The sequence below is a fragment of the Dromaius novaehollandiae genome, chromosome 1 (genome assembly GCF_036370855.1).
Source record: "Dromaius novaehollandiae isolate bDroNov1 chromosome 1, bDroNov1.hap1, whole genome shotgun sequence".
Classification (NCBI taxonomy): domain Eukaryota; kingdom Metazoa; phylum Chordata; class Aves; order Casuariiformes; family Dromaiidae; genus Dromaius; species Dromaius novaehollandiae.
In genome coordinates, this window is record NC_088098.1 from 109308301 (window position 1) to 109441097 (window position 132797).

General features: G+C 38.6%; 4 protein-coding genes and 1 pseudogene across 8 annotated transcripts; 2 read left to right on the forward strand and 3 right to left on the reverse strand.

Moving 5' to 3' along the window:
* Positions 1 to 10827: 10827 nt before the first annotated feature.
* LIPI (lipase I) lies at positions 10828 to 40790 on the reverse strand. Of its 2 annotated transcripts, none has more exons than XM_026108008.2 (10): positions 40582 to 40790; positions 36958 to 37334; positions 35172 to 35280; positions 32226 to 32327; positions 30691 to 30780; positions 29332 to 29499; positions 27718 to 27810; positions 24734 to 24845; positions 24187 to 24360; positions 10828 to 14082 (listed from the first exon to the last, which is right to left on the reverse strand). In XM_026108008.2, the coding sequence occupies exons 1-10, from the start codon at positions 40658 to 40660 to the stop codon at positions 13995 to 13997; spliced, it is 1392 nt and encodes a 463-aa protein (XP_025963793.1). In that variant the 5' UTR covers positions 40661 to 40790; the 3' UTR covers positions 10828 to 13994. The 2 variants fall into 2 exon arrangements, with proteins under 2 accessions (XP_025963793.1, XP_025963792.1); XM_026108007.2 differs by lacking the exon at positions 10828 to 14082 and adding an exon at positions 19655 to 20292 and having other exon boundaries at positions 40582 to 40789.
* Positions 40791 to 44491: 3701 nt separating this feature from the next.
* Positions 44492 to 54289, forward strand: RBM11 (RNA binding motif protein 11). The gene is made up of 5 exons (XM_026108009.2): positions 44492 to 44647; positions 48865 to 49027; positions 50007 to 50085; positions 51195 to 51288; positions 53279 to 54289. The coding sequence occupies exons 1-5, from the start codon at positions 44546 to 44548 to the stop codon at positions 53606 to 53608; spliced, it is 768 nt and encodes a 255-aa protein (XP_025963794.1). The 5' UTR covers positions 44492 to 44545; the 3' UTR covers positions 53609 to 54289.
* Positions 54290 to 57065: 2776 nt separating this feature from the next.
* LOC112987888 (multidrug resistance-associated protein 1-like) lies at positions 57066 to 94529 on the forward strand. 4 transcript variants are annotated; one of them, XM_026107981.2, is made up of 28 exons: positions 57066 to 57198; positions 59321 to 59382; positions 62007 to 62148; positions 63423 to 63580; positions 64641 to 64818; positions 66421 to 66675; positions 68026 to 68091; positions 68705 to 68842; positions 70430 to 70576; positions 71414 to 71498; positions 71612 to 71678; positions 73257 to 73383; positions 74830 to 75006; positions 75518 to 75685; positions 76678 to 76864; positions 78668 to 78737; positions 79698 to 79758; positions 80911 to 81130; positions 81637 to 81791; positions 82864 to 83019; positions 84013 to 84212; positions 85036 to 85162; positions 86604 to 86705; positions 87651 to 87794; positions 89523 to 89681; positions 92205 to 92371; positions 93426 to 93620; positions 94099 to 94529. In XM_026107981.2, the coding sequence occupies exons 1-28, from the start codon at positions 57136 to 57138 to the stop codon at positions 94208 to 94210; spliced, it is 3888 nt and encodes a 1295-aa protein (XP_025963766.1). In that variant the 5' UTR covers positions 57066 to 57135; the 3' UTR covers positions 94211 to 94529. The 4 variants fall into 4 exon arrangements, with proteins under 4 accessions (XP_025963766.1, XP_025963769.1, XP_064379482.1 ...); XM_026107982.2 differs by lacking the exon at positions 57066 to 57198 and adding an exon at positions 58067 to 58253; XM_026107984.2 differs by lacking the exon at positions 93426 to 93620.
* A 1080-nt stretch (positions 94530 to 95609) lies between these two features.
* Positions 95610 to 99298, reverse strand: LOC112987900 (tigger transposable element-derived protein 1-like; annotated as a pseudogene).
* A 1662-nt stretch (positions 99299 to 100960) lies between these two features.
* Positions 100961 to 109504, reverse strand: HSPA13 (heat shock protein family A (Hsp70) member 13). Its single transcript, XM_026108003.2, has 5 exons — positions 109385 to 109504; positions 107983 to 108323; positions 106790 to 107003; positions 106047 to 106214; positions 100961 to 104476 (listed from the first exon to the last, which is right to left on the reverse strand). The coding sequence occupies exons 1-5, from the start codon at positions 109407 to 109409 to the stop codon at positions 103809 to 103811; spliced, it is 1416 nt and encodes a 471-aa protein (XP_025963788.2). The 5' UTR covers positions 109410 to 109504; the 3' UTR covers positions 100961 to 103808.
* Between the last annotated feature and the right edge of the window lie 23293 nt (positions 109505 to 132797).

Consider the following 132797-nt stretch of genomic DNA (forward strand, 5'->3'; position numbering starts at 1 on the left):
AACAATTTCAGTAAGCTTTGGGCAAGGCTCCCATGTCAGAATCCATGAAAGGACTAGAGAAAAACCAAAATAGGGTAAATTAGATGTCTTCCCCATCAACTGACTACTGTCTCCACCTTTTTCCATAGTTGTACAATAGCTGCTCTGTAACAAAGTTCAGACAAAATTTACATACCCATCTGGGTAAAATATATAATTCATTAACACCTTATCTTGTAGATGAAAATTGCAAATTTAAAACCTTTCTTCTTGTGACAAACTGGAATCATTTTTTTGCCAGTAGTGTGAATTGATGTTTCCCATCTTTTGCTCTAAGTGTTTGGTGGGAAATGTACAATTTGCACTTCAAAGACTCACTCCAGATTAGTTGTGTGCTTAGTGGCTGTACAGAAGTCTTACAACTGTATCATTAAAGTCAAGAGATTTCCATATATTTAAAGGGACATGTTTACATGTAATTAATTCTGTAGAAAGTATTAGATTGTAAATTGTTGTGTGCAGCATTTCAGCATATTTGGATTGCAGATCTATTTATTTAGCCATATAGATAATAAACTCAGTGCCCATTACTGTGTGAAATCTCATATGCATGTGAAATAATTTAGCAAACAACCTTAAAACATGAGGCAAAAATAAACTCAATGGCTCCAAACAATCCTCTCAAGATAATTCCTTCTGCATTAAGCCATTATTTGATTATACAATTTAATTTTTAAATCTGTGTGTTACCAGACCAAACCCTGACGACCCTGCTGACTCCATATTCCTAACAGAGAGCTTCCCATCAAGAAGGTTTCAGGTGAGAAGCCCTCAGAGCTAAACATCAAAGCCTGCAAGCTTAAGAGAGAAGCTCTGTTGTACCTGCTTACAGAAGAAGCTCCATTACAGCCAGAAGGCTCAGAAATGCCATTCTTTTTGCAGATCCATATTCTACACAGAATATCCTCCTTCACAAAAGAATTGGAAAGCTAACGTGTAATAAAGTGTCAGTGCAAGCAGCTGAGATTGCTTCACTCTCAGCTGCTATGTCTCTGACAGAACCCAAAGCCAGATTGTCACCGTACCGCATTTGCACCTGGTGATATACTATTCTTGAAACTAGTGCATTGCCTCACCATGCTAGCAACTAAACATCTTGTATAAACTGCAGATGCACTGAGCAGAGAGAACAGTACATGGTAGCTACTTGGTAGCTATTATCTCCCCCCCCCCCCCCATGCTTGGAAACAACATTAAAAAAAAGCAATTTTTTTGAGGTGCTCCTGCCCAGCAAGAAGAGGCAGGCTGGATATACCTTTCTGAAGTTATCAAACCCTTGGGAACATTATTTGCAAGAAAGTCTGGGACACGCTGTGATTCAAGGGAAGAGTGTAATACACTGCGGACCAACCTCCGTGCTGGGGCAGCAGGGCCGTGTGGTGCCCTCTCCCCGGCTAGGCCCCTCCCGCAGCCCCCAGGCGGGCTGGACTCTGATGCTGGGGCACAGCGCGTCTTTTGTGCTGGAGACAATACATCCTTACCCTTCTTCCACTAGGGCTGACAAGCCTGGGGGTACGTGAACTCTTACCATGAGGTGTGTGAGGTGTTTCCAGGTGGGCACAGCTTGCTCAAAAGAGGTTGTGACCTGGCGTGCAGTCCCCTCAAAATGTCCAGAAAGCCTTTGCTACTGATCTGAAAAATCAAATATTTTGATTCCAGCAGTGCAGAAAACATTCCTGGGACAACAGATGGTCCACAAAAATATTTCCTCTGTATAATATGGACAATCAAGAAACAAGAAAACTGACAAGTGTGTGGGAAGACAAGTTCCCTTGACAAACCTTGTTTGGGGAAAAGTCATCTATGTTAACAGTATGTTCAGACACATTATGCCTGATCATGACAAAAGGCAGAGAATGTGATGGAATATTAAAAGATAAAGGTTTTAATCTGACTTTAAGTCTAGCACTGCTTGGTTTAACTTGGAAATGTTGATAGCACTTGTAATAAAAAAGCAGAAATCTCTGAAGGCAGAAGAAACTAGTGCTAAAGTATCATCAGTTAAAATTGATTGTTAAGAGTAAAATAAGTGTTACAAATAATTCTTTAATAGCAAAAAGCTTTTTTTTCTTCTTCCCCACAAGGAACTCTCTCTTATATACTTTTGTATTCCCCATTGCTAAATAGCAAGTGCTTTGCAAGTTTTAATGCATTTATAACTTTTCTGTGAGGTAGAGAAATATCATTCTTTTTCATTTTACAGGTGGAGAACTGAGGTAGAAGGAGGGGAATGCTTTGTCCATGATCACAAGTTTGCATCTTCTTTTCTGGATTCCTAGATCAGTGCCCTAAATACTTGGAAATACTTTCTCCCACTAGAAAACTTTTTCCTGCTTACAGATAGCCCCACAAAGAAGTATCGACAGCATGACACCAACTAAACGAAAAGGTAGGTCTCAGGGTGCCCTTCCCTCCTTGCTTGGGGGAACAATACAGAAACCTCCCGCTGGTCCCTAGAAAGACTAGGACATAATAGCTGTACTAGTCACAGGCATCTGCACTGCCTTATCATCCTAGGCTGGAGCAGCAAAACCCACTCTGGAGATCATGGCATCTGATGTGGCTCCCAAGCCAAAAAATACCAGCAGTGACACAGACCAACAGGGTACCTCTTGAACATGGTTTTGAGCTAGTCTCCTCACTCAGCTAACCAGAGGAGCTGTTAGACAGTACGCAGGGACCAGGACTCACGGGACTAGGAGGGTGAAAATCTTTTCCCAGTGCTCAGTCAATGGTCTGATACCCCAGCTATAGGCACCACCGAACAGATAAAAGACTACCAAAGCTCTGCCATACATAGACCTACGTAGGCAAACAGACATATTAGGCTTAACACGGGCTGACACCTAGAAACCTAGCACTCATTCATGTGCAGTAGAAATTTTTGTTTTGCTGGTAACTGCAGCTCTAGAGACTCTTGCTGATGTTGAGGATTTCTAGGTATTTTATTAGTCTGTTGAAACAAAGTTACCCTTGATATGAAAACTATTACACAAAACTAGGCCACGGACCTGAAACCAGGATGGTTTCACTATCTTACCAAATCCATTTATCCTGATACAGCCCACATCATGCATTAGTAATACACATGTAGAAGCTGACAGGAGATAGCATGTGGGTAGCATGGCACTAACACTATAAAAGGTGGAAGCTCCCCTGCAAGAGAGATGGAAAAACCATCCATCAGGGCCCCACTTCCCCTCTCAAAGAGCCAGCACTTGGCCTGGGATTTGACTCAGTCAGATCAATGAGTAGGTACATTGATCCACAAAAAGCATTATTGAACCGCTCACAGCTTATTACTTTTCACTGTACTTTTATACAATATACGCTCATTAGCAAGCATCTCTGGTGGCCTTGTCTCTGTTCCCACAGTCATCTTGATCCCATAAAACAGTAACTCGTGTAAAAACTGGCCCCTCAGCAGCTATAAGCCACCTTGCAGTTTGGCTGCCAGCTGGGCTCACCATGAGGAAGGAACAGAGGCAAGAGAGATTCCTCCTGTGGGACTTGCCACAGGTCCATCCCGGGGAACAGCTTGAAGAAAATGCTGTAAACCCTCAGTTACTTCTAGTTTCCATGGCCCTACTGCTAAGGCACCAGTAGCAAAGGAAACTTAGGCTCCACTGTGCTATCAGCAGCAGTAGGGAGAATCAGAACAGCTCTCCCCAAAGGCAGCATGTTTTCTCCTGGCTCTCTGTAAATAGGCCTGAATTCCCCTCCAAGCACATGCTCCTTCCTTCCAGAATACAGGAGAGCACAGATTTTTTCCTCTTTAGAAGAAACAATACAAGGCGACCACACAAATGAAACATTGCCGACTTTTCCACTCTTTTGCTGCAGCATTTTCTATTGAATGCTATTCTCCACAGATGCATATTTATAGTGTTTATAGTGTAGTTCATATTTTTCCTACACGCCCAAATAAGGAACCCTTCTCCAGCTCTACAGCATTCTTTATCATCTGTTTTCCTTTTCTTCTCGTCTGTTTATGTATTTGATTTTTTAGAAGTCTGTCTTTCTACCAGCTAAAGCAAAAGCATATGAATCTAAGGAATCAGCTACGTTAGCGCTAACTCGAACTTGTGCGGTTAAATTGCACTTGTTCATAAACCTGTACTGCTTATGAATTCTTAATACAAGTGGCTGTAATCAGAGCTAGTCATTGCTTGCACTGATAATTTTAGCACTTCAACTTCAAAAAAACCCCTGATTATAGCAATCAGTCTCTTGGAATTTGTTTTGTATTTTCTGATCCTTTTGTTTTTACACACTGTATGGCTCTGATAAGATAAAAGGAATGCCTGCTGCAAAAACTGTTTTCTTTTCTGCTTTCTTCCTCTTTCAGGAATTAAAACTCTTCCAATGCATTACAGATAATTGAAAAATTAGAACTACAGGCTTATTTTTAACTGGAAAAAGAAAGCTATAGCAGAGCAATTCAGTCTGGGAAGTCTAAAAGATAAGAAGAGCTGTTATGCAACAGTCAGATAAGGCCCTTTCCAGTGCTCTGCAATCAGACAAAACTCCTGTTCATTTTAATAGAAGTTTGGAGAGGGATAGAGTGCTTTGATACTGAAAGCTTTCACATATGGACAAGGAATGGAGGCTATTAAGCAAGTAAAGCATCTAGAACTGACTGGAAAGAGTGAAATACAGGGAGAAGTAGACCTACTGTTGTCTCCACCAGATGCAATGCCCTGGCTTTGAAAAAAAAGTCTGCGTTTTTGTGGAATGAGACATCATAACTTAAATAAATAACCAGATGACTTAAATAGATAGACCAATCAATCACAGACATCTACACAATAAGGTATATTGAGCTGCAAAATTCTGAGTTCCCTGCTGCATGCTCTTGTTTATTTATACAGACAGATATATTATGACAGTTTTGTTGTTGAAAAAACTGTTTACGCTGAACAAATATGTATGTACACTTATACTGGCTTCATAGAATTCCTATAGATATTTTTTGAAATTAGAATATGCGGTTGGCAATTTTTTTCAGAAAATGCTGAAATGTCATGGTAGACTGGATTCAAGTCTTATTTCATGCTTTCTTCCTGTTTTTATGTTCTTTTCCTATCATTACATGACATGTGAGTAGCAGTAGTTCCTACTGACATATTGTAACAACTGAAATATTCTGTTATTTGGATTGTGTTTCTAAGATCAGCATGAACAATTGAATGTTATCTTCAAATGGAAAAAAAAATTGGTTGCAAAGAATTTCAGCACAGGAACTTCAGAAGACAAGAAGATCTGTTATATTCTTCAAATACATTTTATATGCCTCCTGTGTCTGCTGTAATGAAAACACTGTGACAGGTATCTCTATATTGATTCACAGAACTCCTACTATTTACTGTCTAGGTGTAATGATTTCAAAGAAACTCTAAAATATGGATTAAAGGTGTGCTTCTACAGACGTTTCTTTCTTTCTTCTCATCCTCCTGCTGCACTTCATCTTCCCCAAATTATCTTATATAACTGCTTAGAGGTCTGTGCAATAAGACAGATCGCTATAATGTTCTGGGTTAAAAATGTTTCAAAGACCTCTTCTAGCTTATTTTTAACATGCAGCTTTTTTTCCGTTGATTTGCTTTTACCCCGTTAACAACATGCTGGCAGAAATTAGAGGGCAACAAATTAGAAGGGATAGAAGAAGATCCGGAAATGTGATGTTTCAGAGCAGCTTCTCAACTTAAAAAAAGCAGGCAGATTAGAAAGTTTAAGTGGGGAATTAAGCTGGTTCTTCAAAAATCCCTTTTCTGCTTTTGCTATTATTATTATTTTCAAGCCAATCTATTTCCTGATTCAGCGCAACCATATTGTGAAATTATAGCTTGAGCATCACCTGGACAGGATTTTTTCTTTCTTTCTTTCTTTTTTTCTAAATTACCCCACAAATAGGTGAGACAGGATCTGAATTGAGTAAACTGATGTAGACACAAGACAGCTTCTTGACAGTAATTTTTGTTACTATACCTACTTCTGAATGAGCAAGTCTTCAAAAACACTTGGGGTGGAATACTTCACAACATAAGCATACAAACTAGATAATTACTGGCTTGCTTACTCTTCTTGCCATTCTACAATTTTCATTTCATTTTTCCAAAGTGCCAGGCAAAAAAATATAGTTTGTTTTCTTTGCCATTTTTATTCTAAGCGTCACCCTTAACAAGTTAAAAGATTTTAAGCATAGTTTTAATGATATTCTCTGGAATGATTACACTGTCAAAGCATATTGAAAAAAATTATGAAGAGCTGCAGAATAGGCACATAATAGACATTAAAAACCCTAAACTTTGCAATTATGCAAGCATATAATTAGGAGAGTGCTATATAATAAACACCAATTAAGCTGGAACAATCACAAGGGGAATAACAAAATGAATACTAAAGCAGGAAAACCAAAGCCATCTGCCCACTGAAAAATACCATGAATTCAAAACAGGCTGTGCACAACTAAATACCTGAAAGGCTGCTTATTACCATATTAGATAGAGGAGGGAAAAGATGACACAACAACAACTTCTAACAAAGTTCTCCAAATGTGAAGAAATTGAAAGAGAGACACTATATAAGAAGTTGCTTCACAAAAGACAGTGCAGAAGAAAACACAAATGAGAGTAAGAGTATCTACAATCATTGTTTAAAATAAGACATTTAGATCTTCTCACTGAAAAGATTCAATCCAAGTATTTAAGTAGTCTGCTACATTACCAAGAAAAACATAGTTTCATTTGCCTATGTAGATTTTCTGAGAGTCTTCTTGTGCTTGCCCAAGTATAGACCTGCAAAACATGGAGAGCAACACATCAATAACAGTTAATGCACCCACTTTCTATCCATTTATCAAGCCATTTCCTTCGCATTCTTTCTTACTAACATATTAGTTTCTTAATTATCTTATCTAAAGCAATTACCTGCTACAGAACTTCTTTCATTCCCCCAAATGTGGAACTTTCTTGTCTCCTTTGCCTGTTAAATAGAGGGCTCGCTCTCATGAGGAATGAAGTCTAATTTCAAGAGAAATAAAATCAGTGAAAATTCACATCACCTAGTGTCTGTGCAGAATCAGTCCCCATAAAAGTTATATTTAGTCCTAGATCTGTCACAGGAAACAAAAACCTTAACCATTAACAAAAAACTTGTGAATTGACCCATGACTTCGAGCACGTGAGTTATTTATGGAACGGTACTTCTCCAGTTTCATCTACTGTCAGCGTTGCAACCCGACTTACCACCTTTGGGCTCTTGCAAAAAGAGCTAGCCAACAAACTAGCAAATTCTCCTCCTAGAGCCCTGCAAAGTGATGGCTTCAGCAGTAGCAATAACAAAAAAGTAAACAAGGTAAAAGGGAAGAGGGACAAGATGCAAGTGATGTGGTTTAATTAGGCTGCAACTCCATTAAATCTGGGAACGTCACTCAGCAGTAAGTCATTCCTCCCTTGATCACCCCCACCTACTTGGGAGGGTGCTCCTCAGCCCACCAACATGGTGGTGACCCTTCTGTCCCTCCTTGCCAGGGCAATGAGATGAGAGCTGATGACTGTTACTTGTTACCCCATGGCTTCAGAGAGGACAGAAGATGCCATTCTCCCTATTTCCTGCCAGTCTGTTTCCAGCTGGATTTATTGGATAACCAAGCCCCTCATCTGCTGAGGATATGGTTGGAGAAAAAGCAAAGCAGAGTGAAACAAAGCAATTTGCTTCACCAGCCCAATCTTATGAGAAGGGAAAATTTCCCCCTTGCTCTCTTTCATCCTCCAAAGAATACAGCAGTCCTCAGGGCAAATCACAAAACACTTTGGATCCCATAGGTGGAGAAAGTGAGGATGAAAGTAGTCTTTAGCAGTGACAAAGTGTCAGTGTCAGAAGGTACAGAGTGTAGCTGTGTTTTCATCCCCAACATGCACATGACACCACTTCTTCCAGCTCCTGGATAATATTCTTGGCCAATTATTCTCACCTTCCAGGCATATGTGCAACAAAAAGATTCAAAAGTGAGCTCTCTGCAGGAATCCCCAGACTTTTCAAAACTGGGGCCTCAATTTTCATGCTACATGATTTAAAAGGCATCTACACAACGTGCTGTTAGAAGATACTGGACATAGTCTTTAGGCAGTTGGAGATCTTATCTAGACAAACAAAGTATTCCTTCCTCTTTACATTCATATCTCCTGTGGATGCCCGCTAAACATTTGCTTGTGCATTGTTTGAAGCTACATGACAACTGAAATGTTTCTTTGACTTCCTCATTTTTGACAATACATTATTTCTATAAAATGAAAAACCATCAGAGAAAGTAACTTTAAAATATTATACTCTACAATATTGGTCAGCATAAATTATGCATGACTCATTTTGGATTACTTCTATAACCCAATATATACTTCTATACCTCACTTTTGCTAGGGGGAATAAATTAATTATAACATTAGCAGCCATTGTACAAAGGTTAAAAACAGGCAGGCATGCATTCAATCTACAGAAAACTAAAAAGTTTAGGTTAATGAAATGTCTGCAGAAAAGAGTCCTATTAATTAGCAGGTTCACAGCATCCTTCACAGCTATATTTTAGAGATGCCAAAGAGTAATATATTAGTGCTGTAGGCAAAAGCTGCATCGCTATCTAGGGAATCATTTCAAGCTTATTTTATTCTATCTTGCATCTTTTTTTCAAGTGATTTGTATGCTGTAAAGCACTATCTCTTCCTCAAAATCTTGCATGAGACAGAAATCAAGTGCAATGTTTATGGCCCTGGAGATAATGAGATAAAACTACTGAAAGAGCTCTGTGTTTTTATTTTTTTAACGGATTGCATTTTCAAAGTTTCATTAGCATTGTACCTGAGGTAGGTAAGTGTTTATAGATTTTTTTCCCCTTTATTGGCTTTGGATTTGATGTTGATATAATCTCTTCTTTTCTTTTTCTTTCTTTCTGTTTTTTTTGGGGGGTGGGAAGGACCAAGATAGGGCTGATCCAAACCCACTGCAGTCAGCACGAGTCTTTCCACTGATTCTGATGAACACTTGAGTAAGACCTAGTAAATAAAAAAAGTACGGTACCTTGCAACCTAACAAAATTGAAGCTTTCTGTTTAATATGCAGAGAAGACATGGAGTGAGGAGTATTGGTCCTGCCTCCCATTTTGACCTGAAAGAGATACATGAGTAGATACTGTCATGCTTCAGCTTGTTTCATTACAGCCCTTGCCCTTCGGAGAATATCAAAAACATTACCGTTTATTAGGGTTGTTTTCGTGAGATGGACACTTACATTTCTTTAAGCAGGAAACTTATTCTCTCACTGTATAACCACCTTTCAAACCAAGCAGTAAACTAGCATTTGTGGTCCTGTGGGTTGTTTTCATTAGGAGGAGAAATTGCTGATGGAAGGAGGCGCGCGAAAGGGTGAGCTGCCAGTTCCCGGCATGGGGACTTCTTGTTCTGCGTGCAAGTGGGCAGGAGAGGAGGAGCTGCCTGCAGAGCCAAGCGCAGGCGGCAGGGCTCCAGCAACGACTGTACCCGGGGTGGGGAGCAGACCATGTTGGAGGCAGCATTTTTTCAGCTGACAACGAATGCAGCTCTGATTTTAAAGCCCGTTCGCTTGAACTAGAATGAGCCCCCTCTGGCTCTTGGAGCACAGGTCCTTTCTTAACAATTTAAACTCTCTTTTCAGATAACATTACACCCAAAAATCTCTTTTTTTTTATTTACATATCCCAGGGCTTGTTTTAATCCTTATTTTGACTTTCTGCCTTTCTGAAAGACTTTCTGCATTTTTCTTTGTGTCCTTCACTTTGCTGATCAGGTTGCAGATCTGTGTTTTTTCTGGCTCTGCCCTCTGAGATCATCACCAGTGTCCCCCTGGAAGTTGCTATGTCCTCAAATCTACAAGCTACCTAACCTATTCCAATAAAGATGAAGCAGCTTAGCTGGAACAATTTAAACAGTAGGTCTTTGCTACCAGTCAGAATATGCTGAAGTATATTGGATAGCGATTTTATTTGGAGAAAAGGCAGAAGCCTAAAGGGTGACCAGAATAGATCTGCCAGCTTTCTCAGTGACTGATTGCATTTTCTCTGCATTGCTCTGTATCCAGTCTATCAATCCTCAGGGAAGTACTTGAGTCATGTGGATAGGTCAGCTTCTGTTCAAGTCTTGCCACCTACTCGCACATATTGCAAAAAGCCTGTTATTTCCTTTTTCAGTAAAGGAGCTTATCTGCATGTCCCTCCCCCAACATCTCCCCAGCCTTCCCACTCAAAAACCCCCAGCAACCCACAATCTTTTTGTGTGGGCTGCTGAACAGTTGGCGCAAACTCTTGGTCAGTGCTAAACTGGGCCTCCTTTCATCCAATGATACTCCTCCCCCACCCCAGTTTATTGCATTTAAGAACATGTAAATGTAGGTATGACAAAGAACAACCAAGAAGATAATGATAGCAAGAAAAAACAAATTAGATTCAGAAGACATCAAAAAAGACATTCCTTTTGATTGCAGTAGTTAAGGCAGATGGACCAGATACAATATAAATCAGAACAAGTCCTTCACTTGATTCATAGCTCATTTGAGCTATACACTACTATGCTGTCTGACAATCTGGCCCTCTGTGTTTTTTATATTTGTTCAAAAACTGGTTCTAGTTTACAAGTTTTTGCAAAAGTGGCACTTTTCCTCAATAAGGAACTAGTGATTTCAAAGTAAATTTGGCAATTTTGCTGACCAGAACAGTTTTTCTTCTTTTTTTCATTCAAAATGCAAAAATGAGAATGGGGAAAAAAACATGAGTTCTTTTATTAAATCCAGGTATTGAGAAATCAAGGTTGATCTAGGGATTCCGCTGACAGGTTCACAATAACCTGTAAGAGGACTAATGCTTTTACTTCATTTATATACATAGACAAGGATACAAGTCCACTCTCTCCAATTCAGGGAGAGACCGTTCTTAACAGACAGGCAGAGTCATACTGTTGTGGAAAATTTCCAATTTATATGTGTGTCTTCAGTAATGAGGACCTACCAGGATCCCATGTGTTTTGCTAGTCAAAACATTGGGAAATATCCAAAATTCAGCAATCTTAAAATACCATAATATGCATTAAATATACCACAACACCTTCAAACTGCATGTGCAGATCCTGACACGTTTTTGTACAGCCCTCTGTTCCTTTAAGGAAAGTCAGCTGGAAATCCAAGGCTTTACAGGGAAGTAATTGTTTTGGGTAAGAACTGAAACGCCAAAGCCTCATCTGCTCAGCATCTACAAGATGCCTTGCCATATTTTATAGGAATTGGGGTGTGTCTTGTCATCCTATATATGACAACACATGCACCTCATGCTGAACAGTATGCCATGCTATGATTAACTCTCAGCCTTCACCTTAGACTTGCTTGCAACATGGAAACTATAGACCAAAAGCATCCATGAGGAGGGAGTAAAGGATAGGAGGGACAGGACTGGTAGAGCCCACACTCCTTGCTCCTCCCTTATGCTGTGTTTTTCTTAATTGAAACAAAGGCATAGGTTTGCATAGGACATGCAAACCAAATTTTTTATGACAGTTTTGAGCACAAGGCAAACCTTGGATCTTTGAGCAAAAATTACTTAATTGCTTGAGACTGCAATTACACACCTATTTAAGTGCTTAAGATTAATTCTAATCTTAACCAATCACTTAAATCACCTGGAGTTTACATGCTTTATGGAATCATGCTCTGAAAACTTCATTAACTCAACTTGAGCCCACACTCAGCCAAGTGTCTAGATCTGAATTTCTGATCATGATAGATTTCCAAACCTTAAGAAGATTTGGGGACATTCTAATTTGACATTTGACACATACTAAAATAGACTTAGAGCCACAGAATTACCTCAGTTTATATACAGATATAAGACCAGATTCTTTCTTTGCTTCCATTGGCTCTTCAGCAACATAATTCTAGCACTAGAGTTTCCTTCAGTGGACATATTTCTGATTTATTTTTTAAAAAGTGAGAAGTTCAGGCTCCCAGGCACTGGCTTAGTCAACATCTGACTTTGTTTTGACACACTGAGACAGCCAAACCTAGGTTTTGCTTTGATTTCATATGTTTCTGTATTACAACAACTCAGCGCTTTTTTTTTTCCTTTGTTCTTGGAAATCACTTGCCAGTCTACCTCATCTATCGGAAAGCCACATGAAACTTTAATTCATGGAATTTTCCTCCTAATTGCCAAAGCAAATGTTCTGAGGCAGAATTAAACAGTTTTAACATCAAGCCAGTTCAATTAGACTACTCTGTGCAAAGCAAAAGTGTATTTTAAAAGATTATTTCTGTGCTAAGTGAAATAAATTCCGCTTTAACGGAGCAAAAACCTAATACAACTATGGACAGGAAATGCTGCTAGTCAGTTCTAAAAAGGAAAAAGAAAGCTGACTCCAGTCTCAATGTCCTGGCTTCAGACCACTCAATCACTTTAAAAATGACTCCTGTAACTCATGGACTACCATTTTGTCAAAATGATGTAGAAGCTAATTCACTAAAAATTTTTTAAAGAAGTGGCTGTGTTATCTTACATCTCACAGGGATTCATTGATGTATCAGCTAAAAGGATATATCAGCCAGAATTAGAAGCACTCAAAATGGGCAAAATTCCCATTTTAAAGATGTACAAACAAATCAAGACTCTGGTAAGTCAAGACTCCTAATTCTCTGATTGCCTTGCTTTTCCTTTCTATTTTTTAAGAAACAAAATCTGTGTAGAATGCATTGTCTTGCACAGCTAGCAGGCGGGGTTCTCAGCCTTAGAACAAAACAGATGTATTCTTCATACAACGTTCAGGGTTTTTTTCATATCCATCATGAAATGTCACTGTATTAATTTAGACAATATAAACTTCGCCCAACTTTTCCTCTATTTTAGCTCACTGTTTCTCAGTCTCCCTCTGCAGAACCCTTCTGGAAGCTATAGACTTCCCTGTTCCTGAGAAAGGCTGGAAAAGGTATATAAAAGAGTTAAATGAACCATGCTTCAAAAGTCAACAGTAATTACATTGCAGACCATTTTGGACTTCTTAAGAGAATAGAGGGTCTGAAAACTTTTGGGCTACCTTTCTGTCTGGTGTAAATCCACATGTGCTCAAAGAACTCTGCGGATTTAAGGTATATCTACAGAGTTGATTGCAATCTTTCTCTTTGGCCTGTATCAATCTTTTACTTCTTAATTTCTCCACAAAGAGCAGATGGAGTTTCCATGGGTAGATGAGATGTGAGCTCCCACCACTCCTGCTCTGAGCTCCTAGACAGGAGGACACTCTGGTCTTGAAGTCACAAGCAACTGTGCCCAAGTTAATAAGCTTTGCTGAGACTCTGGATATTTTAATTTGGCTTCTGGGGAAAGGTCTTAATATTGAAAAGTTTCAACAGATACCAATACATAATGCATGTAAGTGTCATGATCAGGAAGAGGAATACAGTAATAAATCACTGCTCCTTTAATTTACATATTTTTTTAGCTCTAGCTTAAACTAAATATTGACTTATCTCTATGCAGCAATATTTAGAGCAAGTGCACTTTGCCCTTAATAGCCAAAGTATTCAAAAGTTCATTTGCCTTTAAAGAAAAAAGAAAGAAGGATCAGATTTCCCTTTGTTGACTCATCTTAAAAATCTTTCTAACTCCATTGTCTGAACACAACAGGAAAAAAACACTACCACTACAAAGCCAGGCCTCTATTCCTTGAAGATCAGGTAGCAGAAAAAGTGAAGCATCCTTGCTCTGATCAAATTTTGTGTATGTTGCAGTTGCCTTAACATGGTTAACCCCACAGCGGTGTGCTTAATTCTAGTGAAAGGAATAATTCAAAATGTTTTCCATATTGTTGTTGGTTTATAGTTTATGTGAAAAGGCTGCCCTCTTCTGACAACATTTTCATTTCTTCTGAAATCTTAATTCATTTTTCTCATCTCCAGTTACACTTTATCCTTTGTTTCTCTGCATGTTGCATTGGTAGGACCAACACCCCATTCTTTATGTTCATATTCAGAAGTCTATAAGAAACAAAAAAATGAGAAAAGTAAATACACTATGTACTTAATGTGTAAATTGCATGCAATTGATAAACATAATAAAAATCACCATCCCTTCCTTACTCAAACACAAAAGCAGGAAACAATTGGATATCTGATATTCTATGCTTTGCAGAAATATTAATTGCTGCTAGTGCTTTTGTCACACTTCCAATATTACTTTTTAAATATGAATCATCTTCCCATTTTTAGATACACCTACTGTACAGATCCCCCTATCCTGCAGTATTTTCACAGTGTCTGCATAAGGCTTTTAGTTTGGACCACAGCATGCTTTTGAAAAGATCATCCCAAGTTACCATGTTTTAGTTCACATTGTAGAGCAGTCTCAGAGCATGCAGAGAAGACTCCTCAGGAGTACACCTAATGTACCTCAGTCACTAATGGGCAGTCAGTCAGTGGGACCAGGACAGAGCTAGTGTGAGACCTAGCTAGAGCTAAAGCATATGGTGAGTAATCAGGTCTCACATCAACAGTCACGCCTACCAATGCACTGCTCCTTGGCCATGCTTGGAGATGCAGACACAGCTGCTGTCTCCAGCCGCACGGAAGTCAAAGCAGGTCAGGGACCTAACAATTGAGCTTATCTAAAAGCTACTATGCTACTTTCTGTGGCATACAGCTGTTACTCAGTGTTTCTCTCCTACACTTCCACATTACACAGAAGGATGTAAAGTGACCACAGGCTGAAACTAAAAAGGGATTTTTGATGCCACAGTGCAGAGCCTCTATGGCAGCTGCGGTGGAATCTGGAGCTCTGTGGCAGAAGGCAGACAGGCTTCTTCTTCACCAGGTGAGAAAGGACAAATTCAGCTGGAGTTGAGAACAACTGAGCAGAGACTTGCAACAGCTAGCCCACTTTATCCATTGACCATTTAATGTAAAAAATGTATTAACAGTCCCTTAAGCAAGGACTGTAACCCAAGAGTTCCCTTCCCTTTGAGTACTCCCTTTGCTGGGCTTACCTTTGCTTTCTTTCTCTAGCACAGTCAATCTTGGTCTCATTCTGCACTGTGGCACAGCATCAACAGGAAGGGAAAGAGTGGTCCCAGCCCAGGATGGGCTTAGAGCATGGAGGTAAAAGCACTCCCCAGGAACCTGTAGAACTAGACCTAAATCTCCTTTATGCCATGGATGGCTCCAAGCCTCCAAACAGGGGCTCTTACTCTCTTATCTGTTAGGGAGCACCAGCATATCATTTTTCTTATGGTTTTTAACAGAAGGCAGTCTGTCTCAACCTCTTGTGTGGGCCTTCGTTCATAGCACGAGACATGCACCAGGTATGCCCACCAGACTGAAGGGAGAGGTGTAAGAACTCCTAGACTTTGGATTAGCTTGGAGGCAGTGTCAAACTGCTCAGCACTGAGACTGATGCACACATGCAAGTATGCTCAGAAGAAATTTGGGAAACTTCAAAGTGAAACAAGAAACTGAGGTACCCATTGAGTGCCTACAGTGACAGCTATCAAATGCACTAGTTCTTGTTGAGGAGTGATTTTGGATTTAGCTTAAATCCTGCTTAAGTACTTCTTTAAGTCCCCACGTCTGAATCCTTCCTCTCTCACTCACATCAGCTGTGCTGTGCTGGTCCATCATTTACTATCCAGACAGTAGTATCTCACATGATTGTTAATTATCTGGAACACTCCTTAGAAGTAACCCATAACTCTACGAAATTTCCATCAAAAGAGCAGGTGTTTTCATGAGGCTTTCTTCTTCTTCAAAAGATATCTGACCCTCTTTCAGTGTTGTCTTACTAAATTGTTTTCCACTTAGCTGCATATAAAAAACATAGTCCTTAATTTCACCAACATATTTGTGCACTTAACCTGATACAAATGAGTAATCCCAATGTGAAATCAATCCTTAAGTTATCTGTGACAGAGACCATAAACCACAGCCTTAACTGTGTATAGCATCACTGAAATCAATAAAGCCATCCCAAATCAAACTGGCAAATGATCTCATGCCACATATCCTTAATCTAGACCATTTAAACCTATTGTGAATTGGCAGAGTGCTGTAGCAAACATCTCCTCCATCACCGTTCTTCTAAGTAAGCTGCGGCTTACTCCAGTCACTACTAGTGCTTAATCAGTTTCTCAGTATATCCCCACTGTGACACCATTTGAAATGGTATGGTTAAACTAAAAGATGGATTTATCAAATACAGATCAGGTCTAACACAAGTACACGAAAAGCATGCTTATATTAGTTTTATAAACCTGTCACTTAAAATTTTCATCTTCCTGTGAACAAGCACTAAACATAAATACTGCATTAAATCTCCAAAGCTTGTTGCATTTGACAGCAACAGTTTAGAGTTCATTACTAGAAGTATATGTTAACACTATCCCTTTGGCATTACTACAATATATGTTAGCTACAGGGCTTTGGTTTACTCATCGGAGTGTATCTTTCTTCAGATGTATAGATGTTGTTCAGATGTATAGAGCTGTTCGTTATGGTTAAAAACACTAACTACAAGCAAGCTACTGAAATAAAGTTAGAAAAATTTATCATTACAAATTGGGAAGGTTTTTTGACTGGGCAGTCTTCAATTTTACTGGTGGGAAAACCAAAACAGTATCACCAGGCCTCCCAGCAGGCCATTGCTTACAGCTGAATATTGATCCAGAAGAAAATAAAAGAATTTAGTTTAGTTCTGCAAGGCAAATATTTCAGGTCAAGTCAAAACAGCCTGAAGTGACATGTTTCCTCGCTTTAGGTTTTTCCAATCGAAATTGATTGAATTTTCTCAGTTAAAACATATGTACACCTTTTTGTAGTAAAATTAAAGATGCTAGTGGATATTTTGTAACCTGACAGGCAACGCAGAAGAGTATTGTAATCCATCGAACCCCATCTTCAGCTCTGACGTGCAAGGAGACGTGTGCGCCACTGAACTGTCACCACCGCTCCTTTCAAAACAGGGAACTCCTTGGAAGATTTCCATTTTCTGTCTGACCCTGATACCTTCTGCTGAGCTCAGGAGAGCTGACAGAATTAGTACAAAGTGGTATGTGGCAGTGGGCCATATCAAGCAGTGCATTTCTGAACAATGACAGCATATTTTCATAGGTGCTGGGAGACAGAAGGCTATAGTCCAAGTGGTTAGCCATTTGAGAAGTGCAATTATGCACTAGAAATGCACTGCCTGGAACAGTCTCAAGAAATGGAAATTACAAACTAAATTGGGAAATTAGAAACAAAACCCTGTTTCATTTTGTCTCACTTTGATTACTTGGAACTCCTCATCAACCCTTCTGCTTCTTTCCTCTTTACCTCAAGTTTACCTCAATTAAGGCAGCAAGTCACTATTCCTTTCCCACCCTTTATATAGGTATGTTTAAAATGTGTGAAAATATTATCATTATGTTTATTCTGCATCACTGTGCAACACTGGTAGTCATACCTACATGTCTCCTTTCTTCTGTCTTTTCAGTGGCACCTTATCTCACATTTATTCCATGCATTTATGGAAATACATATTTCCATATAATAGAAAACTCTAGAAAGATATCTTAGTCCTCAGTTCCTCACATTCTCTTGCTCATGTCTTATGCTCTAGCTCTCAACTCAACATATCATGACTGCTTGTGTAAGCAACATTTTGCCACTGTCCTTACATGATAGATAAAGGATGCATGAGGCTAGGAGTCCATTGCATATAGTGTAAGTTCTCCTTTTCAAAGGCTTTTATAACAAAGTTCTACCCTACTTTTGGAAGAAAAACTGGCAAAGGTGTATTTCATAGAGAAAATACTGAAGACCCTAGCAAATACTGAAAAGGAACACTTCTATGTCCCACTGTCTTTAAGTGAACCAATGAAAATTAAGCTGGTATTGGTAAATAACTTACAAAATTGAATAAAAGCCCAACCATTTAACAATTACTTCAGTAATAGTTGTGGTAATGTACAAGCACTCAGAAACTATTACTGGAAAGGAACACCTTTATGCTGCCAATGTAGAGCTAAATAATTTTATTAATTTTTTCCAGATACTAACTTGAAATTGAGTATTTCAGGCAAAATAAAAGTTTATAGTCAAAAATCAAATTAATTCTTCTGTACTTTAGGTCTTCTCAGCAGAACTTAAAACCAATGTAAAAATACAAAAAAGTGAGAATATAAAAGTCAATAAACTGTTGGAATTTAAGAGAAATTGTAGAAAACAAAATCAAACAGAAACTTAAGAGGCCATCTGACACATTCCTCTGCCTGAATATCTGTGTCATCCACTGAAAGATTCTTGTTCAAGACATTTGAAATTTACTGTCAGGTCTCTATGCTGGCTTTTCAAGGAGCATAAGAAACAGGTAGTTGGAGGCAAGGTGACAAAGGGAGGAGGGTCAGAGAACTGTACAGGGGAATCTAGGGATGATGAGAGCAAGGCTGGACAAAAACCTGCAGAATGAAAACAAGCAGAAAAACAGCAGATCAAAAAAAGGGAGTGGAATGAGATAGTGGAGAAAAAAAAAAGCCCTCCCTCCACACACATGCACATAAACACACAAAAAATGTCTATTTTTGTACTAATGACTCCCTGAAAGGAAGGGAACGAAGAAGGTGTACGATGGGATGATGAGGCTGAGTTGACACAGCATCTGAGAAAACCTCTGGTAATGTAACTGTATTTCTAATCTCTGGGAAGAAAGTGGAATAATCAAAAAAAAAAAAAAAATCAAGCCATGAACAAGTGTGTCTATAATTCTGTGGTTTTTTGTGTCCAAGCATCATTTCCACAACCAAGCTTACAGTTCCTTCCCATATGTCTTTACCTGTCTGTCTAGACAGGTAAAAGCACATGCTGTGGCTGGTTCAGAGCTTTGTGCATACTGACCGGCAGGCTGGAGCTGCCTCTTGCACTGGATAAGGAAGTAAGCTTTAGCTTGTGTTCTCTCAGTCAGGGCACTATCTTCCATCTTTCCTCCACCTAGCTGTTGATTTTCATAAAACTTCTTACCACTTCATAGGTTTTTGACATTCCACCCCATTCACATTTACATGAAATTAGGCAACAGGTTCAATCAAGTACTGCTGTCAGCAGCAGGGACAGTTGGGGCATAGGAAAGAAAGGAAAAGGCCAAAATGCATAGGACTCATTTACACAAGAAACCAGGGTTAAATACACAAAACAACCTTAACGAAGAAATATATACATATCTGTTCTTCAATCAGTATCATCAGAAAAGGCCATGTGACTGGATTTGGAGAACCTGTTCTGAATTGGAGAAGACAGTCTTTCTTTATGTAGGGCTTACTCTTGCTCACATTCCAGTAACTGAAAAGCTGTCACCAATTTCAACCTGAGCAGCAGCTCTAATTGCAAAGAGCCCAAACTGAAACAGAATGAAAATGGATATAGTTCATCTTTAAACTATTCTCTTCATGAAAGACTTCACAATTACTTCATACTTGAAACATCACTGTCCTGTCTATAGCTTTAATAGAAAAAAAAAACTGAATGGTTTGTAATAATATTCATCTAAGATGGGCATAGACATAAAGATAATTGATTTAAACAGCAATTTTACATATATGTTCACAAATTTTATTGTTCCAGTTCTCAGAGACTGAGACATATTAATAAGAAAATGTGAATTCATTTATCCAAAGAACATAGCACAGCAGAATTGCTGTATATTAGATCTACAGATCACATGTACAGTATATCAAATTCACTTAGTAGACAGATAATTATGCTTCAATGTAAAAGCCGTTATAAAGAATAAATTATTAAATATACATATGACCTGATAAATAATGTGCCAAGATTATGCAGATAATTCATATTTAATTCAGTAGTCCCCTCACCGATAACAAATAATAACTAATAAACCATTGCATGTTCTCTGAAATGATACACTTGTTTTATTCAAATTTCCCAAATATACAGATATCTGAACTTTCCAATGAGCTTCACTCTAAGGCACTCAAAGGAAGTAATAAATATTACCACATAGATTCTTGAAAATAAATCTAGCTTATCTCATCTCCTCTGTCACTGCAGTCTTTGTCCTGGGAAAGAATCAAAATGTCACTGCTGTAAGAGAAATTAGGTTAGTAGAAGCTCTCTCTTTCTATATCGCTCTCTTGGCATGGGATAGGCTTGAAGGTCAGTTCAATGTTCTCCATCAGTACAAAATCATATCTGCACAGCTGCAGCCTATAAAAGCAGAAAAAAATGCTCAATAGAGAAAACAAATATAAAAATATTTTAGTATCTGAATTATTAAGCCGGCAGCATTTACCACCTCTCAGAGAAGTTACTCAAGACAACAAGAAATGTAAGTTTACACCTTATTTTATGGACCATTAGAGTAGTTTTGCCAGCCTGGGAGCAACAGCCTGGACATCAGATGGATGGTGCAAAGTGGCATGAGTAAGAAGTGTATCATGCTAGTCTGAAATATGGAGATGCTATAATTCAGTCACCAAGGCTATTAACCTGCATTCAGATTAATTCTTTAGAACAATGGTCCAAGAACAGCTCGACACTTCGTCACATTAGGACTGAACAATTCACTTTAATTCCCTAGCACTTAAAGTTTCTCTTCTTTCATTCCATGGAAAGAAATCTGAAACTCCATTACACTACCTTCTCATTTATTCAGATGCAAGGAGGGTATGTATAAGAAAGTTGCACATGGGACAGTAATTTGTCATCTCAGTGCCCAGAAAACCCAGAACTCCATAATACTATAGTTAGTATCATGTATGTAGTACAGAGGTCAAAAAAGGAGTGAAACAAACAGACACAAAGTCTTAAATTTTTTGTCAACGTAGAAGCTAGCTGTCCTTTTAGGGCAAATACAGGGCATAGGTTTGCCCTTAATGCACTGCTATAGATAGATGGAGAGCACTGGGTTAGATAGGCAAGTAGCAACTAACACACCCTTTTCTGTCATAGCACCTCTAATGGCATATACGCTATGGTATTTATTTTAAAATGATCTTCTACATTGCTCTAAACTCACACACGTGGTTATACCACAGAATCCACCTTAGACTGGGATGTAGGATACACTGAAACAGCTAAAGGAAAAAGCCTGGGAAAGAACGTGCAGCCAGCCACTTCTGTTGCTGCCTGTTAGCATGAGATTTCCAACCAGTTATGGCTCCACCTATCTGTGTATGAAAGGACTGTGGGACTTCTATGTTACACAGGACAGAGGGGAAAGGATGACACTGTGGAAAGTCTCCACAAAAGCTAAGTTAGCAGAGTCTATAACTAAGAAGATCAAGAGAAATTCTGGTATTCTGTATAATGGGAAACATAGAATGTCATCCAGTGCTTCATCTATAATTTGTTTTAATTAGAATGTAGTGGTTTAATAGTGTATTATTATTTTTGGTAGGGTAAGAAAACAGACAAAAAAGCACAGAAATTGCCAGCATTTTAGAAATCCTTACAAAAGACCTTGAAAGAATTCACAGGACAAATTTCCAATCAAGATAAGATTATTATATGTATATATATCCCAAGTTAACTTTCATAATATATCATGTAACAATACAGTGCCGCATTTTAACGTTTGCAACACTATTTGCAATACAGTAGCACACAATATGTTAGCATAGCCAGTTCTTTAACAGAATTTTACCTAGCAATAATTCTGTCTAATCACAAGGGATACAGTACTTAGACAAACTGTAATAACGAATACTAGAAAGAACAACATCTGGTTTCCAACATATTGTAGCTCATCTGAAGCAAAATACATCCGACAGAGCACCAGGCATGCCTCATGGGAGAGTAATCCTCAATGAGGAATAGATTTTCCAGTTTACCAAGAAGGTGCAAAACACAAATCATTTTTTTGTTAGGGGAGGCACTCATAATCTCTTGCCCCATGTGGCTGGTGTACACTAAAAGGCAAGGGCATGCCACATTCTCATTCTCTGTAGAGGTGTTGATAATTCTTTTTTATTATTCCTGTTCTTGTGTTGGATAAAGAAAGGCGGCTGGACTAAATAACTTGGGACACTTACTTCCCCCATGAAATGAGTTTGGAATTGACTGACATATTCAAAAGCTTTTGAGGAGAACTAACACCTGGACACCATACAAATTACAAGAGTTTTCTTTTGAGTGAGCAAGAATGATTTATCTCAGAGACCAGAAGAAGAGTCTGAAAATGATATGTACCCTCTAGTACTTTCACATTCACACACCATCTGTGTGAAAAAAGGGTCAGTCCAGAAAACAATTCTGTCAGTGATATTCCCCAGACTCCCACTGTCTGCTATTAACCCAGATCTGGAGAGAGTGAGACTGCTACTGTCTTTTATCCTTGCACCTGTCTTCTGTCTTTTACCTAGTATTTTGCTGTATGAATAATTTGGAGATTTTTTTTAATGTAGTTTAATGTTAATTATCCTGTATTTAAGTAATTGCTGTAATTACATTTAACTAAGGTGAATATAGGTAGTCATAATTACAATGAGCAATTATATAATTATACCAGCTAACGGCATCCTAACATCTGCATTTAAATTAATTTCACGTGTTCACATGCAGATTCAACACACTTTTCCACCACTGTCTAAAAGCTTTTAATACGCCTACATGACTGTCAGCTGATGAGGCTCTGCAAGAAGGACTTTAGTGGATCCTATATTAAAACAAATCAACTGCATCTTACTTTAAAAGTAACAAGAGTTCAGAATGAACAGGAATGAAAACTGAAAACCAGTCAGTGACGTTCACTGAAAGTGTTCCTGATTCACTAGACTGTTCAACTGAAAGTCTTGAACGCTGATGGACTTGCATGAAATGAATCTTTTGATTTATCACCACTGGGTTGGGAAAAAAATTGCAAAATGAGTTAGAGCTTTGGCTATATCTCATTGCCAAATGTTTTTCAAATAAAAGCATACCAGTTCACCTGAGAGCCTGAGACTTTTGGCCTTCAACAAGTTAATAAAGTCTAATACATACATATTTTGGGGTACTATTTTGATTACTGAGTGTTCTGTTTCTTCCTAACTCTCTCCCACTTGTGTCCTCCTCTTTCTCAGTAAATATCAAATAGCAGATTAATTTAATAAGGTTTCAAAATTTTTACAAAATAACATATCCAACTTCTACTAGACTATTACAATATATCAAATCATAAAACCTTACATGTTATTTCTCAAGTTATACAGTATACTGACTTAAGACACTGACTTAACTCATATCGCAATATTATTCCCACTCGTTACTTACTTGGTAACCATTATTAGATTGTATGTTAAATTCTGACTTTGTTGAATCTGCCATTTGTATGAAGCAAATAACAACTTTAAAATGAAGTACTCCTGCCACTTTTTACTACCTACTCTTGCGTATTTCTTACCTATTCTATGGAATATGTTCTTTTCACATGATGAAAATGTAAAGTTTAATTGGTAATGCCATTTTACAGGTAACTCTAGAGATCTGAAAACTGAATATACAGCAATACCACCAAGTATTTAAAAACAGTAGTAAATAATGTAAGTGTAGTAATGACATTTAAGTACCAATAAATGCAGATGATGTCATTTTAAGCACAGCCAAACATAGACTGTGTGTTTTGGTCTTGTAGGGCCTCTACCAACAGCAAGACCAAAAGCCTATTTCTGTCATACAGGCAGCTGGACTGAAGTGCTCCATTACATATCCAAGTATGAAAAGCTGTGTATAGACATATGATTGTATCAGAAAAATGCTTAATAAATTCATCTTCTGGGAGAGAACGTAATCATGCAATCACTGCAGGCATAAGACAGGCTGGCCTATTTAAGTCATCCTGTAGAACTCATGGTGACCAGCAGCAGCAGGAGCCTGCTGTAATAAGCGGCGTACAGATATATATATAAAAGATGCAAACTTAGGGTGCTGTGCACTAAATGTTAATGTACAGATCATCTCTTCCACATAATAAATTTGATTCCGGATAGGGTGAGAAGGCTATTAATGCATTTAGGAATATGCTATTAAAAAAAAAAATCAATAGAGGCAAATACACATTTCTGAGGAAACACGCTGAGCAGTTTAGTTGATGCGCAACTTCAGTACCTGACGAACACTTACCTTTCTGGATTATTAAGAGATTTAAGCCTCATCTGGAGAATCCTGAGCTTATATTTTGGTCCTATTACCGTCTTTGTAGAAAAGGTCAAGGAAATTCTTGATATTTTGTCAAAATCCTGGTAAAATCCAGTTAGTATTTTGACTCTTCTGTATTGCTGAAATGTTGCAGCCTCACTAAAGAGAAATATTGTTTTCTGGTCAGTGTTTCACTATCTGAGTAATATTAATTATTATTATTAAGAACAGAAATCTGATAAGATGTACGGATTGAGAGCATTCAGAACAAGGACATGTAGAATCAGATTCAAATCAGCAACATACAAGGACATAGGCTAGTTTGTAAATGGAGAGAGGATCACTTCAGTATGAGGAACATTGACCTGTGGCACTGGGCCATTTAAGATGCAGAAAAAGGAACTGCAGCCAAGAAGTAACAACCTCATGATACTCTCTGGCTGAGTCAACAGGCCAGATGCAAGGTTTAGGGAACTCAAAAAATCAGTTATATGAAGAGACAAAAAAGATTTAGTGATAAAACATGACTTACCTATCCATTTCTGATTCTACTGTCCTTCCAGCATAATCTGTTATTTTAACTCTAATGAAACCTCTCCTAATACTTTTATTCCAGGTAATAATATCCAATAAGTAGCTATATGCTGCAAATAGAGACAGGAGAAAAAAAAGTAAGATTCAAGGAATGACTTTAACAGGATACAGTTATTATTATTTATTAAAAGTACTCATTGGATGATGAGTGTAATAGTGACTCATTACTTCTAAGTTACCAGTTCAAACCAGGACAAAAAGACTATTGACAAAAAGTAGCTTCTACGAAACAACTACTTGGATTTCTGTGTAAATAACTTTCATTTCTTCCAGTTCTTACAAGGAAGGGATTTGCATCAGAAAGCTACTATCAGAATTAATGTGAAGAATTTGACCTACCTAAAGAAAGAATGCAAAATTGAGCCCTAACTGGCACCCTCAGTTTTTGGCAAGCTCCACAAAGTGGGGGTAGTTTAGCTACTAGCACAGCTAAACTATCACGTTACCCATAAAAGTGGCATTGCCAGAAAACAGTTAAGGTACATTGGCAGGAAGAGGGGAGGAAGAGCATTTGCATAAGCTTTATGCACAGACAAAGTGCACAGTGTGCTAGGTGAGCAGCTTTATCAGGTGGTAAAACTGAAGAGAAACATTATTTTGTACTTTGCTTGCCCAGCCTGAGTAGTTGCAGCAGTACAGGTCCTCCAAGCACCCTTCTCTCAGAGCAATTCAACCTGTTCTTAAGTGGAGAAGCCATGGATACTTGAAAAACTGCATGGGGACGAAGGAGGAAAAGGATGGGGGGCTGATTGCTTTCCCATGCTCTAGTCCCTTCTCCCCTCTCCCTGGACAACTCATGACCTCAGGAAAGACATCATGGCTTCCTGGGGCTGGCACTCTCAGTGCAGCAGGCTCCTTGAGAAAGATGTATGCAGCTGAGCCTGCTCAGCTGGCAGTCCAAGAATGCTATAGTGTCTATACTGCTAAGAAACTCTAACCTGGCCTTCTACTGCACTTCTGTAACCACCATTAATATTTTAACTGTGTGACAGCTCTCCAGAGGAAATAGATAGAGTTCTTCTACTCAAAGCAAGTAAAATGAAACTCTTTTTTTGGCATGTGCCTTTTTAACATTCACCCTTAAAAGACCAAGCCACACCTTGTATGGGGCTTGTCCTGCCCAGCTTTATAGTTTCACTTAGTTTTAAGTCCTCTTGTTTATTCCTATTTCCTCCCGTTTCCAAACATGTCAGAATTAAAATAAGGCTTTAATTAACAAATATATTCTTTTCCAGACTGGTTTATTAGACTCATTTTTCTCTTTCAACTTGCGTATTTTCCCTTAAATTTATGCTGCCATTACAACACTTCTTATTCCTCTCCATCTATCTCTTTCTAAGTTTGGTAAAACCTCTCCCTCCCTTTCTCTCCACTACCACCCCTTCCCCAGACCACCATGCATCATCTTCTACAATGTGTTCTTCGGTCATCAGGTTTCTGCCTGGCTGGACTTTTGATAAATGTCCAGATTTTAGTGTTTGCCCGAGCAGGAGCAAAGTTGTATTTTTCTTCAGGAAGACTGAAGTGAGGAGACAGACCTACAGGCCTGGGCAGCCTTGAGAACATGGAAGAGCAAAGTCCAAAGCAGACAGGAGGAGGGGAGAACAGTGGTAGCAGGTGTGGGTTGAGCTAAAAGACCTTTGGGAAGAGAAAGTGTTTCTCTGGGTCAGGAAGGGCAGGCAGCAGAAGATCTGATTTGGGCAGTCTAGAGAGAAAGGGTTGAAAAGACTCTGGAGTACACAAAGGTTCAAAGGGCACCCAAATAGCTGCTCTGCAACACTAAGCTTGGCATACTTGGAATGCAGTTAGCAACCTATATTCTCCTTCTCCTCCATCCTCCACCACAGCATATATATAAACAATTTTTAAACATATATAAACAATTTTTAAATTGTGCCTCAGGTTTCGCTATCCAAGTCCTCTTCTCTCCATTCACACCGAGAAAACTTCATCTTGGTGGCCACCTGCACCAATAAACCTAGCACTAGCTTATGTAAAATCTATAAAACCTTTGTTAACCTCTCTTCAGCCATTTGAAAGAAACAGTGATGTAAGTAAGTGCACAATTACCACTATAACAAATATTCAGTCACTGGCCACAAAACTTGCCAAAATGATGGAAAAAGCTAACGGAAAAAGTTGATTTCCCTTGAATTCCTTGTAAGCTCCCTATGCCCCAAATCAAAGAATTTAAATGTAACCAGTTAGAAGAGTGTGCAAACATTCACTCAGAGCGGTAAAATCTCTTAATAAAAAGGGAAACTCGATGACAGTATAACCTGGACCTCCTCATGGCTAAGTAAGCATCTCATCTGTTGTAGCTAAAGGCCACGCTAAAAACAGTCATTCCCATATAGTGTATCCATGATAGTCAGCTAAGTTTTCCCTCCACTGTTTTATTTCTAGGGAGAAATGGATCTTTAATAGCTGGAGAAGCTTTAGTTCAATGTGGAGCACTCCCCTCTTTAGGGTGAAACATACAAATGTTTCTTTTCCTTCTTCCACTCAAGGCAGTCTTGCTACACATTTTTGCTCTCTGAAAAATGGCAGTAATGTTCCCATCTAAGCAGGTTCTCTCTCAGTCCAGATTTTTCCCTCTCACTTGACGCTCACTTTCTGGTTTCCTTGGCAGTTCGTCTTTCTCTCATTACTTTTATAGTCACCTTATAGTCACATTTCTTTTTGTTTTTCTTCTTTTCTCTCTTACTCAGTTCACCTCCTATTGGGTACTCTTCTGCCATAATCATTCTTCTCCTTCTCCCAGTCTACAAATTGTCAGCTAATGGTTTATTACACCATTTTATACAGCAGGTAACAACAACTTTCTATTTTTAATCAAATACAGGCTTTCAATCCAGATCAGCTAACAAATAATAACCGTAACATCCTATAAAGAGTTTAAGTATGTATTCAGTCACTTACTACAGAATGGGTCGTGGTCCGAAGTATCAAAATAAGCTTTTGTTGGTAAACTATTTTGTATTAAGAGCTCTTTCCACCTATCGGCATAATAACCTGAAATCCAAAGTTTATAAATTTCATTTCACACACTTAGCAAAATCATAATACACACATAATTACACAAAAGTAAGTCACCCAAAGTGACAGATTTGGCTTTAACTTTCTAAAACATTCTCTGGGAAAGTAAATTGATATGGAAAATGGAGGAATAATCTCAGTCTAACAGAATGTAGGTATATATGTATTTCATTCTTCCAATATATTAGCACCACTAAAATTGTCATAATGGGATAGCTGGAATCTATTTAGTCTAGAGTACTAACTCCAGAAAGTGTTTATAAACTCCTGCAGAGGTAATAAAAACAAAACCAAAAAAATAACCCACATATTTGTAGAAAACAGTTATGGAACAGCTTCACAATAGGTAAAATTTCTTCCTTTCTTTCTTCAGTCATTAAAGGAAATATTTTTAGCCCTCTAATCTATAGTTGTGGACATTATTTAATAAAAATGTTAAATCCTCCTTAAACCTGCTAAGCTCTTGGATGTAATATAGAAAGTATTTTGTTTTATGCAATTTTATGTTTATTGTCTTTTGGTCTTGATCTTATTCTCTCCCTCAGATTTCTTTATCTAGCTCAGATAACCAGGGCTAGTTCCAAGTCAGCATCTGGGAAAGGATGCTGTTTCTTCTCCCAGTTCCCAGGTTCAGCTGCCTGCCATTTCCTCACACGTTTTATAGTTATTTAAGAAAAAAGATGACAGCCGTTTGGTCAAATATTTCTCCACTTTTGGGTGAGGCCTTCTGTGTCAGTGCATCAAGTATGCCTAACAACCATTCTGGGGAAGTTCTGGAGTCTTCCTGCCCTACTTTGATATGGTTTATAGTTGCTTTTTATTATAAAATAGTATATAGTTTATTATAAAATAGTATGTATCTTTCCATTTCTGGTCTATTTTCAAACCTGATTTAACTAACATATGTATGTCTAAGGATGAAGACAAGGTATGAATTCAGAGTTAACTTCTATTTAAACACTGTAAAAATTTTTTTTTTAAAAAAACAGTACCAACTGGGAAATGCTCATACCGTTGTAGCTGTTTTCAAGCTGTCTCCAAATCCTCTCTAAAACCAATAAACCCCCCCCCCCAAAAAAACATATTCCAAACAAAAACTTAACTCCAATAGAGGAGTAGACCAGAGACTCCATGAAGTTGCTATGAATATTATTACTCCAACTAAAAAAATCACAGTTATTCTAGAGATGATATTGCATTATGGAAGCCTACAGTGATGGGCTAAGTAGAAGCAGTTTCTCTGTACAGAGAAAATGCATAGTGAATCTGTTCCAGACTAGAAAGCCTAATAATCAAAGATTAGGAATATTCAATGCTTGTGTCTAACAGAAATAGCTTTAACGTAGCCAAAGCCTTAAACTATTTTAAACAGTATGTGGTAGTCTGTAAACAAACAATCTCTAACAAGAGACTACCGCTCTCTGTAGTCACAGAAAGAACAAGCCTAAATTACTGAGAAAATCTCACCCAGCCCAGAGGAGATACCATAAGTCTTACCCAGTACAGGACAGGGCATTGGTTGAAAAGCTTTACAGTCGACACATTTTCCTCTCTTGTAATCCAAGTATGAGTCACAAGGATAAGCTGTTATGTTGCACCCACTTTTCAAGGATGATAGGAAGAGGAGGACGGATCTCTGATGATCACATTTAAAATACTGAAATCCTTTAGGAAAGAAAATAAAATATACAAAGAATATGTACTCATTTTTCTTCTGGAGAGAACGGATGTTATCCAAGTAATCCCATTTAACTGAGTCATTCTTAGCCACGTTTTTATTCTCTGGTTAGTTGACCATCAACAGTTGCATGTGGTTTATTTCGCTATAAGTCTTTGAAAGTGTAAGAAATGGATGTACATACACGAAAAGAAGAAATTGAAGATTATTTAGAATATACAGATACCAAGAAAAGTCTACAGGGTTTTATATGCAAATATTCTACTAAATCCTATCAAATTTATAGAATTACTGTGAACAAGCATAAGCCTGAGGCTTTATTGCATCCCCTACCGAGTGCTTAAGTAAAAAAAGCTACTGTGAAGAATACTTTAGAGATTCTTCTCTCCAGTTTTTTGGGGAACAATTTTCTTTCTTCTCCTAGCAAAGGGAACTGAGATGGAATCATGCAGGCAAAGATGATCCTGAATCTTAAAGGATTCCCCTGTATTCACAGACACACAAATGGAAGCCCTATGATTTACAGCAGCTGTAATTCCTAGCAGCAGTTTGCAAATTAGTAACAGAAATACAGACAGAACCATAAAGATATCCAAAATGACAATGTGGTGCAACCTTGCCTAAGATTTATGGAGGCTAAACTAAGCAGATTCTGAGAAAAAAGATCATGCCATAAAACTGTTCTGTTCCTAAAGGATCTAAAAGACCTGACCAAAAAATAGTTCATCATTGCCAGTCAGGAGGAACCCAAGACACATAGTGAAAACTTGATAAAGCCAGTAACTTCCACATTGTACACAAGTGATCCTGTCTAAATCACTTGAACACATCTTCCCCCATGCCTCGCTCTATATGAACACAGAAAAATAATGATCACTACATGCAGACTACATATATATATATATGTGTATATATATATATATATAGAGAGAGAGAGAGAGAGAGAAAAGAACAATAATGGTCTGATGGGATATGTATGCTTATAGGAAGATTTTTATTAAAAAAAAACCTCATCTGTCTTTGTTATTTCTCATTTGCTGAGTGGGGATGGAAAAGAAAGCATACAATGCCCTAGCCCTCATATTACTGAACAAGTGCAGTCTCCATTGAATACAGTTTAGCCTTTTTTAACTTGATCTCAGACTCTTTTCCTACTAATTGAAAACATTTTTATTTACCACTGAATACTGTTTTTGGACAACCAGGCTGATCCATTCCTCCATTCGGATAGAAATCGATGGTTCCTAGAGGTTTCCTGAAACCTAGTGCTGAAGTAAAAACATCATAAATCAAAAAAATGTAAACAGAATTGTCCAGTGAATAATTTATCATTACATGGAATCCTTAAAGAAAATTTTTGCAAATATGCTGTTCTTTTGTTCTGTAAATGGAGCTCATGTTGGGTTAAAATCCATGTTTTCTTCCTTTTAAGTTATTCACATGTAAAATGCTGTATAGAAATGTACACGGATCTGTGTATTGTATTCCTATTGCCACAAAAGAGAATGGATAGAACAGAAAGAACTAACAATTTCATGTTGCAGCTGAATTATTTGTGCTAAGAAATTTATGAAATGTATGTCCTGTCTAGCAACAAAAATTCTGTCTCAACATATAATTCATTAGAGTAAGATTTTCCATTTTTTTGCACCCGATACTGGATTTTGAGCTACACTAATAAAAACAATAAATTATTATAAAGTAGAAAAAAACATATTTTTCCTGAAGCATAAAAGACCATGACTGATTTCAGCAGGATTTAGTCCAAACTGACATAGCTTCCTTTTTAACACATTATCTTAATTCACATAAAGGAAGTGTTACACGTTCACATATAAATTTGTACAGGAAAATGTTAAGTTTTAATATTTTGAAAAAGCAGATACAAAATTACACAAATAATGGGGCAAGTGTGGTACCTTTGAAAGGTTTACTTACGTTTTTGTTAAAAAAATGAAGACGGATTATTGTTTGGATGTATTACAGCAGATTTTACCATGATCTTCATTTTAACCTTACGGTAATATGATTCTATATAGAATTATAAGCAATGGATTTGTACAGCACACTTATGTGATACAGCCGAGACCGGATATCTCAGAAGGGAATTTAACTCAGTGATAATCATGTACTTACAGGCTCAGTGTTTCCACATACAAGGTAATATGATGTTTAACTATTTTATAAATAACACTATCTTAAATTAATGCAATAGATAAAATGTTATTTAATGTGAAGACTTCTTTTTTTCTTATTCATAATGCATATAATATAACAAATAAGACAAATGACTGGTAGAATCTCTACCGTCACATGACATTAAATGGACTCAGGAATATATGGCTAACTACACATACCTACAGCTGGCTATTTGGAATGAAAATTGTTATTTTATTATTTTCAGGTTCAGTCATGAAATTTAACTCACTCAATAAGAAGGCTACTCACGTCAGAGCTGAACGAAATGGTCCACCATTGCTCAAGTCATTAGCAAAGAGAGTTTCAATTTCTTGAAGAATAGGTATAATAATGTACAATATGATGTTAATGGTATAGATGAAACCACTAGGAAGCAATAGCACAGAAATCCTTCTGATACACAAAATACACCACTGCAACACTATTTGGATGCTCCTGAATTACCTTATCCCTTCTCATTCCCTTTCCCACCTTTCCTCCAGTTGAAATAGGAAAGTTAAAGCTATGTCATTACCATCAATATCTGTATGAATTACATCAATAAACTGTGCATCAGTATGATACAATCTCCCTTCTGGTGGTTCTTGAGAGAACAAAGGACCAGCAGGATCAAGACCTGAAAGAAAATAATGTTAGCATTACAAATCCGAGGGTCTGTTTCTATAGTCCTCTACAAGACCAGCATTTGAGCATTGCACAGCAACTCACCCATTTTCCTGGGGTGTTAAATAAGAACAAAAAACTGCACAGTTCTTCTCAAAATTCCATTCTTCAACTTGCTAGGCAAAGCAATGGTTCCTACTACCTACAAGACTGTTCAACCCCTGTCTTTGAATTTCTCTCTCTCCCTGCTCTCCAGAAGAGTTGTAAGCCAACAGCATTAGGGGTAAAGTCAAGAGAACTGACTTGTCAGTCTTGTCTTTTTCCCCAGAAAAGACCATACATATTATGTGCTTCATAAAAACAAAATCCGCAATGTAACTACTCTCATCACCAAAACCCAAGATAATGCTCATCTCAGAGACAATTTCAAACAAGGCATTGTCTGCCTCAGTCATTTTATCTGTTGATGTTGAAATTACTTACAGAGAAAGTTATATGAAACTAAGTAAAATATTAGCTTTTGACCAAATTTTCACCTGGAAGAGATCTGGAAATCTTGTATTCAAATCAAAACTCAGCAACACAGAAGAGATTCCAACTATGATCCACAAAAACACTTTAACTCAAAGAGGAAAGGATTTGGATGTCCAAGTATTTCAAGCATAAACTGCATATTCCTATTCCCTTTAGTGAGAGAGAATTATTGTTGTGTAACCCTGCAGCCTGATAATTTTTAAAATGGTAATTACTGTCCTTTACAGGAAGGAGAAGCTGCTGACTGTTTGTGGTCTCCTCCTGTTTTCTTAACAGCAAAGGTACAGACAAACGGAAGAGAAAAAAAAAAGCAGCAAAGATTGAAAATGCAACAGTCAAGACAAAACATATTCCTACACTTAACTGACTCCTAATTTCAATCTCATTGGCTGAGAAAGACAGACCCTGTATATGATCGTAGCTTATCAAAGACCTAACAAATTTGTAGCATAATTCAACTGATATATCTGTTTTACTGGTCTAGGAAGGTTCCCTGCCAAGATCAAGGTAACTAAGACCCAAACTACCACAGAGATCATGGAATGCCAGCAATAAATGTTCATAGTATGCAAGGTCACAAAAGTTCGTTGTTTTAGTCCAGTGATCAGTTTCATATTTCAGAAACCTCCAAACAATGATGAAGACAGTTTCTCTTTTCTCTTCTGTTCTGTTGTTGTGTTCTCTTCTCTTCTCTTTTTTAATCTAGTTCTTCCAACATCAGTTTGGTCCACTGGCTTGTAGTTCTATCTCAACTTGTTTGAAGGAAACAATATCAAAACAGGCACTGATGAAGTTATGAGCCGTGTGTTTTTAGACTAACCAATCTTTGTCTTTATTTATCAATATTTATAATTATAGTAAGATGATTGGAACATTTCACTCAATTCCATTTACCTTTGAGCATCTGAGTTCAGAAATGATATAGATCTGCTAGCTCCCAATCACTGCAAGAAGTCAAAAAGGCCCCAGGCCTGCTAACCTAATACTGGTACCAAGCCTGCCCCAGTCAGTGAAGCCCACTGTAGTGACAACACCTGCGGAAGACCTGGCGAGGAGTCAGTGACTGGCAGAGTACGTGGTCGCAGGCCCAGTTTGTGAAACTACACACTGACCAAAATCCCGTCAGGGCCAGACAGGCATATTCCCTTTTGTCAACAACATCTAGCTGCTTCCTGGGCAGTAGCTACTCAAGGGCAGCACAGCTGAGATAAGGAAACAGTTCTAGCAGACTTAAGGGGTCCTTAGGAACAGTGAGTTGAGTCCCGCCTGGGCGTCCGACCTGTGCATCCTGCCTGTGCATCTGACCCATACCTCCAGCAGCCTCCCATCGGCAACTCCTCCTCGCGGTTCCTGGGGATCCCTGCGCAATCTGCAGTGTAAGTCCTTTATTAAAGCTATCCTGTTTAACCCCTCATGAACCTTCAGTGTCTCCCTCTGCCAGTATCCAACCCTTTCTTGCCCAACTTGCAGTCACACCCACAAACTCTAAGGAATTGGGTAGAGTGGAAATAAGTCTTCATAACCAAAGGAATATAACTGGAGCCTGTCACACTCCTAGAAAACACCCTGACTTGCATATTATTGTACTAAAGGGAAAGAGTCTCTACTTCCCTTTTTTAAGACTAACTCCTATTACATTTTGGAAAAAATATACTTTGGTAAGTAATCTGAAGAGAGGGTTTGGAGCTATGCATCTCAAGCAGAGATAACTGCCTCCTTTCAGCCTGAGGACAGCTGCTTTCACAAATCCTAAGTATCAGGATCCAAGAGTCACCTCTTACCAGCACTTTCTGTTAGTCAGCTTAGCCAGCTTCCTTCTCAACACATTAGCTACTGTGAGTTTTGTTCTTTCACCACGAGTAGTATTACGAGCCTGTGTACCCAAATTAGCACTGAAGATCTTGCTCTAGGAATCAACATCTAAAAGTGAATCCTAAAACTGTTTGTCACCCTAAAAATGAATCCTATGCTCTGACTCTAAGACCTTTTGAATCTCCTTTCGGAGGGAACTGATTTTCTCCACTGACTAGAAAAGAAACTCGGGTAGCATACCACTTAAGTGGCATCTGAACACAGCACTCAATTTTCGCTCGAAGGACTAGAGGAAACCAGGTTGGAAAATTTCAGCTATAACTCATTAGGTCCTCAAGTCAGACTTTCACAATTTTTTGAACTTATATCAGGGATACCCTTTTCCTCTTGTATGCTACTACATAATCACTTCTTATTTGTTGATATTTCAATACTAGCATCTATGTGTTTTGCAGCTATGAGAACAATTCAAGGTACATTAAAATACATATATCAGGATTAAAAGCCTTACCTGTAATTCTGCCAAGTTTGCCATTATACTTCTTGCCAAGAAAACCAGCTACATGAGCCCCAAGACTAACTCCAATTACATGCACAAAGTCAAGAGAAGCTCCATCTGCCTAGAGTGCCAAGCAAAGTTTGCAACATGGTTAACTGAACAGGTACCACCAATCGCTGGACTGATTTAGTTTTCACTTTTTATCAGTACTGTAAGTTATATTTCTAACTAACTTTAAAAACAAATTCTGTACTAGCTATATAGTGTAGTAATTATGAAATTATTTGACCAGTTAAAAATGTAAAACGGAAGCTTGAGAATCATTTCTTCCAAGCTGTCATGCTAGTCTATTTGAACACGGGGAGCATGGGTAGGGAAGAGGAAGAGTTTTACCAGAAACACAAAAGATGAACCAAAACTATGAAGGGGTGAGGGGGGAGAGGGAGGAAATTCCCCTCATGCCTTATGTTCCCATAAAATAAATTATAATAGTAATACTATTAACAAACACTTATGCCACGAAACGGCTGAATAAAGTTGCCAAATGCATGCCTGCAGGAAAGCCTTAGTATGCCCACTCTACAAAGCAGGCAGTATTTAAAAATCTGAGGAACTCTGAGTTAGTATCAATATACCTATTAGAGACTCTGCAAAATGATGGCATGTTATGTAGAATCTAAAATGTTAATGTATTAATGTCATCTCAAAATTATTTAACAAAGGCCTCATGGCAGCTCACAAGTATTAAACCAATAGTCATGGGACACAACACACCCCACCACTATCATTTTGCCGACTCATACAGTAGGATTCAGCAATATCTATGTATCCATGCCCTGCAGCCACTGTTTTACCAGAGGAGCGTGTAACCAGCAATCAATCAGAAATCTACATCGGGGAATTTGCAAAAGACACCTTTTTATCCCAGTCTGGATTGGGGACTGCATTCTTAGAGTGTATATAATCCTATTTTATTTTTCTATTCCATATCAATAAATTTACTATTGTAGTTACGAATAGTTATCATTATATCTGATCCCAGAGGTCAGATTCTGATAGGCTGTCTCTTCTTTCACCTCATCCTTTCTCAAAATGCTGCTTTTCTTTCTCAAATTCCTTATGAATATTTTCTTACTGTAGGGCATTCAAAATATCTAAGAATGGCTGGAAAGAAAAGTGCTGAGAATGGAAGAAAAAGTAAGTGATAAATCTAATTATGGAGTAAATAAGATGATAAAACTTTTTCTTCATTTGTTTAAGCAATAAATTTAAAGCCCAGTTAAGACCACTAGCATCAACAATTTTTTCAGTAACTACCTCAAGTATCAAGAAGTTCCTATAATTTTGCAGTAAATATTTATATCTCACAGTGATTTTTTCATTTAAAATCTTTAATTATGTTAATTTGATATTCAAAAGAGTAGTGCAATTTTTTGTAACATTTTAATGCTGCATAGTATTTGAGTACCTCTCATTTCACCTTCCTACTGATGCATTAGCTCCTGCAGAAGACCTAAAACTTTTCACTGGCCAAAGAAATCACATGCAATGCAGTCTCAGACATACTTCAATAAAATGACAAAATCGCTATTTATTTCAGTGAGAGGGAAGTGAGAACTTAGGTGAAGTTAAGACATGAAGTAATAACTGCATGCAAAGTTAATCGGTAGGACTTTGGTAAGACATGTCATTTGATGTTATTCACTGTGCTTCTTTTCAGATATCACTCTAAATATTCATCCTCGCCCAAACTATGCCATTTAAACTTATTTTGGAAAGATATAACTCTCTGCCTTACCAGCATCTGGTCAACATAGTTCTTCAGTATTTTTGCAACTTTCCTGGTGTTTTCAACAGCAGTATTATAATTCAGAGTTGTAGCACCACGATTCCAATCAACTATAATGAGGTTAATGTCCTCTGCAGTCAATAAAAGGGTCTTTATGTCATCTAGCCATACTGGTATAGATCCTGTTGGTCTGAAGCCATGAACAACAAGGATAATTTTCTTGGAGGTACTAAGATACTCAGATGCTGTAACATTACGTTCATTGAGTTTCTCTGAGCAATCTGGATTTTCCCTTGTGTATAACAGTAGCTGGACTTCGAGATTCGTTCCAGTCAAAGCATTGCCTATATTAAGACCCGTAAATCCAGGACACTTTTTCTCCTCACCTGAAAAAGATGAAAATTTTATGAGTTAGACAATCTGAAAGACCACCTCTTAACTTTTCTTTCCACATTTATCCACTAAGACAGTGGAGAGCTTCCATTTTATCCACCCCAGACCTTTGGAGCAAGGAGCTGGAATGTGTGCTGAGTGATGGTGAGCCATGGTTTAATGGCACTGCAAATTTCACTATGTTCCTCTAAAACAGTCAAATACAAAATACACCTAATTATTTCTGAATCATTTATTTTCTCTGTAACAAATACAAAGTAGTAGTCAGTGTCAATAAGATCCTTAGCTTAGCCTTCAAATTTTAGGTTCTCAAAATTTTTTCACAACTAATGTGCCTTGTATAAGTGTTGTATAAGCACTGTATAGTGAACACAGTTGAGGCTGCTTCTTCCTCTTTCAGCCAGGGTGGTAAAGTTGCTCATTCTTAGGCCTTCTTGTTCAACCTAGCAGCAAGAAACAACAGTTGTCTGACAGTGCAGAATGATCCAGAACCCTTCCATACTTTTGGATCATCATAAGGACACCATTAGCAAGGAAAAAAGAAAAAACAGATAAAAGATCCTGTTCTGAGTTTGAAAAAAATAAGACACTGTTAGATCAATATATGTAGAAGATACAAGAAAAACTGCAGCATTTAGCATTTCTGTACTTGGAAAATTATGGTACAGAAGGCTAAGCTTTAGATCAGGGAGGATCAACAAAAGGATGGAGATTTTCAACAGTCCAAAAATACTTAATTCTTCCCCTGCATGCTTATTAATATCAAAGGTCAATGCTTTAGAAAGTATTCTTTGGCAACTAAAGTCATACTGTCTGGAAAGCAACTTCAGTATTTTGGGTACAATCCTATGCCTGTCACAGTTTTTTCTGAATGACCTCTTCGCATTCTCGATGATTTTAGCTGTCTTACGATCAAAGAAAACTGGGCCGATCTCTTGACTTCTAGTGGACTATGCTACTTTACACAAAGCTCTTGTTTGATATTTGAAGTACCTTTCTCAATTTTCCTGTCATTAACAATTGTGTAAAACAAGAGTTGGTAAACTTCTGGAAAGTCGAAACAGAAATAGTGCCCACTCAGTTCCTAAAAAAAAAAAGTAAAGAAAAAAAGAAACACTCTGAATTTCTTAGAATTTTTGAGTTGTAAGAGAGGCAATTCTAGCACTTCTCCATTTCCCAGTAATCAGTTAACAACAGAGGGGAAAAAAAAGACAGAACTGAATCCTCCATGTTTCAAATCTGAGAAAGATAAAGCCCCCAACAGTTTATAAAGTCTTTTATAAAGTCTTTATAAAGTCTTGCAGGGGAAGCACAAAGGGTCAGAAGGTACCTGACAAATGTATTCAAATCTTCCTTCGAAGCTACAATGTACACAGAAATGTATGTCACTTGAAAAAAAGGTTTATCAAATGACAAAAAACCCCAATGCATAACATCATTGATATTACACTGCATATCTAAACAAGCTAAACTGTGTGAATTACAGCACTTAACATGCACTAAAAATAATTCATTTAGGGAACAACTGGTGACTAGACCAGTCATCTCTAGACCAAACCAGATATGTACCAAGACTAGATCAGTCACCAGTGGACCAGACATCACAAATAATAATGGATATTTGCAAATCAGAGTAGGGTTGAAGTGACTGAGTATTAGAAAACTTCCTGCCTCAACTTGACCAGAGAAGTTTCATGCCTATCATCACCTTATCATAAATGACAACAAGTTAGAATTCTCTGTGTTTTAAAATAAGTATCACAGTTCTCCTCATTTGCAAGTTGAATAATTTAAGTAATGTTTACCATGATTACTGGACAGTTTATTAACTAGCTACTGATACAGGAACACAATTCAAGATACAGTTGCATTGCTGAGATTTATCAAAAAAAATGCGAAATTAAGAGCTATTCAGCTGCTGTTACTTTGAATTTAGTAGGAAACAGTATTCAAGAACTTGGTAAAATGTCATGCATTTGACAAGATACTGAAATGTTAACAGAATGTGTCCCATTTAATCTCCAGTTTTCATATAACGATGTAAGGGGATAAGATTAGAATAGAAATTCTCTTATATAAATGCTAAAAACCAATCAATTACCTTTTTACTATTCAGATTCATAGCTACAACATGAAAATCCTTTTAATTTTGCATAATATTGTTCTTGCTCTGGAAAATCCAAGTTTAATCATGGAACCTTATAATATTACTAACATATAAAAGATTCACGTTAAGATACTGTTAAAGTGTTCCTTCGTATTGATTTGAATGTTTTGATTTGTTATCATAACATTTGATTGGTAGAAATAAGAATTTTTCTAAAGTCAATGGAATGATACTGATATAAAACAGAGACAGTCTAGTCCACTGAACTGAGAAATCTATCACAAGGAAAATATTTTAATTAATGAAACCTAATTACTAGCTGGGAAATTTCACAGGAAAACAACACATTTACCTATGGCTGCGAAATGACAGCAGAATTATTCTTTGAAAAGTAGGTAGAGGAAAAAACGATTATACTGTGATATTACATAAGTAGTATAATAGTCTAGTGCTTTGAATTGTTTAGCAACAAATCATTAAGAGGAAGCTTTTCAAACTCTTATTTCTGGTTGGTTATTGGAATGAATACCCAACTGCCTTTTGTGCACTCTCATGAGAGTATACAAATACTCTTTTCTGTACAGTTAGAAAATATAAATACAGTTTGGGTAGTTATATATGCAGTTTAATCCAGGTAATATATAATTTCAACTTTTCTGTGCATGCTTGTGATCACTATTTTATTAGTAGCTAGCTTCTGTGGCTGAAGAGGGGAAAATTTTAAACACATGCAGACTTCTTTGTAACTAAATTTTGTTATTTAAAGTATAATAGATACTTGAAAACTTTTCAAGTTGACTCAGTCAACAAAGAATAATTTCAAACATAATTTAATGTATTAAAACTATTTCACAATTTCCTCTTTAGTTAGTACAAAGTGCACATACCTGAATGTGTCTCTGTACAAAGTACAGCAAGAGATAAAGTACCAGGCTTTGTTCTATTTACTTTAAAATGAAAACGTTTGGCTCAGTTTCAAAGTGATTAAATTCTCTTTACTAATCAACTGTTCCATCAGGCATAATTCACAAGATTTAACCTTTTGGCCAAATTACATGAAGAAATACTAGTTTTCCATGCTTGAATAAAGAAAAGAGACTATACCACAAACAATAAGCTAATGGTTTTCTTACCTGATTTCACCCAGCACATGAGACAGATGAAGAAACACAATTTCAACATGTGGAAACGGAGAAAAGCAATACGTAACATCCACAAACAAGTGGAAAATCTACTTTCTACAGCATGCTAGATTTCTAACTTAACTGAATGTCACTGATAAAGTAGGTGGAATGTAGAGTAGGAAGCAGAAAGCAAAACTGTATTCAAGCTTCTGCAATTCATGACTCCTCCTATTGAATGACTTCAGTAGGTAGGGTGGTTTCTGGACTTTCAGGGTTGGGATTTTTTTTTTAATCTATTTCCCTCTCTCTTTGGCTATCACCAGATTTACATGTAAGTAGTTCATGCTGTATACTACTGACAACACTGCTACCTGTGTGGAATTTAGCGAGCAGTGTAACTACTTGTACCTCACCTTAGAGACCAACCATGTGGCTTTTTTCAAAAGTGTCACTGAACTGGTATTCTGCAGAACCTGCAATTAAGAGACGTTGAGATGGGCATAAGAAACTTGCAATAAAAAATCATTTAGGTTATGGAACAATTTCTCTGTAAGAACTTGAAAATAATTCTAAGAACTGTGCATCTCCATGGATTAATTTGCACACAAAATAATTTTCTGAGCTTTCTGAAGAATCACTCTCTAACCTAAATTCAGAGCACATCTGACAAAGTATATGGGAGAGAGATGGAGCTTACAGTCCCAGGCTTACAATTCTCACTCAGACACTGACTTGCTAGGTATTCTGAGTATGTCACTTAACTTCATTCTCTTTGTGTCCCCAACTGTAAAACAGATGAAGAAACATCTACCTTTGTGAAGCTCATTTATTTACAACTCAATTCACCAGATAAATATAACAGGATAAACTTAATTTTCTTGGAGTTCACAGTAAGGCAAAGAGGCAGATAAACTCTGCATTATCCCAATTAGAAGCCTGAATGCTTGGTTTACCTATATCTGGCCCAATTATTTCCACTGTAGAGGGAAAAGAAAAAAAAAGATACCAGAACCACTCAGATATGATGCAGAAGCATCCCAGAAATGTTTTCTAGATGGTGGAGCTTTCACAGTGTTTCTACAGGCATGATCTGGGTTTCCTTCTTTTCCTTCCACAATCAGTAATGGGGGTTTTTCATTATTTACTTCTAAGTGATCAGTCTCCACAGCTAGTTGTGTTCCTGGACAGCTGAACAAAGCTGTGCAACAGAAGTTTCTGCAGCTGATAAACTTTAGGAAGTCTCTTTAAAGTCTTTTCCCCTTTGAATTCAATAATGAGGAGAAGACAAGGCAGTATGACTACTCAGGACTCAGCTTAAGCAGTGACTTTTTTGTTTTCTATTCCTCAAATTTGTCCTCCTATTCTCATTGAAGTTCATTAAGGCAACACTTGTTATTTCTTTGCAATCCCTCTTTATCTCAAGTCTTTGACTCTATGTGCAACCATTGTTGTGAAAGCACAGCCATACTGCTGTAAAATATTTCCTATAACAAGTAACAGTATAGTGTCAATTTTTCTGTTTTTCCCACAACTTTTAATATAGATTACTGTTACATCAAATAAAAACTTAGTGCACCCAAGCAACTATCAGTTAGGCAGCCTCACTATGCAGGCTTCACAAGTTAAAGGATGGAGAACTCAACACTACTGAAAATGCTTGGTACTGGAACCAGTAATGAGCTCTACTAAAACACTTACCACATTTATCCATGAGCCAATTACCTGATATTAGAGGAAAATCTTATGTATGTACCTTCACATATATCTAATGCTAATACATGCTAATACCCGTGACTAAACTGCTCATGCTTGCTTGCTCTTTCACAACAAATAGGAAAAAGGAAATTTTAAGTTCCTTACAGAACTGAAAATCAACAAGCCCATCTCACACGTAAAGTACTATGTCACCCATGTTGATATAACAACCTATGAAACAAACATGTTTTAAAGCCCATTGAAACCAGGATCAGGAAAGAATTCTACTCCTAAATAAATGTCTAGAAACTTTTTCAGAATTAATCAGCTTGTTGAACTAGTGCTTAATACTCACCACTCTGACCTATGACAAGGGAATTCTGCTCTGCTCAACAACAAAGGCACTTACGTCACTTGTAAATTCATAAATCTTAACTGTTAATGTCTACACTATGGTTTCTACTGACATCCCACTGTGAGGCAAATCCATTGCAGTGGCTGTGAGTTTCAGGTACTGTCACAAACAAATTCAAGACCCTGAAAGTTCAGGTACTGTCTGTTCCTCTTTGCTGCATGTTAAGATTGTTCTGTCTACTGCTGTTCTCGCAAGGACGTACCAATGTCATGCTGAAGGTCAAGAGTTACCAGCTCCTAAAGTAGTTTGTGCAAACCAGTGGAGGATCATGGCACTGCCTCTTAAGTACTCTGTCCCACAGTGCTCAGAACCATAAGAACAATACCCCCTGAATGAACCATGACTCTTCTGTGAGAGCCCACAGTCCATCAGTTAAGGAAAATAGGAAAAAGAAGGAAAAAGGGAAAAAAAGGAAAAAAGAAAAAAGAGGAAAAAATAAAAAAGGAAATTCTTAAGAATTTTCATTGCTCTTATGAATCAAGTTATATCCCCTTTTCAGAATAAATACTGACGGTCCTCTAACCACCAGCCTATGAGTGCTGCTTCCTTTTAGGCAAGACTGAAGCAAGCTCAATTTTAGCAACACAGCATGTTTAACTGTGGAAAAAACTTTTTAAAGATTGCAAGGGAAATAATTCTGACTAGCTGGAAGAAATTCAGTCTCATAACTTGTTACACTGAAGCTCATAACTCATGTAAATTGATAATCCCTTCTTATACATAAACATAAGAAAAAGATACAGTTTATTACTAGTGTTTAGCTGACACCTGACAAGTCAGTAACCAAGCCTCCATTAGAAAACAATGGGCATGGAGGCAAAGCACTCCATTTATGTTTAGGAAAAACAATTTATTTGACAAATATTTTACATTGCTGTTATCAAGATGACTTCTAGAAATGTGCTTCTTTGCAAAATAAGACTTTAAAAATACATATTGAATGTGTATGTTTGATAGGTGACCCAAATGATTATGAAACAGTGGGTCAGAATGCAGGTACAATTTCAACTTTAAAGATAGCATTCATATCCGAGTTCTTTTTAAAATATTGAGAAAGATAAAATGCCCAACACTTCACATTTGCATTTTATTAGAAACTATCGAAGTGCTTTATCGTGTTGATGACTATAATACTTAGCACGTTAGAGGATTTTAAAGCATTTGTCCCACTACAGCAGCTGCAGTACCCATCTATCGCACAAGATGGCAAGCAGAGAATAGAGTTTTATATGGTTTATTTTCATATTATGTCTTAAGTTTTTCTTCTATGCTCATTTACACCTTTCACACAGACAGGAGGGAAAATATTCCAGTGACCTACTTCTCTAAGATTTCGCGCTTCTGTATGATCCACACTTCCACTGGCAGACCTGAAAACTGTCAACGGGGAAACTCAGAGGAGCAAAAACGAAAGAAGCTTCTTAAAACGTTAACGTTCCTTACAGAGCAGGGGTACCGAAGACGACTCCCTCGCCTGGCAGCAAGAGCCTGCATGCTTAGTGTCTCTCAAAATGCCGCTAAGTAAAATTCAAGCTTTGCCTGCAGTTACAGTAAGAACTCCAACTGAACTTAGGCCCATCAAACCGACTCCATCGTCCCTAGCCCTCTAGGAATCTCACTCGTAATACGCACCTATGTCTGCGCGATGCCTCCTCCTTCAAATTAAGCCCCCCGGGCGGCCCCGTGACGCCGTCCACCGCTGTTACCGGCGGAGACACCTCGACGGGCCCGCGCGTTGCTAGGACACCGCAGCCTCCCCGAGGCGGCCCGTCGAGCGCGGCGCCCGTCTCCCAGCAACGCGTCCTGTCGCGCGGCGCTTTACGGCCGCGGGGGGCGCTTCGCCCGTGCCCCTCGCCCGCCGCCATGTCCTCGCCGGGGCGGGCCGGGGAGGCGGACCGGACGCTCTTCGTGGGGAACCTGGAGAGCCGCGTGCGGGAGGAGATTCTCTACGAGCTCTTCCTGCAGGTGGAGGGCAGGGCGGGCCCCGGGGGCGGGGCCGGGCGCGCCGCGGGTCCCCGCGCAGGGGCCGCGCTCCCCGCGCCTCCCCGTAACGGACAACCTTGGCCATTAGCCGCCCCGCGCGTCCCGGTAATGGACAGCCGTGGCCGTTGGCCGGGCTGCGGCAGGGCGTGCGCCGAGGCGACGGCCCGGCAGCAGGTCACCAGCTGCGGCGAGAGCAGGGGCCCGGGGCAGGAGCGGGCTGCCGCGCCGCGGTGGCGACGGTAACGGTGTGCGCAGCCGCCCGCAGGCCGAGCCGGGGAGAGCCACCCGCTTCTGCTTCGCAGGCGAGGGGCTTACCCGGAGAGCCCGTGCTGCCGGGGCGTGCGAGGCCCGCAGCCGCCCCACCGCGAGGCTCAGAAAAGGGGGCGCCGCCAGGCAGCTCGCCGCGCAGAGCGGTCGTCGGATCGGCAAACGTACGGGGCTGGCAGGTCTTGGAAGGCCTACGGACACGATTGCCGCTTCAGCAGCCTGGTGGTGCTTGGTGTGCTGCTGATCTGAACTGTCCCCTATTTCCTTTTTCAAACGTCTCCCCTCGGTTTTCCTTTTCTTTGCTGTGTAAATTTCGGTGCAACGAATGGGTCCCAAGTTAGTGAGGAAGTTAGATAGTAAAAAGGCGTTTTAAAAATCCCCGTGAAAAATCTTTCTATGCTTTCTTTTTATTATTATGAAAGACTTTGAATTAGAAAAATGTAAGGGAAAGGACTGAAAATGAGTTGAGCAAGGATGAAACTGCTAACAGAATGGGACAGGAAATAGGAATGATTTGCAGGTAGGACTCAGAATTTTTAATATCTTCTCAAGTATCAAAACATAAAAATATATATATATAAATCATTTAGTCCTATCAGCTGTCTTTTCAGGGGCATGGAAGGACTATATTAAATAGCCAGAGCTGTTTTTCAAATTGGAACTTAAACTATTTCTTTGGAGATTAAGTTATGCCACAGAGGAAAGAAAACAGCAATGGGAAAATGTTTCCTATGCTATCTCTTCCAATGCTGACTACACTCTTAGTCATTTTAAAAAACAAAGAAACAAAAACCCCTCTTCTTAAACTCTCTTAAGATCAAGAAACTTGCTTCAGAGTTGGGCTATATTAAGATAGTTTTCAGTTTTGATCTCTGACATTGACAGAACCTTTGTTTGGCAGAACCAGGCTTATTAACCTGAAAGTAGCAAGGAGAAGAGGGGATAGAAAATGCAGAGGATGGAGCATGATATCAGTAATGCTAGCGTCAAATTTCAGATGGATTGACAAAAGTCACCGAAGTCAAGGTTTTCTGATTTTTTTTTCCTTTTTCTCCTGGCCTGATCTAGTCAGTCTATCTCAAGCTTAAAGTTCTCGGACTCCGACTGGGCAGTTCAGCCAACAGCATGGTGATAGATTTGCTTTCACAAATCTACTCGGTTCCTACAATCTCAGAATGAAGCTTGCTCCCTTCTGGTATGTTAGCAAACCAGAAAGTACAAAAAAGAGATGGGCAGAATATTTTGTTCTCTTCATTTGCTAATCAAAACTTATTCTTCTAAGCAGTTCTATTCAATTGATTAATATGAAGATCATCTTGTTAACTGGCTAAGATTGCAGCATGCTACTCCACTTACATCAAAAGGCCTTTTTGTTTGGTCTAGTCTAGCCTAGCCTTTTGGTTTTCAGCTGTTCCCATCTCTTCCTAACTTTGGTTTTAACTTTTCCCTAAAATTATCTAAGAAACAGATTTTTTTTTTCATTTTCTATGCATCATTCCTACCTGTTTCCAATATTAAACAGTATTCTGTTATTTAATTATAAAAAATAGGTTTAGGTAGCTTGTCTTACCAGAGACATAAGTAATACTATAGAAATCTTAGCACAAAAGTGATAAAAATAGGCAGATACTCTTAGAATGCAGTTTTGCATGACTATTCTGCCTAATCTGCTTCACTTTATCTAACTGCTTACTTTTATCCATGTCATCCCAGTAACACCTACTTATCTTCCTCTTCATCTCACTCTCTTCTCACTCACACTTTTCTGATTTTTGCTGCAACAGCATGTGCTTCTGGTTGTGGTGTTGTCCTTTCTTGGAGAATATACAGTTCAATCTTCCTAGTACATTCTAGCTTTAAAATGCACTCCTGAGCTGTAGTTTTCCCCCTATCAAATAAGGAGAAAATATTTATGATTATTACTTTTAAATTATTAATATTTTTATTTAGGAACAGGAAGACTACATATTTAAAAAACTGATCTGCAAAGCACATGACCTTGTTGCTTCTAGTTCTTGAAGAACCAGATTTTCTTCACTAGGCAAATAATAATCAGAAGACTAGATACGTCATTTTTAGAAAAATTGCAGAGTAGTGCAGAACACCAAAAATGCCTTAAAGAGTCAACTGAAGAAAAAATAAACATTTTGTTAAAAAAAAAAGGCAAAACAGTAAACTTCAAGATATGGGGAAAGACAAGATCAACGTTTTGAAGATTTCGTGCCCAGGAAAACCTAGGTATTATGCACTGCTGTATAGCCTGATCATCCTTCTGCACTGATAATAAAAATGGTACATTGTTTTCGATCCTTAGTGTCTGCCTATATTACTCCCTTACTTTCCCCTGGAGGGGGCAGGGCAGAAGCTAGGAAATATTGCTCATTTTTGAGAAAGAGACATCTTATTTAAATTAGGAGTAGTTTATACACAGCTGGCAAAAATGTTTTGCTATCAGATGTTATTATCACAGATGAAGATCTTTATTATCTTCAGTCTAATAACTTGGAAGAAGATAGCTCTACATCATCACTCTAAATGCTCACAGCACACAAACTGAAGATTTGTTGTTTGACAATAATCATCAAAAATGCAGAATAATAAAGTAAATTACTTCCTTTTCCATGCCTTAAGTTCTTCATCTGAGCATATGCTGTGTATTTATTTTGAAACTAACTGTTTATGCACATTTTAATTACTGTAAAGCTGTTGCCATAAGTTAAATTATGTTTGGCCTAAACCAAACCATGGCTTCACAACCATGAATACTCCATCAGTAATTTAGACTTTCAGTAATTCTGTTACTGTATTTGGGGGATTACTTTGTAACTTACCCAAGTCAGCAATGAGGTGACATATTATATCCTCCTAAATATAACAGTTATGTCTTCAAAACTCCTGACCAGGAGGAGACTTCTTCTGGCCCTCTCTTTTCACTCTGCTAAATCGGCCTTACGGATGTGCAGGTTTTTTTTACAAGAAACTGTTAATTCAGTGACTAATATTCAGTCTTGATAAAGGAAGATTCATCATCTTCAACATCTGTTATGAAAATGACAGTTTCTTTGAAAATAGAGCAAAAAATTTCTGGAATATCACTGCTTTAATTTGGTTCTTCTAGAAATACTGAACCAGATTAAAATGGTATGGATGGGTAGAGATGGAACCTCTTTTCAATGAAGATATTCAGCCTAAGTTTTCTCCTTTTTTTTTTTTTTTCTTTTTTTGGTCAGGAAGAGTATGTTGTCTTTGATGAGATAAATCAAGGGTCTCTTGATTCCTTACCATGCATTTGTGCTGAGGGTTGGATAGTACTTAACGGAAAACTTGTTTTATATGTGTTTTGTGTTGGTTCTGTAAGTACTATTCTGTATTTGGGTTTGTACTTCCTACAGTTTTGATACTGCCTATTTTAGGAATTTAAGCAAGTGTAAAACAGAAACGTGTTAATGGAGTTGGTCACTTTTACACAGTGATATTATCAGTTTGTGGAGTTATATTAGCTGTGCACAAACCTCTGTAGAAATTGTGCTAACAGCTATGTATATACATAAGATAGCCTTTGCCACAAAGAATTGGTAACTTAGTCTTCCCCCTACGTAATTATCATAATTATCCTTATAGCTATCATAATTATCCTTTAAAAATAATCAAGAAATAATTCAATTATTGAAAAGTAAAGAGGATATAATTATAATAGAGAACACTAAAGATCATCCACAGAGTGATGCTTGGTTCCCTTTTAATAGAGAAAGCTCAGAATTAGAGGTGGGGGCGTGTGGAGACACATTTTCAAAATTAAGTAGAGAATCTTATACTGAGTTGTGCTGTTTCTGACTATGGCTGTATATACATCATTATGAAATACATATTCAAAGCAGAATGAAAAGCCACTCTGCTAAGTTCTGTGAGAAAATAATACAAATTTCTTTCAGGCTGGACCATTAACCAAAGTGACCATTTGTAAGGACAAAGAAGGAAAACCTAAGTCTTTTGGATTTGTCTGCTTTAAGCATACCGAATCAGTGCCTTATGCAATAGCTTTGCTGAATGGAATCCGTTTGTATGGAAGACCAATTAAAGTACAGTATCGGCTTGGTAGGTTTAGTACTCTCAATGATTAAATTTGCCTAAGTAGTTGCTAAAATTAAATTCTAGTTATTTATAAAAAATATTGTAGGACTTTTGCATCTTAAAGTCTTTTAGAAAGATAATAATTTACAGCTGAACAAATTACAGTCCATTCTTTTTAAGAAACTAACTTTTCATGGCTTTTGCATAGTGAAAGATTCAAACTTTGTATTTTTGTTTATTTAGAAAGAAACAATAGGTGGGTTTAGAAAAACATAATTTGTGAGCCAGCTCAGACAACACACTATGGAAAGCATTTAGAAACAACTCTGCCATGGCAGTTTTTCATGCCAGGTTACATTTAGGAATCAGGATGTGACTTTAATTTGCAGTCTGACAGGAACACTTGATTAAGAATTTGTGTAGCTGCTTTAAAGCTATTTGATGATAGGTTTTATACTAAGGCCATAGAGTTACCAGAGCTTTTATTTTAAGTGGAAGGGACTGTAGTGAGAAGAATGCAGTCAGATTCATATTCTTCATTTTATGTTTATAAAAATAAACTTTCTATAAAATTAATGATCAAGGCACTGTTTGCTGCCCAAATGTCTAGCACTGATGTTCACTGCACACTGGGCTACTCCCTCCTTAGAAGGCTGTATAGAGTAGTTTCTGTTTTCAAGTAAAATGGCTGAGGTTCCTAAAATCAGAAGCACTTGCTATGAGGAAAGCAGCTGTCTGCAAATGAGTGGGAATGATTCTATTTTCGATTATTTCAACAGCCCTGATTTATGCTTCTGTAAATGGGCTTGAATAAATGATAAATGAATGTTTTCATGCATTAAAATGATGATACAGATTTTTATCTGCCATAATATAGCACCTTGCCTTTACAACTACTCTAATATGCTAGCCCACCACAGACGACAGAACAGTTTCTGTGTTTTTAACTGATTAATCAAATAGTCATAATTGAATAGTCATTATGCTCTTATCTTATTTACAGGGAGTTCACACTCTTCAGAACTAAACAACCCTGCACATGGTTTTGAGAACTATGTTGACATATATTCACCTTCATATAGGTAACAAACTTGTGAATTTAATTGCATGATTTGTTTTTAATCTCATTAAAAAGTCAGTTGATGTGGGAGAATAAGGTGGTGTATTACAAAGAGCAGCAATATCTTTCAAAAATATCACATATAAAATAAGAAAAATGATCCTTTCTGATATTGTTTATAGGAACAGAACAAGGTCCTAACAGAGGAAAAATCAGAATGTAAAAAGATACCCAGTGTCCTCTTCAAATATCTTAAGAGGAAATATTTTTCACGTACCAGATTTTTTCACCTTCATGTGACATTCCTTTTTGACTGAAACACTCACATTTAATATACTGTTGTGCCTCCATTTTAAGGAACATTAATTTATTTCTGATGTTATGTCAGATCCTTAATGACTGTACTATATTGTCACAGATGATTCTTTGGGAATTTAATATGTTGCATTTTAAATTTGCAACATGAGATCAATCTGTAGACTCCTCATAAAAACAGCCATAGTACACTTTGACTGCATCCTACTGACGACTTACAACTAGTCCTAGTTAAAGTTTGGTTGTTTAGCTTGCCAGAGGTTCAAGCAGCTTCAGCTTTCCAGTCTTCATTTGTTTCTGCAAGATACAGAAACCTGAAAAATTATTGAAGTATAGTGTTTCTACTAGCAATGTTTTGATCTATAGTTCATAGGGATAAAAATCTGATAATGGACATAAGCTTTTAAAACCTCATTGAGTTTATATTCATAATGGTGTGTATTTGTACAAGCAGCTGTCACACACGCAGGAATACACAGGCACAAACTGTCAAAGGAATTACAAACACTCTAGTTTCAGTATTTTTCAACATTTTTGTTTACAAGTGTGACATAAGTCTCCGCAGAAGCTGAACTCCAACAGTCAAATCAAAAACTTTTGAGTCCATGAACTTAAGTAGATGAGAAGATTATATACTGATTGAGTCTTAAGCTGTATTTGCCTAGTTTTTTTACATTTTTTCACAGAAATTCAGTTGTTACTATCTTAATCCTCCTCGTGGACATACTCGTTATATCCCAATAGTTAAATCTCAGCACTGCAGTAAACAGTATTTGGTGGAAGTCTACCCTTTGTATATTTGCTTGTTTTTCCTAGGTATCAAGAGCCTTATGGAAATCCTCCATTTCCTGTTATTCCTTTTCCAGTGAACAATAATTTACCTCAGGAATACTCAGTCTTTCAAAAGATGGTGAGTTTGTGGTAAAAGTTATAAATGGGGGGAGGGGGCTTATGAAGTTGAAGGTATTCTGCATTTCTGCAAATAAGGGTGCTTATTTGATACCTCAAAATATCTTTTAGGCTGCTATCTTTGACTATATTGGATCAGTTTCTTTTAGCACTTAAGGGTACTACAATAACAGGGGATCAATTAAACCAAAACATTTTGTTATTGTAGGAATGTCTTTAAGTCACAGAATATCTTTAAAGTATAGCTTAAGGTTGCCAAAGTCTACAGGAGGAGCTTTTTGCTGTTTCTTGTTCCATATCCTCTTGTTGAGACAAGCTAACGTAGCAGAATTACAACCATGCAAGCAATAGCCTTTTCATACACAGGAATTCAGTCAGGGAGCCTCTTTACTCTCCTACTCGATTCACATTTGCCCAAGTGTGAAACACGGACCTGTGTTAAAGCGAATGAAAACTCCCACAACACACCATGACAACCAATGACAGAAACAAGTGAGGGCAACAATCATTTGAGGGTTTCTGGCCTGAACCTTGCCTCTGCATGTTCATGCCTCTGCAGTTCTCACATGCATTATTTACTTTTATTGCAGTATATAGGAAGAACCGCTATTCCAGTTCCCTTCTAACAGAATATGACGTTACTGGTCCATTCTTCCTTATCAATCTCTACTGAGATATTCCACAAGGCAACTGGAGTAGTTTCTTCAGATGGCAGCCTATGGGACAAATCCAGCTCACCAAACACATTCATGGAGCTTCTAAATCTGATGAGTGTGGATCAGTAGGAATGAAGAAACCCAACTGTCTTTTAATGTGGGGTGCGGACTGTGGGCAGTATTGGTGCCACCCAGTCTGACTGGGGAATGATCCAAGACCTTGTAACTGCAGACGAGCTGAACTTTGGGTGGGTTGTTCCTGCTAGCTGCAATCTGAGGATGAAAATGAAGAGGGGCTATTCCCTGTTGCATGGATCTGGTGTTGGCCTGCCTCTCCTCTTTGCTTGCTCTGCCCTCAGTAGAGCTAATGCTTGCACAAACTTTCACATCCCTTCCATTGTGGTTGAAGTGGCTGGGAGTGTACCAACTCTGCCACTTTGCTCACTGGTGACCACAGTTCTTAATAACAATCTAGTGCATGCACGCCAGACAAATGAGACACCAAACTGTAAGCAGATCAGCACACAGAACCAACTCCATCCCATCCTTTGCCTGCTGGAAGGGACAGTACTGCAGGCGGTCTCCAGTGATGGCTTGTTGCTCTAGACAAGCTTAAATAGAATGAGCTCTTCTCACATGTTCCCACACAAACATATCCCTCAGCTTTATTTGGGTGGGCCAGGCACTAACTTAGTACTTAGTGCCAAGTACTTACTTAGGAGTCTGCACATAAGACATACTCAGGCATGCTCCACAATATTTTTCTAGTTACTGCTAGACAGAGGAAAGTCACTATTCCTTCTCTGACCTTTGTAATTGTATTGTGTATTTGGGGCGTGCACTTTTATATGAGAGGGACTCTGGATACTTTAGGGAATGCAGCAAAGAGCTGGGCTCTTGTTGAGGTGTTCCAAGGGCTGCAGTCTATGGATTTGCTATACCTTGTTGGAATGCCTTGTTGCCCAGTTACTTCAAAATTAGTTCAATCAAAATAAATTGCAGATGCACTGCAGTTACAAATGTTTATAAAATACACAGATGAAATGAAAGAAATGGCATGTTTGATTACCTTACACAAAGATTAAATGGAAGTTTAATCTTGCATCAGATTATGTTTCTCTGTTCCACCTTTGCCAAGAAAGATGTCTACTTTTTTCAACTATACTAGTTGATCTAATAAAATATATAAGCTGTACTCACAAACCTTTTGTGTTTATTTCATATAACTTCATATAACTATCAATATTTTCACCGTAGAAGCTGTAATGCATGCAAATTTAAACTCTTCAAAACTTTCTCTGAACAGTATTAACAACTTGTTTTTTACTTCTCTAGATGAACCATTTTTTAGCACAGCAGTACACAGTACACAGTCCAGTGGGTCAACAATCTCCTTTCAATCAGATGACTTCACTACCTTCAAATTTATCCATTCCTCCCTATCAGAATCAAGCTGCAAATTTTAAGTCTGGAGAGAGTTCTTTCCATTGGGCCCTGCCACATTCAAGTGATTGTGAGGTGTATCAGAAGGATGAAAGGACCTCTAAAAGAAAGAGAGAACAGCTAAGTTGTGACAGTGACAGTAGTAGTGAGAATGACAAAAAGAAACAAAGAGAATGTGACCAAAAATACAAGAAGTGCAAAGTCAAGAAAAAAAGGCATTAATACTGTGTAACTGGATTCATTCTTTTCTTGTCTTAATTACATTTGATTTTTTTTGAGAGAAGTTGTCTCTCATCCTTGCACTTTATTAAAAAAGGAATTTTCAGTATTTATGATATTATATTTGAAATGTGTTATGCATAAAGTATCCTGATACTGTAGTACTGTTTAAGGTATAGGAAACATATTTAAAAAGTTTTCCTAATAAAGGACAAAAGTAGTTATTTTTTCCCCCAAATCATGGAGAGCTGTTATTTCACTAAAAAAGAAACTTAACGAAAATGCATAATTGCAGCCATTCACGAAGCATATGTATCACTTCTATCACCAATGAATGTATCTTGAATGTATTATTGTGAATTGTGTAATAATTGTCTGGAGGTGTGATAAAGTCAAAGCAGTGAGCATCAGGGTTGTGTTTGGCACTAAAGCATGAACAGCTGTACATTTTTGTTCCAAATATAAGAGTCTTTACTGATTTAGCTCTGGTATTATCTTTAGTTAGGATCATCTTGTATGTTCACTAGCGCTAATTTTTTTCCAGCATTAAATTCTGGATAAAATGTGGGCACTTGCACTAATTACATGACTTACATATGTATCAATACTCAAATGAATGTGTATATTTTACAACTGCAACATGTACTAACAAGAACTATATGAATATATGCATCTTTCTATAAATTTGTTCTCTAGTGCTTATTTGGGGATACTGAATGTTATTTGTAACAAATGGACAAAAAACTTAATGGAATATCTCCATTAGACTTGTAATTGGTAGCGTGAGGGCATGAGTCAGGTGAATTACTACTACCTTTCAAGAAGAAAAGTCTTCTACCTGTTTAGCAGACAAAAAATAAACTGTCTAACATGGTGGTGAATCAAAATAGTGAAATGACCTATTCTATATCTTTCACAACTTCTAATTATTCACAGCTGCTATCAACACCTACAGACAGATACAGACGTATTATACAAGACCAAGTACAGTGAAACACTTTTATGATATTCTTATACAAGAAAGTGAAAAACTTCATTTTCAGCTATTTAATATTGCATAAAGTTAGGTCTACTATTTAGACTATATGGCTCCAAAGTGAAACTCACAGAAAAAAAGGGTATGGGTTTTGTGATTTATTAAACTCATTTTTGTTGTATATAACTTTGGTTTGCTTGAAAGGAACGCTCTTCATCATTACTTCAGTACTGAGAAAGAGTATCCAAGTTTATTGTGAATAAGGTGATGAACTGCTGGCTTGTTTTACAAGCCCAAATGAGATTCAAAATGGAGAAGAACATTTAGCTTTCAACAATTTCTATTTTGTCTGATAAGTCACAGCTAATGAAATCAGTTTCTTAAGCTTTTAACTTCCCAAAGGGATTACTTCTTGAGTCTCAGAGACATTCCTATACCACCACAGTATGGCACCCTTGAGATGTTACAGCAGTCGAATTCAGGAAGAATGTTCAATCTCCAGGAAGAACATACATAAAGGTTTACACCTTATGTCTTTAAGACACATGCTAAATCTGCCTGACTCCTTTTCCTTTTTCCATCCATCCTTCCACACAAATGCTTGCACCTTTTATCTTTTATCATATCTTTTTATGCTTGCACCTTTTATCACCCCACCTCAGGTTAGGGGTGGGGTGATAAAATGTAACCAAGTAGAGGAAGAATATGTTAACATTGCCTTAATTTGTAAGTGATGTTCATCAGACAAAAGAGAAACCGGACATATGTCCAAACCAGAGTTAGCCTAGATAAAGAGAAACTTAAGTCAAGTCTATGCTAATATGTCCTTATCAGACTTACTCAGTGGATAGGCAAGATAATCTGCTCTGTGCAATTATACACTAAAAAATGAATGTCACACATGATCATATGTATATAGCTGATCAAGTATCAATTCTGTTTTTCTAAAGAAATATTTTTTCTTAACTGCTTTTAGTCTTTTCTCCCTGAGGGAAGTGTGGGTTTGTAGCACCTCTTAATATCTGCTTACCTAGAACTCTTCAGTGTGTTTAGAGAACAGTTAGGCATGGTGTGAGTGTGATAAAATCACTTTAGTCATAACTAAATCTCTTCTATACATCTGATAACTTAATCAAGACCTCATTTTAGTCAGCGCCTTGTTGATATTTTAATTATACTGTCACCAAGTTTAGGAAATAAATTACTGTATGCAGAAACACTTGGTTTTAACCTCAAGTACCTGCCCCATTTTCATTCTTTAGGAAAATGTAGCCAATGTTTTCTATGTTAGTTTTGCTTCTAAATTATTGTTGAAATCTTGTCTTGGCGTTTTGCTTCCCATACTACTAGTTGGCCAGACAGAACCTTGTTTTCCCTGCTGTCACATTTAGACTTGTTTCTTTATGTTTTATTATATGGAATGGAACACATGGTTATTTCCATTTCATTGGAGAAAACAGTATGGCTGCAGATCCTGTTCTAATGTAAGGACACAATGTGCCAGGTCAACAAGAGTCAGTCAAAGAGGACATGAGATGAGAGATTAAGACTACAGAGTAAAATCAAGGTACTTTCATTAACTGTAGGGTAACTTCATGTTTAGAAATAACAACAGTGATAGAAATTGTTATTCCTACCTACCTTTCCATCTAAACAGTAATGAGCAAGCTGTATGAAACAACACGAGAGCTCCAAAAGGCAAAGCTAAAAAGCAATACAAATAACAAAGGTCAAAATGTGCAGATTTTCTATACAATTTGCCAATGTTCCCAGTGTTGCACTTGTCCCAGTGACAGACCAGTTTGAAGTGCTAGCTTTGGGGGAATAGTTAGTACAACAGTGAACATATGCTATTTAAATCTTATCTGGAAATATTTAAGTTGGATCTGTTCAGTAGTGATTGCACTGTAGTACTCTGCTTTAAACAGGAGACCGGCCTGGTCTAAGCAGAGATGCAGAAAGCAGCTCCCTCCCTCTATGGGGGCAGATTTAGGACGCAAGGACTCTCACTTGTTCGTCATTTTCTGAGGCACTAAAGCTGGCATCACACATCTAGCCAAAACTCAGTAAAAAAAAAAAACAAAAAACCCCCCAAAAACTGTATTTTTGTATGTTTGGTCGCCACTAAGTGACATGTCTGTGAGCGAGCCTCTCCTGCCTCCGGCCTTCGCAGTTTTACTTGAACGCTGCCCGCACTCCGGGCCTCTGGCTACAAGACCCCCTCCTCGGCGGCCACAGGTCTCTCGTTTGACGGCGCAAAACGCATTTCTCCGCAAGGTCTGCGGCTGCGCTGGTACCGCGCTGTACGGCCCCGCCCGGCGGGGGCGTGGGGGGGGGGGGTCCCCGTGGGGTTTGGAAACGGCACAGACCCCTCTTACATCTGCTGACTCTCGAGGGCAAGCCCCAAAAATCAGCGCACCCCCCCCGCCCAACGGCCGCGGTGCCCGGCCGCTAACGGCCGCCCCCGGGCGGGGCTCCGCAGTGCCCGCCCCGGCGTTGCGTGAGGGCGGGGGCCCTGCCGGCGCCCGCTCCGCCGGAGGGAGGCTGGTCCGCCATGGCCAGCTCCTGGGGGAGACAGGGCGGCTTTTACCAGCGCCTGAGCGCGTCCGGCAAGGAGGTGACCCCGCGCGGGGGCCGGCAGGAGCCGGGTGGAGAGGCCCTTCACGGCCCGTCCTCCGCCTCGGGGCCGCCGGGCGGGAAGGCGCCGCGCCGGCAGGGGCCGGGGAGGGGGACGTGGGGTGGCGAGGCGGGACCGGGGGCTCCCGGGGGTGGGGGGCAGAGCCGTACAGCCTTAGAAACGGTCTTTTTTCCTGCCTCTTTAAGGGGCGTATACTATATCCCCGGTATGTATTATTATATTACACGTATACATATTACACCCTCCCCTGTATATTATACGGAGGAGGGTTTTTGGGGGGGGAGGTGGGGAGAAGCAGCAAGGAAGCTTCCCCAAATCTTTTCCAAAACCTCAGGTCCACAAAGGTCACCGGGTTCAGGACGTCACATGGCATTTCCCTACGTGATCAGGGTTACTGGGCTGCTTGCCCCTGTCAAGAGCCGGAGGTGGAGAAGCAGCCAGCACCTCGATGTATCATAAACCTGGACGTGGTGGTGCCTACCAGCACCGGAAGTGACACCATCAACTAATCAAAACCTGCTGGGGTTTCTTTCTAAATGAATGCAGTCATTGAATCCTAAAAAAGACTTATTAAAAGTGTTTTCTGACTGCCAAATATCAAGGAATTCATATAATTGATATAGGAAAACAAGGTTTTAAATCAGAAGACTGTCAGACAGTGCAGAAGTACCTACTTTAAATTTGATCAGATTTCTTGTAGATTTTTTGTTGGAATGCAGTTAATAAGAAGTGTTATGTGTCGCAGGTATGTCCTGGGATATGCACTTTGAATGTATAGGGAGGAGAGAATATCTTTAGGCCAGGGTTTTGTTCAATATATCTCAATTTTTTTTCCCTAAGGAAATACAAACTTCGCTAGTGACAGAAATGGGAGCAGGACTTGACCAAAGCCAGTAGATGGTCATGCCAACGTTTCTACTGTTCTCCATTAGTAAAAGCTAATAGACAACTGTGTGTGGATGTAAAACTTAGAAATAGTAATGTACAATGACAGATACTTGAATCTGACATCGAAGGGCAAGCTTCTTCATCAGGTGCACAGCAGGATGTGTTTCTTTGTTACAGAGACAACATTTTCCTTGCATGTTTGTTTCTTAGATTATCCTTTAGTTTTCTTAGATTATCCTTTAGTTTTCTTAGATTATCCTTTAGTTTTCTTAGATTATCCTTTAGTTTTTTGGGTTTTTCGACTGAAAGTACAAGTATTGTGAAAATATACAGGATCTCAGAGCGCCAGCATCATATATTTTTGACAGGCAGGTTTTTATACCACTTACAGAAAAGATCTATAAGTGCCTTTCTTGTTAGAAGTGATTTTAAGGTGATGCTGAATTTCTGAACCACAGAATTTCCTCCTTGGGTGTGCCTGTGTCTTGGGTGTGGATATGAATTCCCCAAGAAATGTGGGAGAGCTCATATTTGTTTCCCTCTATTACACTTACCTTCACTGACAACGTGTGAAATTGGCAGTGCTACAATCCCCATACTCCTCTTTACATGCGCTTTACACATTAGTAGTCCTTCATATCTTAAGGTGTGGAAGGAGTTTGCTGTTCTTCCGATAGCTAGGTTTTCATATCAGAAAGAAACCGTTTTAACTGTTGGAGCTTTAAGGAAGGTTTGCTTATATTGTGCATGATTTACTGTTGGTATTATCGTACTCTAGTAAAGTGTAAAGTATGTGCAAACAACGTAAAATCAAGCTAGGGTGGTGATTTATATTTTCTTACATAGAGATAAGTTCTTTTATTAAGTCCTGTACCTGTAGGCTTCTCTCGTTCCTCATGCCTTGTGTTAGAGAGAAACAGTATATCGGTGGGAGCAGGTAATGAACAAAAGAAGTGTGAGTGCAGTATAGGCATTGTGTGGGACTGGGTACCAGCAGGGAAGAAGAGGGGGAGGACAGAAGGGGGTAGGAGAAGGAGCCAGTCGGGTGGGGCCAGTCCAAAGAAAAGGATGGTAAATACTGCCGTGAAAAATATTTCTGGTAATTCTGCAGTTTAAAATATGAATTAAAATTGTAACTAAAATAAATATATATAACATAATGGATATTTTTTTCATTCAAGTAGCATTGATATTTTTTCTTTTTTTTAAACAGAAATGCAGCCCTGAAGATGATGTTTTTGTCTTTAGTAAATTAACATATTCCTGGTTTAGCAGGTGAGAATGTAATAAACTGTTTGTTGATGCTCATTGATGCTCACTGAGTTGCAGAGGACACACCTACATTCCACACCTTCATTCATACTTGATCTACAGTCTGGGCCTGAGATTGCTGTTAGCTTCCTGTACAAAAATCAGTTTTCAACTTCTATAGGTCGTATTAAAGTATTTCCTAGAATATTGCTTCTACATAGAAATAGCCATTGTGCATGCTACCTGATTTCATTAGTTAAAACAGATAAATACTTCACACTTGTTAATTACACCAGGAGCTAAGGATCTAAATGTTATTTTCACAATAGACAATATTTTTAGGTAGTGTGATATAAACTGCCAAATTAGGCTATCCTTTTTATTTATTATCCATGTTTGTGAATAAGGTTTTCCTTGTACCCCATGTAGAACCATAGATGTGATATAACAGTTTTCTAGATCTGCAGGAACAAATACTCAAATACTCATTAGTATATCTAAGGTGTTTTCCAAGTAGCTGATTTCATGCTTGAGCTCCTCCCTTTATTACAGGTCATATGTCCTTGTTACTGTAGATCACCTGTTCACAAGCACCACTAAAGTTCCTCTGCTTCTTGGGAAATTTTTCCACCCAAAAATAGGAACTGAAAGTTCAGCTATATTAAGTTATGCAGCTTTCTGTCACTTAATGTTCACAATGGTATTTCAAACAACTTCATGTGTTGTCTCCTGACCATTACTCATTCTTGTTGTTTTTGAGCCGGACACATACTGAACAGTTCAAAAATCTAAGAATGAGGGGAAGAAAAATTTAAGAGTATTACAACTACTACTTGTTTTATTCAATATCACTAATTTTAGGGAAAAGCAGAAAAGAGTATTTGCTATTAGTAAATGGAGACAAAACAATTGGATTATTTCAAGCATTCGGAGATTTTGGTGAAACCCCAGCCCTACTGAAGTTAAAAAGTTCGCTGTCCGTTTCAAGGAAGCTGTGATTTTACCAATTTGTACATTGCTAGAGCATAAATATAAATTTTCAGTTTTCCTACAGAAGTTTGGGAGCACTTTTATATGACATTTATTTGTTCATTTTCTTTATTTCACAATGTTCACCCAAATTGCAAATGTCAAATCAAGGTTATCCTTATCATTTCCACAAAATTTAGCAAAGGAGAAGAAAAATATATATACGGTTTGTGTTCTGTTCAGTGAGAGTTTGTTTATCTGTGAAATAACTAACTTGATGTAATTGATTTAATACTTAAATATTTAGAATAGCTGTGTACCCTCTTTCCCGCCACAAGCAAACATTTGTTAAATGTATACTTGCCCTAAGTGCTTGCACTCTAAATGAAGATGTCTCAATTACTATATACTAAACCTATAATGCTATGTGGTATTTCCTTAGCCTTGAGGCAGTTTGGGATTCCACTATGAAGGGCATTTGGTAAATCTGTTTATCTTTTGTGGTTGCGATGGGTTTTTGGAATTGAGATCAGTAGAAACTATTATTTAAGGATATTGTATAAGTCAAGTACCAGCTGGTCAGCTCTCCTCATCTTCGTCTTTGTCGGCAGTCTTCATAAGAAGCTGTGTTTTTTGCCTTGATTTAATGAGCTTAAGATATTTTACTTCGTCTTAACATTGCAGCTTCAGCAGACATTTGGATGGCGCTTGGGGGCAGTGGGCTCCATCCCCGCCAGAATTTTATAACTTCCAATAAAGTGTTTCTGAGTCCTGTGCAGAACAAGTGGCACACGTTAGTGCCAAGTCCAGCACTGGCAGGATACTCTACCCTGGGAGTGCACACTGGAAAAGCAAGTACACTGCACTTGCATAGTAGCCCTCTGGTGAGGAAAATCACTCTGATAGACACAACCATTGACACTTGAGTGTGTCCTGACTTTGATTATTAGATGTTTGAGACTTCCTTTAAGTTGAAGCACTTTGGCAATGTTAGCCCTTTTGCATTTTCTTTGTCTCAGAAATGGTACAGCATGGTTTGCTTTGAGTTAAAATTTGTCAGGCTCTTCAAAAAAATAGATCTTCTATTACTCTTTGAAATGGAGTTCCTGTGGGATCAGTGTGTTTTTCAGCTGTTTGACCATTTTAATATTCATTTGATTTTTTTTTTAAACTTAATAACAACACAGCATTTTAAGAAACGAGGCTCTACTGTAAGAAAATTTCCATTGTACTTGTGCTGAAACCCAGTGGTTTAAGGTTGTTACCTCTGTTAAAGATGAGTCACAACATAATGCAGTCCTGTGATGAAAGAGAGATTTCCTTTCAGGTCATAACAGTAACTGAGTAATTATGCTAAATAGATTTGTTTTGAAATAATTTCATTTATCTCTAAAGAAATCCAGTGTTTTCCTACAAAGAAGTACGGTATAAGAAATGTGGAGAGACTCCGAGGTGCAGCGTTTCCTCAGAATTTGCTCTTTGGGGTTTTCTTACTTCCAGTGAATTTCAGTATATTTAAGCTAGGTGCCACTGTCTGCAGCCTCTTACAGAATTACGTAGATTATGTTGAATATGGAGTTTATTTGTATGCCATACATGCTATTGTTAACTTTTTGAGCTAGGATTTCTGCTTTTGTGTGCTGTATTTTATGCTGTCAATATTCATTGCTTTCTTTCAGACTAATATCTATAGGTTATAAGAAGCCATTGGAGAGGGATGACTTGTTTGAACTGAATGAAGGTGATTCACCATACAGTGTGTGTCCTAACTTTGAAAAGCAATGGAGGAAGGAAATGCAAAGATCAACCACTGGATTAAAGGTAGTGATAATTCTGACAATAGGCAAAATTCTTTCCTAAATTTAAGGAGTCTAGATTCTGGAGGAGATTTCTAAAATCCTGTTGTTTGTTGAACAGCCCACATTTCGTAGATTATAAAGGCCAATCAGTATTGTAATCATTCTATTGGGGCTATAGGATTTTTCTGAATTGTTTAAATTAAATTAAATTATTTCTTATTTGTTTAATTTAAACATCGTGTTGGGGGCACATGGGTCTTACCACAAGCAGTTGTATATTAACACAAAGTATATTAGAAGAGTTAGGAAGTTTAAGACTTTACTGGGAGAACAACATTCAACCAAAAACTGTAGTGAGATATTTTGGTTTTCTTCCTTGAGTTTGCCTGTCTGATATCCATATAAATCCTTGACATTTTAAGTTACAGTTATTTATTGCGTTGTTGTTGTTAAAGTGCACTGTGAGCTCCATAATGTTAGGAGGTTCACAGGAGAGAGGGCCTAACCTGTGAATCCAGGAAGAGTGTAGCTTTTGTTTCAAATGACCAAGGAGAGGGCTCCTGCAGAGGTTGGCTTTACGGCATTTCTTCAGTACTTCTTTTTTGTATTTATAGATTTGTCCTTTCTTCTACTGATTATATACTTATCAGCACACTTTCTACCAACAGCATTCAGAAGCATTTTTCAATTAGGGTAATTTTTAGTTCAGGTACTGTTGTTATAACCAAACTAATTTGTAGAAAATAACCTGTCCTTCATTATTGTAATAGCTAAGAACTGCGGCATTACTCTTTTTTGAGCCCTTGCAAGAATATTTGCAATTGTTTATAAGCTAAATTCAAACTTAAAAAGAATAAATTATTGAACAACTGAAAATATTCTGAAAAAATAGAAAGGATATTCAGCCTTAAATATAGAAGTTGTTGTAAGCCTGCTATAAATGGTAATGCATCTCAATCTACTTTGAAGATTTCCTCTGTTGTGCCCATCCAAGTTTTTGACCTGTGATAATCATTTGAGGGTTAAAGTAATTTCTAACGATAATTGTCGGTGGTTGGGACAACCTGAGAAACCATATTTACCCTTTCCTAAATGAATGCTAGCCAGACTAAATAAAACTATACTTAATTTCTTACATAAAAGCTTTTCTTCCATTTTCAATGTAGGAAATTCACTTCTGTGCATTATAAGTGCAATGATGGTTTTAGATGGACAGTAATATAAATTTTGTATTCGTGTGTGATGGGAGAGAGAACATAATTTTTTAATTCTATACACATTTTTGTAATTTCACAGGCTTCTTACATCGAAAGAATGCTATTTAAGAAAACAAGTTTCTGTAAACCATCTTTGATTTTCCCACTGTGGCAAACATTTAAATTTTTATTGATTAAAGTTGCCTTTCTGAAAGTTACAGCTGATATTCTGGCTTTCATGGGTCCACAGATAATGAAGTAAGTTTTTAATGTGCTTCACTTTATGTTCAATGAGTAACAGAATAATAAAGCTAAAGGACTGACAATATCAAAACCAAACTAAACAACAACTTATTTTTGCTAAGATGGTTTTTCAGTAATTATCTCTACATGGTCTAATGAAGGAAAGCTCAAGAAGTCAGGAGTTTCTTAGCCAAAGGACTGAGGCAAAAGCAATAGAAGTTCAACTCCACAATATTATACTTAAGTATTTAATGTACTTAAATATAAAATCAAATATAAAAACAAATACAATGCAAAGATATTTAACTTCCCTGCTTTTTTGTCAATTCTTCCCATCTCCATTTTTCAACAAAGCCATTAAATATACAATAATATCCACAGCTTCATCATTTAATGGAAAGCTGCAATGACCCTGTTGTTATAATGTTGTTGGTACCATGAGTGGGATGGGATTGATTTTTATAAATCATGGTTACCAAGGAGGTGTTCAGCATTTGTGAAATACTCATGTGTTTACAACGAATAGAATTACCGTTAACCACCATACTATATCCTGTATCAGAATAATCCTGTAGTATGCTTGGTTATTGAGCAAAACTGTTAACAATAAAATCTTTTTGAAGACCTCACAGTTTTTGGTTATTTAAGAAAACCTATTACTAGCACAAAAATAAGAATTAATTTTCCTCCAGATTCTTCCTTCCTTCCCTCCCTCCTTCCTTCCTTCCTTCCCCTCCCCCACCAGTTGGTAGATGTGGCATTTCTAACTAGAAATATCTTATTAAAATGTATTTTTTCTTTTTGCCATTCTGTATTTGTCCTGCACTGTCAGTGAAGTCAGCAATAGTAAATTCATCTCTAGAATAGTATTTGAGAATTGTTTCTGAGCTGACAAAGTGTAAAACACAGATAAATGCTACCTTTTGAACATAGTATTTCTTCATGGCCTTTTAGCATATCTGTGAACAAAACGGATTAATTAAATAAGTTGCCAATATATCAGTTTATTAAACTTTGCATTGTCACATGTTGATTTAATGCATATGTTTTAAAATTTATTTTGCTTCATTTTCAGAGCACTGGTAACGTTGAGTGAAAATCACCCTGGTTCACACAGGAGTGGATATGGCTATGCTATTGCCCTTTTTTTTGTAGTTCTCTCTCAAACTCTCCTCCATCAGTTATACCAGCGTAACAATATGCTTACTGCAGTCAAAATCAAGACTGCAGTTGTAGGCCTGATATACAAAAAGGTAATTATGTATTCTACTTTCTCTTCAAAACAACCAACAAAATAAACCCTCAATTTTAAAAAATACTGTATTTATCAGCATGTTCAAAACCCACGATGTTACAGACTGCTGGTGGCAGGCTAACAGATTGACTTTATATTTTGATGATTATTCATAATTTGGAATTTCAGCAGTGTTTCTGTTCTAATCCTGGAATCAGATACTTTGATCAGCCACCTGTACAGAGATAATATTAGAGATACATGAAGAAAATGGAATCTTCTTATTGTGATTAAGGCTAATTTCCCCAAATTTACTGAATGAGCTGGGAAAACTTTATAGACTGGATGTCTAGATACAAGTAAGCATGCCAGTGATCACTGTTTTACTATATAGTGGTAGTGGATTGGTTGGCCGGATTGTCCCCTGTGGAGAGTGAAAGTTTTCTCCCCTATTTTAGTGAAACTGATTTTCAGTTCATTTGGATATTCAGTAAATCAGATATTTTTTCTCACTTTTTTTTTAAAGATGGTGAACTGCTGTGGAACTGTACATGTAATTTATCCCACCTTTAATGGGATATGTTGGGGCCCTGTGCTGCTTTTACAAGGGATGCAGGTGCTAATAGTACAGTAGTAAAAGTAGTTGTGTCTGATCTGCAAAACATTAAAACATTTATTATAATGTTAATATATAGTATATGAGATGAAACGAGTTTCTGTGTGCTGCACCTTCCGTTTACTTTGTTATGAATGAGGCAAGTTGATATGTCACTGCAGTATTTACCTGGTAAGCATCAGTTAAGGAAGACAAGAAATAATTCAAGTCCAAAATAAATTACTGTGTCTTCTCAATTAATTTAAAATACAGTCTCTTTTCTCAAGAGATTCAAAGAAATCTTATTGCACAGATTTCTTGAGTGTTTTCTGAAGCAGTATACAAGATTTCACTTGTCAGTTATGATGGAAGAGGAAGAGGAATTCCTTCTTTCACGTCCCATGTCAGTGTGTTGAGGAGGAAGGGAAAGGGGAGTAGTACAAGGCTCCTATTGTGGTGGGCACATCTTCTAGCAAGCTTCCACAGCTATGGGGCAGAAGTGTAGTTTCTTCCTCACTCTGAATAGAGTGAGTTAGTGACTGACAGATCAGGTTGTATTTGCCACGTGGGATGATGAAGTGTGATGCTGCAGCGCATCCCTGGTAATCGCAGGAGTTGCAGATGGCACAGTGGAAAAATGCCAGGCACCAACTGGGAGGGGAGAGAAAGAGAGAAAAAGAGTGTGTGTGTGTGTGTCTGGCTGTCTGTCTGTCCCCATACACCTGGGACTTGTGCCTGCTTGCTGCACTGTGACTCTGCCTGTGCTTGCTGGGAAGCCTGTCATTCCCAGTTCCTGCACTGGGGGGTTCTAAGCTAGCCCAGAGCTGAGGCTTTCTAGGCTCTGCACCACGGTGGCCTATTTATTTGATATAAAGAGCTGCAAGACTATTTCAAAGAGTTCAGCTTTGCTCTACTGTTTGTTGTCCTTTTTTTAGTTCCTTCTGGGCTCCTAAAGACAGCAGTTCCTGAAACCCATCAGAACTGTTGCTTTCTGTGACTTCTACCCTGTGTGATTTCTGGTTGCAGGCCTTAACTTTAGCGAACTCCTCACGTCGAAACTATACAACTGGGGAAATTGTTAACCTGATGTCAGCAGATGCTCAGCAACTCATGGAGCTAACTGTAAACCTCAACCTCCTGTGGTCAGCACCTTTTCAGATCCTCATGGCTGTCTTCTTTCTCTGGCAAGAACTTGGCCTCTCTGTCCTAGCAGGTGTTGCAGTGCTTCTTTTCATTATACCTATAAACGCGCTCGTTGCAGCCAAAGTGAAAAGTCTGAAGGTGAGACACGTAAATAGGCATAGTAAGGGGGGATTAAGTTGTCATGATACAGGAGGTTTTTCTTTTTTAATTTTGCATGTATAAGAATAGTATTGATACATCTGAATTGAAAACAATAACCCTAAGACAAGGCAGTTTTTCACTGAGGAGGGAAGCATAACTGCAGTAAAAAATGCTTATGTTTGATAGCTAAACTAGTATTGAGGTTAGATACCTAAATTTTCATTATCCAAAAAGAATATCTTTGTATTAGTAAAAATTATTGTATACTTAATCTAGGAAACAATTACGTTTTTACATATTACATGAGTAATTCCATTAAATACAGGATTTGGGGGGATTATAGCCCTCCTTTACCTCTATTATCCAGGCTAAGGAGCTCACTCAAAGTTAGCACATTCTCTGGAGGTTAGGGAATTCCCACATAGGTGCTTAACGTTCTCTGTCTTTTCTGCTTCTCTCACACTACAATTCTCTTGGCACTGTATTGTTCACATACATGATTGACAATTTCTGTGCTCTCCACTAAGAAAAATATTACAACCCTAATTTTTGAATTGCTACTGAGGCTATTATTTATCTCTGTCTTATTCTGCCTTTGGTACCACCACATGCAGTGAAGACCCTGGATCTCCAGAGCTTCTTTTGTAAAGCTGTGATGGTTCAGATACATGGCAACAAAAGCCTCTTTTGCAGGTGCAGGAAGAATATACACATTAGATCCCTGCTGTGACATGAGAGGTGGAGAAGAGTTACAAAGGACAATAAAATCTGTCTAAAATTTGAAACTTGTAGTATTTGAATGAGATTCAAAACTTTAAAGAGGCTGTTTATTACTCTTTTGGAATTGAGATGCAGAAGAGCCTGAGTGTAGCACAGGAGTGCGAAAAATTTGTGTGTGTTTTTTTCTTTTTTAGCTGGTTCTTTCAGTAACAGTGTATTATCAGTAACAGAGGGAAGTTTCTTCTTAACTCCTGTATATGTGCATATATAGGTATATAGTTTTATGTGCATATGGTGTTCCAAATACATACTGGAAGCCTGTTAAGATTTTAATTCAATGTGAAGAAAATAATGATAACAGAGAAATAAGCAAAGAAAAGACAAAGAGTTGGCATGCACGCCTTAAGATATTTTAGTGGAAACTTGTTACTAGTGTATTTAATAATTCTTTATCCTATATAATGAATTGTGTGAATACGTGCTTATCTGAAAATGATGTAACTGCAGTGCAAGTGTTTTTTCAGCAAGACCAAATAACGTGAAAGGTATTTATTGCTTGAAGTATACTGCCTATTTCACTCTCCTTTTGCTCACTGAAAAATGGAAGCATTGCTATCTTTTAACCAGAAAAGCCAAATGAGGTATTCAGATCAACGAGTCAAGCTACTAAGTGAAATGCTACATGGAATAAAGGTAATGCCACAACTAATGATTTTTTTTGGTTTCTCTGTTAGCTTGTGAAGATCTAAAGTATATTATTTATCAAAATAAGGTTTCATGAGTAATCTTTCAGCTGAAATTGGGAAAAAAATAAAGAGAAAATGTTTTAATATAATACACTTTAAAGTTCTTTTTTTTAATTACAGCTTTAATTTGATTTGAAAAACTTATTAGCCATAATGTGTTAGTTTTACTACCACCTTTTTTTTTAATGAGAATATCAAATGTCTTAATAGATGGCTGAAAACCTTTAACAGAATGATGTTTTAGTGCAAAAGGAAAATATGTTAAAATTGACTAGTTTTGTTACTTATGCTTCTATTTGAAATAAACCCACTCATCATTTATGATATGTAAGGGACATGTTGAAATGCATAGAAGTAAGAGGACTAGAACATACCTTTCGTAAGAACAATCTAGTTTTGAGTTATCTCAAGTCTTGATTTCATTTGTACAATGTTCAGATTTTTACAATTTGGGATTGCTGGATATTTGTCAATGATATTTGGTGTTTACATTTATTTTCTGAAGCATGATCACTGCTTCTTTGTTTTATTAAAGTATCTTTTTTGTTTGATTTCTCTAGATTCTCAAACTTTATGCATGGGAACCTTCATATCAAAGGAAGGTCATGAGCATTAGAGAACATGAAGTAGATGTTTTGAAGTCATCTGGGTATCTGGCGACTTACTCCATGCTAACGTTGACATGTATTCCTTTTATGGTCTGTTTTATAAAAGCATTTATTCATGCAGTACGGTTTCTCATGGGTTACCTATTGCTTTAGTAGCTGAATGCCTTATAAACGTTACCTCACAACCTCTCAAAGACATTAAGTTTATCGACACAATGTATTTGAATTCACAAGTTCTAATAGTATGTATGTGACTGGAGAGGAAAGAGGCAGAGATTATAGACTGATCATACTGTGAGAGATCTCTGCTAGAAAGTCATGAATTAAATCCAGGTCTGCAGAATCTCATTTCAATACTTTAATCGGACTTTTCCTATTGCATGGACAATCAAATACCTTCTTTATACTCCTCCTTTTTTAAGTTTTAAGGGAATGTCTTTTCCATCTGTATTTTTTGCATCCCCTTCCTATGCAGTAAACCTCTAAATGTAAGAAAAAAGAATAACAAAAAGTATGAGCCAAATTCATCCAGACCTGTTTCAGTGGAATTGTATCAGGGAGGCATTTGGAACTTCCCTTTAAATCTCTCTATTAAACTCCATCAGAAAGTAAATGGATCAAATTGGAACCTTCATTTGGGATAAATGACCACCATTAACTTCAGTCACACAAACTGGCACCTTGTTAGTGCTTAACTTGCAGTATGTAGAAAGTGAGGAGGAATATTCCTTAGGAACAGTGAGAGGGAGGGTGAGAGTCATGCTTCTTCAGTCTGAACCAGTGAGTGAGAGGAATTCACGAAGATCAAACTGAGTGCTGTGAGATAATCATGTCCTAAACTCAGCAGAGACACCATAGGACAGGAACTTAACTTTAGTCTTTTCTTGGTGATTCTGAAGGCTTGAGTATCTATTGTGTAGGAGCCGAGCTCACTCTGGTGAATACAGAAAGGAAGCCTAGGGGGCTTAGCCTCACCAAGCTAAGAGCAGCCACTGTGTAATGCCCACAAGGCCAGTGATGCACTCTCAGTCATCCTTAACAAAGCAAAGCCTTTAAGACAACACTGCCTTTATGAAACATCTGGATTATTGAACATGACTACAGAGCATTCAAGTGAAATAGAAAGCATGTCTGTTGGTATATTATAGGTTTAATTCACAACAGGAAGAATTTGGTCATCAATACATCAGGCAACTTTGGAACACTAAAAAAGAAAAGAAGTACTACCTTAATTTATTTTGCTAGACAGAGGTTCAAGATAGTGATTTGCAGGCATTTTTGAAGAAAACTCCAGGTGGTCAAAAATAAAACGATCTGTAGTAAATAGTTTTACTTTATGACCAGTGTCACAGCAATGTTTAGCAAAACGATTTTTCAAAATGAAAAAATCTGTTCCTGAGATGGGAAAGCTATTTATGTGGTTTCATGTGTATCCAGCTGGGTCAAACACAGTGGCCATGTATTTTGATTAATAATATTAAAGTATTACTGCACTCCATAATGGAGCCATGCAACAAACTTCATGTGCAGCAAATGCAAAAGAGTTCCTGTTCATAAGTGAACAGAAATAGGATTTCACACCTCTCAATTGCAAAGAAAAATAATAGCTATGTATAAATTTTAGTTATAATGTGATTTTGCTTCCAGATTTACCTTTTCTATTTTTGGATTTAAAAGGTGTCTCTGGCTACATTTGGAGTTTTCTTTCATGTGGATGAAGAGAATGTTTTAACAGCAGCTAAAGTTTTTACATCTATTTCTTTATTTAACATTCTGCGACTGCCATTGTTTGATTTACCATCTGTCATCTCTGCTGTAGCTCAGGTAAACAGATTATGAATAGGGTGCTATAAAAGGCTCATATTTACCCTGATGTTGATCTTCTGTGTCCTGTGTTTCATCTATTTCTAGAAATGATTAAGTGAATTATTTTAAGTTGTACTTTTTTTAGATGAAACTGCATGGTAACTTTATGCAACGCGAAGCATGAAGGCTATTTAAAAGGTGTCCTATGACCTTTTAAACAGGACGATAATGGCATAGCATGCCTGACCTTGGCTGGGAGCCTTGTCTGATTTCATTTATGGTCTACAAGCTGCAAGGTCAAAAACTTTTTATAGGATTTAGTTCTAATAGCTTAAAACTTAGCACAAGCATAAGTAAGTTCATTGCATTTCGTATCACAGCACAGAAATGGGCATCTCATCACAAACTCACAGTGAAATACTATCTTTCAGCTTCATTTATTAAGAGATAGTTGGCATGCACAGTTTCTTAAAAAGAAAAAAATACTCAAAAGAACCTGAAGTGTTTTTACTATTGTTTTTTTTTTGAAAACAGTCTCATTAAGTCATTAAGAAGAACCAGCCATTCAAAAATTTGCTATATATTCTAATGTTGGATGTGTCAAGCATGCTCTGTTATTTTATAACTACCAAGCAGTAGATCCTCAGAAAAAAAAAAATTGTTTAGGCCTTTAGGTTATGTAGTACTTAATCCAGCAAAATAATTTTTACATAACCTGAACACCTTTGTTGTCTATCTTTAAATAAGACAAGGAATCTCTTTTTTCCATATTGTTTAGGATTTTTAAAATATTATTTAAAAATGCAAATAGTATAAACATGTTGCAAGGACTATATAGGTTTGTTCATCTTGCAGACCAAAGTTTCTCTGAGCCGTTTAGAGGATTTTCTGTACGCTGAAGATCTTAATCCTGAAGATGTCAACATAAACTATAGTGGAAGTAAGCTGTAATTGTTTATTTTTCATTGCTTATTAGTTTATATATAATGATGAAGAACCTCAACTGAAGGGATGCATTTGCAAGTCATTGCTCTTTTTTCTTGACTGCAACAGATCATGCTGTTGGATTTATTGGTGCTTCTTTCCGCTGGGATAAAAGTGGCCTACCAGTCTTAAAAAAGTAAGATATTTCTTAGTTATTTTTATGAGCTCCTTTACAGAATGTGAAGCCTTTGGAGATTCTGTTTGGAGTAGTTCATAATGGTATGTATCAAAAAGAACATACGGTACTGTTTCCGGGGTAGCCCATGTGATCAGCATGCTCTGGAAAGTCAAATCTGACCTAATCTCTCTGCTCCAAGAGTAACCAGAAAAAAACATATATTCCCCCACATAGCACTGTAGAAGTTCCAAGGGAAGCCAATACTCTTCTTCATTCCTCCTTTCTTCCTCCTTACCCCTTCAGTTTGCGCAAGGGAGATTTAACAACTGTAATATCAATTTTTCCTGAATTGCTTATATGGTACATTAACTGGCAAGATGCCCTTTTGTTGCTGTACTAACTGAGCCCACTGAAAGCATTTTAGATTGCCTACAAGTAAACTAAAGGAATTTATTTAGCCTTAACATTAATCTTATATTTAGATTGTGGCATCCTTTAGAATGAACAAACAAACAAAAATTTGCTTATCTCACAGTGGTGTCTCATGCTTGAAAAACAACCTTCCTTTTTATTGTCATTTCTTAACAAGGTATTTTCTTAGGTGTAAATTGAGCCGTGCTTTTACTGCTACATGGTGAACACATTGGAGGGTTAGTAAGGAAATGAAAGGGAGTGGCCAGGCTTCAGAGTGGCATGGAGAACCTATTTGATAAGTTCTGTTAAGTATCAGTGAGACCGCTAAAGAGGTTACAGCCCACACAATGCAAACCCATCACCACATGGTCTACCCTATTCCTCTCAGGGTGGGGGGCATTGCTTCCCATAACATGGCATTGGGTGCCTGAATCTCAGCCATCATAGCCTGCAGTATAGTATCCGAGTACGAACCACCTTCAGCACCATATACAGGCTTCATTAAAGTCTGGTATAGTCTATACATAGTCTTCTTTCTTTACCTCATCTGTGCTCCAAACTCCAGTCTGAAGGAACTGTGCTTATCTTAGCATAGGGACTGCAAATCAGAATGTGTGTAGATCCAGTTAGCATGGAACACAGATAAAGCAAGTGACTCTGCCTCTATGCTAAAGTTTATGAGTACATACTGTACCCGAATAGGTTCAGATTCAAACCACAGCTAATTTTGACAGCAGTCTATGGAGGATGAAGTCAGCCTTATTTACTCAAACAGCTGTTTTTTTCCTTAATCGGCGTGACAGTGGCTACAGTAGCTGCTATAACAGTGGTAACTTTATGAGAAGTCTAGCAGTTGATTAGCAGAGGAAGATGGAAATGAACCACAGGGCTGAGAAGAATACTACTGCTTATTGGTTAAACCATCTTCCATTTGATTCTGTTGTGACCAAATGAAAGCATAACTTCTTAACCTGCAGACAAATAAATGTATTCTTAAGGTCATTATTGCAAGTGTCTGAAGTGTATATACTAAAAAGACACTAAAACTGAAGTGCTAATCCCTGATCATTGTGAGGGTAAAATAGAATATTTCTTTCTTAGAGTGATCACAGCCCATACATATATTATGCAGTACCTACAGAGAGGGTAACTAATTTATCTAATCTTCCTCAATGCTTCCAGTCTGAATGTCAGCATTCCTGAAGGCTCTTTAGTTGCCGTTGTGGGACAGGTTGGATCTGGAAAGTCATCCTTTCTTTCTGCTATTCTTGGAGAAATGGAGAAACTTGAAGGAACAGTTCAGAGACGAGTAAGGTTGTTTTTTTTTCCCTCCGTAACAATTAAAATTAAGTAGATTGTGCTTTTGGAAGTGAGTTTATACTGCTCAACTATTTATGATTGTAAAAAGAAACATTCTGGCAATGGAAGCTTCAGTGCTTACCTTCTTAATCTTGAATCTTCAAAGAAAACAAGTAGCATGGTGTCATTTGGTAATGGTGCTAAGTGATTGCACAGTTATTCTCATTTTACTATATACTATTATACTATAATTCAGTGCAAAAGTCCTAAGTTGTTAAGTGGTTAAGTGGTTAAGTCATATATTGAGCCTAAACATTTAATGGTTGCTGGTTTGGAACAGCTGTACAAACATGTCCCACTTGGAGTAGCAGTAGCCTTATTTAGAAAATGATTCTCTCTCTTGCAATGGCTTACCTGTAGAGAAGATGCAGGATATATAAATAGAGGGAAAAAGTTGAGCTTTAGTCAGAGTTAGAATTAAGATATTGGCTCTCAGTGACAGGAAATGATGTAGCTTAACTCTTCCTGTAGTTAAATGGAGTAATAAAGTGCCAATTACACAAACGAATTTAAGGAAGCTTTTATAGGTTATAGATATGCAAAAAGCTAACCTCTAATCACAGAGTGCAGTGAAAATAATCAAATTACAGTGCTCAAGGCAATAAATATCAATTTATAACGATAATATCAGTTAATGCAGTTGCAAGTGGATGTGGCAACACTAAAAAGTGACAGTCTTGAAAATAAGTTTAGAACAAGAATCTTCACTCCTGTGGAAATCTAGTACACTATCCTGTCGCTGATAGAGGTGAGGAAAAGGGGACGATGTTGAAGCATTCCAAACTTGAGAACAGGAATTAATGGGAGGAAGATGAACCGTGTAGAACCTAATAAGGAAGACTTATGCCCAACACGTGCATCAATATTATTAATTTGTAATAAAATTAATAGACTTTCAAAAGGTATATAGCTTAATGTAAGAAAGGAAGGATCTAGGAGCATTTCCAGTCACGATTCCTGTCCTATAATCTTAATTTCTCCTGGCTGGTGCATTTCACAGCAAGTTAAGTAAAAATATACACAGTCAAACTGTGCTTTGATATATACCTAATACGGGCCCATTTTGCTGCCCTACTGCATATAAATCTTACCTGACAGTGGATGCTTTTGTTGCTGTTAGTAAGATCTTTTGCTGAAAATGACTTTACTCAATATATGTCCCAATTCTCACTTCTATTCAAAATACATGATCTCATGAAGCTGTTATACAGGAATATTCAAAAGATGGTTCTGTATCACTGGCCTGGTCAGAATTTTAACGGTATAATAATGTCCAAGTTTTGGAAGTAATGACTAGTTACTTTGAGATAAAGCTGGAATAGCGAACATTTTAAAATGCTATTTTTTCCTGTGCAGGCTGCCAAATAAGAATTTGTTTCCACTTCTCTTTGTTTAGGGGTCAGTGGCTTATGTTTCTCAGCAGGCTTGGATTCAAAATGCCATTTTACAAGAAAATATTCTCTTTGGCTCAAATCTAAATAGGCCATACTATGAGCAGGTTTTAGAGTCTTGTGCTTTACTCCCAGATCTGGAACAGTTACCGAATGGAGATCAAACAGAGATTGGAGAAAGGGTGAGAATTCGAAGTGTCATAAATGATACATTAAGCTAAGTTATGTGCTTTTCTATTTTTATATATGATCCATATGATAACTGACACTGATGACTAATCGGGGCTCAACCAAGTGCACTGATTCCAACTCCTTAGCTGTCTTTAAACTTAACAAGTTCAAGCAGTTCAAGCTCTGAACTCCTATTAGTTTTTAAATGGCTCTTTTTTTTATAGAAGTTTTTTGAGTCAGCCCTGTCCTGTTCTCCAAGGTTTCTCTGTATACTGTACCTGTAAATAATAGTTACTGTTTAGATTTCTGAAGTAACTTGCATTAGCTCAATTTGGAATGGGGAGTTAATCAAAGGGCAGAGTTTGCTCTTATTACTTGAAAATCCAACTTTTTACCTTTTTATTTTCATATCTATTCTAAAATTTACTTTGATTACCTGAACAAACTGATAAAGAGATTAAGTTTGATACACTGATTGTCTTTCATATTTAAAAGTGGATTATTTTGACTTTCTTTTCTTAGGGTGTCAATATAAGTGGAGGGCAGAAGCAGAGAGTGAGTCTGGCTAGAGCTGTATACAGCAATGCTGACTTGTATCTTCTGGATGACCCCTTATCTGCTGTAGATATACATGTGGGGAAGCATCTTTTTGAGAAGCTAATTGGGCCGTCAGGTCTCCTAAAGAGCAAGGTAAAGTAGGAAGACTTATTTTCAATTTTGGGGTGGACTGCTATGTACAGTACAACAGACACAATGAAAGTCTCGGTCATTCTGTGAAAGTTTACCTCTTACTTGTTATGTAGATGGCAAGTATTCTGAGTAAAGAGACTAAATAAGAAGCATTGCTGATTGTGCCAACTTTGAAGCCTGTCAGGGAGACATAGCAGAGACCAAAAAAAGATTGAGAGCTGGGATGACCTGGGAAACTGAAAGAGTCTCATAATATTTGGTCTTTGCTCCTTTACTGGCAGATGTTGAGGAGTGCTGTGATCTGTGGTCACTCCCATGCCTAAGTGCAGTAAATACATTATACAAAGAAAGGTTTCTTGTTGAACAGAGGAGTTCTTGAGGGAAGGTGGAATCAGAGGGAATAAATTTTCCAAGTTAAAACTGTTAATGTAGGAAGATAAGATATCTGGTAAAAAAAAATTCTCTTCAGTGTTATGAATTAATGCAGGTTACTACTGCTGGCTGATACCTGGAAAACACACAGATTATTTCATAGGCAAATGTCCTTCACTTGCCCTCTCATCCTTCTTCTTTTTCTTAATTTATTTGCTCCACGGGGGATAAGTATCTGGCAGAAATAACAGCAGTAATGGTTGACTCCTAAGCAGAATTAATGATGAGACTATTGAACTAGATATGGTGTATTAGAATGCAGTAAGAAGACATAGATACTACAGCTCTTAATTTAAAGCATTTCTGGATGAAAGATACTCATTAAGGAACAAGTAAGTACAAGCAGTATCAAGCAGCTATAAGAGTAAACAATTTGACATTAAGATTGGCAATTAAAGGAGAAATGTAGTAAAATATGCAATAATAAATAATTGTAATGAAATAGACAAGTAGGCAAAATCCTAAAACATTCTGTCATATCATTCCAGCTATCCTAATAAAATGTTTTTAATACATGCTTTGTTTTCATATGGAAAAATGGACAACATTCTCTGTTTCAGACTCGTATATTGGTGACACATAACCTAACCCTCTTGCCTCAAACTGATCTTATAATAGTAATGGAAGAAGGCAGGATAAGTCAGATGGGGACTTACCAAGAACTGATTTCAAAGAGAGCTGACTTTGCTGAGCTTACTCAAGTCTTCACTACAGAGAACAGAAGTGAAGAGACAACCCTAGTGAAAGGTGAGAGAATTTATTTACTGTATTTTCTTAGTAGTTTTCATTTTCATTCAAGTTTCCCGAAATATTCCTCCTCCCCTTCCTTGAAGTGAATAGAATAATTCCCAGAAAACACAGAGCATTCCCCTCTAGGTTTTGATTTAGAATTATAGGTTATAAACTGACATAAAATTAAAGGCATTAATGCCCTGAAATCAAATGGTTTCCCTTTTACTAAAGAATGTGTGATCAGGCTACCCTATGCAGCTGTTCTCGACTTCTTCATATGATATTGGTTATTTGCGTAAGTTACCTGATTCTGTTCAAGCATTTACTATCCAATAAATGACTTTTGAATGACATTTTGAATGCTGTTTTGAATTAATTTTGCAGTTGGTATCAACAACCATGTCCTGTTTTGTATTGGATGCTCCCCATTTCCATCAGCTTAGACTGCTATAATCATGGAGCACAGCATACAGAGTAGGAGAATATAGTTCATTTGTAGGAGAAAAAGTAAATGAAGCTTTATGTACACTTAAGAGATGCTTCCAGCCAGCAAGTAGCATAAACATAGTACTTAAAAAAAAACATACCTGTACACCAGTCACACTGGTTAGGACTCACCTCATTCCTGTACATGAGTTAAATATGTGCTCCTGATAGAGTTGTGGGAAAGAAATAAGTACATTTATAATGCAATTTATTTGACCTGTTTTCACCATTTACTTTAGGAGGAGATGAATTGTGGATACTTTGAGAGAAGTAATCTCTCCACATAATGTACAAGTGTCTTATAAAAGAGAAGTGACTCTTCAAATATTTATAATGCTGGTTTCCAGTTGGTTTAGCAATCCTAATTCGAGCCTGTAGCGCACAGCACAACCTGGTGGGTTTATTAACTCAAGCCCCATATTGAAGCCAGCACTCTCAAATTTTTGCTGGGGATTGATGGGAAGGAGGGGAAAGACAGAACAGGAAATTTGCAGAAGGCAGCAGTGTCTTGGGCAGCTTTTCTGAAGGGGTGAAGGTGTGATGTTGCCCTGTAAGGAAGCATATGTTATGCCTGAAGGGGAGTAAAGAGAGGGAAGGGGGACCAAGGAAACGAGGGAAACAGTGTGGGGTGTGTTGTGTTACAAAAGTATACAACAGTACATTCAGCATGATGGATGCATGTAGAAAACATGTCTCCGGTTTTACAGATTTGTTGATTTAAATGACATTAATCTACCCTATTCCTGACAAAAAAAGCGTTGATTTCTTTTTGTGTATGTTAACACGTAAGGAACAGCAAGGTGGTCTGATCAGTTTTCCAGCTACGATGCAAGAATGTTTTGAGATATACAGTAATCTTAATATTTGTAGGGATTTATAATACTTTTACTAAGCAAGAACAGAATTCCAAAGAGACTCTGGGCTGCTTTGCTAGCACAGTTACTTTTACTTCAGTGAAGACCCACTAGCAGAAGACATAGAATTCCACTTCCTTTGCAAAGCTTTTTACAATATCTTTAAGAAATGTTAATTCTGACTCGCTCCTTTTGTATGTTCAAACAACTTATATTGTTTCAAAGTATTTTAAAAGTTATGCTTATTAACTTCTTCGACGTCATGAAAGAGATTTACTTGCTGTCAGAGTTCTAGCATCTAGGCATAACTTTGTCCATCTTGTGTAGTACCTGTCCCAAGACTAGGGGACTGACTTACAGAATTCATAAAGTATCCCTGTTTATCACATGTCCCTTTTTTTATTTCTAGCTTCCTACACTGTACCTATCTACACATGATATAATGACTGAAAATATTTTTCTATTTTTTCTGCTGTAGTGAGCTCTTCAAAAGAAGAGTGTCAGCTAGGAGAGAGTCTGCCACAAAGAGAACTTTTGAAACATAAAGAGTAAGTATTAAATTTAGCCATTACCTTATTGAGGTAACCCTAAGTGCCTAGACCAAAGGCTGCACAATTATCTTCTACTCTGTAAACATGGGTTAAGACTGAATGCGCATTAGCAGTTGGATGCAGTGTGTGCATTTGTAGCTCATCTTCTGGCTTAATTTTATACCAAAGGAGTCCAGTTAATGTCCTGCATGAGATCAAGGGCTCTGGTTTATGGGCTGCTTCACTGTGTGAACCAAAGTACGTTAGGTGGGGATGAAGGGGAGTTTGATTTCTGAAGACCAACTGAAGTCACTGATGTGGATCACAATTCCCTTGCAGCAGTTTAACTTCTTGCTGTATTAACAAGTAGTTTATGCTCTTTGTTTTTCCCTGTAGCATTGATTTATGTTTTTCTGCATTTAAGACAACCTCCAATCTTTCAAATAGTTGAAAGAACTCCTAGATCAATTTGTAAATTACTATAGCGGTGTATCTGCAGTGGGGAGTAGAAGATAGTACAAAGGTCCTTAAAGTAGCAGAGACATGCTAGCAAGCTCAGACAGGGGAAGACACCTGAACTTAACCACTTTGGTCCAGAAGTAATGGAATCAGGTGTGTCATATAGTAAGCCCTATTTCTGGGCCTAGACTAGGTCTGAGGACTAAGTCACACCACACTTACATGCCTTAGAAAAGGGCAGTCTCACATTTCTAGCTCTAGAGTCAGGCTGTGCAGAGCAAGCTCGGTTTTACCTACACATAATGGTATGAGGGACGAAAAGGCCATACCTAGTATTGTCTTTTGATAATAGAGTTATTCTAACAACATAAATAGAACAGCTGAAGATAGTTTATATCTCCTTAGAAAAAATTTACAAGATTTTATAGAATGCATTTTTGCTTAGGAATGAACAGATATATTCTTTGTATGATGATTCACAAGAAGGTCTGAAAGTGTATTTGACATTCTTGTTTGCAGTCCTTCCTTTGATCGATGGAGAACACACTCAAAGAGTAAAGAAAAAGTTGCCACAGGTGGCGTAAGTATCCCTAATAGAAAAGGCTTTGACATCTGTTTTTTTCTACATAGAAGAAAAAAATGTTATTTTGCAGTCATACCTGCCTGGTTCTTGTAAAGGTTTCCTGACATCTAATTACAGATTTTTAAATCAATCTTTTTAAATTTTTACCAGATTTTAAGTGTTCAGTGTGAAATTTTCTATTTTGATAATCTGCTGCAGGCTGAATTTTTATATTAAATCTAGGTCCAGTCTGATTCACATATCTCAGAAGGAACAAACTTAAGAAAGCTTTTACCTCCATTAGAAAAACATTTTGTCTTCCTCACCCTTAGGATTTTTTAAAACCTGTGTACTGGAGCAGAGACATGAATTTTTTCATAGTAATACTGCTGCAGTATTGTTTTATATTAGAAATGCACTTTCTGCTGTCTCCATTAAAAAATCTGCCACTTGCTAGGAAGAGGCAAAAGAACAAGTAAAGCAAAATGTGGAGAGGGCCAAAACTTTATAGGATGCTATAGCCAGATTAGAATTAAGAGCAGTGAGAAAACAGGAATGAGTTTCCAGCAAGAGGACAGAGACAGACACTTGAAGAAAACTAATTTGCAGAAGGGAGACAAAAGAGCCTGTACCAACCAACATTTTCCTCCAGACCCTATAATGAAATCCAAGATTTCTGCTGCTATCAGTTCTTACCTTTCAGGTAACCTAGCTGAGTTTCTCCCTGTTAGTCTGGGACTACACCAAAGATGAGAGTTTTCCTGCTGTCACTAATTTCCTTGGCTCCAGTAGCCCAGAGCAGCAGTTCTAAATTTTCTAGCCCCATTAATGAATGGAATAATATTTCAACCAAACTGCTCAGGTGTTGCACTCTTGCTTTTCATATAGTTTACATATATAGAAGATTTTTTGAAGCTTGGCTCCAAAAAGTATCACAAACAAGCTTGCCTATGATACATATTATTGAAAAGCAGAGAGTAGTGGTGAGAGAGGAAAACTCTTTACAGTATGATTCCATGTACCTAAGTTATCAGACTTCATTAAGAAATTCTTCAGATTTATTCTGAAGAATGTAATGTGTGCAATTCCCATCATATAATCTGTACTTGCCTTCAGCAATGGTAGTGATTTTTAAGAGTAACTCTTTGTGTTCTTTTTTATATATTTTAGATGAAAATGGCAGTTGTTTTGAAATACTTGCAAGCCTTTGACTGGCGATGGGTGTGGCTAACCATAGCTGCTTATTTAGGTCAGAACGCACTAGCTATTGGACAAAATCTGTGGCTTAGCACCTGGACTGCAGAAACAGCAAAAATTAATGATTTCACGGAATGGAAACAGTTGCGAAATTATAAACTTGGTATCTATAGCCTTTTGGGATTCATACAAGGTGAGGATGAGTATTTATGACTAATTTCTCTGCATTTGCAAAGTTTATCTAGCTGAATTTTTATTACTAAAGAAATAATGCTGGTTGTTTCATGAACAGAGTTATATACAACCAAGTATAGTTGTTTAACCTGGGAGAGGAGCAGAAGAGATACTCAGCAATGCAGAAGAAAATGCCATTTAATTTTATGATGCTTCCTGGAATACCCACATCTAACCTAATGAAATTATGCTGGCATCTTGAGGTGGGGGGGGGGGGGGGGGGGGGGGGGGCATCAGTGCTGGTGTATAGTAGCATGTTAGCTTGAGGAACTTAACTGCAGGAAAGACATGCTTATGAATTAGTAAGATGTGCCAACAAAATACAAATATGAACATTTGTAAAACAAAGGTATGAAGTAGAACTATTGGATTGGTCACTGTGCTGGAAGACAGGGACAGAAACAAACTCTTCCTCCTTTCCCTCCTCAGCCATTCATACTGTCTTTTTATTTATTTGTTTACAAGGTCTTCTTGTTTGCTGTGGTGCGTATGTGCTCAACAGAGGATCGCTTTCTGCTTCTCGGGCATTGCATCATCAGATGTTAGACAGTGTATTACACCTTCCTCTTCAGCATTTTGAAACTAATCCAGTAGGTCAGATCATCAACAGATTCACAAAGGTAAAGGGAAAACTGATCCATATTTTTGATATCAAGAAAATGAAGCTTGAGTGACTGCAGATTAAATTCCATTTAGAGTTGAAAAATTAAAAATATCAGAGTAACTGAATGCAGTGTTGAGAAATAGAAAGTTACTTCAGTGCAAAAGAAGTTATAGAACTTGTCTCAAGCCATTTTCTCACAAAAATTATCGAAACATATTGTTAGTAGAAGTTACTTAGACCCCATGATCATCAGGGACCCATTCCTCAAGCACCATTTCTGCAGTATGACAAGTTTACCAGAGCTAAACCTGATCTGTTTTTTTTTAAATGTATTTATATTGCTCATTGATGTTTTATTTCATATCACAATCAAGTGTTATTGCCAAAAGCAGTTAATATATCAAATTCAAGTTTTCAGGGGTTTATTTTCTATTTTGTAGTGCTTTGAATTTAATCAGAATCTTTAACACACAAATGAGTGTTATTAACTGCTTTAATACTTTCCATTATCATCATAAGTAGATTGTTGCACTGCATTACAGACCATTTCAAATACAGTAATTGTTGATAGCTATATTCTCTGAAATAGATTCAAAGGTGGTTGTGTAATACACTGGAAGATGAGTTGATTTAGGTTTGACTTCTAAGTCAAGTCTTTATTCTTTGGTCACAATATATTATAAACTGGGTTTGGGAAAACTTTATAGTGTACAATAAGGGATTAATAATATTTCAGTACATTTCTAAATCATTAACAGAAGCACAAAGAAGAGATAAGAGATGAACTCCCAGTCTGCTTTTCAGTCTAATATGCTTTCTGTAAACTAAATAATATTGGTTTCTTTTTGTCTTCACCCCACCCTGAGTCAATTCTTTGACATACTAAGTCATTTAAAGCTATTGTATCTATTCCAGTATTAGGCAATAACAAAGATCTATTAATATACTTTATTAGGATATTACTGGGTTTTTTTCCTCCAATAACTGTTGCTGAAGATACTTTAGTTTGATCCCATGTTTAAATGATGCTTCCTTGAAGTCTTTAGTGAAATTTACTCAAATATTAATTCTTTTGTGCATTGTTACAGGACTTATTTGTAGTGGACATACGTTTTCATTACTACTTACGAACCTGGTTGAATTGTACACTAGATGTTATTGGAACCATTCTAGTTATCTTATCTGCCTCACCGCTATTTGTAGTAGTAGTTATTCCCCTGGGATACTTGTATTTTACTATCCAAGTAAGTTCATTAAGTTTTTATTAAGATTTCTAGATGTATGTACATGAAATGTGCAAAGCAATCAAGGGTACAAGTACAAATTATTCCTTATCCTGAAAAACTTACAGAACACACCTGAAATTTTTTTCAGAAAAGATCTTCTGGCTCCTTAAAAGGAAATGAGAACTCTTCTTAAGTATTCTCTGTAATGTTCAGGAACTTTTAACAACTTAAATTCTTGTCTTTATATTTTCCTTTTTCTTTGGAAGATAGAGTATTGATACAGATCCCACCAACAAATTTGATGAAGTTATCAGACAAAAATGGGGCATACAGTTAAAAGCTGAAGAATAACCCTGAAACAGCATGTGTAAAAATGTAAAAATGAAATGATGCCTAACTTATCTGTGCTATTTATTGTTTGGAATGTCAGCTACATTACTGAGAAGCCAGATGAGTGTTTGAGAAAGAGTAATGTTTGCATTCCTGTTTCTTGATGCTCAAAGTATGGTCTGTAATTAAGGGAGTCTGGAATAAACTAAGATTGTAGATGAAGGAAAAGAATGTGTGGATTCAGTCTTTGTTAAGAAATTTAAATACAGGAGTCATTACATAAAGAAATAAAAGCTGACTTTCACCTGAGTAAGAAGCAGAGCATTCTGATTTAAAAGCTCACAAAATTTTATTTGGTTGTTACATACTTCTGATGATATGGCACATTCTGTAGAGTTGGAAATAATTTTCTCTTATTTCAGCTTTGCCAGTAATTTACCTAAACTACTATATTGCAGTTATGTCAGCATTGCAATGTTACTATTCCCAGAGCAGACTTTTTTCTGTGTTGTCTGTAAATAACTTTTTTCCTTTTAGATACTTCCAACCTTTTCATATTCAAAATTTACAAGAATAACTTAGAGCTTTAAAAAAATGGAAAAAATGTGGCAAGTGTTTAAAAACATAAAAGAAATTTTAGCAACTTAAAACCTGTCTCTCTTTTCTGTATTGTTTTATTAGCGCTACTACATAGCAAGTTCACGACGGATTCGACGGCTAGCTGGAGCATCACATTCTCCTGTGATCTCCCACTTCAGTGAGACTCTTTTAGGGGGATCAACAATTCGAGCTTTTGGCCACCAGGAAAGATTCATTAGAAAAAATTATGATGTTGTGTATGAGAACTTGGTTTACTTCTACAATAATGTCATCTCAAACAGGTACTTTACAGCAGTTCTGCATCTCTGACTGCAACCTTTCTGTACAATTCCATAGCTAAGTGTTTAGTTACAGTCAGAGTAAACCCCCTGAGAAATGCAAGAGAGGACAAGAGCAATTTATCCATCACTCTTTGTAATGAATGCATAGATTATGTTTAAGCACTGGGACGAATTCTTCTTTACATACCAGAAACTAGCAAATTTATGGAAAATGTGCGTGCACTGTCTAGGATGAGAACGTTTCCAAAAACATAAAGGTTTACAGCTAGTTCCTGGACATGGACTACATTTCAACCAACAGTTCCTCTTACAAATTTATGACAAATCTAATTTGTATTTCAGTAGTTCATGTGAAAGTAACTTGGTGTCTGTACCTACAGTATAGATATCTCTTGAGAGTTAAATCCCAAGTCTGAGGAAATAAGTGCATTTCCCCTTCCTACTTTATCATGCAGTGCATTGAATCACATGCAGTTACAGGCAGAGGTTAGTAAAGAGGGTATTTTCCATTCTGATTTTCATTCATATACCTAAATCTTTTTAAGGTAGGAAGAGTAGGAAAGCAGTGTGACTAATGAAAGGCAGACTGGCCAGGATTCGAAAGACCTGCATTTTTTTCCTTAGCTGTGCTAGTAATTCACAAATTACTTTAGATCTGTCATATTCCCTCCCCAATCCCTCAGTAAAATGGGAATGGTAATTCTCATTTTGTAAAGCAGGTTGAGAGACTGATCTCAAAGAGTCTTTATATTCACTGTTTGTTCACTATACCGTAAAAAATTCTGTATGAAATTCAATTTTTCCCTGCCTTGATTTACTACAGGTGGCTATCTGTCAGGCTTGAATTTCTAGGCAGTTTAATGGTGTTCTTTGCTGCACTGTTTGTAATACTGGCTGGAAATACAGTGAATTCTTCTACAGTGGGTTTATCCATATCATATGCTCTAAATGTAAGTAATGGTGTTTTGGTAAGCTTTGGTGTTCCTACTCTGTTACATATGAAAAGGGAAGAATACATGTGACAAAGTTGAGAAGATGAATATATACATCAGTGACATCAGTGAAATTGAATCCCATGGGCAGAAGAGAATTTTTTTTTTTTTAATTCCATTAATTCCAGGAAGCTTAATAAGTATTCTTTCATTTAAATTCAGAAGTAGATAAATAATTACTTACTAAAACATGCTTAAAAAGATTAATCAAACTCGATGTGGTTTACTTTTAAGTGTTTTATTAAATCAGTAACAGGAAATAAGTTTGATCATGTTCAAATGTCATTCATATTTGATTTCTTGTTCTTGCTAACTTACCTAATGATGTGTGGGAATGCTTGTTTTAAAGTTTACTAGAGTCATTTACTTTGGCATCACGCCTGCAACAGTAATATGTGAGAGCTGCATTTGGAAGGTGTCCTGTAATAAGGTAGGATTTACTGGTGAACAGCTAATTAAAATATGGCTTAAATATCATATACACAAAAAATAAGCATCCAAAGTTTCTTTAATCTCGGGAGCCTAGTGGTGGCCAGATTCCCACTATGGTATGTGCTTAACAAACACTATTGGCAGATATTAACTAATAGATATTTAAAACAAGATTTGCCAGGCAGTAGTAGTGGCATATCCACATCACTCCCAACTCACAAGAGTTCCATTTTCCATTATTCAGAGACAGAACAATCTCATTTGTATCACTGAATATTCAGTGATGGCAATCACAGGTACTGCAGGATTTTTCACCTTCCTCTGTTTAATGTCAAGTTGACACCATTCTTTGTTTGGTAACCTATAGCATCTCAAAACAGTTCACTCTTAAGTGTTCTTTCGGCTCACTTTTTTTCCTTTTGAAGTGTGAATATTTAACCACAGAACTGTTACTACTCCACTCTACTGAAGTGATGCCACTTCTGTCTGCAGAAGCATATTCAATGCTTGAAAATGAAAATTTTGGCAGACATGATAGACCAGATTAATACCTATATTCTAGATTCTTTGTTCTGTGTTGCTAGCTTACTTTATCTAGGCAATAGGACAATAATGTATCCACAAGATGGGCCATATATGACCTTCCTTTCAACATATTGTACAATTGCAGGGCACTTTATGTTGATCCTGAAGTATTTTCAGATCTGTGGAGGTGTTACGTTGGTGAAAAGTACAATAGCCACTGGGCAGTCTTGACAGGAGACAAGTGCTCAGAGCAACATTGAGATCAGTGGTTCCTGAATGATAGTTCATTTGGCAGGCCATAATTTTCTGTATACTTTTTGGCTTCTGTGGTTAAGCATCCAGTCCTATGAATTGATTAAATTCAAGGTAAGTTTTGAAATTCACTATTCTGTGTTCTACTAGAGTCAATTTTTTACGTTCTACAATGCAATTTTTTCCTCAGGTAATTCAGAGTCTAAATTTTTGGGTGCGTAAAGCGTGTGAAATTGAGACCAATGCAGTTTCAATTGAAAGAGTTTGTGAATATGCAAAAATGGATAAAGAGGTGAGCATTCTTTTTGAGAAGGTAAATAAAATACTTAATTTGCATGCATAGAAAATTACTAACGTGTATTGAATTTAATATTAGTGAGTGGTAATAGCAGGTTATAATTTGCTATTACATACTTTCTCAAAGTTTTTACATGAGAATGCTATGTAGCTTCTTAAATACATTTATTGTACTTGCAGTTTTATTTCTGTTTCGACAAATACATTTCTTGGCATCCTTCTTAGCAGTCACTTTTGTAATAAGACTAAGCTAGCCACAGCTCAGATGAACTCTCTTGGATACTTGCAATCAAGAGGAACATTTTAAGGGGGGAAGACAGGGAAGAGAGGCCTGCCAGACCCCTCAGTATTATTAACCTCAAGGCTGGAGAGACTTTTCTTTCAAAGCAATTGGCCTTGGTTATTGTGCTTTTCTGAGAGTAACACCTGTGTCAAGTACAGAGGCGAAGAGCCTTGGTCTGTCTCAAACATATCCCTCTTCTATCTCTTCATTCTCTTTTACCCTTCCCAGTTTTTCCTGTTTCTTTACCTTTGTTCAGATCTTTCTATTCTCTCTTTCTCTACTTTTTGGGGAAAAAAAAAGTTTCTTGTAAATTATGCATTTTAAATGTCTGAGAGGTTAGGCATCTGATGACATTCAGTTCCAGGCCTGTGAACAGATACCAGACTATTAGCAACTACCCAGTTAAACTCAGCTGACTTTTAAAATGAATATATATGATGTTGGTTTCTGAGGGGAAAAAAAAAAAAAAGATCAGTTTGAATGTTGTTGCCACACAGTGTCCATTAAAATAATTGACTTCTCCCTCTCTTGTATTTCATTGGAATTATTCTAAGCCTGCTTGGATTTTTAGAGTTGCATATTATTTTCTTAGTGTTTTTAGTTGACTTTTAACATTTTTGCTGTCATTTACTGAAACACCAATGATTTTAATTCCAGGAACCCTGGATTATGTCGAAAAGGCCACCTGTGGGATGGCCCGATAGAGGCATAGTAGAGTTTATTAACTACAAGGCTCAGTACAGAAAAGATCTTGGTTTAGCCCTGAACGGTGTATCTTTCCAGACACGGAGTAAAGAGAAGGTATTGCATATAATAGGAAATAAATCAGACATAAAAACTTCTGTTCCTCAACTTTCTACTTCAAAAAGATTCCATATGAGAAGACTCCAATACTATATTCAGAAAGATTATGTTGAACAAGGAAGATGTTAAGTGAAGGTGACAGAAAGACAAATGGGAAGAGGAAAAGTGTTTTCTTCTACTCACTGTAAGAAACTGGGATAATGTTTTATTCCCCCCCCACACACTGACTGGGGAAGAATCTCTTCGAATCTGAGATAAGTGTTTACTTAACTTTCAGTCAGTTGGAAAAAAAATGCATAGGGGAGAGGTGTTACCAAAAATGCTTTTTAGAATTTTCACTACATAATGATCAAGAAAATCAAAGTTTGAAGAATTCTTCCTGGGTAGAAATACAGCTTCATAAGCTCTCTGATTTGCTATTTTAGAATTGGTCATGTAGTGGCTGGAAAAAGCAGAGCCTACATTTGACATTACAGGAGACCAGATAGCTATGGAGTGCTATGGAGTGACATAGGTCCATTGATGTAGGATCATAAGAATGGAAGGGACCAGTTGAGTCAGAATGCTGTCCCTTGGTATCAAAGGTACCCATATCATACGAACTTGTCTTTCTTGACCTTGTCAGACTCTAATGTCTTTTTGCCTGTATTACTCTAACTGTAGTAGTATTCCTGACCTTCTCTGCACTAACAGTTAGAAGTTTTTTTGCTAGTTCACAGCCAGCTTATACCTTTTGGTCTTTCAGTAATGCTCCACTAATTTATACTGACCCCATGGTTAAACAGATTTATAATGACTGTCTTTAAATTCCAGTTAGTACTTTAGACTGATTGTCCTGTGATAGATAAAATACCTCACACTGAGCTGATGTAGCCAAGTCATTTTTAAGAACAAAATGGAAAAAGAGCCTGCTGTGTTTGTTTATGCCAGGCTACTGCATGTTTTAAGATGAGGCTGAAACTAAGTTATTTTCTGAGCCTTAGTGGCTGCAGAGGTGAGGATGGTACAACATCATGGGCAAGTGAGGCTATTTGTGAGAATGGCAGCTCAACAGTGTTAGATAGTGTTAGAGAGTGGCAGCTTAACAGTGTTAGATAAGGGGAAATGTGGACTGGTCTCAGTTCCATGCTGCTTTAGGGCCTGTATGAAAAAGTGACCTTTAGACTCTGTGATCCTAAGGTAATACTTCTGAGGAGAGCTTTCCTCTCAGAAAAGTGGATAGTCACATTACCGATTAGATTTTCCAACTGAATTTGGCAGTTTTAAGGAGGATCCAAATTTGAAATTCAGCTTGTTGTCGATTTTGTTGAATATTTATTTAGAGAAATACGCTGCCAGATTAGTGCTGATGAGCTTTGGATTTGGGATCAAGGAACACAGCATGAGACCTTGTTGGAAGTCATTGATTTGAGCTCAAGAGTGCTAGACAAAAGAAGGGGGAAAAGGAAGGGCCTCCCTCCGAACCAGGCATAAGCTGTACAGCTTCTGAGGGAGAACTGTGATTGTAAGTCAAGTAGTCCAAAGGTGAATTTTAAACAAACAGTCCTATATTCCAAGTTTTTTAACATAGTTTATCCACATATAATATTGCATGTCAGTTAAAAAAAAAAAAAAAAAAAAAAAAAGTTTCGAACACAAAGTTGAAACTGAACTTACAAATCATTTTTCATGTACAACACATAGTATAGGACGTTATAGTCTTTATCAGAAATTTTTCTGTTCCAGGTTGGAATCGTTGGAAGAACAGGAGCTGGTAAATCAACACTCACAAATTGCTTGTTTAGAGTACTAGAAGGATCTGGAGGCAAAATAATTATTGACGGAATTGATATATCCACTATTGGACTCCATGACCTACGTGGAAATCTTAACATTATTCCACAGGTGAGATCTGTTTTAAGAGATAGCTATTATGCTGTGGACTGACGCAAAACATTTAACATTTTGTGAGAAATTTTAAGTCCAAAGGTTGCCAAGAGGCAGGGGCATAAAACTCAAATAGTATTTTACTGATCTTTGAAAACAGATTCTGTACTGGCCTATCAGGTTTTAGAAGCAAACAGTTGAGAGTCTTAGCTTTTTGATTAGACTAAATCTTAAGTAGTGCTGGCATAATGCTATCCTGAAAAAGTCACATCTGTGTGTTGCCATTAATGTGGAAGAAGCCTTGAAACAGGTGAGACCACAGTGTTACATCAGGTCTTACTAGGCCAGGTTTAGTTCGAGTCTTAGCTATAACAATTCATGCATTTTCCAGAATCTGCAGTCGTATAGCTATATATGATGTTTTCAGGTCTTACCTGGAGGCAACGATATTTAAAAATAACTATATGAGTCTCTGAAGAATTTAGGGAATAAAGTGATGAATAGATTACCTGAGTCATGTATTTAAGTTAATCCATTATAGTATGTCATGTTGTCCCTGCTTACTTCCAAACAGGGCAGAAAACTTGAGATCAGTTCACATATCATTAGGATTGTTGTTATGCTGCTAATCTGACTTGCTTTTGAAATACCCTAATAGAAAGTAAAACCTAGAACACAAATTTAATGGTCACCTAGAGAGACTTTTCACATGTTTCTCCGAGTGCTGCTACTACATCTATATCTGTATGGGTGATGTTGATGCAACTTATATTAAGTTTATATGACTCTTTCCACAGAAAGTTCTGTTTTCTTTTAACTTTTCTGAACTTTTAACCCTGTTAATGTATTTCCTGTGTCTCTACCGTAGACTGTGCAGGGAGAGGAGGCTTGGGGAAGAATATTTAAACCAAAACAGTTTGAGTGTTTCAAAGAATGGGTTGTTTAGGAAGAAAAATACTTTATCCCTCAAAATTCTTGGATGCTCTTCCTTTGAGAAATGTATATGCAGAAGGAAAGGATAAATTTACAGTTGTCATGGTATAACTTTGGGGTCAGAAATAAAAATATTAACCTGAATTTAGTTATGCTGCAAGATTGCAAAATACAGCAATTCGCACATGCTCAACAGTAACATTTTTCTTTAATCATCTAATTGTTTAAGAATCTGCACAACACTTGCAGCAATTGTAAGCTATACAGTTTTTCTTAACTGCAGTTGCAAGTGTGTTTTAGTGTGAATAGTGTTTATTGGATCCAGATCAAGGCAACTAAACTGAGAGCAGGTACAGAAAAGTTGAGTCAACCAGCAAGCTGGGAACAGATAATGAAACCAGAACAACTGGAAGGGTGGAAAATGGAGAATAGAGTTTATGGCGAGTAGATGGAGTCCAGAGTGTGAAACTGGGTAGGCAAGGAGAGTCGAACTGGATGAAGAGGAAAGTCTGGAACAGAAAAAAGGGCAAGGCTAGATGCCAGAGCTTTCAGCATGCACATACTTATTCAGATCCTGTAATATAATCAAATATATGTCATACACTTTTGAACAATCATAATAAAGTATAGATTGATGAGTTACCTTTATGATGATCTAATGCAAGTAACATGAAGGTTAAATTAAGAATGTGCACAAGATCTCACACCATTGTAACTTAGTCCTTTTTAGTCACCTATCTATCTTAAAATTATCACTGTTCCTCTTGCATGTAACTTGCTAGCAGACATTACTAGCTTTTTACGGTCTACACATTGGGTTACAACCCCCTATTACTGCCCTTTGTCAAGATGTCTGTTCAGTGCCTCAAAAAATAGCAGTTCTGTTTATAATGTGTGCAGATGTTCATATGTTGCTGAGCAGTGACGTTTTAAATTCATCTTCTTAAGAAAAAAGCGTTTTGTGTGTACACACAAAGGTGTTCAAATGTGATTAAGACTGTAGACACAAGCTTTCACTAGTTAGGAAGTGCCCCATATCTTCATTTGTGCCTCAACTGGGCATTTACTAGTCTACGTGTACTTTTCCAGACATTTCTTGCTTTATTTGGTAAACAGAAGCAAGTGATGCTCATTGAATAAACATTTATAAAATAATTGGTCTTGTTCTCATTGTTGAATATGTTACCTTTCCCATAGGAAACTAAGAAAATCTGACTTAAAATCATAGCCTTCTAATTTTTCGTAATAGTGCTTATCAATGTTGTACCCAGTATCCAGCTTCGTAAACTTGCCGATACTAATATTTTCATATGTTGTCTCAGTTACCAGATGCTGGGCAGATCTCCAGTCAGCCCTTGAACTGGTAGCACAGAATATGTATGAGAAATCTTTTGCTGTACACTTTTCATACTGATAAAGAACAGAGCAGGTTGAGACCCCCATGTGATTTCATCTTTTCATCCACCAGCTTCAAAATACTACAATTTCTCTTGCAAAGCTTCATTTCCAAAGTGATTTGTTCCAGTTCCCTGAGTTAATGTAAGGATTTATGGCAGATTTCTTCAGGTTTGTGTTGGAATTGTGTACTCAAATTTTGCTCTTATTTAGGACCCCATCTTGTTTTCTGGGACATTGCAGTCAAATTTGGATCCACTTGGAAAACATTCTGATCTGGAACTGTGGGAGGCACTGGAACTGTGTGACTTAAAAGATTTTGTTCAGTCACTCCCAAAGAAGCTCCTTCATGAGATTTCAGAAGGTGGTGAAAACCTCAGGTATACCAAGCAGCAAGTTCTCTTGCACTATTTCCTGATTGTGCAAAACTATGTCTTACTTCAGGACAATTTGCTTCAGAAAATACTGGTATAAAAATGACACTCCTCCCTTCATTCTAAGTAGAAGTATTCTGGTAGTAAGAGTTTCTTTGAGGTGGCCACCTGATAACAACTGTGCAATGTCCTATGGCCAGAGCTATGTGGGAGGCTAGGGAAGTGGACCCTTCTGGGCTCAAGTGCCTAAGTGGTGGGCAAGTGTGTGAGGGGCATTCATACACCAGTTGATAATATTTGGGTAGAATAAGTGGTGCCTTATAAACAACTGGAAAGAAGGCAAAATTACAAAGAGCTTGTTCCTTTGCCTTATTTGCTTAAGCAAAGCAACTCAGTTTTTCCCTCTAGAGCAACTTGACCACATAGATATGTGGGGAAGGAGACACTTGACATAGAAGGACTCTAAACTGTAGGAGACACACATACTGGAGCTTTCAGCAGCAAAGGGGCAGACCAGAATTTAACAGTGTAAGAATATTGTAATAGTAATTATGAGAGTTTAAGTATACCAGACTATGTTGAATATTAACTTGAATTTTTAGGACAGATCACTTTCAGGAAGCAGTTTCTAGGAGGCATACACCAAAGTAAACATTCGTAAGAATATCAAAACTCTTATCTTGAACATCACGTATTTAAGAAGTGGTTTAGCTATCAGTCTGGATTATTCAGTCCCCAGTATAATGTGATTATAGAAGTTGAGGGCAAGACCAGATTTATGCTATGAAGTTCTGTAAGTATAAATTGTTTTTTAAAAGTCACGTCTTAACTATTATTGGTATGCTGAGCAAGAAAAAAAAAACTTCCAAAATGAGATGAATATACACGTAAAAAGATGGGTGAAGTATGAAGCGTGGTTAATGAAGACAGAACAGATACACTCCCTCCTAGTTCCAGCTTTACATCAACTCAAATGCCTGCGATTTAGTAGCGAGGAAAAAAATTGTTCTCCCCTTCCTCAAAATGCCTGACCTGATCTTCTCAAATGTATTTTTAACAGTGTTGGGCAGAGGCAGCTTGTCTGTCTTGCACGTGTTTTGCTACGAAAGACAAAAATCCTGGTCTTAGATGAGGCGACAGCTTCTGTTGATACAGAAACAGATAACTTGGTGCAGGCCACCATCAGAAGAGAGTTTTACAACTGCACAATACTAACTATAGCCCACAGGTTGCATACAATCATGGATTCAGAGAGGTAAGTTTTGATAGACCATTTTAAAAATACATGGTTTCCTTCAAACACATCAGTTTTCAGACCTGCTAAATTTGACAGCCCTAACACTTTTTTTACCTTAGTGTCTTTGTACCCATACAATCCAAGGTATCATGAAAGATCTGTGCATGATATTAAATACTGCTAAGCTGTGTTTTGCTTCTGTTCTAATTACAGAAGGGATTTAACCTTTTTCCCCCTAAGGTACACTAAAATCATATAACTCACTAGAATAAATAGACTACACTACAGAATTTTCACCAACTGAGCAAAAAATCCATTTTCAAAAGGTTTTTTAAATGTAGAAATTCTTAGCTTTAGGAACAGATGAATTAATTACCTAATGCAGAGAGATTTCTTCTAAATAAGAGTTCCAGTTAACAGATACCTGTAGTAGGACTGGAAAATACGGTTGAATAGCTCATTTTTCCTCTCTCATTTTTCTACTTTTGCATTGTAGAGTGCTTGTTCTGGACGCAGGAAGAATTCTAGAATTTGATACACCGCATAATCTGTTACAACAGCAAGGTACTTTTTCTGAAATGGTTGCAGAGGCTGAGATAACAAGATAAAGGAACCTAGTGAATGAATTCTTAATAAAGATAAGATTTCTTTACTCCAATAAACACTCTAGGGATATGTGGTATTCCTGATGTTATAAAACAAACTAGCTGCCTTGAAAGCTCCTCCCATTGCAATTTACTACAGCTAAAATTTGTATATATTGATCAGATTTCTTAAAATAACTTTTCTTTTTTATTTTTTTATACAAACCACTTACTTTGATCATACTGGCACTGGAATAATATATTGAAACAATGATTTTCATGGCATGTTTTAAATGTTGCACTAGCAAAGACAGACCAAAAATAAATCTTGCTGTTCACACAAGTCACTAGTCTCTATCCTTGTTTTTAATTAAAAAAGGGTGCATAATTAAATTGCTCAGACATTATGCTGATTGATTTAGTTCATACATTCTTATCATGAACTTACTTATAAAAACCAAAAATGCTTATTTTATAGACACACAGGCTGATATCTCTTGGTGCTGATTTTTAGGACATGCATAATTGCATGTATATTTTGGTGATTATTGAGGCCATATACTTGCTACTTAAAGCTAATTTTCCTTTTAACCTGGTGATTTCAAAAGTAACTGAAAACACTTATGTATCCCATTGAGCATTGCAAAGTCACATCGTGAAAAAATCCCAGAAGTCGTCAGCTGCTGACATCTTCTTGCTAGTAGATTTTAGTGCAAATCTTAACACTAATTAGAGTAGCAGGACAGGTATGCACATTTACTGGCAGTGTCAGTTAAACATATACTTTTGTAGGCCACATAACTATTAATTTCCATTTTTATTACAGCTACTAAATCTATTCAAATATAATACCAACTTAATCAATGCAATATCTTAAAAAATAAGAGAAGATTCCCATAAACTTCTTTGAAAAAAATCTGCTAAGTATGTGAATTGAGCATCAGACTACAGCCCTGTTTCATTACTGCAACGCTGACACCCGAGTAGGATCTTATTTTCTTACCTCATAGGCAAGTACACCATGTATGCAGTTTTAGAAAGGTGGAAAAAAAAATGATGGAGACTTCAGAAGAGATTTCCCCCAAATGTGATTCTAACACTGTGAAGGTAATGATTAGCTTAATTACAGCAGTGAGAAGGGCTTGTTTACTTGGTTCTCTATCCATTCCTGAAGGTTAAAAAGAAACTGTGCCTTCCTACATTAAAGAGAGAGCACAGGCATACCTCGGAGATATTGCGGGTTCACTTCCAGACAACTGCAATGAAGCGAATATTGCAATAAAGCGAGTCACAGATTTTTTGGTTTCCCAGTGCATATAAAAGTTATGTTTACACTATACTGTAGTCTATTAAGTGTGCAATAGCATTATGTCTAACAAAACCAATGTACATACCTTAATTTAAAAAATACTTTATTGCTAAAAAACATTAACCATCATCTGAGCCTTCAGCGAGTCGTAATCTTTTTTGCTGATGGAGGGTCTTGCCTCGATGTTTATGGCTGCTGACTGGTCAGGGTGGTGATTGCTGAAGGCTGGGGTGGCTGCAGCAGTTTCTTAAAATAAGACAACAATGAATTTTGACATGTCTATTGATTCTTCCTTTCACGAAGGATTTCTCTGTAGCATGCGATGCTGTTTAATGGCATTTTACCCACAGTAGAACTTCTTTCAAAATTGGAGTCAATCCTCTCAAACCCTGCCACTGTTTTATCAACTAAGTTTATGTAATGTTCTAAATCCTTTGTTGTCATTTCAACAGTGTTCACAGCATCTCCACCAGGAGTAGATTCCATCTCAAGAAACCACTTTCTTTGCTCATCCATAAGAAGCAACTCCTCATCCATTCACGTTTTATCATTAGATTGCAGCAACTCAGTCACATCTTCAGGCTCCACTTCTAATTCTAGTTCTCTTGCTATTTCCATGACATCCGCAGTTACTTCCTGCGCTGAAGTCTCAAATGCCTCAAAGTTATCCATGAGGGTTGGAATCAACTTCTTCCAAACTCCCATTAATGTTGATATTTTGACCTCCTCCCACGAGTCATGAATGTTCTTAATGGCATCTAGAATGGTGAATCCTTTTCAGAAGGTTTTCGGTTTACTTTGCCCAGATCCATCAGAGGAATCACTATCTATGGCAGCTATAGCCTTACGAAACATATTTCTTAAATAATGACTTGAAAGTCGAAATTACTCCTTGATCCACAGGCTGCAGAATGGATGTTGTATTAGCAGGCATGAAAACAACATTAATCTCATTGTACATTTCCATCAGAGCTCTTGGGTGGCCACGTGCATTGTCAATGAGCAGTAATCTTTTGAAAGGAATCTTTTTTTCCTGAGCAGTAGGTCTCAACAGTGGGCTTAAAATATTCGGTATACCATGTTGTAAACAGATGTGCTGTTATCCAGGCTTTGTTCTTCCATTTATAGAGCACAGGCAGAGTAGATTTAGCATAATTCTCAAGGGCACGAGGATTTTCAGAATGGTAAATGAGCACTGGCTTCAACCTAAAGTCACCAGCTGCATTAGCCCCTAACAAGAGAGTCAGCCTGTCCTTTGCAGCTTTGAAGCCAGGCAATGACTTCTCCGCTCTAGCTATGAAAGTCCTAGAGGGCATCTTCTTCCAATATAAGGCTGTTTTGTCTACACTGAAAAAAAAAAAATCTCTTCTTTAGTGTAGCCACCTTCATCAATTATCTTAGCTAGATCTTCCGGATAACTTGCTGCAGCTTCTGCATCAGCACTTGCTGCTTCACGTTGCACTTTTATGTTATGGAGATGGCTTCTTTCCTTAAACCTCATGAACCAACCTCTGCTACCTTCAGACTTTTCTTCTGCAGCTTCCTCGCCTCTCTCAGCCTTCACAGAATTGAAGAGTTAGGGCCTTGCTCTGGATTAGACTTTGGCTTAAGGGAATGTTGTGGCTGGTTTGATCCTCTATCCAGACCACTAAAACTTTCTCCATATCAGCAATAAGGCTGTTTCGCTTTCTTATCATATGTGTGTTCACTGGAGGAGCACTTTTAATTTCCTTCAAGAACTTTTCTTTTGCATTCACAACTTGGCTAACTGTTTGGCACAAGAGACCCAGCTTTTGGCCTGTCTCGGCTTTCGACATGCCTTCCTCATTAAGGTTAATCATTTCTAGCTTTTGATTTAAAGTGAGAGACACGCGACTCTTCCTTTCACTTGAATACTTACAGGCCATTGTAGGGTTATTAATTGGCCTAATTTCAATATTGTTGTGTCTCAGGGAATAGGGAGGCCTGAGGAGAGTGAGAGAGACAGGGGAGCAGCCGGTTGGTGGAGCAGTCAGAACACTCACAACATTTATCAATTAAGTTTGCCATCTTATATGGGTGCAGTTTGTGGCGCCCAAAACAATTACAGTAGTAATATCAAAGATCACAGATCACCACAGCAGATACAATGAAAAAGTTTGAAATGTTGTGAGAATTACCAAAATGTGACACAGAGACACGAAGCAAGGACACGCTGTTGGAAAAATGGCGCCAACAGACTTGTTCAATGCAGGGGTTGCCACAAACCTCTTCACCTGGTCTCCATCCTTATGCACCTTTATACTCCCCACCAAACCCACCCTTTCCTGGAAGCATGCCAGGAGAAGCTGTAAAAGGCTGAAGCAGGTACTATTCCTAAACTGATTAATATGGTTTAGACTTAAGGCTAGGGAGAGTAAAGACTTTAGTACCTCAGACAGCAACCCCTTTTGCAAAGTTCAGAGAAAATAAGCTGAGGGCTAGCATCAGCACGTGGTAATTTTGGCTTGTTTTTTGTTTTGTTTTTTTTTTTCTTTTTCCCATGTCTCAAAGGAGAGTTTTCTTTGCTTACTGGTGGGCTAACATAGCCTTATGGCATTGGATTACCCTCAGCACACACAGCTGGGGAAAGCTGCAGGCTCTGAACATGGCAAAGTACAACAAAAAAAAGCAAAAGGTTAGTATCAGCAAAAGCTAGCTAGCTATTCCTTCTCTTTTGGCAAGCTGAAGTCCTCACGTAAGGGTGTACTTTGAAAACAGGGAGCACAGCAGAGGCAGAATCAGTGTGATGATATGCTCCTGCTACATTTTCATGCAGCAATAGCTTTCCAAACTCATGTGAGTAGCAGGCTTAGGGCAGAAGAAAGCAATTTAGTAGTAAGACTAACACACAGGATCTGCAACTTCTGTTCCCTCACGCCCCATGTAAGATGATGTGCACATAGGGAGTTACACTTGCTGTAAGAAATAAAGTGGGCCCATTTGGCTGCCTCAAGCCCAACATTCATTCATGCTTTGCAGTACCTGACAACCCACCTAACACAATGGCAGCAATACATAACCAGCTAACTTCCTTCGCAGTGAAGGCAAAACTATGTTGTAGCCCTGCAGGCCAGCCCAGCACTTACCTCACCTTTCCTGCTCTTCCTCCTCCAAAACGTAACTCTGCTGTGCTTCCAGGGCATTTGAGGCTCCACCACAATGAGAGCAACATGAGGCCTGGCAGTGGGTCCCAGCCTCATCCTGTGGGATTGCCCTCAGGCACCAACCACCTGGGAAAGGCTCTGCTCCAAATAGGGCACTGCTGACTGAGACAGAAGGTGCAAGGGAGCGCAAGTGTGGAAAAGCACAGCTTGGGGCTGCTCCTAAAGGGCCCAACAGCTCATGCCCTTGAGGGGTTCCTGCCTAGTCCCCTTCCCAGCTAGGCTGCTTGGGTTAGGGAAAGGAAGGGTGGGACAGTGCAGGCTATCAGGGCTGAGCCTCAGGTGACCACTAGGCTCTGATGGGCCCCGTGCTTCAGTTTTCTTTTTCACAAGGAGCAATACAGAACAGCACCTTCTCATGCCATGCTTTGGCTTCCTTTCTCACAGCATTCAAAACCTCACAGGCAAGATCTTCTCCAGCTCTCCCAATCCTGTTCCACCCCTTACTCCACATTTTCCTGGCAGCATCACAGGGGCAACTGGAAATAGCTGAGGGCAGCCCCTCTTTTCCCTCACAGGAACCTGCCAAAGCCCACATGCTTTCAGCCTCTCCATCCTTTCACTTGACCATCCAGATGTACCCCCTCCCTACCTGGTGACCTTACCAGACTTTCAGTGCTCTGCTCCTTCCTTTTCCAACCCACAACCCCACCTCTACCCCAGCAACTTTGGAGACCATTTGCATGTCACTTGACCCCCACAATATAAAAGCCTGATTGCTAACCCTAAGACCAGCCCAAGCCTCCCGTAACAGCCAGCAGTCACCTATGACTGGCAGAAGGCAGGAATTCACAAGCTCCTAAGGAGAAAGCAGGGCCTTGGGAAACCCCTATTCCATAGCTTGTTCTTGAGGGGTGCAAGTGCTGACATCTCTCTCTTTTTTTTTTTTTTTTTTTTTTTTTTTTTTTTTTGACTTTGGTACTCTGAAATGGCTTCAGACCAGAGTCAGAAAAAGACAACTGCAAAGCCACAACAGCTACCGAATCTGAACAAAGGACCACATGGCCAGCTGCCACTGGCACCTTCCAGGACTGATTCTTTCACTCTTGGCCAGGGCTGGCTGCCTCCCCTCTGAGCATGGTGGTTAGGGTGTACCTTTGGGTTAAGGTTATGAAAAAGAGGGCCCGCTCAGCCTTTGCAGCCACTGTATTTTGCAAGGTCCCAAAGTGTAAAGTAAAAGCTGACACCAGCAGTCAATTACTTATTCTTTTTCTTGGGCAAGACAGGTCTAAGCTTCTCTCCTTATTCACGCTTTTAGGGGACCCTTTATATTTAACTTTGGAAACAGTTTGGGTGAAAGCAGGAGCCATCAAGTTTGATAAGTGTAGTAAATCCCATGTTTAGGCACAACAAATCAGCATCAACAGAGGCCAAGCAGCCATTTCTCATCTATGCATGGTGCTCTTAGAGGGCAGCAGTTCTGCCTGTGGCCAGGACTGCTGCCTGAAAAGCACTGTGCTGCAGAGTGCTGTGGCATTTTCTTTTGCTGTGGTTCGAGGCAGAAGTTGCTCAGGGAAATCCTAGATTAGGTTTAAGCTGCCAGCTGAAAGATAGACATCTGTGAAACTCCACCACCTTTCAGGTCCTCTAGAACTTACTTTTCTCTACCTGAACCCTGATGTGACATACATGTAGGAAGCCACTCACACCTGGAAGCAACAAGGGCCACTTCCAACCTACCAGGGCCGCCTTTCCTACATGGAACTTGTCAAACTGCACATTTGTTCCTGTTCTGCATGAGCCTGCCCCCAACCTTCACTTTGCACATGCTTAGAACCATCATGATATGCTTCTGCCTCCTCTTGTTCTACCCATGTCCATCCTGCAGCCACTGACCAACAGCTGAGGCACCAGCAGGCAGGGCACAAAGGGTATAGCGGTATGAGGGGTGGGAGCTGCTCCCTCTCCCACAGCCCCAGGAGCAGGGAGATCATTGCTGCTCCTGCTTCTCGCTCTGCCCCTCTGATGAGGGATTCCCTCCCCCATTAGTGTTTCCTCCCAGTCACTCCTTGCTTTGTGCACTGGTGCAGGGAAATCTTTTTTTCCACTTCCATTCCCCCATCCCATAGTGCAGCTTGAGAGGCCAGAGTCCTCTCCTTGCCCCACTGGTTCCTAACACTCCTTTGAGCCAAATGAAGATCTCTCACTCCAAGCTACAGCAGCACTTTGGCAAGTTGGGGCATTACAACCCTATCCTCTCAAGCCCATGGAATTCAGGGAAGAACAGGGAACCAGTGCTGTTAAAGTCTTTCCCTGAGAAACCAAAACAAGACACGTCCAAGGGACAGAGAAATTCCTTTTATTAAAAACATTCTAAAAGGTTATTTATAAAATGCATTTTATCTTCTGCATTTGAAAACAACTCAGGAGCATACAATTGGTGAGGCATCTTATACTTTCAAAACTTCTACCCATGAAACAAGCATTAGCTATATAAATATCTGCATTACGCCACAGGCAACATTATTCAGATTTGAAGGACAGTTTGTAAAGGATTTCAGCCTTCAAATAATAATTTGTTTAAACAGAGACTTCTAGTGGTAAGCAGTACACGTGTATACCTGGAAAGATCCATTTAGTACAGTGTTCCACTCATCTTTAGAATTCAATGGTTTGTGCCAAAATACAGTACCAAAACCAAAGATACAAAATAAATAACTATTTTCTGAATTCTGCAATCAAGTTATCTAATAAATAAGGATGCATTGTGAGATATCCAATGTACAGTAACTTCTCTATTTAAAAAAAAAAATCTGTAGAGAAATCTGAATAAATACCCTTTTGTGAAGTTCAAGTAAACAACTCACCCTTCCTTTACAATTCCCAGATTAACACTGGAAGAAACTTAACTGTTGAACTTTGCTAGAGTGAAGGAGTACACATTAGAAGTAATTCATTTACTTGCATTGAGAGCTTCACATTTAAAAGCTGCTCTCAGACTCCTGCCTAACCTGTCCCCAAACTTGTAAAAAGCTTTTGATAGTTTAGCTTAACTACAATGTGATTCCATTTTTACGCAGGTTTGCTCATTTCACAAAGTGCATTAAAAATGAAGACTTAAGTCCTACTGTAATTCCAGTATACTTTGAGAAGAATTTACAGCAGGGCAGAAGGAAAGGTCACAATGACTCAAGACTTAAATACCTACAATATCTGCAAGGCAAAGACAGCAACTGCAAGAGAACTGTACTGTATATTGGCATTCATCCATGATTTCACTGAAGCTACACTTCTTCCAAGTCAGGAGTTTTAGTTATATTCACCTTAGTCCCTTACTGCTCACTTTTTATAACTGTGCAATGTTTTCTTTTGAATACATTATCACTTTTTACTGAAAGCTCCACACAGACTTTCAGGGTCAATTTCAAAGAGGTACAAAGGAAAAAAATTCCTATATAAAAATCACTTTGGTTTTCCACTCAGTGAAATTAAACAGATGCTAGCAATATTTTGGGTATCTTCTATAAAGTTAAACAATGCTGATGGAACGGTTACACGAAATTATGTTTCAATTTAAGAGTTTTTCTTTTTTTTAGTCAGATTACTTCAAAGATATGATTTACACTACAGCTACACAAACAGCTGAATCAGCACAACTAAGGTGGTGCCAGAAATCAGGTCTACCACCAGGAGACTAATAAGGCTACTTTACTGTAGTCATAGCTGAGACCATAAATCTAAACCCCAAACTTTGAGTAAGCTAATATGAAAAAAATTGAGGCATACAGAAAAATGCTTAGTGCCACTTGTTACTAGAGCTTACCTGATGAAGACTAGGGTTTGTTAATGGATGTCTAAATGAGTCTTAGCTGAATGAAGTGTTTTCATTGTAGTAAGACAGTTCTACACAAAAAAAGAAAATATCCAGCCTTTTAAACATTGTTTTAACTCTCCACATAGAGTAGAACTCAGTCACCAAAATGAGCATCGATTTCTTCTCTCATGCACTTGCTAGGTAGCTGGGCACCAAAATACTTCCTTAAAATAAAGTCCCAAGAAATGCTACCTCAAATCCTGGGTTGCATGTACTTTACATGCACCGTTTCCCTACCAGAACAGCGACAATCTCTAATCCATGTTCAGTTTAGAGTGGGGACTAGGACGAGGAACTTAAACCAGAGATACTAGCTAAAAAGTACAAAAGAGCAAGGTGAATTTTCATTTACTAAAACTTCAGGAGCTAAACTTCATCCAGGAGGTCCCTTCTGTCCCACACTTTCTCCCTGAAAAAATAAGGCTGGGGTGGGGGACAGGGAAAGAGGTAACATTTGTAATCGCACAAAAATGAAATTCATGTTGGTCAAATTCAAGGGAAGAAAGATGTACAGGCATAACTTTTTTTAAAAAATACAGAAAATTTATACAGTTTTCATATGAAGGAGGTTATAAGTAGTTGGTGGTATGCACTTGTTCTCTGTTAAGATCATCAGTGGTACGACAGCAGCACCTACGAGTAATGATTAAACACAGACCAGGAATTTAGCTCTTGGAGACACCACACTAAGTAGCACAAGAGCTAAATTTCTTAATATGGTTTGACTGAACCAGGAGACAAGAATTTGCCATATAGTCTCAATAATATGCTGTTATGAACAGCAGAAGAATCAAGTGAATGCGTAAATCTCATTCAAGCTGCAATATGCCTTTTAGAAAGGTGCTTAAATGCTCAAATGACTCAATTTAATAAATAACTAAGCTCAACACTGCTAGTGCTCTGTGCGCTAACACTGATTCACGTTCTTTCAAAATATATTAAACATGGGAATACCTACGGCACAATAGCACATTGCCGGCAACCTTTGGTCACACTCCCTTTACATTTTCATTTTTAAACACCTCTTCAAGATTTGCTAATAAAATCTAGCAAGAGAATGTGACTGTCGTCATTAGCATTTTCATCCAATATTCCCATCTACAAGTCAATGGGGGACACTTCCAAACTTCAAAATCTCTCATACCTTTAAAGTAACATCTAGCTTTAACAGAATTAGGTTTCCAGCAACACCTAACTGGAATAGATATAAAAATGAATATAATATGGCTAAGATTAGGCTTCACTGCCAGTTAGATAAGTATGCACAGTCATAGTACACTATTGGAGAGATGGAATGCAATGGGAAAGAGTTTATTTTCAGTTAAAATTAGTTTTCCGTAAATGCCTATTAGGAATTTCTATAGCACTAACTTGGAGAGGCCAGGACCCACCAACGATTCCTGCTTGGAGAGCTGCACCCATTACAACTGCTAGATCAGGATCTACAGTGGTGTTAGGTTCCTTTCCAAAGAAATCTCGAATAACTTTGCGTATTTGAGGAATCCGTGTAGAGCCTCCAACTAACACGATTTCATCCACTTCTGCTTTGTGTAGATGGCCTTCCTTCAACACCTGTTCAATGGGCACAAGAATCTTCTTGAAAAGGTCCTCATTCAGCATCTCAAATAGCTTCCTAGAGATTTCTGTTTCAAACAGAACTTTGACAAAGTTGTTCTGCACTTGTGAATTGCCTCCAAGATATTTTTCATCTTTTGTTATTTGTGAAGGCTTGTCTTTAAGCACAGTATTTGTGTTCAGCTCACTTTCTGGAAGATCTTTTGCAATCTTTTCTAGGATAGTCAATGACACTCTTATTGTAGAGGTCTCATGCACAGTCAAATTTAATTTAACTGCTTCCACAGCCTGTCTGAGTCGATGTATTTCTTCTTTTCTTGATGGTAAAGAACCATACCTTTGATGGAGCTGAGCATACAAATGCTGCAACAACCTTTGATTAAAATCCTGTCCTCCAAGTTTGTTGTTACCTAAAACATCAGAATGGAGTGCATCAGACATCACAAAAAAGCTTCAGAAAGGAAGATGTGTCTCCTCTAATTTGGAGGTGGTTCTCAAGAGCCAAAACAATGATACTAGGACAATAAGCACAGGGCAAGAACTCAGAGCTCAGAAAATGGACACAGTTATTACCCACTAAAGAATATAGGACAAATAGCCATTTGAAGACTTTTACTTGGCAAGTAATTGAAGAATCTACCCCAGCAATCTGCCCTGCCCCCAGAATAGCTCCATTACACTGTAATGGAAAAAAAAAAAGTAATCGCTGTTAACTCAGTGGAGCTATTCTCGACATAAAATAAACTGTAGTAAGGTAAAATTCTAGCTAGAACCCTGTAGCTGAAGTGTAATATTCCCCAGTACATCTTTTTTCCAATTAAAATTCCCAGTTTTAAAACAAATTTCTCTCTTTGCCCAGAATAGGCTTTTCTTTCAGTACTACTGGAGTACCGCTTCATAAGGATTACTGTTTTAACATTTTCAAGTTATTGAAGGGCTTCATGCATTCACATGAAAATTACAAGCTACTGAAGTATATAGATATACCCTGACAAAGGCAGAAGAAAGTGATGTAATCCAGACAGTAAACTTCAAGCTCTATTAACAGATTGATCTTCTACTAGCCATTAGAGACCAAGAAGTATTGTACATTCCCAATTTCTTCTTGAAGGCTATTCCTGAACAACCTTTCCAATAGCTTTTAAATAATTACTCTTGCTTTCCATTCAATAGACCTAGAAACAGCCTATAAATTTTCATCTATGTTGAACAATACTCTCAATTCTCCTCCTTTTTGTTTTGATTGAAAACAAGAATTCAGTTTAATGGGCATCCATCCAAATAAATCAGAATGAAGTTGTTAAATGCTTCTTGCTGTTCCACTCTCACTGGGCAAAGCAGCAGCTCAAATAAAACTCATTCATTTGAGGCAAAGCTGAAGGAAGCACTACACCTCAGACTTGTCTGAATTCAGGTTATCTGCAAAGCAGTTGTGTATGCACCACAGTTTTACTAAAGGTTGCTGCCAGAACTCTTTGGCAGGGGATGAATCTCTTTGGCATATACATATTCCGAAACCTCTTTCTGGGTTAACAGCATGCAAGGTCCCCGCCCATCTGAGCAGGAGCCAAACGCGAGGCAAGGATGTCTAAAACACTCTTCAATGATTTGGCAGATACTCTCAGCTCAGATATACAAAGGTGATAGAAGGCTTTGTTATATCGCCTCCCTACCCCCTACACCCAAATCTAGTTTAGTCAAAGTAACTGTAATACATGCCATCACTTACACTAGGCACAAACATCAACAGCCATGGACAAAATTAAACTACAGCTTGTTACTTTGGAGTCAACCAAAACCTGAGAACCTCTCTCAATTATTTCAGGCACTTGCAAACCTAACTTTGCATAAAGGCAGCAGAGAACACTTTCAAAGAACACCTTGTTATGAGAGTGGTACGTTCAAAAAAAAGCTTCCTTAATGGTGACTTCAGGTGCTTCTTCCCTTTCTCCTGTTCAGAAAGGGAAGTCTTATTCTTACCTGCCATGGCTCGCGTGAGGAACATCCCTCCCTGCTTGTTCAACAGAGAAACATCTAATGTTCCTCCACCCAAATCCACCACCAGGACGTTAAACACATCAACTTTGTGGAGTCCATAAGCCATAGCTGCAGCAGTGGGTTCATTTATTACTCGCAAAATTTCTAGCCCTGCAAGAGCAAAGAAATCAAGCCATAGTCACATACACTTCAGACATTTACCATTAATTTTCAACCAAACTTACCTCAAGTAAAACATCAGATCTAAGTGAGATGGTTCATAAAGTATTATTGCTTGGAAAACTGTTCTTCTTATTTAAGCCTAAAGTAATCCTACTTCAGTGCCAGGATGAAGGCATAAACCATGAGTTACCCAAACATCTTTTCTCCAGAGGAAGCTTACTGAGGATATTTATTTCACAGTGATTCTATTTGCATTTAAACTATTGTCAAAGGGTGCCTCATAAATTCTCCCTACTTGGAGATTACCAAAAGACTACTTTACCTAAGCAAAACTTATTTCTTCTAGCTATGTATGTTTGCATTAATCAGCTGCACCTCTTGCAACCCAGGAGTTCTTTGCTGTTCTTCACAATTGCTAATAGTCTATAAAAATCAATTCTATGGTCTTCTATCACTGATTCACTGTTTAATTCTGTATCAGCCCCAAACACTTTGCTGTAATGAAATAAACTTAAAGATAACTTTGGGCTTCACAGGAAAACACTGGAATAAAGAGACATCACCTGCAAGGTTAGCTGCCTTAATGGTAGAATTCCGTTGCCTTTCGTCAAACTCTGCTGGCACAGAGATGACTGCCTTTGAAACGGGCATGCCAAGATAGTCTTCTGCCATTCTCTTCAATTTCAGGAGCAGCTGAGAGCCAATATACTCTGGAGTGACACGAAAGGTTTCATTGGTTGTCACAGAAAATTCAGCTGATCCATTGTTGTTGAAAATCTGGAAGGAGAAAGCAACACAACCCAGAGACATGAAATCCGTTTGTTACAAAAACTACCTCCTTGCTGCTGCCCCCTGCTCCCCAAGGCTGTGTTTGTATATAGTCTGCTTACTCTGGAAAAATGCAAAGGTACTTCTGCCACTCACAATGCACTTGGCCTGAATCACTTTTATTTCTTGATTGTGAAGAGCATGCAAAACAAGCCACTCAAGCAGTTGGAACATATCTGAAGCACGGTAACCCACTGTACCCAGACTGATTAAAAAGAAGTTAAAGTCTGGCAACTGTACAATTAACTTTAATGTTACATGACACCACCACAATCAAAAATGAAAGTAATGCTTTTCATGATTAGGTTCATCCTACTGATAAAGCATCCCACAGGTTCTTCTTCCTGAAAGGAAGCAAACAGGCTGGTACAAGAACAGTTCTTAACAAGCAAGGAATTCAAAAGACTGTTTCCAGTACCTGAAAAATTTACCTCTTTTTAGCAAATACTGCACCATGCTAAATCTATGCAATACTTTCTTTAAAAAGCAGCTTTAAACATCTGCTATTGGTCCACTTAGCACTAGAAAAAGTGCTTGGGGGAGGGGGAGCACTGGGACAGAGGAGACATGACTTACACACTTTATTTTTTGTTTTAAACTCAGGGCAAAGGTGAAGTTGCAGTGAAGCAGAGCTAGACTTCCAAGTTGAAGTTCATACTTTAAGAGAAATATCTGGAAGGTTATCCAGAAAAAAACACCTCACAGTAGAGGAAAGGGTCTCTGGAAAAATCACTATCAACTCCTCTGCAGAAGTATACTGCTTCTACAACTCTGTTTTGTCCTCTCCTCCCTGGATATGCACATTGCATCTTATGGTTTTCAGGCATATCAGATTTTGCTGAATGACTCAAAGGGTCAGAAAAGCTGGTCACTCATTACATGCTTCAAGCTTCCTATAGATTGTTGCTTGAAGAAGACAGCAATTTACCTTAAATGGATACCTGCTACTTTCACTTCTCAGTTCTTCTGGAGTGAAGATTTTCCCAATGAATCTTTTTGCATCATATATAGTGTTCTGAGGATTAGAATCAGCCAGTTCTAGGCCATTATATCCTACGTGCACATCTTTGTCTGTGAAAGACACTATACTGGGTACGCTGTTGTGCCCATTTTCGTCCACAATAACCTTCACCTGCCCTGTTCCAGGAAGGAAGACACCAACAGAGCAGTAAGTTGTGCCAAGATCAATCCCAATTACTTTTGGTGTTGGCATAGGTAAATACTGCTGTGCTAAATAGCCAGCTAACAAGAGAGCCAGTACAGCCGAACCTGAAACACAGATTTTAAAAAACAGGGTTAGAGTATATATTGCTGCAAACTTAGACGTCAAAGCAAACATCATCACATTATACTTCACATCTCATGCAGTATTATTTTTCTCTGTGAAGCCTGTTCAACTACCTAATTAATTTTCAGTTTCTTCAAAGGTCATCAGCAAGTTCAGGGTCTCTTAACTGTCCCATTATGAATTACTGCTAACCAGTTACCAAACTGGTTAGCAGAGATAAAACTCTTAGGGATTAAACAGGTTCAAAGAAGAGGAACAGCAAAGCCAAAAACATCACCACCCTGTACCAATTCTTCTTCTATCTGCAAAGTGCTTCACAAATATAGGTTAATTACTAATTTTCTGGGGATCACCTATGAATAATTTCTAAGGGACAGCTGGTTAATGAGGTCACAGAAAACCAAAGTGAAACAACAAACTCCTGATTCAAATTCCTCCTTCAACTTCATCCAAAATCTCAAAATAAGGAGATACAAAACCATAACTTTGCCTATTTCAGTCATAGCTCCCAAAGAGCATCTTCAAACACCCTTGAATCTTTCCTACATATAGAAATCAAGATGTCAACTAGTTTAAGCACAAAGTGACTCCCCCCCCCCTTTTATATTAAATCAACAGCCATAAAGCAAGAAACCCGAAATGCAAGCCCAACCAAGGCTCAGAGAAAAAGGTAATGAATGTAAATTGCAAGCAAAAGTAATTTTACAGAGATCCACAAAGAAGTGGAAAAGTAAACCCAGCAGGGAAGAGTGGTCACACAGCACTTAAACTCCGCCAACAAGAGTACGCGCCAAACACGTAACAAGAAGGAGGGCTATGCCAGGAAGGGGCCCCAGGAAGGCAAAGCCTGCGACCGGGACTGCGAAGGCTTTGGCAGCCCCCGCAGCCCCAGCCAACGCCGCACGCCCGAGGCAGCAGCACGGGCCCCGCGGCCCCGCCAGCCGCACAAGGGGACCCGGAGCCCGCTCAGACCGCGCTGCCGGGCCGGCAAGAGCCTGGCCCCTGGGCGCAGCCCCCTCGGCAGCCGCAGGGCCGCACTCACCCAGCACCGCCATCTGCCCGGCCATGGCTCCCCACCGGCTCCGGCACCACTGACCAACGCCGACTGCTGACGGAGCCTTCCGGGCGGTGTCGGGAGGCACGCCGGGACTTGTAGTGCGCGAGCCCCGCCCACACCAGCGGCCTTCACATGCTCTCTGGGGCGAGAAAACTACATCTCCCAGCAGGCCGCGGCGCGTGCCTTCTTCCGGGGGACTCCAGCCAATCGGCTGAGAGGGTGAGTAGCAGGGGTGGGGAAGAACCGGGGGAAAGGATACGCGACAGCTCTCCAGGTGCGCATGCGCACTAGGGGGCGCGTTGCCTGCTGGGAGCGATGGTTCCGTTGGTAGCGCTCTGCCATGGCGCGGAGGTTGCGCCAGGGAGCGTGACCGTTGCAACTGTCCTGGTAGCGAGGGCCGGGATGCCCGCTCAGGGGCCGCCGCCCTCCGCGCCCCCTGTTCCGAGCCAAGGCGTGAGGCTGGGGCGCAGTGGGTCTTCTCTCTCTCACGGTACCTGTGGGGAGAGGACGAGGGTCTCCGACATTCAGGGTGGTTTTCTAATTATGGATCTAATTTTTTTTTTCATGCGTCATAAATGAATCGATGTTTCTTTAAGTTGGCACCATTTTAACTGTAGTCACTGTGAAGTTATTTAAGTGGGGGAAAACTTGTAATAGCTGTTTACGGTATTTCTTCACTCATAAAACTCAAGAGCAGGCACATATATTTTGAAGTTTATGCAACTTTCAGAAAAAAAGGTTTAGCAAAGACAGACCATATAATTAAACTGCGTTTTATTTATAAATACAGCATTTGATGGCAGCCACATGCACATACACATATGCATGTACATGGGGCTTACCTGAAACCTCATGCTGCTGTAGGAATGCTGATATCTATAGATTTTTTTAAAAAATACTGTGATAAAAACCTCATTTTGGAGGTCTTATCCCTTCCTAAAGCATAGGCTGGGCTCTGTTTTTATCCTTGAGATTAAAACTCTGGAAGACACAGGGATCGCTTGGTAATGCACATGCTGAAGGGCAGAATTCAGGTGCCCTTTCCTACACAGCTTCCGTCCTATTTCTTCACAATAAAGCTGCTTGATAAATTTGGCGCATAAGTCGAGTCTGTTCCCGCCTGACTCTGAATCCCCAGGGGCCCAGCTATTCCCTGTAGACTTACCCAGCTCAGGCCACCTGCCTGGGAGTCAAACCAAGGAGAGCAGAGAGCTGCTTGCTGCAGGATTATGCTTCGCGGGCTTTCTGCCCAGCAGCAACCGAGTGTCCTGGGCTCTCTCCCACAATACAGAAACCTTTTTAGGAGCCACCTTCCTCCCTGCAGGTCTTTCTGGCTTTTATGTAATCGAGGGCTGGATCCACCCCACTTGCTCTGTAGTCACCTGAGCGACAATGTTTGATCTACAGCTCTTCTGAGCACCCATGCTCACATGAAGTCCAGAAGCACCTCGTTTTTCTCCCGTATCTTCTCCATGACATATCAAGGTCTGCTCATGGATATTCCTGAACCCTGTAGAAAGATGCCTGAACTCTTGGATCTGCAAAATAAGCAGAGCTAAAGTTAGCGGGCTTGCAGGGCCCAGTTTGTTGGGCATTCACCGAGCATGTCTGCTCAATCAAGTCCTAGTAATAGCAGTGTTAAAAACAGCTTCTTTTACCTACTCTCTTAGAGCTGTCATCCAGGGTGCTTTCATTTTCTTCCCTTGTTTGAGGGGATGCTAACCTCAGGAGAGGGTTATTCAGAAGTGGAAAGGTATATTTAGTGTTTCCTGATAAAGTAGTTTTTGATTTTGCATAGAATAATTAAATATTTTTTGGTCCAGAGAGAGGGGCTTATTCAGTTGGGAGGGGAAAGCTGTCCCTGCCCCATTGACTGCCTAATGAGGAATACTTCAGCATTGCTTGGAGCAGAGACTGTAAGGCATGTCTTCTTTTTTAGAAATAAAGTGCTTCAGCCACATTCCTGTAACAGCACGTAAGGCCACTACTGCAGCGTTCAGCGGCTCACCTGAAGGTGGGCCATGCAAGCGCAGACCCAGGCAGCTCCCTTAAAAAGACTGTCACACAATGATAGTGTCAGCAAAATGTTATACCTATTATAGCTTCACTGGATGTAGCTGAATTATGGTAAATTAGGATCTACAGTAACATGGGCTACTATGACCAAGCAGTTTTCTGGTACCTACGGTAATTTGGATGCCATAGCTGCACGGGCTGTGCAGCATTGATAAACCGTTGGTGACCACGCACCAGGCCTTTGAATATATTCCAGCACTTACCTGCCATTGATTTGAATAGATGGTAGACATGTAACAACTACCTTTGAGAGTCTGGGCCAAGTGCTCATTAGTGCATCTGGTAGTAAGCTGTTTAAAAAAATACCAGAAGGTGTTCAAGGATTAATTTCCTTCAAGGGGATATTGTTTTCCTCTGGTGCTTTGATAGGTGGAGGTAAACATGTTTTTGTCTACAAGTAGCTTGAGGGAGAGAATCATGCTCATAATGCAAGAGCAGAGGCTGGTTTAAAAATGGTCTCCCATCAGATAGGAACTGGTCTCTGCAGAAGAAGCTGTTACACTGGGGAGTGTCACTGGAACCATAGACCTATGATGTGTTAAACACAGTTCAAGCATTCTTTGTGAGTGGAATCAAACAAAGCTCGTTTTGATTTATAGGATATTTTGCATCAGCTATATTCCAGCATTTTGAGAAAAAGGAATTGGACTCACAAAACATCCTTTTTCTGCCATTGTACAAAACAGGACTACTTCTTTCTCCTCCTTCCTGAGGATGACTCCAGTGAGTGCCCTCTGCACTGTCTTAATCCTTTTCAAGCCAGTGTCCAAAACTGAAACACAGAGTGCAGAGCGATGGTCAAAACATTTTGGTCCCAGCAAGACACTATGACCAAACTCTGTTTTCCCACGGTCAAGGAGGAAGGGGGAGAGGGATTTGGATCCACTTATTAGGAGAGTGTAGGTAATGACTCCTTGAGAAAGGAGACAATTTATTTAGATGCTAAAATCTGAAATCTCATGTGCAGTTCTAAATTCAGGTAAAAGTAGGTTCTTCACCATAGTACAATCACATCATCAGAATTACAGAAATGCGGAGAACTTCACTCATAGTTCCTTCACCTAATTAAAACATTGATCTTCTCCTGCTGCATATGGTTGGGAAAGGGAAGGATTTCATTAGTGCCCAGTCTTCCTGTGAGAGACAGTTCAATGTCAGGCAATCGCAAGAGAAAGTATAACCTTCAATTTAGATGCAAAAGTGTCCATTTAAATTCCAGAATATAGCTTAAAGATTTCTCTCTCCCGTTGACTGGCGATTGTGAGGGAGGTGTGCAAAGAATTCTTAATTAGCCAGAAAGCAGCTCTCCAGCTAGAGGCACCAAAAATAGCTTACAGCTCTTTAGGATTAATAGCCAAAAAGGGCTGAACTTAGAGGGGCGAGGCAAATGCAGCAAGGTTCCAGCAGATGTCTCTGCTATGCAATATTGCTTCTTGAGATGCCTTTTTATATCTTACAGTTACCTACTTGCAGATACATATAAAGCATATTAACCTTTTGCAATCTTTATCCAAATTCTTGTAAAGGCATAAGTCATGAAAATGGTGTCTCATTTTTCAGTACAGTTTATTTAATTCTCTTGACATATCCATTCCAGTGAACCCTTATGAAATCATTTTGAGGTTAACAATGAAATTGCTATTTCCTCTTTCATGAATACAGGTGTGATGATAGCAGCATAACGTAGTCCAAAAGATGTCCAGGAAAAACACTCTGCAACAGAAGTGAGATTTGCACAGCTCTCTCTCCCACTTCTCTGCTTGAATTTCAGCTGGTCTGCACACTGATTACTGTGGTGTTAAAAAAAATGCAGAGATCTTTCATTTAAGAGACAAGACAGGCTTGGCAATTATCGGCCTGGTAGCTGGGAGTTTCTTTTTTCGATTCCCCGTAGTGCCATCTGGAGCAGCAGTCACAAGGCCAACAGCTGAGTGGCTGCTGTGAGATTGGCTAAATTGTCCCCTGCCACAGGCAGCCTGGTCTGGTGGGTCTGAATTTTGTCTTGGCTTGGATTCACGTTGTGCTCTGGAGCCCATCGTTTAGCTTCTGCTCAGCTCAGTTACCGCGTATAGAAGCAGCGGTAACAGTACTGCAGTAGCTCCTGGGGAGACATGAAAATGGATTGCTTGTATAACAGTTGTGTGAAAAGAGTGCTGCAAAGTACAGTATAGAGCACAGGAAGGAGGGAGACTGGGAGTCTCGCAATCTGCATGAATCGTGATAGCGATAAAGATGATGAACAACAGTCCCAGCAGGCTCTGAGGAGGCCATTTTCTCAATCGCGTTGTGGCTGTGTGTATGAAATCCATACAGATGTCAATCAGACATGTCAATTTTATCTATTAGGAACGACAGCAAAAGGATAAACAGAAGAATGTACTCAAGTATAGCTACTTTAACTCTGAGCTCCCCAGGCAAAGGAAAAGAGGTTTTTCAAATATTTGGATGGAGAAAAGCCCTGTTTTTCTTTTTGTAGGGTATTGAGGGTAGGGTCTCAGAATATTTATTTTACAATTACTTTCTCCTTTTCCTGGACATATTGTCTAGAGTACATGTATAAGTGTGGATAAGAACTCTGGGGCCTTTATGGTGGATCTTTCTACTGACACAGAAAATCTATTTTAATTATTACTTATAAATAATATTATGGTACCCTAGGAGCAACTGTGCTGTGCCCTGCCTATTCTCATAGAAGAGTTAGTCCCTGACTGATATTGTTTCTAATCCAAGCATATGAGAGAAATAATAGATAAGAGATTATGTTATCTCTCTTTGTACAGTGTGAAATGGAGGAACACAGAAATTAAGTGATTTGAGAACAGACATCAAGCCTAAAGACCAAATACAGTTTGAACCAATATATCAAACACCATTCCAGGGGACTAACTACAAAATCAGTCTTCTTCCATTCTTTTAAAGAGTGGAATTCATGTGTGGATGGTCAGCAAAGATCTAACAAGAGAGGGTCCTCACGTTTACCTTGCTCTTTGGTCAAAGTAGTAATGGCATTTCCTAATTACCATCTTTCTACTGCCCGTCTGTCCTGCAGGAGCCAGAGTTGTTATTATCACTTGAATATCGAGCATATTTCAGTTTAATTAATATACAGTTCAGATATGACTAAGATGAGCAAGGCTCATCTGGCATTGTACAAACTCTGTTTATTTTTCTTTGAGTGTCATATGTGAAACCAGTGGCATTTGACAGCATATGCCACAGTGTCACTAACGTTTACTAATCTATCTGAAATAGAGAAAGAAATTCGGAGAACACAGAAAATGAAAACTTAATCTTATCAGCCTAAGTCAAGGTCCTCAGTGTTGCTTCGTATCTTCCCAGGACCTCCAGTCTATTGGCATCCACTTTGCATTAGTCAGTGCCGATGCCAAGGCTTGCAATGTACCTGGAGGGTTCTTAAACCTATTTCTGACAATATTGATGGAATCATTTCGACGTTAGTCAGATTATTGTTACAAGACAAGCAAAAGTGTTGGCCACAGCATGTCTTCTTTTCTCAGCATCACTCCCACACACTCCGTCATGTGAGTAGCAAGTGTCTGTTTAGCCTGGAGAAAAGTTTGTGGAGAACAGATACTGTAAAGTTAGAGCTATTCTAGAAAAACGGTGCACAGCTGCTGAAAATGATCCATCTACAGAAACAGAAATGAGTCTTCCTGTGCAATCACAATAAAATAAAAGTCTCATGCCAGCTTTCTATCTGTCTTGAATGACTGTGCTTTGTACAGGTCTGCTGGCCTGCACCAATACCCTCTTACAGCCCATAAGTCATTCCTGTCCTTTTGGCTCAGTCCTGCTGCTCAGATATGCAAGTGCATGCTCTTGCCTGTTTGAAAAATCAGCTGCTGCATATGCACACACCAGCATGGTAGTGGATTTTACAAGATACATGAAATCTGCATGCCAGCATATTTGTGGGCACTGAGCCCTTAAGCTTCAGAATATTTTTACAGAATACAAAATACTGTTAAAAATGCAACAGTATGTTTATGTCATGGTTGTAAGAAACATTTTTGACTATATGCAGACAGTCTTACTGGGCAGGGACTGTCTTTTTTTTTGTTCTTAGCACATAGCACAAAAGTGGCAGTCAGCAAACCTGGCTGCTCCCACAGTACCGATATTAAGAATTAAACAGTAGGATAAGGGAGAGATTTTGCAATGTCAGAGAAATATAATAGAAGTATATTAATTTCTACTGAATTGTTGGGACAGAGACGGTGTCTCTTCATATGTTCTGCAGAAGCCCAGAATACTACCCGTCTCACTGTAACAGCTCTTTTCTTGCTGTCAGTCACTCCCAAAGTGAACAGAGCTGACAGATGTCGATTCTTTCAGATTTTCCTTTTCCTAAGGACCTTGAAAGCCTCAGCTGCAATGAAGTTATTCCTTTTTTTTTCCCCTTACCTGCTTACTCCCACTGTAGCTGTCTTCCCTCTCACAAGGAGACATAGATTCAGTTCATATCACGCAACATCAATACTTTACCATTACTTTGCTGAAAAGGATCTAAGGAACAATACAATATGCTGCCTGTCCTTCTCTGTCTGCTGTATGCTGGGTAACCAACTTTCATGCTTTCATTTCAGAAGCACTTAGATAACAGGACGGCAGAAAACCATAGGATAGCTATAGGTATGTAGCAATATGTTACTCAAAAAGACTGCATTTAAGCAACAGCTATATACCTATAGGCAATATGACCATCAGCAGAATAAAACAAAAAGCAATTGACAAAGAAAGGTTTTGTAATTTCAGTCATAATAAATAATTGGCATTGAAAGATGTGTGTCTACAACCTTGTTGCTATTACATTCATTTTAAAGCAAAACAAGAATTGTAGATCATGCATTATGGACACAGTTAGTAATGTTCAGCTTTTTGCTGAAGTTGGATTACATGTCCTGTCTGAATATAGGGAATATCTGACATGTCCAGATAGTACCAAAGAGTACGTGACTAGGAGCCAAATAGCCAAACCTCTTCTGTAATTTAATTTTGTGCAATATATCTCCCATAACATAACATTGAATTGACTGTTACCAGCAGTCACTGAAGGCGAGTAATTCATTGCCATTCCATCTCTAACTTCTGATTTCTGCACATGGGTAAGGATATTCTGGGTTTCTGTGTGATTAGTTTATATATTTTAGTTTTGAATTGTATGACACTAAGATCTGACCAGGACATCCAAAGTGTCTTTATTTTTCTGGAAAGTTCATTAGACAGAAGCATCATTAGCTTAAACCAGTTCTCAGAAGAACTCTTTCATTTTTTTAGTGCAGGCTGATGGATTTTAGCTCAAATGTGTGATAAACAGTTAGGAGCAGGGCGCTTCCTGTAAAAGGCAGTCCTAAGAAAGGCGCAGTTTAGTCTATAGGCTCTGATAATCTTAATGAGATCATTCATGGAAGGTCTGTCAGGAAAATCAGCTTACCAATTCTGTGCCATTTTCAAACAACTTATCTGTCTTTGTTTCCTCCTTTTTTGACAGAAATAGAAATCATTCTTTGTCCTATACAAAGGGCAGCAGGGGAAATGGAAAAAAAAGAACAAACAAAAAGCAGTTTTCTTTTTGTGCAACAATCATTTTAAACAACTTCTGGGGCAGTGGTCCACGTTGCCGGTGCTGCTGCTACTGCAGCTCTGCGTCCAGCTCGGGCCTTGGCGCTCTCCCTCGCAGCCTCCTTCCGTCCAGAGCCCCAGCTGAGCTGTGCCGCATCACTGGCTTTTCCAGCTTGCTGATGAGGCAGAGCCTGACACTGGCTACCTGGTGAATCGCATCCCTGCCCCTTCAGGAGGAACGTATAGTCTAAGAGTACAGTGCAGTAACAGGGTTTTCCTGCCTCATTTTGGAGTTTATTACTCAGTGGTTAATCCAAAAGTCCCTTGCAGACCTGTCTATTCCACGATATTTAGAGCTAAACAAAATAATGGCAGTGGGGAATCAGGAAGCAAACTGTTCACGATGGAGGAAAAAGATGCAGTTGTTGGATAATGCTTTAACCACTGACTGGTTCAGCCACCTCTAGCCAGCATTGCGCCTTTCCACATCTATTTTCTGACTCTTATTTTTTTAACGTAGAATAAATGTTCCCAATGCGTTATGGCATTTAAGTGATTCTGTCTGAATATAATATTCTGCTTTTCTATCTGAGCCAGCACTGTCCCATCCGAACAGCAAAATGGACAGAGGGTCGTAGCAGTTAGAGAAGGAAGAGCCGTATTAGGTTGGAGTCCATCATGCTGCAAGAGCAGGATATAATACCGTGATGGAGGCCGTATTAGATATTAAATTGATATAACACGCAAGTACTTTACATTATCTGAAATGATAATGAGCGTAAGTAGCACTGGAGTAGATTTTTCATTGATGCAATAGTTAGGTAATCCCAGGAGCAAGAGGTGATACCCAGACTATTGCAAGAAGCAGACTGCCAGGTAAAGTCTAAGCAACCAAGTCTTCTCCCGCGCCAGCCCTGCATGTTTTGGGTTGCAAGCTCCTGAGTGGCTTGCCCTTGCACGACTGCACGGTGTGCCCCTGCCCCCTCTCGCTAGCCGAGGGGCAAGGGGGGCATTCAGTCTTTAGGGCTTGATCCAGAAGCCATCGAAGTCAAATTTTACTTTGATTTCAGGGCGAATTGATTCAAGCCTCGGAGCTCGCCGCCTCAGCAGGTGGCACTCTTGCCCCAGAGTCAGTCCTGGCTCCCTCCCCAGCGCCAGAGCAGGAGCTGGGAGGTTATGCTTGACACTTAAAGGCAACCCTGATGGCTTTGCTGGCAGAATGAAAAAAAAAAAATCCCATGACATGTTTTCAGAAGAAGGGATAGAAACCTTTGGCATCCTGACTGGATCCAAAATCAGATGGATATATTCCACTTAATTCAGATTTCTCCTGCAGTTTCAGCTGATGCAGTTTAGACTGATGCCTTGCTTCTGAAGCAGGCTTTGAAACAGCCGTTCGACTGTCTGCTGCCTTTTGCAGGTCAGATAAAACATTACATTTAACAGTGCTTGTTAAATTTGTACAACACATTAATGCTGTTGTGAAACCTGGCACTACAGAAATATCAGCTTTCATAACTATTTTCTGTAGATTTTTTCATCAGGCTATGAAACTATGGAAAATAAATGCTTTTACACTCTGCTGCTGCTAAAGATGAAATTATGAGTAAAGGAGTATCTTTAGTGCACTGCTTTAAATGTTCACAACTGTTCATCTGCCCAAAATACTTACAACATACATTACACCAGGTGCCCTGGTTTCATTTCTGCATGATGTCTTCTCAGAAGTTTCACATAGATCAGAAATGGAAAGTCAAACTACACAGCATGTATTTGCAGCTGATGGGCATATGTACTGGGGCAGACTAATAAAGATACCACATTTCTTCTTAGTACAGTGTACATTTTCAGTGCTGAGTAAATACTAAACAGAATGGCTGAAATGTGTTGTCACTAAGGCAACCAACTCCCACATTATGTTTAAAGATACTTATATACATTTATATATATACACACACAGACAAATATTCCCAATGCCATTAAAAAAAAAGAAAAGGGGCTAGGGACCCAGGCCTGAAAGTGCCTGTCAGGATTTTGTGGGCTGAGTTCTTGGTGAGGTCTAGCTTATAAAAGGCTGAAATGTTGTGGGCACCTCAGGCTGGATGGAGGAAGAACAGAAGCAACTAGGAGGGGTGTAGGCTTTCAAGTTGCAGGCTACTGGCCAACTTGTACAAAACAGGTGCTAGGACAAAACTTCTAGGGACTGTGTATTCAGTAAGTGCCTTCACAGAATTCATACGATCTGTCAGTGCACTTCATAGTACCTCCTTCTTAGACGGCCTTTCTTGCCCACTCTATTAGATAGACCAATGAATTTCTCTAGTACACTAATTCTTGTTACTGATGAGCACAAGCGAGGGAATCCCCAACTGCCTGGAATATGAAATGTAGTCTCTAACCTTGCTGTTAATATTTCTTTCTGTATGTATATTTTAAATATTAGAATATATCATGTAGCATTTGAGTGTGTATAATTCAGTTCAGCTCCGAAAGAGTGGAGTATAATTAAGGCACTACTTACACATGAGTTCTCTTCTAGCTGTCTTGGCTATGACCCATTTTTGGTTATAAATGCTTATTTTGAGGGCCACTCAACTGTACTTTATACCCAATGAAAAAAGTAGAGTACTCTCGGTAGGAGTTTATTGTAGTCATGCTTATGCTGGTACAGAGTCACTTTAATTCAGGGTTGAAAATTAACTCAACTGTGACATCCCAGCAGGGTGGACTTTTAAAAGCACAGTACTTCATGAGTTGATCTAAATCATCCCTGGAGGCAGTCTTTGATTTCGTGGGAGATGGTCTGGGCACTGCATACTCTAAGTGAATCTTGAGCTGGACGAATCTGCTACTGCTTATAACACGCCATGCTTTCAGTTAAGTGCTACAGGTAATAAAAAGGGCCACACTCAGATTTTAAGGAGTAGCTTTTTTTCTAAAGAATATTTAAATAACTCCAGCTCACCTGCCTTAACCCAGCAGCTTGGGACACTAAATGAAGTTATCCCATAGGGTGTTATGCAGTTGTGCATATTCATTGGTAGTGCATGTCTCTGAAGAGCCCTTTACTGGCAGGCTTAAAAGGGGTCACAGAATAAGCTTAAGAAACAGTATAACACTATTAGGTGAGACTTCCTTCTCTGAGGGAAGTTTTAATCCCAGTCGTTCTCTCACGGCCATGGCTACTGAGGCAATTAGCAAATACTTTCTCCATCTCATCTGTTCTGCCTCACACATAATTTATCCTCCAGGACTGGGGGAGTTCATCTGTGGGGCAGAGCTATCTCGCTACCTTTTCTTTTTTCCTGTGAGAAGTGCCTATCCCGTCTCTCAGATCACCTAACAATGCTTGTTTGTATTTAGGGAGGTCCTCGCCAGTGTCCCTCAGCTAGGTTGCTCTGCCCCCATGGCTTGAGTCCAAGTAGTTTCAGGTCTTCTTGACATCTCAAAGGTGAAACCATTCTGTCCCCATTTATAGAAAATGCTAGGGTTATGCAGAGACTGAGAAAAGCCCTGGCTCCTGAAGAAGCCGTTCTAGAAGAAACTTTTCTTGTCTCCCTCCTGTTCTTTTCTTCTGGCTTTTTCAGGGGCTTCCCTCGTGTAGTCATAACGTGCTTGTAATTAGAGTAACTCTGCATTCCAAGTACAATTGATACAGTCCTTTTGTCAGTTATCCCCCAACAGGGATAATAGTATTTTATTACCCTTAAAACAAAGGTTAAATGTGTTTTAACCAAAGTACCCCAAAACGATGCATAACTGCAATGTAAATGAGGTCTGGCCCATACGGTCATTTTCCTTGCTCACCAGCAGATGCTTGAAAAATGCACCCTTCCCTTGGAGGCCTCTGTGTCTGTCTGGAGTTTCCAAGCAGCCCCAGGCTGTGCTTCTCCCTTTTCATCAAAAATAAGCTCCTTGCTCACAAAACCTTCAGGGAATGTATATTACACATGCATGGAAATGGGATTTTTAGTAACAAGTGGCCAAATCCTCAGGCATCTCCTCTAAAGACATTTGTGCTTCTAGTGAAGGAAAAAAAATGCCTGATCCTGATAAGAAATCTATTTCTAAATTAACAATCATTAAAAAAAACCCTCAAGTCTGAGATACATTAAAAGACAAGGTGACATTTGAATAAGTGCTGTGGGTCAGACTCTGGTGCTTTAAGGCACATTGAGTACTGTTTTACTTGCAAGTAGTTTCATTAATTTCAGTGACCCAGTTATGGAGTAAGACACTACTCAGCAAGAGAAAATATGTTAAAAATCTGCCCACTCTATTTGATCATAATTTGATTTCTGTACTGTCTCCTAGACTCAGTCACCCCTCTCTGCTTTCACCACAGTGCAGCATCTCTTTCACAGATGCTGACATCTCTAGACGGCTGTCAGCATTTGTGATGAGGATGTTAGAATAATGTAGCTGTGTCAATAAAGCAGATGTGCATCCATTCATGAGGAAGATATTCTTTCAGCAATTCTTGCAAAATTCTTTGGATTTTTTTTTAATTTGATACTCAGGTTTCTGTGACTATGGTAACTTGTGTGCATTTGCATATTGTAGGCTATGCAGCCACAAAACTGCATTGGAGATAATTGATTTTCTCCCTGAAGTAATTTGGCGCTCTTCACTTCAGAGATCATCCTTTGGATTATTGACTCCTTATTATTAGTCATTTGCAAAATTATTGCTGTGGCTATGAGGTTCACAGCTCTGTCAGACTTTTGGCTTCTTTTCCTCAGGGTTTGCTTCTTGACCAGAAAGGTTTTAATCCTCTTTCACTTGTTTAAAAAAAAAAAAAAAGCTTGTTAGCACTCCTGGCACCTTGTCCCGTAAGGCTGACATTTCAAATCAGTTCTTTATCAACACATGCCTCTTGCTTGCCATTACGATAACTTCAAAAAATGTTACAGAGAGCTTGGTCAGTCATGATAACCTCCGCAGTGCACTGACCTACAGCAAGGAGAGAAGTGTTTCCAAATGACTACAGTATATTAGCAAATAAGTAGTTTGTGCTTGCACTTGACTACTCTGTCACCATTTCCAGTGCTTCACGGTTGGGTTAGTACTTGGTTTATAATAGCTCCACCCCATTTTTTTTCTCTTTCAAATGAATTTATAACTTCATCATAAAACCTTGCTGTAGGCTAGATGGTACATAAACTGTCTGCCTGAAATTAACTGTATTATTTAGTCCAAATTTCAAGATGATCAGAGTAGCTTTCAAAGGTCTGGAGTGGGCTGGGTGTGTGAGGCTTTTTGGTTTGGGTTGGATGGTCTTTTAATGACAAAAGATGAAATTTATGTTTTAGAAAAAATTTCACTAAACATACTGATAGCCATTTAACTCCTAAAGCACATCTGTTACTTTCTATGTTGATTTTTAAAGTGTTTAGGACTGCACAGAAGTGGTAGTGATAATACAAATGTAACTGAGTATTTGACTTTAAGCTACTCTGTTTTCATGTTTGCCAAGCAATAATGCTCGGGGTAGGTGGGGGGGAGTGTATAGCAATGCAGACTACAGATAGTGGGAGGAATGACCCAGTGCTTCCATTAGCATCCACACAGTTTCCCCACTTCTGCCTTTGATGATTTCTGGCTTGCAGTTAATGTAACATTTTGAGTAGGAAGGATCTGGTTTTAGTTGCGTAGCTGCATCTGAACTGGGCAGAGGGGTGAATATGGTGGAGCTGTTGTAGCATTAGCGTGGTACCTTCCATGTCGCATGCTCTTTTGTTTGTAAATCAAGCTCCATGAGCTTCATACTGAAGTCATCATCCTGTGATGAAATGAGGGCAGAATTAGGACCCCCAAATTTGTACACAGTTTTACTAGTGTCCCTGTCATGGTTTCTATAGTGCTGATCCAGAGACATGCTCTTTTGGGACAAAACACAGGGATAACAGTAAGGACTGTGGCTATAGAGAACCTTTCTTTCACTATATACTGTTACTTTCAGCAGTATTTATATATGTGTAGATGCATATGCATATACACAGACCCCTCATTTTTCTCTGAATTAATGACTTTATGTTTATTATGAGTCTTTGTCATCTGTCTGTGAGGCACTCAAGAACATCCCCATGCACTGGAGAAGGGTTTTGAATTTCATCACTCTTAAACTAGCCCTGACAGATGAGTGTCTAATTTCAATCATATACTTCTCTGGTAATGGCAATTCTGCAGTCATCTCTGTAAACTTGTTCCATTGCTTAACTTTTCAAATAGTTATAACATTTTCCTAATATTAAATCTGAATTCCCCCTTGCTGCATCTTAAACCCATTACTTCTTGTTCTGTCCTTGTTCTCTAATGAAAATAATTGGTCTATGTCCTTTCCATAACAACCTTTTACATATTTGTAGACAGTAATGCTTCCCCTCAGTCCTCTTTCCTCTAGACTGAGCAGGCCCTGTTCTCTTAACCTTTTCTCAGAGGTCTTATTTACTAACTCTTTAATCATTTTTGTTGCTCTCGTATGAACTCTCTCCAGTTTCTGTGTCTGTTTTAAAATGTGGTGTCCCCAAATGAAAGCCATTCTCCAAATAAGGCCTAGCCAATGCTAAGTAGAGCAGAATAATTATCTTGCTTGCTTAACATGAGATATTCCTCAACGTGCCACTCACCTCTTCTGCAAGAGCTCGGTGCTCCGGACTCTTGTTCCATTTATTATCCTTTATAACCCCACAGAAGACAGGACTTTTCTAATGCAACATTTTTAGGGCAAAGAAAAATAAGATAAGCCCCAGCTTCTTCGTGATCCCCCTTTCCAAAGGAGAGGCACCACCCTCCCTGTTTGCTTATAACATCAGCCAGCATGCAGCAGCCCAGCTGCATGGTCTCCTAGAGGTCTAAAGGACTTTGAGGGCTCTTATCCTGCAACGCAGATGCTCCTCGCCATAAGACCTCGTGTTCCTGCCTCGTGTTCCTCCTCCCCATGATCACAAATCCTTGCTCATTCCTGGGGCACGTGTCCCTTGTGTGCAGCGCACAACTTCACTCAGCTGGCGTGTGTCGCTCATGGCAGCACCCGTAGGTAGGACACCTTTCCCATGTGCCGGTAATGGAGACCAGCTCCCCTCAACAGCACAGCAGTGACCCAGAGCTGAGAGAGCTGGCAGTCCCCATTGAGTCTTGCTTGGAGAGAGTTCAGCTTGACTTTCAGTTTCGTGTAAGCATGAAGTTGGCAGTTTCACCATCATCTCTCCACATCAGCACACCGTTCACCATTTCTGCTCAAGCAAAACCAGGTGTTGAGCCAAGGACAGCTGCTGCAAGCCCAAGTCACAGAGGCAGCAATGCTCGGGGCCCACTTTCAGGTGAGATAGGCCCCTACAATTTTAGGGAGGGTTCATCAGTATGTTCTGGCTGTTCTGTGCCCCACCAGGGATACAAAACTGCCATAAATCCAGTTTAGCTGGCTAGGAAGTACCAGTGAATCAGGACCGCTGTATTTAAAATAAGAAAATACGTTAAAAAGTAAAAGAAAATAGCTTCAATAGTTCACAATGGTTTTGCTCTTTTTCTGACCACAGGGTGGGTTTGCACATTAGTATATCTTGACACAGACCTTTCATGTCCCTGATACTATAATATCATAATTAATATAGTGTTCCATATGTAGTGCAAGTTTTTAGCTGGGAAATCCCAGGTGCATGCCTTTGTGCTGTTGCCAGGCTTTTTTTGTGTGTTTTCTTTTGGATTGTTTTGAGGTTTGATTTTTAAAAGGATTCTGGTTTAGCTGTTCAAGGCTGTGAATGTGCTGCCTTTTGGCCTGCCAGAAGTTGAGCATTGCAACTGGCCCATCTGTCTTCCCAAGTCTACTGCATCTGTGGAAACCTGCAAAGGGAGTCTGGAACAGAGGAGAAAGGTCTGCGAAGAGCTGGGTAGCTGCAAACAGTATGCTAGTGACAGAAATAACAGAAGAGGAAGACCACACTTTTTTTTGTCAGTCACACCCAGTGAGCGGAAGATGTATTCATCTTAATTCGGAACTTCCTCTCAAGGCAAGAGCTTTATTGTGTTTTCATATCTGCACCATGAAAGCTTTGCTTGAGCATCACTCCTGATGTTTGACTGAGTGCTTAGTATGAAAAATTTGATGTGCAATGCTGTTTTACAAGAGCTGCCTCGCAGAATTGGGACTGCTCTGGGTGATGGGGTCTCACAGCTGGTGCATTCATTGCCCGTGGCAGGTGCCGTTGCAAAGCTCCCCCAAGGAATGCAACAGCAAAGAGGTTAATTCCAAACTCCGTCCCGGCTCACACCAGTGAAAGCTGAGGTGCTAATGCTCTCCAAGGTAAATGATCCAGGGACCATAAAAGGAAACCAGGACTCACATTCTAATACCAGCTTTTGTCGTTTTGCTTAGCAGCCGTTAACAAAACTTGGTCTCTTTACATTACGGTTTATGCATATAATAGGTGGATAGTGATACTTTCCAGGGAGTGCCTTGTGACAAACTTAAAATGTCTAACAGACTTTGGAGCTGGATCCAGAGCCCTCTCTTTCAAACATTCCCTTTGACTTTGTGAGCTTCGAATCAGACCTTGAGTTTCTCTGATGGAAAGCACTGCTGAAGATTGCTTCTTTTAAAGAGCAAGACAATACATGCTGACACACCATTTTGCTTGCAAAGAATTAAAAACTCAGCGAATGAATTCTGCATAAATATTTCCAGTTTCAGACTTTGAGCGAGAATGCAAGCTGTAAAAATATACCCGCATCCAAGGCTCCGTATTCAGCAAAGGCGCTGGGCCAGAGCCTCAGCTCTGCTGAGTCTGTGTTTGTTGAAGCGGGATGAGGAACTGGTTATGGCTCCCTAACTCTTTACCTGGCTGCCAGCCCAAGTCCGGGTTAGAGCAGCCAGGGAGCTGCTCTAATGTGCAGCATTTAGCAACGTCTCCCAGACCTTAGCCACAATGAATGCAGACAGAAAATGGTGAAATCTGGGTCCTTTCTCAGTCCCCTTCTTTCTCCTCTTCTCTGCCCCCACTGCTGATGTGCCCCCTAAAGCCAGGGTGGCAAGAAGCCAGCAGTGCCTACTGAGGGTACTCTTCAGCGCTGATCAGTCATGCTCACACGTAACACAGCTTCTCCCTTTTACCTCGGCACCTCTCAAGCGATGCTAAGAACGTGCCCCACAATTTACGAGTCTCATGCTGAATGTAGCCAGCATCATTGACTGTTACATTTTTCCAGATCGGTGCACCAGTATGCTGCTTAATAGACCTTTAGCATAATGTGCAGCAGTACAGAGCTCTATACCTTGGAGCTAAAACTGAGGAGACGGAGAGATGAACAGCACAGTTGTTTTTCATGCCGCTCGAAGTGAAATTACACAGGAAGTAAGTCACCTCCTGAAAGGACTAGACACAGGAGGAGTTATCTTTCTCAGTTAAATTAAAAAGAGTGATTAAATGCCACATTGTTAATTCATGTTCAGCAGATGCTGCGCAACTGCTTTTCTTGCTAAGAAACTGGCCACGTACGTTACCTATTGACTTTAAAACGACTGAGAAAGTGAGTTACAAAGGATTTTAAGTTATAAAAAATCCCTACTGCTAACTTACTTTCTGGCAGGAGTAGAAGGAACCAGCTTTGGCTGGGCATGTTACTTCATACAGGATTAAAATACTGTGGCTCATAAGTAATGCCTGAACGTGTCCTGAGGACATGGTGTCTGGGCCACTCCATGCTGGGCTGATGAACTTACATGACGTATCTTGCCCTACCAAAGGCCTTGTGTTGAGCAAATAGCTGCAGCTGTTTGCAGAGTCTGCTGTCTCCTTTGGCTGTGTAATTCTGTGCCACAGTTTGGGAAGCCAGAGTCCCAGAGTCTGACCGAAACCAGGGGGAGACTGAGCAAGGTCTCCTCAAACCGGGCATCTCTTTGTCAGTTCTTGTTAGCCAGGGTCAATACACCTGTCAGAGGAAATCCTTTTTTTCCAGAGAATTTCTCTTGCTGTTCAAACACTAACCTGGTTTTGCATCAATCACAACAGAGAAACTAGACCAGAATGTCTGGTCCCTCTAAAGTGTCAAGGGTTTTCAGCGCTGCCTACACAGCAAATATCTCTAATCGCATCTTGTACCCAATGAAAAGGTTTTTTCAGTCTTTCTGATTTCTTCTCTTTCACTTCTTGCCAGATAGGAAATGGCAAATTACTCATATTTAAAGAATAAGTGTAATTCACTTTAAAGACCATCCCACTCTTTATCAAAAACTTTCCATTCCTCTTGGCAGATGTAATCCTAATTACTAAGAGACAGCCCTATGGAGAGATGGGCTTGTGCTGTACATGCTCATCCCATCTCCAAGCTCTCCGATTCTGGAGTTAAGCAAACTCCTCTCTGAGAAGACTTGCCTCTTCCAAAAATGCATGCATGAGTATTTTAACAGTTTGGGGCTTAATCAGTACTGATCTACCCTACATTAACTTCCTGTGCAGCCCTAGCTTCTTCGTAAGAGGCAAGAACTGGTATATTATTAGCAGAATAAAATTGTCTGCGCGCAGAAGTGGTGTGGCATTACTGCCCCGCCTGAGCAATTTTGTGTAATCAAGCCCTAAGTTAGGACTCAACACCCACTGGCCTTTCAGCTCCCCGCTCAGCAGGAAGTTTGGGGGAACTTCTTCGCAGGCTTCTGCTTTCAAGCTCTGCGTTATCACACCTCAAATTCTCTGACTCAGTGGGATAGTAGTTAAAAATAAAGTGAGTGTGTGTGTGTGTGTGTGTGTGTGTGTGTGTGTGTGCGTGCGCGCATGCATGTGTGAACTTGTCTGGTGTTCTAGGCCAGTGAGGGAAGTGGGAAAACTTTAATGTCCGAATCGGCAGCATATAGACTCAATTCTTCTGTTTCTCTTGACTACAGTTCTTCTCTGACTGCCCTCTGCACTCAGCAGGAGAAGAAGAAACACTGCAGCCTCGCATTTTTAGTTTGTATCAAAAACTAACAAAGGCAGCTCAGCCCATCTCCCCCACCCCTGTAAATGAGAGATGATCTTTATAGAATAGGAAGGGATCAAACAGTTGCTCCTTTGAAATATGTACTTTCAGTTGGTCATTTCTACTTTGATACTCAGGTCGTAACAACTTTATAGGCTCTACAGAACCTATTTTTAAAACCATTTTTAAAGCCCAAGTGGGACAGGAAGCACCTTTGTCTTCTACTGACCAGCCCCAAAAGCTGCAGATTCTTCCTAAATCCAGCTATTCCAGTTAATAGGATTTGGCACAGGCACTATGTCTACTATCCCGGACCTTAAAATATAATTTATAACAGAACTTTGAATGTTTCCTGGCTCAGTGCATTTTGTAATATACTGGATCATTTGCATCAATTTCTCTGTTCACCTTATATTTCATGAGTAAGTAAATTCTGGAGGGTTAACCTTTTCTGTAAAAAAATAGGACTTTATGTGGAACTCAATATTGGCACAGCCTGTAGAAGAACTGTGTCCCAGCTGTCTGGGTGAATGTTTTATCTGGCCTTCCTTGCAATTTCTCTGTTGTATTCGGTGTTTCTCTTTTTTTGTCGTAAAGCTGAAAACAGAAATTTCATGAACTAACATTAGTATCGAATTCTCTAAATTGTCAAGTCATAATCTGGCTAGCTTTTCCCCTTCTATAGTGCTTTGCACCGTAGTGAACATTTATGCTTATGGCACCTCCTTCTTGGATAATTCATAGCATTTAAAAGATCAGATGATCTTGTGGGCTTCTTGGTTCCTCTGTGCCTAAGTGGACTTTTGGCTCTGTAACAGCAATTCCAGATCAAGGAGGCAGCAGCGTGCCACCGCAGTGTGTGACTGCTCCCGTACTCATCCAAGGACGTAACTAGCAGTATGAAAGATTTCTCCAAAGACTGATGCATGCAATTAACTGAATTACTTCAACAGGGTGTAGATAGGATAGATTTAAAACGGAATCTGTTACTGTGCCAGTGGCTGCATGATGATCCCGCTGTGCCAGTCAAGGGAGAAGAAAATCCTTCTCTGCCAGTTCTCATTGAAGAAGTTCCTGCTGTGACAGCAGATCTAGCTCGCACGCTTGATTTAGTGCCCTCAATTACCATATCTTTGTAATTATCGTCCACGTCTGATGAGTCTTGTGGAAACTATCTGGTCTTGAAGAGAGGATCGAGGAGGCTTGTAAGAATATAATGTCTTGAATTGATCTTTCTGTTTAATGTTTCATCACCCTGCAACCGATTGATCATTCTTTGAATAAAATGATAGCATAACTATATGCCAGCACTTGTGATTCATTTTCACTTAGCTAATCAAAATGTTGTTTCACAAGACCCTGATGATGTTCAGGATGCTTTGTAGGAGGTATTACCTTACTCCAAGCTAGCTGACTCAGATGGTCTATTTCTTATAATGTTATCAGAACCCCAAACCATGATTTATGAGGCATGCTTCCCTCTGTCAAATACTTCTGATGGCAGCGGGGAGTACAGCACCGTTTCATTGCAAAGTTTTTCAACTAGTGAGGAAGGATAGTAAGTAAGTATTTTTCTGTTGAAGGAACCGTAGCATCTCAGCATATCCTGGATCAATAACAGTATGTTTTCTCTTTGTACATTAAACTAAGGCATTAGCAGAAGGTTTCTAGCCTGGTCCATACAGATCAACCATTCAGTGTTATCCAGCCAAGCCAAGCATCTGTTTTCTCTCTATTGATGCTAAAACCATAAAGTCAAGATTCAAACATTGATTTTTTTTTTCTTTCTATTATTTAGGAGGGCTTCTTTTAGCAATGTCAAAAATTTTTTTTAAAAAATTTTACTCCTCCAGTAGTCATGAACTATATTGACATTTGTACCTGAATTTTGAAAGCATGTATCCATCAGCCGGGGATGTGACTCTTACTTTTATATGAAGACTAGTTGCTCTTTTTTACTGATTTAATCGCAATAAGTAACAAAGTGTAATGGAGTTTGATGTTTGCTATAGCTATGAATAGTAAGTAAAGATCATCTTCTGGAAGGTTTAAGCAACCAAGACAGGAGCAATGAGTCAGGATACTTGAATTTAGTTAAAAGACCTTGTAGTTCTCAGGCTGCAATAGTAACTAAGTGTTTCATAGGCTTCATGGATATGGGCAAATATTACCTAGATAACTAATCATTTTGTTACAGTTTTATGTCTGGTATAATTATATTTTCAGGTTTTAGCTTTTTCTTTTTTTTTTCTTTTTCTTTTTCTTTTTTTTTTTTTTTTTTTTTTTGACATTCCATGAGTCTCAGTAGCAGTAGCATCAGGAAAAATTGCATTGTAGCACCAAGTGCTACCTCCCTACAGCAAAGCCAAAGTTCATGAAAGCACAGAGCCCCGTTAACCTTATGTGAATGAAGTTTCGTTGGTCCACTCTGCAAAAGCAACGTTCTTCCCGCTAGGTGTTTTTCCCCCTAGGTGTTTATACAATCTTACAAGTTTTCTTTTCTAAAGAGATAAGACACCTCTGTAGTCATTTTAATGGCATCATCAGCATCAGAAAGACTCTAGCGCAAGGAGCATCTGGTAAGGCCAGAACTGTGGTTCATGATGTGAGCCAACCTCTTTCACATATTTTTTTTAAGAAGTGAGTGAAAGTACCTGTCAAATGCTTGCAGGTTAGACATAAGCCTGACCCAGTGGTTGGTGTGGTCAGTGACTTGAATGGCCACTGGATCGCATTCTATAAAATGATCAGTAATGGATATTGTTTTGGTTTGGTTTGGTTTTTAATGAGCAATATAATTATTTATATCCAAGAAAATGAGATTTCCTCTTTAAGTCCAGCAATGCAGCTTACAGTCACCTGTATTTTCTTGAATGTGATTACAAATATTCTCATTTTAAGTGTTGCGCATATGCTTCTTTCAGAGACTGCTGTGTTGGACTTTCAACCACTTGCCTTTGCTTCTATTCTTTCAACAACATTGATGGTCCTTTCAGTTAGTGATGCTTGTATAATTCCAGATAAGAGCTTCCAGTAGTCACACGGTACCATTTCTTCCTGATTAAGCAGAACAAGTGAGCACCTGGTTGACTTTTACCATAAATGCTGACATTCTGCAGCCAAAGGGGAAAGGGAGGAAAAAAACCCTTCTTTGATAGTGTTTAAAGCATGCAGCCATTTTCAGTAAGGATTTCCATTTCAAGAGATTTGTTAGTAAAGGCTTGGGTTAATATATGTATCCAAAGCTTTACTAGGAAGATTTTCATCCTTTGAGGCACACACATGCTGCAGCTCTTTGTTGTTCTGAATCCATACAATTATATGCTGAATAATGAATATTTTTCTAAGTGCTTTATGCAGCCGCACTTTAAGTGATACCTAACCAATTTCAGCCAGTCTCTCTCTCTCTCTCTCTCTCTCTTTTTCTTTTTTTGACATTCTTTAATATAAAACTTTTAGCAAAGACCCCCAATTTAGATATTCTTCAGTCCCAGGCAACTGAAATGCTGAGATGCTGATCAAAAACAAAAAAAAAAAGTATCTATCTTATGCTGATTTTGTTTTAAAACAAGCTGACTAACTGCAATTGAGGTTAATTGACCTTTATAATGGGTACGCAGGACAGTACTAAAGCTATATACATAAACTGAAAGTTTATTTGAAAGCAAATTGTGTTAATTGACATTCATTGTGCATCTTTCTGTTGTTTATTGCTAGTTGCTCATGTGAATAGTTTGTTGATATTATAGATAGGACAAACATTTGTTTCAGATAAATAGGATTTTCAGTTGAATAGGTTTTAATTAGATGATCCCCTGTACTCAATTTTGAAATTGTGAAGTACTGTACAGTATGTAGCTAATCCTGTTATCTAGGATCTTAAATTGTTGAATCACATCTCGCACAAATTTGTTTACTTTTTGGCAAATCATGTCTAAATTCTCTGCCAGTTGTGCAAGATTTAGGTTTTTCTCCAGAGGAAAGCATGGAATTATGGTGCTGCAAAGACTGACTTTATGCAAGAAATATAGGTGGTTTGTCTGTCACGCAGGACAAAGCAGTTTTATATTAAACACATGTAGTCAGTGCTATATTAAAAGCCTAAGTCACAGTAAACATGGCTTCTCTCATACATGTGTCCTGTTCTTCTAGACACTCAGCCATCATCCTTCTTTTTGTAAACCTCACTAACCACCGTAGGCCCTCGCCAATATAGCCGTAGTCTTTTAACACTTTTGACAATATACTGTTTTGTGTTCCCTTGAGTAAATTCTGCATATGCCCACAAATTCATACAAAACCGGTTGATTTCCCCCCCCCTTTTTTTTTCTTCCTGATGAAGGGAAGCCATAGCCAGCAAAGTTAATCACAGAACTACTTCCATTAATAATAGCTTTACCTTTGCTTGAAAACAAAATGAAAAAGCACCCCCTCCAAAGCCCCAGGTAGTAGCCTTTTCTAGGTTACACAGCACATTTGTTTAACAAAGTTAAAATGAGCAAAGATTTTTAATACAGTTTATCTAAAAATAAAACAGAACTGTTTTGTAGGCATGTTCATAGCATTAATTCACTGGTGTGCAGCTATCAGTTACACTAATAATCTTCTAGCTCCTTCCAATGCTTCATCACTATTTTTAAATAGCTAGGTAGATAGACAGACAGTAAAGGAAGTAAAATAAGTATTTATTGCATATTTTTGGGACAAAAGTATTTAAAGATAAGTCACCGTTCATCTGGTAAATTACGTTTTGTTTTAACTTGCTGGTGTAAAGAATAGTGCTAGCTGT

Coding starts and splice junctions, on each gene's coding strand:
- LIPI (XM_026108007.2), bottom strand. CDS start 40,660: ATGTTACGTATTGCTTTTCTCCGTTTCCACATGTTGAAATTGTGTTTC. Junction 30,781..32,225: donor AATTCATACAGATATTGATG/GTAATGACATAG, acceptor TTTTTACTTCAG/CACTAGGTTTCAGGAAACCT. Junction 29,500..30,690: donor TCCAAAAACAGTATTCAGTG/GTAAATAAAAAT, acceptor TCTTTCCTAAAG/GATTTCAGTATTTTAAATGT.
- RBM11 (XM_026108009.2), top strand. CDS start 44,546: ATGTCCTCGCCGGGGCGGGCCGGGGAGGCGGACCGGACGCTCTTCGTG. Junction 49,028..50,006: donor TAAAGTACAGTATCGGCTTG/GTAGGTTTAGTA, acceptor TCTTATTTACAG/GGAGTTCACACTCTTCAGAA. Junction 51,289..53,278: donor ACTCAGTCTTTCAAAAGATG/GTGAGTTTGTGG, acceptor TTACTTCTCTAG/ATGAACCATTTTTTAGCACA.
- LOC112987888 (XM_026107981.2), top strand. CDS start 57,136: ATGGCCAGCTCCTGGGGGAGACAGGGCGGCTTTTACCAGCGCCTGAGC. Junction 71,679..73,256: donor GGCCTACCAGTCTTAAAAAA/GTAAGATATTTC, acceptor CAATGCTTCCAG/TCTGAATGTCAGCATTCCTG. Junction 92,372..93,425: donor GAAGGTGGTGAAAACCTCAG/GTATACCAAGCA, acceptor TATTTTTAACAG/TGTTGGGCAGAGGCAGCTTG.
- HSPA13 (XM_026108003.2), bottom strand. CDS start 109,409: ATGGCCGGGCAGATGGCGGTGCTGG. Junction 108,324..109,384: donor CGGGCAGATGGCGGTGCTGG/GTGAGTGCGGCC, acceptor TCTGTGTTTCAG/GTTCGGCTGTACTGGCTCTC. Junction 106,215..106,789: donor TAAGGCAGCTAACCTTGCAG/GTGATGTCTCTT, acceptor TTGCTCTTGCAG/GGCTAGAAATTTTGCGAGTA.